At 43.1% G+C, this 129,938-nt stretch overlaps 2 protein-coding genes and 1 pseudogene across 12 annotated transcripts in view; 1 reads left to right on the top strand and 2 right to left on the bottom strand.

Moving 5' to 3' along the window:
- Nucleotides 1-9,488: 9,488 nt before the first annotated feature.
- Nucleotides 9,489-103,234, bottom strand: RBL1 (RB transcriptional corepressor like 1). 6 transcript variants are annotated; one of them, XM_032142496.2, is made up of 22 exons: nt 102,833-103,233; nt 95,434-95,567; nt 75,677-75,877; nt 74,403-74,467; nt 74,164-74,292; nt 73,892-74,052; nt 72,334-72,383; nt 70,141-70,327; nt 69,158-69,324; nt 64,222-64,334; nt 63,614-63,717; nt 55,099-55,236; nt 52,144-52,308; nt 48,203-48,335; nt 43,304-43,570; nt 40,702-40,913; nt 30,736-30,912; nt 28,749-28,820; nt 26,368-26,458; nt 18,722-18,870; nt 14,548-14,712; nt 9,489-12,226 (listed from the first exon to the last, which is right to left on the bottom strand). In XM_032142496.2, exons 1-22 carry the CDS (start codon nt 102,986-102,988, stop codon nt 12,056-12,058), a joined length of 3,207 nt encoding a protein of 1,068 aa, XP_031998387.1. In that variant the 5' UTR covers nt 102,989-103,233; the 3' UTR covers nt 9,489-12,055. The 6 variants fall into 6 exon arrangements, with proteins under 6 accessions (XP_031998387.1, XP_058288888.1, XP_031998388.1 ...); XM_058432905.1 differs by lacking the exon at nt 102,833-103,233 and adding an exon at nt 89,544-89,662 and having other exon boundaries at nt 95,434-95,563; XM_032142497.2 differs by lacking the exon at nt 74,403-74,467 and having other exon boundaries at nt 74,164-74,192; nt 102,833-103,234.
- On the top strand, nt 57,293-57,746 carry LOC116461065 (ubiquitin-ribosomal protein eS31 fusion protein-like; annotated as a pseudogene).
- A 5,013-nt stretch (nt 103,235-108,247) lies between the features above and the next one.
- Nucleotides 108,248-129,938, bottom strand: part of MROH8 (maestro heat like repeat family member 8) — a 77,380-nt gene continuing 55,689 nt past the window's right edge. For 2 of the 6 annotated variants that reach the window (XM_032143062.2, XM_058432901.1), the window contains 10 exons: nt 127,885-128,022; nt 127,490-127,604; nt 126,674-126,814; nt 122,121-122,285; nt 120,941-121,096; nt 119,331-119,453; nt 117,253-117,352; nt 115,597-115,662; nt 109,696-109,867; nt 108,248-108,440 (listed from right to left, as the gene is read on the bottom strand). In XM_032143062.2, coding sequence (XP_031998953.1) covers nt 109,719-109,867; nt 115,597-115,662; nt 117,253-117,352; nt 119,331-119,453; nt 120,941-121,096; nt 122,121-122,285; nt 126,674-126,814; nt 127,490-127,604; nt 127,885-128,022 — 1,153 coding nt within the window. In that variant the 3' untranslated portion in view covers nt 108,248-108,440; nt 109,696-109,718. Of the gene's footprint in view, nt 108,441-108,515; nt 108,664-109,695; nt 109,868-115,596; nt 115,663-117,252; nt 117,353-119,330; nt 119,454-120,940; nt 121,097-122,120; nt 122,286-123,123; nt 123,222-126,673; nt 126,815-127,489; nt 127,605-127,884; nt 128,023-129,938 lie in introns of those variants that run through there. The other 4 variants (XM_058432900.1, XM_058432903.1, XM_058432902.1 and 1 more) reach the window with 4 other exon arrangements.

Genomic DNA, 129,938 nt, shown 5'->3' with positions numbered 1-129,938 from the left:
GGCTGATTTTTATATTTTTAGTAGAGATGGGGTTTCACCACATTGGCCAGGCTGGTCTCGAACTCCTGACTTCGTGATCCGCCCGCCTTGGCCTCCCAAAATGCTGGGATTACAGGTGTGGGCCACTGCACCTGGCCTACTCCTCTTTAATGTGAATAATAACCAAGGTGTTCTCAGTCTTGTAAAAACTGTGAATAAGATCATCTTAAACATTACTATGTTTATTGGTCTACTCCAAGTCACAATATAGGTAAACACAATATGCACGTTACACAAATGCAGCTTCAAAGATCAATCTTCCAGTCCCACCTAGGTTACTAGTTTTAAGGAATTAGAGGAATTACAGGCCTGAGCCACTGTGCCCAGCCAATTTTTGTATTTTTAGTAGAGACATGGTTTCGTCATTTTGGCCAGGGTGGCATCGAACTCCTGACCTCAAGTTATCCGCCTTCCTTGGCATCCCAAAATGCTGAGATTACAGGTGTGAACTACCGCACCTGGCCGCCCTTTTCAATATACATCTGGACCTTCAGGGTTTTATTTGAAAGGAGAGAAGTCCAGCCCCCTTGTGTCAGTTAGCTGAAAAACAGGCTTTTTGTCTACATAAAGAACATGGAAGGCCAGGCGCGGTAGCTCACGCCTGTAATCCCAGCACTTTGGGAGGCCAAGGCAAGCGGATCACCAGGTCAAGAGATCAAGACCATTCTGGCCAACATGGTGAAACCCCATCTCTACTACAAATACTATAATTAGGTGGGCGTGGTGGGGCGCACCTGTAGTCCCAGCTACTCGAGAGGCTGAGGCTGGAGAGTCGCTTGAACCCAGGAGGCGGAGGCTGCAGTGAGCCGAGATCATGCCATTGCACTCCAGCCTGGAGAAAGAGTGAGACTCCATCTCAAAAAAAAAAAAAAAAAAAAAGAACATGGGAAGTGGGAATATGAGAAAAGAGATAGTAATTTTGTTATTAGAATGCTCAGAACAAGAGTCACTATAAGGTCATGGAGACAATGATATAGGGTGGCCCAAAACCACAGGTGCAAGAAACCAAAGTACCTACAGAACAGCGATGAAGGTGAGTCCCCAGCTATAGGCACAAAACAGATTTCCCCTAGGACAGAGTTGAAGGCTGGTCCCAGAAATGGGATGAGACCAGGGTTAGGGGTACCCAGTAAGCACTGGTTCATTCTGGAACCCCTAGGATGAATGGGGGGACACTCCGTTCAGTCCGGTCTGCCATAAGTGCAGGAAAAAGCTAGTAGGGAAACTAGAAGAGATGCCTTTTCCCTGCTCTCCTCTGTTCTCTCTTCACAGATGGGTAATCACGTCTCCATACCACAAGACGCGCCCCTCGGATGCATCTCAAGAACTGGGATAAGTTCAACCCCAAACCCTAAAACGAAAAACTATTTTTCCTTTGCAAAACCAGAGAAACTCTGGCCAAAACAAAAGTACAAATTTTAATTTTTTTTTTTTTTTGAGATGGAGTCTCTGTCGCCCAGGCTGGAGTGGCGCCATCTCGGCTCACTGCAAGCTCTGCCTCCCGGGTTCACGCCATTCTCCTGCCTCAGCCTCCTGAGTAGCTGGGACTACAGGTGCCCGCCACAATGCCCGGCTAATTTTTTGTATTTTTAGTAGAGATGGGGTTTCACCGTGTTAGCCAGGATGGTCTCGATCTCCTGACCTCGTGATCCGCCCGCCTCAGCCTCCCAAAGTGCTGGGATTACAGGCGTGAGCCACCGCGCCTGGCAAAAGTACAAATTTTAATACTGCCCTCCAGCTGGACCTTTCCTTCCACCATCAGGGCAAATAGTCAGAGGTCCTCTATTTACAAACCTTCATGGCCTGAAGGAAAAACCCCAATCCTTATAAAGCTTGTAAGGCAAACCCCACTGTCCTAGCTATGCTTAGCTGCCTTCTCCAGGGCCCTCCATTAGGACTCACCTGCTGACTCCCTTCTCCTCCAAAAGCCAAGGGGAAAAATTGCCTCCTCTTCCCCCACAGGCCAAAAAGTGAAAAACAGCCACCCAGCTCCTCCCCTGTTTATCTCACTCCCAGACCTTTGGAATAAGCCCTGCCCTACGCAAAGCTGGTTAGTTCTCCCTCCAGGCTCTGCTTGTTAGAGGTAGTAAGTGAGCCAGTTGGACCCATCCAAGTCCTCATCTCCTTTTCAGCTGGACCTTTGGCAAATTAAAAAAAAAAAAAACTAGGAAAGTTCTCAAATGACCCCAGAGGCTCACTGAAGGCTTCCAAATATTCACCCTTACATTTATTTTATTTTATTTTTTTTGAGATAGAGTCTCGCTCTGTCACCCAGGCTGGAGTGCAGTGGTATGATCTCGGCTCACTGCAACCTCCACCTCCTGGCTTCAAGCGATTGTCCTGCCTCAGCCTTCCGAGTAGCTGGGACTACAGATGCATGCCACCATGCCCAGCTAATTTTTCTATTCTTAGTAGAGAGGGGGTTTCGCCATATTGGTCAGGCTGGTCTTGAACTCCTGACCTCAGGTGATCCACTTGCCTCAGCCTCTCAAAGTGCTAGGATTATAGGCATGAGCCACTGTGCCTGGTCAGCCCTTACATTTAGATTAACTTGAAAGGACATAAATATTCTCCTGGGACAAGCCCTCTCACGGGAGGAAAGAGAAACCATCTGTGAGGCAGCCAGACACTGTGGGGATGAATTACACCTGGCAAACGCCAACTACTCTTGAGGGGCTACAGCTGTTCCCCAACAAGACCCCAACCGGGACTACAATACCCAAGCAAAAATATGGGCCAGGAACCACATGCTGCTGTGTCTAATAGAGGGAATAAAATAAAGTAAGGTTAAGCCTATGAACTCTAATAAGTTAGCCACCATAAACCAGGGGCCAACCAAAAATCCTATAGCCTTTCTCAAAAGGCTACAGCAAACCCGTATTAAGCATATCAACTTAAACCCAGAATCCCCTGAGGGACAACTAGTCCTAAAGGACCATTTCTTTACCCAAGCCATCCCGGATATCAGGAAAAATTACAAAAGTCAGCCTTAGGACCAAGTGCTCCTATGCCAGAAATCCTCAAATGAGCCTCCTCGATCTTTTATAACCAAAATCAGAACAAGGAGGACAAGGCTAAGGAAAACGAAAATGTAGGGACAAGAGGCAGGCTCAACTACTAGCTGTTCTGCAAGCCCACCAGCCCCCTCCAGGTTGCCTTCAAGACACTCCTCCAGGTAACTGCCATCAGTGGGGAAGACTAGGCCACTAGAGAAGGAATTGCCCAAATGGAAGGATGCCATGCATAGCTTGACCAGTGTGCCATAAGCTCGGCCACTGGAAAGACTGTCCCAGGAGACAAAAGCCTTCCTGTTCAGATCTCCACTCAATAATGGCCTTGAACTGAAGGGGCTCTTCGCTCACCAGCTTCCAAATCAGACGTTGTCATTAAAGGAACAAAGCCAAGGACAATTCAGGAAGTAGCACCTAGGACTCTATACATTTCCTTTGAAATACAAGAGCTGTCTACTTTTTTTTTTTTTTTTTTTGAGATGGAGTCTCGCTCTGTCGCCCAGGCTGGAGTGCAGTGGCGCAATCTCGGCTCACTGCAAGCTCCGCCTCCGGGGTTCCTGCCATTCTCCTGCCTCAGCCTCTCCGAGTAGCTGGGACTACAGGCGCCCGCCACCACGCCTGGCTAATTTTTTGTATTTTTAGTAGAGACGGGGTTTCACCGTGGTCTCGATCTCCTGACCTCGTGATCTGCCTGCCTCGGCCTCCCAAAGTGCTGGGATTACAAGCGTGAGCCACCGCGCCCGGCCGAAACCTTTCTGTTTTTTGTTGTTGTTTTTTGAGACGGAGTCTCACTCTGTCGCCCAGGCTGGAGTGCAATGGCGTGATCTTGGCTCACTGCAACCTCCGCCTCCCAAGTTCAAGCAATTCTCCTGCCTCAGCCTCCCTTCCGAATAGCCTGGATAACAGGCTGTCAGGCCTCTGAGCTGAAGCTCAGCCATTATAACCCCTGTGATGTGCACAGACACATCCAGGTGGCCTGCAGGAGCCAAGAAGTCTGGAGCAGCAAAAGAAAAAAACTACAAAGAAGTAAAACAGCCAGTTCCTTCCTTAACTGATTAACTAACATTACAATATTTTACTATTGTGACTTGTCCCTGCCCTGCCTTAGCTGATCAATCAACTTTGTGACATTCTTCTTCTGGACCATGAGTCTTATGATCTCTCCACCATGCACCTTGTAACCCCCTCCTCTGCTAACAATAGATAACCACCTTTTGCTATAATTTTCCATTACCTACCCAACTCCTATAAAGCAACCCCTTCCCCATCTCCCTTCGCTGATTCTCTTTTCGGACTCAGCCCACTTGCACCCAAGTGAATAATTAGCTTTATTGCTCACACAAAGCCTGTTTGGTGGTCTCTTCACATGGATGCACTTGACACAAGCATCCACCACCACGCCCGGCTAATTTTTGTATTTTTAGTAGAGACAGGGTTTCACCATGTTGGCCAGGCTGGTCTTGAACTCCTGACCTCAAATGATTCACCTGCCTCGGCCTCCCAAAGTGTTGGGATTATAGGCGTGAGCCACCGTGCCTGGCTGAAACCTCCTTTCTGGTAAATTACCCAGTTTCAGGGTTTTTTTTTTTTTTTTTTTTTTTGAGACAGCGTCTCAGTCTTGTCACCCAGGCTGGAGTGCAGTGGCTCAATCTCGGGTCACTGCAACCTCCGCCTTCTGGGTTCAAGCTATTCTCTTGCCTCAGTCTCCTGAATAGGTAGCACACGCCTGTAGTCCCAGCTACTTGGGAGTCTGAGGCTGGTGGATTGCTTGAACCCAGGAGGTGGAGGTTGCAGATCACACCACTGCACTCCAGCCTGCGTAACATTGAGAGTCCATCTTAAAAAAAAAAAAAGAAAAGAAAATTTTCCCAGGTGCAGCCAATGTTGCGAACCACCAGAAATAATCAAGCCTGAGCTGTTTAACCTGGTGTTGAAAGCCCAACCATGAAAGCCTCCTGCCTGCCGAAATAGCTCTATTTTCTATGACACTTGTGCATATGCACGCTACAGTCCAGCCTTGCCAGATTATCTTCAAATAGGGTCATGTAAGGATTTAAAACATTAAATTACCTGTAATTCCCAAACCTATGGTACTTTCACACATCTAGGTCTTTCCACAGTTTATTCTCACTTTGTCTTGAATACTTTTACTGTCATGGCAAACAGTTATTCTCCCACAAGGATGAAATTACTGGCTGAGCACGGTGGCTCACGTCTGTAATCCCAGCACTTTGGGAGGCAGAGGCAGGAGGATCACTTGAGGTCAGGAGTTCAAGACCAACCTGACCAACATGGTGAAACCCCATCTCTGCTTAAAAACACAAAAGTTAGCCAGGCATGGTGGCAGGTGCCTGTAATCCCAGCTACTCAGGAGGCTGAGGCAGGACAATTGCTTGAACCTGGGAGGTGGAGGTTGTAGTCAGCTGAGATTGCGCTACTGCACTCCAGCCTGGGCAATAGAGCAAGACTCTCCTTTTAGAGGTTCCTCTGGCACATGTGCTCAGGTAGAGTAAAACACTTCCTTCTTTGTGCTAAACTACCCCTCTTGGCACAGAGCTGTATTACTATACTTACCATATGAGGGGCTAGCAATATTGTATCTTGAGTACAGGTACTATGTCTGGTTCATCTTTATATCCCTTGCACCTAGCAGAGGGTAGGAACAGAGTAGGCAGCCAATAAATGCTTTTTGACTTAGTGAAAGCACTCACAAGGAACAAAATTAAAACAAGCAGGAACATTACCTTTTTTATAAAAATCTGAATATAATCTAATCATCTAACCACATTTTTTTTTTTTTTTGGTAGAGACAAGTGTCTCACTATGTTTCTTAGGCTGGTCTTCAACTCTTGGCCTCAAGTGATCCTTCTGCCTTGGCCTCCCAAAGTGCTGGGATTAGAGGCATGAGTCACCACACTTGGCCCACATTAATATCTTAATTAGGAAAGAATTTTAAGGCCAGGTTTGTGGCTCATGCCTGTAATCCTAGCACTTTGGGAGGCCAAGGCAGGTGGATCACCTGAGGTCAGGAGTTTGAGACCAGCCTGGCCAACATGGTGAAACCGTCTCTACTAATAAAAATACAAAAAATTAGCTGGGCGTGGTGGTGGGAGCCTGTAATCCCAGCTACTCCGGAGGCTGAGGCAGAATTGCTTGAACCCAGGAGGCAGAGGCTGCAGTGAGCCGAGATCACACCATTGCACTCCAGCCTGGGCAACAAGTGCGAGACACCCTCTCAAGAAAAAATAAAAAAAGAATTTTTAAGCTGGTCTCATATGGAGAAATACACCTTGAAAGCACTCCAAAGACAGTAATGAGCCATTTCCTTAATTCATTAGAACGTAGTTCACATGTTCATTCCAAGGCCTTGAAATAATCCTGTTTCTTCATATGTATCTGATATGGCTTGGCTGTGTCCCCATTCAAAACTCATTTTGAATTGTAACTCCCACAATTCCCATGTGTCGTGGGAGGAACCCGGTGGCAGGTGATTGATTATGGGGGCGGGTCTTTCCTGGGCTGTTCTCATGCTAGTGAATACATCTCAAGAAATCTGATGGTTTTAAAAATGGGAGTTTCCCTGCACAAACTCTCTCTTTGCCTGCCGTCACCCATGTAAGATGTGACTCACTCCTTGCCTTTCGCAAGGCAATATGGACAATGAAATCCAGGATGAAGTGCTCTTAGATGGAGATAAGAAACTTGTGAATTGGAGCAAAGGTGACTCTTGTTATGTTTTAGCAAATCTACTGGTGGCATTTTGCCCCTGCCCTAGAGATTTGTGGAACTTTGAACTTCAGAGAGATGATTTAAGATACCTGGTGGAAGAAATTTCTAAGCAGCAAAGCATTCAAGAGGTGACTTGGGTGCTGTTAAATGCATTCTTTTTTTTTTTTTTTTGAGATGGAGTCTTGCTCTGTTGCTACCTGGAGTGCAGTGGCACGATCTCAGCTCATTGCAACCTCTGCCTCCCGGGTTCAAGCATTTCTCCTGCCTCAGCCTCCTGAGTAGCTGGGATTACATGAGTGCACCACCAAACCCAGCTAATTTTTGTATTTTTTAGTGGAGACATGGTTTCACCATGTTGGCCAGTATGGTCTCGATCTCCTGATCTTGTGATCTGCCCACTTTGGCCCCCCAAAGTGCTGAGATTACAGGTGTGAGCCACTGTGCCCGGCTGGCATTCAGTTTTATAAGGGAAGCAGAGCATAAAAGTTCGGAAAATTTGCAGACTGACAATGTGATAGAAAAGAAAATCCTGGCTGGGCATGGTGGCTCATGCCTGTAATCCCAGCACTTTGGGAGGCCAAGGCAGGTGAATTACCTGAGGTTGGGAGTTCAAGACCAGCCTGACCAAAATGGAGAAACCCCATCTCTACTAAAAATAGAAAATTAGCCAGGCTTGGTGGTGCATGCCTCTAGTCCCAGCCACCTGGGAGGCTGAGGCGAGAATCACTTGAACCTGGGAGATGGAGGTTGTGGTAAGCTGAGTTTGTGCCACTGTATTCCAGCCTGGGCAACAAGAGCAAAACTCCATCTCAAAACAAAAAACAAACAAAAAAAATCCCATTTTCTGAGGAGAAATTCAAGCTGGCTGCAGAAATTTGCATAAGCAATGAGGAGCTGAATGTTAATCACCAAGACAGTTGGGAAAATGTCTTCAGGGCATGTCAGAGGTCTTCATCACATCCCCCCCACATTCACAGGCCTGGAGGCTTAAGAGGAAAAAGTGGTTTTGCGGGCTGGGCCCAGAGTCCTCATGCAGGTTGCAGCCTAGGGACTTGGTGCCCTGTGTCCTAGCCGCTCCAGCCATGACTGAAGGGGGTCAATGTAGAGCTTGGGCCATGGCTTCAGAGCATGTAAGCCTCAAGCCTTGGCAGCTTTCACATGGTGTGCACAGAAGTCAAAATTGAGGTTTGGGAACCTCTGCCTAGACTTCAGAGGATGCATGAAAATGCCTGGATGTCCAGGCAGAAGTTTGTTGCAAGGACAGGGCTGTCATGGAGAACCTCTGCTAGGGCAGTGTGGAAAAGAAATGTGGGGTTGGAGTCCCCACAAAGAGTCCCTACTGGGGCACTGCCTAGTGGAGCTGAGAGAAGAGGGCTACTGTCCTCCAGACCCCAGAATGGTAGATCCACTAACGGCTTGCACCGTGTGCCTGGAAAAATCGCAGACACTCAACACCATCCTGTGAAAGCAGCCGGGAGGGAGGCTGGGAGGTAAAGCCACAAGGGTGGAGCTGCCCAAGACCATGGGAACCCACTTCTTGTATCAGCATGACCTGGATGTGAAACATGGAGTCAAAAGAGGTCATTTTGGAGCTTTAAGATTTGACTGCCCCACTCAATTTCAGACTTGCATGGGGCCTGTAGCCCCTTTGTTTTGGCCAACTTTTCTCATTTGAAATGGCTGTATTTACCCAGTGCCCATGCCCCTATTGTAGCTAGGAAGTAACTTACTTGCTTTTGATTTTACAGGCTCATAGATGGAAGTGACTTGCCGTTATCTCAGATGAGATGTTGAACTGTGGAGGTTTGAGTTAGCGCTGAAATAAGACTTTGGGGGACTGTTAGGAAGGCATGATTGGTTTTGAAATCTGAGGACGTGAAGATTTGGGAGGGGCCAGGGGCAGAATGATATGGTTTGGCTGTGTCCCCACCCAAATCTCATTGTGAATTGTAACTCCCACAATTCCCACATGTTGTGGGAGAAACCCAGTGGAAGGTGATTGAATTATGGGGTCAGGTCTTTCCTGGGCTTTTCTCACGACAGTGAATGTGTCTCACGAGATCTGATTCTTTTAAAAACAGGAGTTTCCGCTGGGCATGGTGGCTCACGCCTGTAATCCCAGCACTTTGGGAAGCTGAGGCAGGCAGATCACGAGGTCAAGAGATCGAGACCATGCTGGCCAATATGGTCAAACTCCGTCTCTACAAAAATACAAAAATTAGCTGGGCATGGTGGCACGCGCCTGTAGTCCCAGCTACCTGGGAGGCTGCGGCAGGAGGATCACCTGAACCCAGGAGGCAGAGGTTGCAGTGAGCCAAGATCCCACCACTGTACTCTAGCCTGGTGACAGTGCGAGACTCTGTCTCAAAAATAAACAAACAAACAAAAAACAGGAGTTTCCCTGCACAAGCTCTCTCTTTGCCTGCCACCATCCATGTAAGATGTGACTTGCTCCTCCTTGCCTTTTGCCATGACCGTGAGGCCTCCCCAGCCATGTGGAACTGTAAGTCCATTAAACCTCTTTTTCTTCCCAGTCTCGGTCAGGTATTTCTTTATCAGCAGTGTGAAAATGGACTAATATAGTATCTGAGACTTAAAAAAAAATTTAAGGTGAAATCTACATAACACAAAATTAACCATTTTAAAATGTACAATACAGTGGCATTTAGTAAATTCACAATGTTATGCAATTACACCACCTCTATCAAGTTCCAAAATAGTTTCATCACTCCCCCCAAAAAAACTCTGTATCCATTAAGCAGTTATTTTTCATTTTCCCCCTAGACCCTGGAAACCACAGGAACATTAACTTTTAAGTTATTCTAAGGAATTTTAAAGACATAAAGTAGATATTAAAACAGACAGATTTTAGATGGCTGTGCAACTGCTTCCAGTCATACAGAAAAGTTTTTTTCAATAATCTCAATTCCAATTTTTATTAGCCATTTTATGTACATTGATACCAAGTCCTGAAAACTGATAAAAACATGTCCAGAATTTCTTTTTTTCCTTTTCTGAGAAAGGGTCTTGCCCTCTCACCTAGGATGGAGTGTAGTGGTGCAATCACAGCTCACTGCAGCCTCAGAATCTCCCAGCCTCAAGTGATCCTCTCATGTCAGTCTCCTCAGTAGCTGGGACTACAGGCACATGCCATCACACCCAACTAATTTTTTTATTTTTTGTAGAGATGAGGGCTATGTTGCCCAGGTTAGTCTTGAACTCCTGGACTGAAGCAATTCTCCTGCCTCGGCCTCCCAAAGTGTTGGGATTATTGGCATGAGCCACAGGACCTGGCCCATGGTTTCTTATACAGTCAATGTACAAATGCTTATTTATATTTTACACAATAATGAAGATAAAAATAACAATTATAGCAACATACAAATATGTACAAGGATTCCAGACAGACTTTGTTTTTTGGCTTATAACAATGTGTAGTTACTACACAAAGAATGAGGATGTAATTTTCATTTACAAGCAAAATGTGACCAAAATCCCTTTTCTTCTTAAAATTGAAAAATGAAATTCTTGAGAATACTAATTAGTGACAGCCAAATCTTAGACTTTTTAAAATTAGCCATGGTTAAACATAGGTGAGTTAAACATTGTGCCTTTCCAAAATTAAGGTTTGCAGTTAGAAACATAAACATTTGATAAAACTTCTCAAAATTAATTATGAGTGGCTTATTCATGTCTTTTGGATTCCAGACACACATTAGAAAAGTAAATGTTAAAGAGGTGATATTTTGGAAAGCATCCCTAGTACTGAAAAGCATCCCTAGCACTGAAGAAAGCCTCCCTAATACTGAAAAGCATCCCTAGTACTGAAAAACATCTTCAGGAGTACTCAGTACTCCCTAGTACATCCCTAGTACTGAAAAAAGCATCCCTAGTACTGAAAAACATCTTTAGAAGTACCCAGTGGTCAGACACTAGCAGGAAACTCATGATGCACTAACAATACTGAGAACAAAGTGGGGGAAGTAATAAGCAGCTATTTTACTGATGTATTAAATATATTAGAATTATGAGGCATGAGATGATATTTATGTGGTTTTTAAAAGGTTTAAAATATTATTAGGGACTCAATTAGATATTGAGAATGTCTGATACTATGATTTCGAAAACAGTATATCACACATAATCATGGTGTTACCTTACTAATAGGAATTTAGTTTTTAATAACTAACTGAATTTTACTTTACTGGCTTGAGAAGCAGCTGCCTATTTTGAGAACTACATGAGTTAATACGATCATATATAATTAAGTTAATGTCACAGAAACCAAAACGATAATAGTTTACAAAAGAAGAAAGTGCCCCATTTATTGGGTTGTGACATCAGGCTGAGATGGCTTAGGGCTGGAAAGCAAGGATGAGTGTAGCACTGGAGCTCAGGTACAAATCTGTTTATAAAGCTCAAGGAGAGAAAAGGCACGAGAAGGGGTGAGACAACTCTGAATGGCGGTGGCACCTGGATGTGGAATTACCACAGCGGGCCAGAGAGAGGCTGGTACATAACCCTCTGGCCAGGTACTATGGGAACCAACCCCTTCCTTCAATATTAAATTGAGAATACAAATATCTCAAAGCATGCTTACCAAAAGGAGATTATTTATCCTCATATTACAAAACACAGAAGGAGACATTTATTTTTAAAAGAGAGCTAAAAAGTTATGGGGTTTCTCCTTATTTCATCTTGAAAACTAACTCAAAGAGCAAACATTAAAAAAAATTCCCTATTAATATAGATATATATTTTTGAGATGGAGTTTTACTCTTGTTGTCCAGGCTGGAGTGCAGTGGCACAACCTCGGCTCACCACAACCTCCGCTTCCTGGGTTCAAGCAATTCTGCCTCAGCCTCCCAAGTAGCTGGGATTACAGGCATGCACCACCACACCTGGCTAATTTTGTATTTTTAGTATAGATGGGGTTTCTCCATGTTGGTCAGGCTGGTCTCGAACTCCTGACCTCCGGTGATCTGCCTGCCTTGGCCTCCCAAAGTCCTGGGATTACAGGCGTGAGCCACTGCGCCTGGCCGGACTATTAGTATTTTTAAAAGGCACTTAAAATATTCCTTTCCAATCCAACTTGAAATACATCTCTGTCAACTACATTTTATATAAATATTTTTAAATGCACATAATTTTTGTGCAATTTTTTCTTATAACCCAGTGATATTTATCATCTATAGGGCTAAAAGGTTTGAAAGACAGAGCTCCAACTTTCTGCAGAACAATCTGAAAGTGCTTTTATCATAGAAACAAGAACAACATTAATGATTTGCTCTTTCACTGACAACATCCTGTAGTCGTTTCAGTAAAACATCATCATTTTCTTGACAGACGCGTTTGGCAGGGGATTCTGCATCACTATCGATGGCTATTACTCGCTTCTTGGTTCTCTGCTCACCTTGCCTTATCATGTTGTTGATATCTTTCAAACTCTGTGCAGAAATAGAGAACGTGTGTGAGTAAAAGAGGGAGAGGGGAAATGGCAGCAAACAACCAAGCTAATTGTTTTTTCCTGTGCTCTATCCTCTATCCAAATCTTAACAGTGGGATAAGGATTCTTTTTAAAACTTAGAACAACCTAATAAGGGATAGCTTGAACTAATCTTTTCAGGTGGTTTAAAAATTAGATTTAAGGCCAGGTGTGGTGGCCTGTAATACCAGCACTTTGGGAGGCCAAGATGGTTCAATCACTTGAGCCCAGGAGTTTCAGACCAGCCTGGGCAACACGGCAAACCTGGTCTCTACAAAAAATACAAAAATTAGCCAGGTGTGGTGGCTTGTGCCTGTAGTCTCAGCTACTTGGAAGGTTAAGGAGCATCACCTGAGCCTGGGAAGGTTGAGGCTGCAGTGAGCAGTGATCATGCCTGGGAAACAGAGTGAGATCCTGTCTCAAAAACCCACCCCAATCCACCCCAATGCAACCCACCCCAACCCAACCCCCAAACCAGACCAGACCAAACCAGACCAGACCAGACCAGACCAAACCAAACCAAACCAAACACCAAACCAGACCAGACCAGACCAACTGAGTTTACTGTATAACAGTAGCTCTCGATGTGTAGTACCCAGACCAGAAGCAGCAGAAGCATCTAGAATTTTTTATTTTTTGAGACAGGATCTCTCTCTGTTGCCCAGGCTGGAGTGCAGGGCATGATCTTGGCTCACTGCAAGCTCTGCCTCCTGGGCTCAAGCTATTCTCCTGCCTCAGCCTCCCTAGCTGGGACTACACGCACATGCCACCATGCCTGGCTATTTTTTTGTCTTTTTAGTAGAGACAGGGTTTTGCCATGTTGGCCAGGCTGGTCTTGAACTCCTGGCCTCAAGTGATCCCCCCCACCTCGGTCTCCCAAAGTGCTAGAATTACAGGTGTGAGCCACCGTGCCTGGCCTTAGAGATCTGTTTTTTTTTTTTTTTGAGAGGAAGTCTTGTTCTTGTCACCCAGGCTGGAGTGCAATGGCACGATCTCGGCTCACTGCAACCTCTGCCTCCTGGGTTCAAGCGATTCTCCTGCCTCAGCCTCCCGAGTAGCTGGGATTACAGGTGCCCACCACCATGCCCGGCTAATTTTTGTATTTTTAGAGACAGGGTTTCACCATGTTGGCCAGGCTGGTCTTGAACTCCTGATCTGGTGATCTGCCTGCCTCGGCCTCCCAAAGTGCTGGGATTACAGGCGTGAGCCACCGCGCCTGGTCCTAATCTGTTTTAACAAGCCCTCCCAATGATTTTAAAGCTCCCTACAGTTTGAGATCCTCTTCCTTAGAGTAATGATTTTCAACATTTTTTTTTTTTTGAGACAGAGTCTCGTTCTGTCGCCCAGGCTGGAGTGCAAAGGGGTGATCTCTGCTCACTGCAACTTCTGCCCCTGGGTTCAAGTGATTCTCCTGCCTCAGCCTCCAGAGCAGAGTAGCTGAGATTACAGGTGCGCACTACCATGCCTGGCTAATTTTTTGTATTTTTAGTAGAGACGGGGTTTCGCCATGTTGCCCAGGCTGGTCTTGAACTCCTGAGCTCAGGCAATCTGCCCGCCCTGGCCTCCCAAAGTGCTAGGATTACAGGCTTGGGCCACTGTGTCCAGTCAGGTATATTATCTTAGCCAACTTTGTCAAGTATAGTAGGAACTCTGTAGTTATCTGTATAACTGAACAGGAAAGTAATAAGAAGGAGCCACTGTATTTGGACTGAGTTACAATCTGCCCCACTACAATTTCCTCCAGTTTATACCGATTCTGACTTCTGGAGACACACTGAACATATCTGCTTGATAGTCCATGAAGTATCTGAAAACAGCAATCATGTCCATACCACATCTTCACCACTAAATAAGGATAAGGATGGAGATGATCACAGAGTTGTCCATGTACATAAGAGGAGGCTTGTTTTTTCAGACATCTTCCTATCCTGGGTGCCATCTACCAAATGCACTTTCACTTCCAATGCCTTTCTTTCAACTTGACATCCCCCAGGTCTGACCACTTGCAGGTGTTGCCTTACTGGTCCCTTCTCAAGATCTTGCTTGAACAGGAAAACATGCTGGACTTTCAAAGTGAACTCCACAAATACCATGTCAATAATAATGGATTAAACTACCTCAAACTGAATATACTGCTCTTGATGAGAGGAGACATGCCATAGTTAACATTTCATATTTTATTAGTATAGTAGTAACTTGGCCAAAAAAAAAAAAAAAAAAAAGGCAAGATTAACAGTTACTGAATGTTAATCTGAAATCCAACTTTTAGCCTATTCTCCTTACCTTAGAAGGGCTGCCATTGAACTTGTACAGCAGAGCGCTTCTTGGTGTGAGGCCTGACCCATTCTTGTGCGGGGAAATATAAATGGAGTGCTGCTGGGAAATGCGGCGTGGTGAGCCTGGCTGTTGTTTGATATGTGGAAAAGGAGAGAGTGGTGGAACATCCATCTAAAATAACCCAAAAGTCAGATTTTTTAGATAAAAGTTTTTGAATCCCATATTTTTATTCTTATGGTATCTTCTAGTTAGAAATCAGTTATACTGTAAAAGCTCATTTATGGTTGAGAAAAGCAAAAAAAAAAAAAAAAGATCCATTACTTCTTGTTGTTTTTTTTCTTTTTAACAACAATAGATAAACTAGAATTTATTTTCCTGGATTTTTTTTTTTTTTTTTTTGAGATGGAGTATCTCTTGCTCTTTTTGCCCAGGCTGGAGTGCGATGGTGCAATCTAGGCTCACTGCAACCTCTGCCTCCCAGGTTCAAGCAATTCTCCTCCCTCAGCCTCCCAAGTAGCTGGGATTACAGGCATGTGCCACCACGCCCGGCTAATTTTGTATTTTTAATAGAGATGACCATGTTGGCCAGGCTGGTCTCGAACTCCTGACCTCAGGTAATCCACCCACCTTGGCCTCCCAAAGTGCTGGGATTACAGGTGTGAGCCACTATGCCCGGCCTATTTTCCTGGATCTTTCAGGAAGTGCTATAACTAGTATTAAGAATTCTGGCCAGGCATAGTGGCTCACACCTGTAATGCCAGCACTTTGGGAGGCTGAGATGGGCGGATCACCTGAGGTCAGGAGTTTGAGATCCGCCTGGCCAACATGGTGAAACTCTGTCTCCACTAAAAATGCAAAAATTAGCTGGGTGTGGTGGCACATGCCTGTAATCCGAGCTATTTGGGAGGCTGAGGCACTAGAATTGCTTGAATCCAGGAGGCAGAGGTGTAGCAGTGAGCCCAGATTGTGCCACTGCACTCCATTCTGGGTGACAGAGCAAGACTCTGCCTCAAAAAAAAAAAAAAAATAAAATAAAATAAAAAGAAAAAATAATAATTCTGGGGCCGGGTGCAGTGGCTCACTCCTATAATCCCAGCGCTTTGGGAGGCCAAGGTGCTCGGATCACTCGAGGCCAGGAATTGGAGACCAGCCTGGCCAACATGGCGAAACCCCACTTCAACCTCCTGAGTAGCTCCTAAAAATATAAAAATTAGCCAGGTGTGGTGGCGTGCGCCTGTAGTCCCAGCCACTCGGGAGGCTGAGCATGACAGTTGTTTGAACCCAGCGGGCAGAGGTTGCAGTGAGCCGAGATTATGTCACTGCACTCCTCCCTGGGTGACAGAGTGAGATTCTGTCTCAAAAGAAAAAAAAAAAAATCTGGACAAGACACCAGGAGTTAAGCCACGAGCATGAGAACCTCATATTCATGCTTAAAAAGCAAGGACAGGCCGGGCGTGGTGGCTCACGCCTGTAATCCCAATACTTTGGGAGGCCGAGGCAGGTGGATCATGAGGTCAGGAGTTCAAGACCAGCCTGGCCAAGATGGTGAAATCCTGTCTCTACTAAAAATACGAAAATCAGCTGGGCGTGGTGGCAGGCGCCTGTAATGCCAGCTACTCAGGAGGCTGAGGCACAGAATTGCCTGAACCCAGGAGGCAGAGGTTGCAGTGAGCCGAGATTCTGCCACTGCACTGCAGCCTGGGCAACAGAGCGAGACTCCTTCTCAAAAAAAAAAAAAAAAAAAAAGTAGGGACAAAGGGTAACCAATCTTCTAACACTTGCTGTAACAATCTCTCTCTACACACATACCTCCTCACAACCAAAGCAGTAGCAGAGAGAATAAAAGAGGCAGAGAATTCTATAAGCCAGCAGGATGATTCCAACATGGAAAAAATCTGTTAATGAAATGGGAAAGACTTCATATGGAAATGGAAAAGATTTAGAAATAAGTTGGATGAGCAAGGATTTCATTTTTCTTTAATATCCTGTATAATGGAAATAAATTAAGATGGTAGAGATATTCAGAGTATAGCACGTGACACAGGGGAAGTGAAACTGGAGCAGGATGAACAGTTATGACCTCTGAGGATAGTCATAGACCATATTCCATGAAAAGAGGAAGAACAGAAATCTACAGATGCACACAGATACATAGAAACAGCTATTGGCTGTCTGGCTGCAGCTTCTGCTAGGGCCTTCTTTTCTTTTCTTTTTTTTTTTTTTGAGGCAGGGTCTTGCTCTGTTGCCTGGACTGGAGTGCGGTGGTGCGATTGTGGCTCATTGCAGCCTTGACCTCCTGGGCCCAAGCGATCCTCCTACCTTAGCTTGCTGAGTAGTTGGGACTAAAGGTGTATACCAGCCACTACACGGCTAATTTTTAGTTTTTTTTTTTTTTTTTTTTTTTTTAAGAGACAGGGTCTTCCTGTGTTTCTAGGCTGGTCTCAAATTCCTGGACTCAAGCAAACCTCCAGGCTTAGCTTCCCAAAGTGCTGGGATTACAGGCTTGGGAGGCACCTGGCTGGTCTCTCTTTCTTAGAGCTAAAGTCTGGTCTTCTGGGAAGCAACCTCAGCTTACACACTGGCAACACTTTCTCAGGCCTGCTGCGACTGCCAAAACTAGGGTCTGCATAAAAATTTCTTAGTGGTGCCTCTATTAATGATCCAGGCCTATCTACTTTCTTTTGTCTTTTTTTTTTTTTGAGACGGAGTCTTGCTCTGTTGTCCAGGCTGCAGTGCAATGGTTCAATCTTGGCTCACTGCAACTCTGCCTCTCGGGCTCAAGCAATTCTCCTATCTCAGCCTCTCAAGTAGCTGGGATTACGGGTGCCCACCACCATGCCTGGCTAATTTTTGTATTTTTAGTAGAGATGGGGTTTCACCACGTTGGCCAGGCTGGTCTCGAACTCCTGACCTCAGGTGATCCACCTGCCTCAGCCTCCCAAAGTGCTGGGATTACAGGCATGAGCCGCAGCGCCTGACCTCCTTTTGTCTTTTTTTTTTTTTTGAGACAGAGTTTCCCTCTTGTCGCCCAGGCTGGAGTGCAATAGCGTGATCTCTGCTCACTGCAACCTCTACTTTCTGGGTTCAAGTGATTCTCCTGCCTCAGCCTCCTGAGTAGCTGGGATTACAGGTGCCTGCCACCACGCCCAGCTAATTTTTGGTAGAGATGGGATTTCACCATGTTGGCCAGGCTGGTCTCAAACTCCTGACCTCTGGTGATCTGCCCGCCTCGGCCTCCCAAAGTGCTGAGATTACAGGCATGAGCCACCACACCTGGCCCCTTTTGTCTTTAACTTGAGAAACACATTAATCTCACAATATAACAACAGAAAAATTGACCAAATTTGCTGGGTGCAGTGGCTCATGCCTGTAATCTCAGCACTCTGGGAGGCCGAGGTGGGCGGATCACAAGGTCAGGAGTTCGAGACCAGCCTGGCCAACACGGTGAAACCCTGTCTCTACTAAAGATACAAAAATTAGCCAGGTGTGGTGACACGCTCCTGTAATCCTAGCTACTAGGGAGGCTGAGGCAGGAGAATCACTTGAACCCGGGAGGCAGAGGTTGCAGTTAAGCTGAGATCGCACCATTGTACTCCAGCCTGGGTGACAGGGTGAGACTCTGTCTCGAAAACAAAAAAAACCAAATTAGTTGTTTTAATATTCATGTTCCCATCAAGTTCTTACCCATATGTATACGGAATTTCTAGCAACATAATCATGGTATAGATAAAATTCATGCCAGGTGTGGTAGTTCACATCTGTAATCATCACTTTAGGAGGCTGAGGTGGGTAGATTGCTTGAGTCCAGGAGTTCAAGACCAGCCTGGCCAACATGATGAAACTCCGTATCTACTAAAAATACAAAAAAATTAGCCAGGCGTGGTGGCATGCGGCTGTCGTACCAGCTATTCAGGAGGCTGGGGTGGGAGGATCGCTTGAGGCCTGGAAGCAAAGGTTGCAGTGAGCCGAGATCTCGCCACTGCACTCTAGCCTGGGCAACAGATCCCAGGATTTCCTCTGGTCTCTGTTGTACCATAGCCTTAATCACTGATTAAATTACTAGTCATGCTCTGATTAATTGCTAGTAATTTTACTTTGACATATTTATCTAGCAAAATAAACTTATAGTAATCCAACTATGACAGCAAATAACAATAAAGTAGTAAAACATAAAACATACCATATGGTCCTGATTCGACAAGTCGTATTTCAGTGCAAATGACTTCACTCTTCCTACATATATTGTATTGTAAAATTTTATAAGATCACCTCTTTCCTCTTTCACTGGTCCACTGGAACAGTCAGGTGTTTTTGTAGCATCTTCCAAGTCTGTTAAAAAGAATGCAATGTTGTGATACAAAGCATACTTTTTATTTTTTTATTTTTTGAGACAGGGTCTCACTTTGTCACCCAGGGTGGAGTGCAGTGGTGCAATCTTGGCTCACTGCAGCCCCGACCTCCTGGATTCAAGTGATCCTCCCACCTCAGCCTCCTGAGTAGCTGGGACTACAGGGACGTGCCACCATGCCTGGCTATTTTTTATTTTTAGTAGAGACGGGGTTTTGCCATGTTGCCCAGGATGGTTTCCAACTCCTGGGCTCAAGTGATCCACTAGTCTCAGCCTCTCAAAGTGCTGGGATTACAGGCATGAGCCGCCATGCCCAGCCACAAAGCATACTTTAATATACAAGTTGGTGATTTAAATTACCTTTCTACAATATTAAAAAAATCCCACAAATCTTTATGTAGAGAAATTAATATTTTCAGAGAAGGTTCAGAAATCCATCTGTATTACTTATAAGTCAAATTGGAATCTAGAGAAATGCAAACATATGAACTGAAGGTGGTGCTCTTTTCTCTAGATTCCACTTCAGAATGTTTTCACAACCATAGCTGTTGAGCTCACTGTCACTAGTGGCTCTTAGAGGGGCAACAGCCCTGGGCTGGCGTTTAGCTAAGTTCTATAGTATGGGAGGCAGTGGCAAACCTCAGCTTCAGATAACTAAAAGGCCTGCAGATATTCTTCTTGTGTCTTTGAGAAAGGTGGAAAGATTCTAAAAGGTAAAGCATATCCTGAGAGGTTAAGGAAGAAGCAAAATGAATTATATTTATTTCTCTGCAAATACATGGCAGGTGACAGGTGGTCTAAGAGCCTTATTGTACCACATACAACAGGAACCCTGATCAGGAACCAGTGTTCAGGTTTTACTGAGCACCCTCAATTGTAAAATAACAGCTTACCCCAACATAGTTTCCTACTTAATGGTGCAACTCTGGGATAGCTTGTGAAACCAGGCAGAACTTTGTCCTACTATTTTTTGGGGAAGGAAGGGAAGAGTATTACAGAGTATTACAAACTATCATTTACTTGTATACACAAGAACCATGTGTTTAGAAGAGCTAAGAAAACCACTACCAATTAAAAAGAATTTAGCATATATATGAAAAAAGCTCTCATTCTCAATACATTGGCCTACAAACATTGAGAACATGGGTAGAAGCAATGCCTTCACCTTAGGAAAACCAGAAAACACAAACATGGTTCAAAGACCAAAGAGCCCCAGGGGATCTCAGTCTTAATTTGGATGTCTTTTTCACTTCTGCTATTTCTAAAGGATCTTGACTAGGGTGGGAGGGGAGGGGAGCTATGTGGTTAAATAAAGTTGAGGAAATGCTGTATATTATATTGGAAATTCAGAAATCCATGTTAGTATAAGGCTTTGAGAAGTACTGCAGTTGGGGAAAAAAATAACTCTCATGTTCACTTTAATTCCATACTTCCCCAATTTTTTATGTATAGTCTCTCTTCTCCCAAAACACTTTTTTTTTTCTTTTTGTTTTTTTGAGATGGAGTCTTGCTCTGTCACCCAGCCTGGAGTGCAGTGGCGCAATCTCGGCTCACTGCAGTCTCTGCCTGCAGGGATCCAGCGATTCTCCTGCCTCAGCCTCCTGGGTAGCTGGGATTACAGGAGCATACCACCATGTCTGGCTAATTTTTGTATTTTCAGTAGAGATAGGGTTTCGCCATGCTGGACAGGCTGGTCTTGAACTCCTGACCTCAGGTGATCCGCCCGCCTTGGCCTCCCAAAGTGCTGGGATTACAGGCATGAGCCACTGTGCCTGGACCCCCCAAAACACATATACTACCATTCTGGGAAACACTGTTTCAAAGGATACTGGCTTGTTAACAGCTCTTCTAGGTTATTCTCATTATATGGATCAATTAAAATTATTTCTTTTTGTTTTGTTTTTATGAAAGGTTCTTGATCCTCTTGCCTCAGCCTCCTGAGTAGCTGGGACTACAGGCGCATGCTGCCACACCCAGCTAATTTTTTTTTTTTACTTTTTGTAGAGACAGGGTCTCCTTATATTTTCTAGGCTGGTCTGTAACTCCTGGGCTCAACTGATCCTCCCACCTTGGCCTCCCAAAGTGCTGGGATTACAGACATGAGTGACCACGCCTGGCCTAAAATTATTTAATGTCCTCCTTCAATTAGAAATTTCTTGAGACAGAGACTACAGTGTCTCCATATTTCTGTGTCATTCCAATTCCAGCTGTTAATACTTACATAAGGTAAGGAGGTATACTTTACTTGAATGAACCAAACATTTAAAATTGTGGGAGGCTGGGTGTGGTGAAACCCTGTCTCTATAAAAATTTTTTTTTAAAAATTAAAGAAATTTAAAAACTAGGTGTGGTGGCATGCACCTTTAGCCCTAGCTACTTGGGAGGCTGAGATGAGAGGACTGCTTGAACCCAGGAAATCAAGGTTGCAGTGAGCTATGATTGCCCCATTACATTCCAGCCTGGGCAACAGAGCAAGATCTCATCTCTAAAATTAAAAAAAAAAACTAAAGAAAAAAAGACATTTAAAAAAACATACTTGGCTGGGTGTGGTGGCTCACGCCTGTAATTCCAGCACTTTGGGAGGCTGAGGTGGGAGGATCACTTGAGCCCAAGAGTTCCAGACCAGTCTGGGCAACACAGTGAGACCCTATCTCGGTCTCCCAAAGTGCTGGGATTACAGGTGTGAGCCACCATGTCCAGCCAGAAATGGGTTTTTACTGATGAAAATAGTGAATGTTTATTAAGTGTGACTAACGATAAAAATGAGCTCATGTTCAGGAAATAAAAAGTATTTAAGATAAGCAGATTGGTTAAAATATTTGAGACACTACCCTCAATAGCCATGAAAGGGATGAAAGATGCAGAGAAGTCTCTCGGCTTTACTCTTAGGGATAATAACATCAAGGCTAAAAGCTCTGAGAAGTCCTGTGTTCAGCCCTGAATTCTGATCCACGGTATTTGCTTGATGCTAGCTTTAAGGCTGACTGAATCCTGCATCTGAAATCTTGACACCTGTTCTTGAGCAAATCTTTTCTATGGGTGGTGGTCAGACATAGAACTGGGATATATGAACTTACCGCATAGGATATATAAATTGTGTGTGTGCTTTTTAAACAGTAATTATTTTACAACCCATAATGAATTTGTTTATAGAACCAGAACTGTTCTTCCCAAGTCAGTGTTCTTTGGTGTGTCCAAATCTGGGTCATAGCATCTAGCCATAGCTCTAAGAACTGGAAGGTGACTTATCTGAATATAGACTTGTCTGATTGTATACCCTCCTACATAACTTTCTCTCTCTCTTTTTTTTTTTTTTTTGAGACAGGTTCTTGCTCTGTCTGGAGTACAGTGGCAAGATCCTGGCTCACTGCAGCCTTGACATCCTGGGCTGAAGCCAACCTCCCAATTCAGCCTCCTGAGTAGCTTGGACTACAGAAGCCCACCACCATGTGTGGCTATTTTTAAAAATCTTTTGTAGCAATAGGCTCTCACTATGTTATCCACAATGGTCTTGAACTCCTGGGTTCAAACCACCCTCCTGGCTTGGCCTCCCAAAGTGCTGGGATTATAGACGTAAGCCACTGTGCTCTCGCTTTTTGAGTGCCAGAATTCCTGAGTTCATTATCACTGGATATTCTCCCTGCCCTGTGCCACCACCACTGTACAGGATCTGTAACAATCGTTGTTTGCTTACTTGCTAATAAATATATCTAGTTAATAACCGTATGTAAGGCAGAGTGTGGTGACTCACGCCTGTAATCCCAGCACTTTGGGAGGCCAAGGCAGATGGATCACTTGAACCCAGGAGTTCAAGACTGGCCTTGGCAACATGGTGAAACCCCATCTCTACAAAAAATGTAAAAATTAGCCAGGCCGTGGCTGAGCCGAGAATCACTTGGGCCTGGGAGGTCAAGGCTGCAGTGAGCTGTGACTGTGCCACACTGTACTCCAACCTGGGTGACAGAGCAAGACATGGTCTCAAAACAAACAAAAGGTCAGGTGCAGTGGCTGACGCCTGTAATCCCACCACTTTGGGAGGCCAAGGCGGGCGGAACACCTGAGATCAGGAGTTCAAGACCAGCCTGGCCAACATGGCAAAACCCCGTCTCTACTAAAAATACAAAAATTAGCTGGACGTGGTGGCAGGTGCCTGTAATCCCAGCTACTCAGGAGGCTGAGGCAGGAGAATCACTTGAACCTGGGAGGCGGAGGTTGCAGTGAGCAGAGATTGCACCATTGCACTCCAGCCTGGGCGACAAGAGTGAGACTATCTCAAAAAAAAAAAAAAAAAAAAAAGAAAAAAATTGTGTAGCAGAATTTGATCTGAAACCTATATATACAGGAAGTGGCGAACTCTCAGTCACCTCAAGTTTCTTTGGCAGATACTTATCAAAAAGAAAACAAAACAGAAAAGGACATCATCTATTATCTTTTGCTCACTTCTACTCTCTAGAACTTCACTGCTCTTGTAGCTCAGATACTTGCTAGCAGTTAGTTTCTCACAGAAAAAACACAAAACAGGCAAGGGATCCACAGCTTTCTAGCTAACCTCTGATGTCTGGTTTTGTAGGAACAGGAAAACCACCGCGGATAGGTAAGCAACATGTATAACAAATATAGAAAATGGCTTTTTGTTGTTGTTGTTGTTTTTTTGAGACGGAGTCTAGCTCTGTCGCCCAGGCTGGACTGCAGTGGCACAATCTCCGCTCACTGCAAGCTCCACCTCCCGGGCTCACGCCATTCTCCTGCCTCAGCCTCAGGAGTAGCTGGGACTACAGGCGCCTGCCACCACGCCTGGATAATTTTTTGTATTTTTAGTGGAAACGGGGTTTCACCGTGTTAGCCAGGATGGTCTCGATCTCCTGACCTCATGATCCACCCGCCTCGGCCTCCCAAAGTTCTGGGATTACAGGCGTGAGCCACCGCACCCAGCCTTGTTTGTTTTTTTGAGATAGTCTTGCTCTGTTGCCCAGACTGGAGTGCAGTGGCGGGATCTTGGCTCACTGCAACCTCTGCCGCCCGAGTTCAAGCGATTCTCCTGCCTCAGCCTCCTGAGTAGCTGGGATTACAGGTGTCTGCCACTGCACCTGGCTGATTTTTGTAGTTTTGGTAGAGATGGGTTTCACCATCTTGGCCAGGCTGGTCTTGAACTCCTGACCTTGTGATCCACCCATCTCGGCCTCCCAAAGTACTGGGATTACAGGCGTGAGCCACCGTGCCCAGCGTTTTTTTTTTTTTTTCTTGAGATGGAGTCTCACCCTGTCACCCAGGCTGGAGTGCAGTAGTGTGATCTTGGCTCACTGCAACCTCTGCCTCCTGGGTTCAAGCAATTCTTGTGCCTTAGCCTCCTAAGTAGCTGGGATTACAAGTGCTCGCCACCATGCCCGGCTAATTTTTGTATTTTTAGTAGAGACAAGGTTTCGCCATGTTGGCCAGGCTGGTCTCGAACTCCTGACCTCAGATGATCCACCCACCTTGGCCTCCCAAAGTGCTGGGATTACAGGTGTGAGCCACCGCACCCGGCCAGGGTTACTGTCTTACATACTCCTCATTGCCTTGAAAAGGCTCCAGAATAATACACTTATGTAAAAAGAATTGAGTGGCCTATTATCCTCAAATGGAGTCAGAGTCTAGGACATTATTAAAATATCTTTTTGGTGAATGAAATCTTAAAAGTTTATATCCCAGTGGACACCATAATGATTATGGATATTTTTATAATTTAAAAATTTGTTTTAGTTCATCAGATTTTCTCTTAAGAATTTATCCTAAGGATGTGGCCTAAAGATTAAGCTACAAATGATGCTCATTACAGAGCTGTGCATAATTAGAAGCAACCTGGCCAGGCATGGTGGCTTACACCTGTCATCCCAGCACTTTGGGAGGTCATGGTAGGGAGACTGCTTGAGCCCAGGAGTTGGAGACCAGCCTGGGCAACATGGCAAAATCCCAGCTCTACAAAAAATTAGTTGGGTGTGGCAGTAAGACTGAGATGGAAGGAGCACCAGAGGTCAGGGCTGCAGTGAGCCATGATTGTGCCACTGCATTCCTGCCTGGGTAACAGAGTAAGATCCTGTCTCAGAAAAGAAAAGAAAAGAAAAAATAAAAGAGAAAGGAGGGCAGGGGAGGGGGAGGAAGGGGGATGGGGATGGGAAGAAGAGAGGAAAGGAGAGGAGAGGAGAGGAGAGGGGAGGGGCTGGGAGGGGAGGGGAGGGGAGGGGAGAGACGAGACAAGAAAAGGAGAAATGACCTAAATGTCTCACACTGTGGCATTAAAGAAATCACAGTACCTAGGCTTAGCACAGGGGCTCATGCCTGTAATCCTAGTACTTTGGGAGGCCAAGGTGGGCGGATCACTTGAGCTCACGATTTCGAGACTAGCCTGAGCAAACATGGCAAAATCCCGTCTCTACAAAAAATATAAAAATTAGCCAGAGTGATGGTGCATGCCTGCAGTTCCAGCTACTCAGGAGGCTGAGGTGGAAGGATTGCTTGAGGCTGGGAAGTCCATGTTGCAGTGAGTCATGATCATACCACTGCACTTCAGTGTAGGTGACAGAACAAAACCCTATCTCAAAAAAAAAAAAAAAAAATCATAGTATATACACATGTATATATTACATACACCTTAAATACATGGAAAGATGAGACAAGGGAAAGGAGGTAGGCAGAAGAGGTGTATGAATACTAACCATTTGATTTTCCTTTCTCTGAAAAAAAAGATTACTAGTGCCTGAAGTCTTAGCATGATGGTGGCAATAGGGTGCAGTCTTGCCTATGGTAGCAGAATTACCTATAAATAATACTTATATGAACAGGACATTTTCTTTTGTGTGTGTGTGTGTGTGTGTGTGACAGAGTCTCACTTTGCCGCCAGGCTGGAGTGCAGTGGCGTGATCTCAGCTCACTGCAACCTCCGCCTCCTGGGTTCAAGCGATTCTCCTGCCTCAGGCTCCTGAGTAGCTGGGACTACAGGCACACACCACCACGCCTAGCTAATTTTTGTATTTTTTTTAAGTAGAGATGGGGTTTCACCATGTTGGCCAGGATGGCCTCGATCTCTTGACCTCGTGATCCACCCGCCCTGGACTCCCAAAGTGCTGGAATTACAGGTGTGAGCCACCGTGCCCAGCCAGGACATTTTCTTAACAGACTCCTCGGGAAGAATACTGTCAGCTACCTTGTTTTCCTTGTCATTCAGATTTTAGAATTTTATTAAGTCTCTTTTACGTGTTTCATTAACATGTATAAGTAGACTAGAAAACTTCTTCCAAAACACAATTAACAGGGGACAAATTAATGGTTTCAATAAACTATACCAGCACATTCTAATCTCAAACTTATTTGTTTTCAAAATGTGTGCATTGTCCACCTCACCTCCTTATGATTCACATTTCCATGTTGTCTGACACCCACTGTATTATGTACAGTGTGATCCAATGTGTTTTACACATAGTATGTTAAATTGGATAACTTACCACAATCTATCATTTCAAAGTCATCATTCATATTTTTATTATATGCCGCAACTTCTCTTGGAATACTTTTCAGCAGAACACTTCTATATACCTACACGCCAGAGGGGAAAAAAAGGACTGCTCGGTCACAGAGGTACAGGTTAAACAAAATCAAAGTGAGAAGAGCAAAATCTCAAACCAATAAAAAACTATTTGTCTGTATAAGTGATACTCAAGGGTAAAATGTTATTAGCTCTAGTAAGTATAGATTATAACACATACCATAAAAGAGGGGATACTGGAGAAGAGCCTACCATCTAAGATGGGCTCAGTTTATAAAATATGAGAAATAGCAACTAAAGACTGATGATCAGGTTTTACTAAATAAAAGCAACTTTAAAGACCTGAATTTGTTCAGGTGCAGTGGCTCACACCTGTAATCCCAGCACTTTGGGAGGCTGAGGCAGGCAGATCTCTTGAGGCCAGGCGTTCAAGACCAGCCTGGCCAACGTGGTGAAAGCCCGCCTCTACTAAAAATACAAAAATTATCTGGGTGTGGTAGCGCACACTTGTAATTCCAGCTACTAGGGAGGCTGAGGCAGGAGAACTGCTTGAACTCAGTGGGTGGAGGTTGCATTGAGCTGAGATCACACCACTGCACTCCAGCCTGGACAACAGAGCAAGACTCTGTCTCCAATACAAAACAAAATAAAACAAACAAACAAAAAACAAAAGACCTGAATTAATTCCTCCTTCTTTTTAATTCCTTACACAACAATCAATTGGTCTTTTTTTTTCTTTTTAGAGACAGGGTCTCACTCCATGGCTCAGACTGGAGTGCAGTGGCACAGTCATGGCTCACTGTAGCCTTGACCTCCTGGGCTCAGGCGATCTGCCTGCCTTGGCCTCCTTAACTGGTGGGATTACAGGTGTGAGCCACTGCGCCTGGACAAGAGTCATTTGTTCTTAATGCAGCTTGTTTTTCTGCCCCCAGCCCATTCCCATCTCCTTTCAGATGGCCACATGAAAATCTTTTCCCTTCCCTGCCCCTAAACTATTTCTCACCTCTGAGATAGCTGGAAAGGCATGATCCATTCCCCCTTGTACTGTATTATAGGTTACTGGTATTAAGAGGATATTCAGGGAGCCATGGCTTGGCCCATTCTTGACTCACACTAACCTCACCTTAATGATCTTCAAGGACAATCTAGAGCTTTCTAGGCTCTGTTCCTGAGGGATTTTCCTGAAGAAGCCCAGAAACTCTTAGCTTATCACAGGATATAACAAATACCTATACTTGGTTCTTCAAATGTCTCTATATTGCTTGCTATAATGTCTTTTAGGGCTTAAACGAAGCTCTCTTAGAAGGGGATATAACTACTAATACTGAGGCCACATCTCTATTTTGGTCTGCAGTCTAGGCCACTACGTCTCTCTTTCTGTCTACAGTTTCCAGGGCCAGAGAAGAGGCCACTATGCTTCCTAAGAGCAGAGCAACTAGGTTCTTGAATGATCAAACCCTTAAGGTAATTTACTTGTGTTCTTCAGTACAATAATAACAACAATATGGCATTAACATTCATTAAATGCTTATTGTGTGCCAGTCCACTCTGCTACCATGACTGAAAGGTTTCATGGAATTTTCACCACAGCCAGAACAATATAATCAGAAATGTTTAACATCTATTCAAAGATGCAAACATTAGGATGCTTAGCAGATGGCAAAAGAAGCTGTAGTTAGGTTAATGAATACTCAAATTTCACTGGGTTTAAATATCATTAAAAAAATAAAGTCTCATATAATTAAAGAATATTATTATTATACATATCTTTTTTTTTTTTTTTTTTTTTTGAGACAGAGTCTCACTCTGTCGGCCAGGCTGGAGTGCAGTGGAATGATCTTGGCTCACCGCAACCTCTCCCTCCTGGGCTCAAGCAATTCTCCTGCCTCAGCCTCCCGAGTAGCAGGGATTACAGGCGTGTGACACCACACCTGGCTAATTTTTGTATTTTTAGTAGAGACAGGGTTTTACCATGTTGGCCAGGCTGGTCTCGAACTCCTGACCTCAGATAATCCACCTGCCTCCACCTCCCAAAGTGCTGGGATTACAGGCGTGAGACATCGCACCCAGCAATTATACATATCTTTCATTAAATGAACAAATGGAATGGCAGAACTTTTGAGAAGTATATGAAAGTATATGGATGAGTCAGAAACAGTCAGACTTCCTAGCTTCTACTGAAACTGTCCTTCAATGAAATTATCTCTTGAGTTTAATGTTATCCATTAAAACAGAAAATCTGAAGTATATTAAAACTATAAAATAAGTTTACCTTTTATATAACTTGTCAGTGGAAAAGAGTAAATCTTTTTGGACAGCAGGAAAAATAATGTAACTCACGTGACTATTAGCTTGGGGCTGATTCCTATAACTTTTCATAATTTCTTGAAAAGTTCTTTCTTCTTTTGTTACCTAAGGAAAATAAAAACTGCATTTATCAACTGCTTTTTGAAAGAAAAATGGCTCTGAACAAAACTTCAATTATAAGTTGGCACTGAGAGCAACCTTGCAGAAAACCATTAACCCCAGGCCAGTCCATGAATAAAAACCACTAACATTTATGATTTTTTCTACCTTTAAAGTTCAGGCTTTGTGGCCTGTGGGGACTCACTTAATAGTTTCATTAATCAAAAAGCAGTGAAACTGCTATGGTGTGACTCTACTGAAAATCTATTTCTTTATATAAAAAAAGATATAAGAAAACTCAGATCTGTTTAATTCCCTGCAGTCTCCAGTTTTATTAATTTTTAAGTACTTACTTAAAAGTAAATTAACCACATATGAAGGATTAAAGGTATCTTACAGTGATGATTCTCAGTCAAACTGAGTGGCTATTACAGGATTAGGTTTTAACATTTCAGGACAGACTGTAGGGTTTCTAATGCTTAGATGGAAGTCACAGTGGTGGCCAAAAGGAAGAAAATGGATTAGTGATCCAAAAAGGAATTCCTTCTGAGATCTCTGTGATCATAAACTTCACTTAAGTCACTCTTTTCCCCTGCTTCACTGTCCATTAGTGCTAAACCTGTTCTCTATAATGAGCTAGAAATGGCAAAGCCTGAACTCTAACAGTCTTCTGGAAAACACACGATTAGTTAGTAACATTTATCTTTTAATTTTTTTATTCTTTTTTTTTTTTTTTGAGATGGAGTCTCGCTCTGTCATCCAGGCTGGAGTGCAGTGGCATGATCTTGGCTCACTGCAACCTCTGCCTCCCAGGTTCAAGTGATTCTCCTGCCTCAGCCTCCCGAGTAGCTAGGACTACAGGCGCGTGCCATCATGCCCAGCTTATTTTTGTATTTTTAGTAGAGACAGGGTTCACTGTGTTAGCCAGGATGGTCTCAATCTCCTGACCTCGTGATCTGCCTGCCTTGGCCTCCCAAAGTGCTGGGATTACAGGTGTGAGCCTGCGCCCGGCCCTTCAGGTTGAGTTTTCTAACTGCAACTTCATCATTCTGCAAATCAGCAAGATTCACTTCAAACACATGACACTTGAGGCTATCAGATGCAATTTGGTTCCTTGAGTCCTGGTAACTAGTGTCTTTCCAGTATTTCTTGTATTGAACATAGTCGGTGCTTCTTTACATCAAACCAATCTTTCTTAAAAAATGAATCAACCATTTTCTTCTTGGCTCCCTTTTTGTTGCCTTTTGTATGGTGCATGTTCTCGTCAACCGCCATAGTGCTACCATAACAATTATTAAGACTTATTTTTTACAGAGATTTCAAAGAGGCATTGTGGGAGGAGGGGTCACAAAGGAGTTTAAAAACATGCTCTGTCTCAAAACGCTGAAAAATCAAGTCTTAACTGCACACATCTTCTAGGACTGCCAGTGTGGCCAGTTCGGTCAAGACAAATGAGTGGTATCAGATATATGAGAATTTTAAAAAACAAGCAAGATATGTTATTCTATGACTTAAAACACGTTGTAGCAACTAGAAAGTAAAATGCTCTTCTGAGGCAGCACAATAAATCATGAGAAAGCAATACGCAATATGGTACAGAAACTTTTATTTTTCTTGAGACAGGGTCTTGCTCTATTGCTCAGGCTGAGGTGCAGTGTCATGATCTCGGCTCACTGCAGCCTTGGCCTCCTGGGCTCAAGAGATCCTCCCACCTCAGTCTCCCAAGTAGCTGGGCCTATAGGTGCAAGCCACAATGCCCAGCTAATTTTCATATGTTTTATAGACACGAGGTTTCACCATGTTGCCCAAGCTGGTCTCGAAATTCTGGGCTCAAGCGATCTGCTCACCTTGACCTCCCAAAGTGCTAAGATTATACGTGTGAGCCACCATGCCCAGCCTCTTCTCCCAATTTATACATTACCTTTGCCATGATATAAAAGGCACAAAGGAGAAGCTGATCCAAATGCCTGTCTTTCATTAGATCAGGGCAGTGAACTAAAGTGAATTCAAAACACGTCCATATCTTCCTTCGTAACTCATTTGAAACATCCAGTTTTAGACATAGATCACGTAAGCGTACACTTGCCAAATGATAGACCTAAAATAGAAGGTAACACATTGATGCAAAACACCAAGTAAATCATTTCTCAAATTTTTATGTCTTACCAAGACCAAGATTAAAAAACATAGGCTGTTGATATGCAAAATTAAATAAAATTTCTGTTCTATCTATGGCAGGAGGATATAGATTAAAGCAAAACTACTTGAAAAATTTTTTAAAGATGTCATCTATTACTCTATGCTGCCAACTATGTAAAGTAAGAAAAACTGAAATATAGGACTTATCTGCATCATGACAATTATGAACACATAATTTTTCCTTTTTTTTTTTCCTTAGGTGGATTCTCACTCTGTCACCCATGCTGGAGTGCAGTGGCACAATCTTGGCTCACTGCAACCTCTGCCTTCTGCATTCAAGCAATTCTCCTGCCTCAGCCTCCTGAGTAACTGGGCTTACAGGTGCATACCACCACGCCTAGCTAATTTTTGTATTTTTAGTAGAGACGGGGTTTCATCATGTTGGCCAGGCTGGTCTTTAACTATTGACCTCAAGTAATCCATGCACTGCAGCCTCCCAAAGTACTGGGATTACAGGTGTGAGCCACTGTGCCCAGCCCGAACGCATAATTTTTCAAAGCTCAGAAGTCTCTGTCTATTCTCTTTGGGTTCAGGTAAAATTGCTAGGGGGCCTAACATGCCAAATAATAAATGTTTGACTCCAAAAATGAGTCAGAAAGCAAAAACATTTAAAAAATTGCTCCTATATTCTACACTTTTTATGAGCACAATGGGAACAAAACAGGAACATTAAAATAAATAAGATACAAAGTTTTTTTTTTTTTTTAAAGCATGTGAAAATAAATTCAGTTCAATTCCCTGGCCCTAGATCCTGCAAGACTGTTTTTTTTATTTCAAGACTTGATAACCCTGATGTGGTATTCCTAAACCAGACTATTCTATTCAAACTATTTTTTTTTTTTGAGACAGAGTCTCACTCTGTAGCCTAAGTTGGAGTGCAGTGGCACGATCTTGGCTCACTGCAACCTCCACCTCTGGGCTCAAGTGATTCTCGTGTCTCAGCCTTCCAAATAGCTGGGACTACAGGCAAGCGCCACCACGCCTGGCTAATTTTTTTTTTTGTATTTGAGTAGAGATGAGGTTTCACCATGTTGCCCAGGGTGGTATCGACCTCCTGAGCTCAGGTGATCTGCTGGCCTCGGCCTCCCAAAGTGCTGGGATTACAGGCGTGAGTCACCGCGCCCGGCCCAAACTATGTCTTTAAATTTCCAGATGGAAAAAAAAAGTAAGTTACCCCTTACAGAAAATTATCTTTGGCAGAAAAATACCTACAAACTGAGCTTAAAAACTAATTTAAGCTACTCAGTAATCTAATATAAAGAGAGACAAACAGTTGACTCCAAAGCCACCAGTGATTTATTTTACAGCAAACAAATTTTCTGCATCCTCTCCCCTTGTTTCTGGTCCAGCCATGCTGAGGAAACAGTAGGGTCAGAGCAGAGAGAAAGATGCTAGAACTTTATATTCATGAAAGGAGAAGATAAGAGATATAGTCCTAGCTAGAATAATTAAAAATAGTATGTAATTAAGTAATACTTGGTAAAGTATCTTTTACAGAGCTGATCCAATGCTTATAGGATACACATATGCTGGAAGGCTTTTAATTCTAACATTCACAGTAAATTCTATTTAGGCATAGAACACCAGCATCACACTGAGTTCAGCATAGATAATCGTTATAATTTACTCAACGAATGGTTATTTTGAATTTATTATAGATTCAGACATTTCAGTTCCTTTTACATTTTCTAGTTTCTAATCTATATTGAGTAGGTTATAATTAAATGAAAGGAAAAGGATGTTAGATTCTAAAACAACATTCAAAATAAAGAATTCACCAAAAAAAGTCTTATTTCTGTCAAACTTAGGTTAATTATCAGAGGCAATAATTTGCCATTTTGAAAATTAAAAATGGTAAGTAAATGGGGAAACTGCTATATTTTCAAGCTCTGTTGTTAAAACAGTCCTTAGGCATAGTAGGGGGTGAAGGGACAGAGGAGACAAGCCAGTAAAGGTGGTGAAAAGAGCAAGACTCTCCCTCAACCATCCTAACTGACAACCAAAGCAGCCCTGCTTTCATATATTTTGTTTATACTTCTGGAGACTATTTCATTCAAAGAAGGGGTTTCCCTAAAAGATGAAATTCCTTGGAGAATCAGTTGCTCCAAAACCCACAATGTAATGAAAATAAATGAGCTATAATTGAAAGGAACAGAAGACAAAGAATGGTTGTAGAAGCTATAAATGAGTTGTTTTCCAGTGTCCGTCTCCTCTTCTGCAATAACAGAACCCTTAACATTTACACCCACCTTCCTGTAATAAAGACTATATTTGCCCCTTTGAAAATTCTGCCTGGGCACAGTGGCTCACATCTGTATTCCCAGAACATTGGGAGGGTGAGGTGGATGGACTGCTTGAGTCCAGGAGTTTGAAACCATCCTAAGCAACCTAGCGAAACCTCTTCTCTACAAAAAATTAAAAAATAAGCTGGGTGTGGTAGCCTGTGCCTAGAGTCCCAGGTACTCAGGAGGCTGAGGTGAGAGGATCGCTTGAGGCTGGGAGGTTGAGGCTGCAGTGAGCCATGATCTTGCCACTGCACCCCAGCATGGGTGACTGAGCAAGACCTTGTCTCCAAAAAGAAAAAAAAAATTCTACAAGTGGCTACATGACTAAGTGGGAAATAAACAGCACTGGTGTTTGTAACTTCTAGGACAGGTTCTGAAGGTGAGGAGGCATGCTCTTTTTCTTCCTGCTGGCTAGAATGCAGATATGATATCTGGAAGGGAAGCAGTCATCATGGACTGAGTTAGAAACCTTGCGTTGAGAATGGCCAAAAAAACCTTGAAGGGACCTGGGTTTTTTTTTTTTTTTTTTTTTTGAGATGGAGTCTCGCTCTGTCGCCCAGGCTGGAGTGCAGTGGCGTGATCTCGGCTCACTGCAACCTCCGCCTCCCAGGTTCACGCCATTCTCCTGCTTCAGCCTCCCGAGTAGCTGGGACTACAGGTGCCTGCTACCATGCCCGGGTAATTTTTTTGTATTTTTAGTAGAGATGGGGTTTCACCATGTTAGCCAGGATGGTCTCGAACTCCTGACCTCATGATCCGCCTGTCTCGGCCTCCCAAAGTGCTAGGATTACAGGCGTGAGCCACCGACCTGGCCAGGACCTGGGTTCTTAATGGTCGTGGTAACCACAGCAGTCCCATACTACTTACACAGACTTTACGTGAAAGATAAATTCTTCTCTTGTTTAAGCTACTATTATTTTCAAACAGCTAAACCAAAATCTAAGAAATAAATAGACAATCACTATGCCCGAGGTCAGAAAACACATTGGAAGTACTGTGAAAGAAACAGGATTTGATATAAAAACGTAAAAAATAATCCTCATGTTTTATCTTAATATAAAACTATCTAATTCAGAGTGTGGGCTGAGACCTTCCATGACAGCAAGTGACAAAAGAATGGAGAAAAACATGATTGAGGAAGAGTATAAATTAAGGAAGATTTATTTCACATAGAGAAAAAAGGACATATAAAAAATTATTGCTGGGCGCAGTGGCTCACGCCTGTAATCCCAGCACTTTGAGAGGCCGAGACGGGTGGGTCACGAGGTCAGAAGTTCAAGATCAGCCTGGCCAAGATTCTGAAATCCTGTCTCTACTAAAAATACAAAAATTAGCCAGGCGTGGTGGCACACACATGTAATCCCAGCTACTCAGGAGGCTGAGGCAGGAGAATCGCTTGAACCCGGGCGGCAGAGGTTGCAGTAAGCCAAGATTGTGCCACTGCACTCCAGCCTGGCTGACAGAGCAAGACTCCATCTCAAAAAAAAAAAAAAAATTATTAGGCCGGGCACAGTGGCTCACACCTGTAATACTGGTACTTTGGGAGGATGAGGTGGTGGATCACGAGGTCAGGAGATCAAGACTGTCCTGGCCAACGTGGTGAAACCCTGTCTCTACTAAAAATAAAAAAATTAGCTGGGCATGGTGGTGCATCCCTGTAATCCCAGCTACTCAGGAGGCTGAGGCAGAGAATCACTTGAACTAGGGAGTTGGAGGCTGCAGTGAGCTGAGATCGCACCACTGCACTCCAGCCTGGCAACAGAGCGAGACTCCATCTTAAAAAAAAAAAAAAATTATTACAAGAACAGTTGGTTGGGCGTGGTGGCTCACACCTGTTGTAATCCCAGCACTTTGGGAGGCTGAGGTGGGAGGATCGCTTGAGCCCAGGAGTTCGAGACGAGCCTGGGAAACACAGCGAGACTCCATTTCTACAAAAAAAAAAAAAAAAAAAATTTAGTTGGGTGGGGTGGTGCATGCCTGTGGTCCTACTATTCAGGAGGCAGGAGGATCTCTTGAGCCTGTGAGGTAGACTGCAGTGAGACATGATCGTGCCTCTGCACTCTAGTCTGGGCGACAGAGCAAGACCCCGTCTCAAAATAATAATAAAAAAAGAATGATTAGTAGAGAAATACACTTAAATTTGCCTGTAGACCCAGGTACTCGGAGGGTAATGAAGGAGGATGACTTAAGCCTATGAGTTTGGGCTCTAGCATGCTATAACTGTGCTTGTGAATAGTCACTGTACTCCAACCTGGGCAATAGAATGGGCTAGCCAACCATCTAGTTGTGGGATGCACTGCAGTCATGTTTGGTTATAAATATCTGATTAACATGTCTATCTTATCAGAAGCTGATGATTCAAAACGTGCTTGTAAGAAATAGGACAAATTCAAGTTATGTCTAAGGTCAACCGTTTTTAGTGCTTTTCCATCAATATTAAAATAATTTAGGCATTATAATAAGAACTGGTTATATGCTAATTTAAAAGGTAACACACTAGATTTATTTATTTTTGAGTTTTGGAGACGGGGTCTTACTCTGTTGCTTGGGCTGGAGTGTAGTAGCACCTTCTTAGCTCACTGCAGCCTCGAAATCATGGGCTCATGTTATCCTCCCACTTCAGCCTCCTGAGTAGCTGTGACTACAGACATGTGCCACTATGCTGGCTAATTTTTTAATTTTTTGGTAGAGACTGGGTCTCGCTATGTTGCCCAGGCTGGTCTTGAACTGCAAGCCTCCAGTAACCCTCCTGCCTCGGCCTCTGAAAATACTGAGATTACAGGCATGAGCCACCATGCCTGGCCTAGATTTATAATAAAAATTATGAGTAACAGCTGGGCATGGTGGCACATGCCTGTAATCCCAGCACTTTGGGAGGCTGTGGTGGGCAGATCACCTGAGGTCAGGAGTTTGAGACCAGGCTGGCCAATATGGTGAAACCCTGTCTCTACTAAAAATACAAAAATTAGCCAGGTGTGGTGGTAGACACCTATAGTCCCAGCTACTTGGGAGGGTGAGGCAGGTGAATCGCTTGAACCTGGGAGACAGAAGCTATAGTGAGCCGAGATCACGCTACTGCATTCCAGCTTGGGAGACAGAGTAAGACTCTGTCTCAAAAATAAATAAATAAATAATGGCTTGGGTGGTGACTCACACAGTAATCCCAATGCTTTGGGAGGTCAAAGAGGGAGGATCACTTGAGCCCAGGAGTTCAAGGCTACAGTGAGCCATGATCATGCCACTGCACTGTAGCTTGGGTAACAGAGCAAGACCTTGTCTCTAAAAAAAAAAAAAAATATATATATATATATATCTCCTTCTCACAGTATCCCATCAATCTTTAGAATGATTCTTCGCTAATTAAAATTCACCCATGAGATCCAACATGTATTTGTCCCACAGTGAACTCCATTCCACAGCAACATAACACAACGGAGTTTCAGTAAATTCCAGAGGCTGGCCAACTACTTACTCAAAGTTACAAAAGAATACAAGCTGGCAAAAAATGTAAGTTAGATCTGAAAACAGAATCAAACCCTGTGAGCCTGAGTCTAAACTTATAGCTCACCAGGATCATAATGTTCTCTTGAAAGGTCAAATGTATTTTTTAAGTGGCTAAAGGTACATTACTTGAAAGCAAAGCCAGACAAAGAAAGCATAAAAAAAATACAGACCACTATCTCTTATGAATATTGGCGCAAAAATCCTCAACTAAATACTAGTAAAACAAATTCAACAGCATATGAAGAGGGTTATACACCACGACCAAGTAGAACTTATTCTCAGAAGGTAAGGATAATTTAAAATAAGGAAATCATTCTGTATAACACACCATATTAAAAGGACAAAGGGAAAATGGCCACATAATCATTTCAAGTGATACAGGAAAGCATTTGACAAAATTTAACACCCTTTCATGATAAAAATACTCAAAAGCTAGGAAGAGAAGGAAACTACCTAAACATTATAAAGGACATACAGTAATCCCTTGGTATACACAGGAGATTTCTTCCAGGAGCCCCTGCATATACCTGAATCTATGCATACTCAAGTCCTACATTTGGCCCTGTAGAATCCCCATGTACAAAAAGATGGCCTTCTATATACACAGGTTTCACATCCCTCAAATACTGTATTTTCATTCTGTGTTGGCTGAGAAAAATCTGTATCTAAGTGGACTTGTACAGTGCAAAAACATGTTGTTCAAGGGTCAACTGTATATAAAAAACCCACAGCTAACATCATACTCAAATTGAAAACCTGAAAGGTGTTCCTCTAATATCAGGAGTAAGACAAGGATGTTTGCTTTCACCACTTTTATTCAACATAGAACTGGAATTCCTAGCCAGAGCAATAAGGCAGGAAAAAGAAATCCAAATTGCAAAGAAAGAAGTAAAATTATCTTTGTTTACAGATGACATAATCTTATGTATGGAAAACTCAAAAAACCTAAAGAATCCATAAAAACTGATAGAATTAATAAATAAATCAGCAAAGCTGCAAGAAAATCAATACAACAACATCTCTTGTGTTCCTTTACATTAATGAACAATCTAAACAATGAAATTAAGACAACAATTCCACTTACTTATTACTTACAATAGCATCAAAAAGAATACAATACTTAGGAATAATCTTAAGCAAGGACTTGTCTTACAAAAGACATATACAGAAAACTACAAAATGTTGCTGAAAGAAATTAAAGAAGATGCAAATGAAAAGACATCCTATGATCATGGACTGGAAGACTTGATATTCTTAAGATGTCAACACTAGCCAATGTGATCTCCATGTTCAATGCAATCTGTCAAAATTCCAACAATGTTTTTGCAGAAAGAGAAAAATCCATCCTAAAACTCATACAGACTCTCAAGAAATCTTAAATAGCCAAAACAATCTTAAGAAAGACAAACAAAGTTGGAGGTCTCACACCTCCTGATTTTAAAACTTATGACACAAAGCTATGGTTATCAAAACAGTGTGGTACTGAAAACAGATAGACATATAGTCCAATGAATAGAATAGAGAGCCCAGAATTAAACCCCCATATCTATGCTCAAGTGACTTTTCAACAAGGATTCTAAGCTCATTCAATGGAAAAGGACAGTCTTTCAACAAATCGTGCTGGGAAAAATGGATATCCATGTGCAAAAGAATGACTTTAGACCCTTATCTAACACCATATACAAAAATTAAAATCGGCTGGGCATGGTGGCTCACGGCTGTAATCCCAGCACTTTGGGAGGCTGAGGCGGACAGACCACTTAAGCTCACGAGTTCGAGACCAGCCTGGGCAACATGGTGACACCCTGTCTCTACAAAAAAATTCAAAAACAGGCCCGGCGTGGTGGCTCACGCCTATAATCCCAGCACTTTGGGAGGCCAAGGCAGGTGGATCACCTGAGGTCAGTAGTTTGAAACCAGCCTAACCAGTATGGTGAAACCCCGTCTCTACTAAAAATACAAAAATTAGCCAGGCGTGGTGGCATATTCCTGTAGTCCCAGCTACTCAGGAGGCTGAGACAGGAGAATTGCTTGAACCCGGGAGGCAGAGGTTGCAGTGAGCCGAGATTGCGCCACTGCACTCCAGCCTGGGCAACAGAGTAAGACTCTGTCTCAAAACAAACAAACAAACAAAAAAACCCACAAAAAACGAAAATTAGCTGGGCATGGTGGCACATGCCTGTAGTCCTAGCTGCTCGGGGGGTCGAGGTGGGAGGATCATTTGAACTCGGGAGGCGGAGGCTGCAGTGAGCTGTGACTGGGTGACTGCACTCCAGCCTGGGTGATAAAGTGAGACTCTGTCTCAAAAAAAATAGACATAATAAATATAAGAGCTAAAAACTATAAAACTCTTAGACAAAAACATAGGGGAAAAGTTTTATAATACTGGATTTAGCAATGATTTCTTGTGTATGACACCAAAAGCACAGACAAAAAATGAAAAGAATAAATTGACTTTATTAAGATTAAAAACTTTGATGTGTCAAGAACACTATCAATGGAATGAAAAGGCAACTCACAGAATGGGAGAAAATATTTGTAAATAGTATATTTTATAGGGCATTAATATCTAGAATACATAAAGAACTCCTACAATTTAACAAAAACAAAACCCATAATTAAAAAAATGGGCAAAAGACTCGAATAGACATTTCTACAACGAAGATATATAGATGGGCAAAAGCACATGAAAAGATACTCAATATTACTAATCATTAGGGAAATGAAAATCGAAACCATAATGTCTCTTACACCCATTGGATGGCCATTATCAAAAAAACAAACAAACCAGAAAACATGAAACGTTGACAAGGATGTGAAGAACTTGGAACACTTGTGCCTTGCTGGTGGGAATGTAAAATGGTCCAGCCACTGTGGAAAATGGTACAGTGGTTCCTCAGAAAATGAAATACTAAATAACTCTCCCATTTCTGGGAATATACCCAAAGGAATTGAAAGCAGAGACTTGAATAGATATTTGTTGCTATTTTTTTTTCTTCTTAAGACAGGGCCTCATTCTATTGCCCAGGCTGGAGTGTAGTGGTGTGATCTCGACTCCCTGTAGCCTCAACCTCCCGGGCTCAAGTGATCCTCCCACCTCAGCCTCCAAAATAGCCAGGACTATAGGCATCTGCCACCACACCTGGCTTTTTTTTTTTTTTATATAGAGATAGGGTCTCACTGTGTTGCCCAGGGTGGTCTCAAACCCCTGGGTTCAAGTGATCCTCCTGCCTCGGCCTCACAAAGCGCTGGGTTTACAGGCATGAGCAACCACGCCTGGTTTGAACAGACACCTGTACACAAATGTTCATAGCAGCATAACTCACAATAGCCAAAAGGTAGAAGCAACGCAAATGCCCATCAACAGATGAATGAATAAACAAAATGTGGTATTAAAAAAAGTATATTAATACGATGGAATATTTTTTCTTTTGTTCTTTTTTTCTCTTCTTCATACAATAGAATATTATTCAGCCTTGAAAAGGAAGGAAATTCTGGCACAAGCTATAATATGAATGAACCTAGAAGACATTATGCTAAGCCAGTCACAAAAACAAACAAATATCATATGATTTCACTCATATGAATAACCTAGAGTAGTCAAATTCACAGAAACAGAAAGTAGAATAGTAGTTGCCAGAAGCTGGGGAAAGGGAGAAATGGATACAGAATTTCAGAATGGGAAGACGAAAAAGTTCTGGAGATAGACGGTAGTAATAAAGCTGCACAACAATGTGAATGTATTTAATACCATTGAACTGTACATTTAAAAATGGTTAAAATGGTAAATTTTGTGTTATGTATATTAGAAAAAAAAAAAGACCAAAGTCTGTCTCTGTTACTCAATCTTTCTTCCGTTGATTAAATAAATTCTTTTTAAGTGCTATAAAAACACATACCTTTCTGTAAAATAGTGCTAAGGACCCAGTTCTCTTTGGCCTGTTTATTCCAGTTGAATGTACCTCTTGTGCTTTAGTCAGATTGGTCTGTTTTGGAGAAGCACCAATTAATGAATGAGCAGTAAGTGATACAGGACTCTTGACTTTGGACTCTTGATTTGTATTCATGGAAATAGGTATCAGCGTGATCTCTCCAGCATCATTTGCAACACCTGAATGTATAAGCATTATTAGAAATAATCTGCGTACGTTCTAGGAAAGTTGTCAACTATATATATTTTGACAATTATATATACATATATCTGTGTGTATAAGAAGGCTACAAAATAGTAATTCCAGGTTATGACTGAATTCTTTTCTTTTTTTTTTTTTGAGACAGGGTCTCACTTGGTCACTCAGGCTGGAGTGTAGTGGCGCCATCTCAGCTCACTGTGGCCTTGACCTCCTGGGATCAAGTGATCCTCCCACCTCAAGCCCTGCAAATAGCTGAGACTACAGGTGCAAGCCACCAAGCCTGATAAATTTTTTTTTTTTTCTGAGATGGAATCTTGCTCTGTTGCCCAGGCTGGAGTGCAGTGGCATGATCTTGGCTCACTGCAACCTCTGCCTCCCTGGTTCAATTCTCCTGCCTTAGCCTCCTGAGTAGCTGGAACTACAGGCGCTTGCTACCACACCCAGCTAATTTTTAAAATATTTTTAGTAGAGATGGGGTTTCACCATGTTAGCCAGGATGGTCTTGATCTCCTGACCTCATGATCTGCCCTCCTTGGACTCCCAAAGTGCTGGGATTATAGGCGTGAGCTACCGTGCCCAGCCTGTATTTTTTTTTTTAGAGATCGGAGTTTTGCTATGTTGCCCAGGTTAGTCTTGAATTCGTCAGTTCAAGCCATCTGCCTGCCCTGGCTTCCCAAAATGCTAGGATTACAGGCATGAGCCACTGCAGCTGGCCTTTTTTTTTTTTTTTTTTTTTTTTTTTTTAAGACAGGCTCACTCTGTCACCCAGGTGGGAGTGCAGTGGCCTGATCTTGGCTCACTGAGACCTCTGCCTCCCAGGTTCAAGCAATTCTCCTGCCTCAGCCTCCTGAGTAGCTGGGACTGCAGGCATGTGCCACCACAGCCGGCTAATGTTTTTTCTGTATTTTTAGTAGAGACGGGGTTTCACCACATTGGCTAGGCTGGTCTCAAACTCCTGACCTCAAGTGATCCACCTGCCTCAACCTCCCAAAGTGCTGGGATTATAGGTGTGAGCCACTGTGCCCAGTGCCCCCTGGCCCCCCCGGCCCCCCTTTTTCTTTTTTTTTTTGATGACGTCTTGCTCTGTTGTCCTGGCTGGAGTACAGTAGCGAGATCACGGCTCACTGTAGCCTCAAATTCCTGGGCTCAAGTGATTCTCCTGCCTCAGCCTCCTAAGTAGCTGGGACCACAGGCACACATCACCATGCCCAGCTAATTTAATTTTTTATAGAGATAGGATATTGCTATGTTGCCCAGTCTGGGTCTCAAACTCCTAGGCTAAAGTGATCCTCTTGCCTCGGTCTCCCAAAGTGCTGGGATTACAGGTGAAAGCTACCATGCCCCACATAAATCCTTATTTTCTAGAAACAAGAATATTCGGTTTTGTTTTTATACTTTAAATTTATTGGAAAAAAAAACACATTTTGTTCTCTATTTTGTATGTGCCTGGGATGTGTTTATAGTTCAAATTCATTGGAAAAAAAAGCAATTTTTTTTTTTTTTTTAACATTTTGAGCACTTGAGCTGTTAGTTAAAAAACAGAATTTTGCTCAATACATACATATTGGAAAGCTCAGATAAGAACACTTTAAAAGTAGCTCAGGAGTTTGAGACCTGGGCAACATGGTAAAACCCCATCTGTACCACAAATACAAAAAATTAGCTGGGAGTGGTGGCACTTGCCTGTGGTCCCAGCTACTCAGGAGGCTGAGGTGGGACGATCACTTGAGCCTGGGAGCAGAGGTTGCAGTGAGATGAGATCATGCTGCTGTACTCCAACGTGGGTGACAGAGTGAGATCCTGTCTCAAAAAATAAAAAAAGAAGAAAAGAAAAGTAAAATAAGTCTAAACAAACAAAGAGGATAGTAAATTTATAAAATTTGAAAATAAAAAAAAAAAACCACTATAGGTTCAAAACGAAAAGGTGGGGCACAGAGGATTTATAGGGCAGTGAAACTACTCTGTATGGAGCTATAGTGACAGATACATGTCATTATACATGCTCAAAATCAATAAACTATTCACCAAGAGTGAACCCTAATGTAAACTATGGGCGTTGGGTAATGTGTCAATAATGTAGGTTCATCAACTGTAACAAATGTAGCATTCTGGTATGGAATACTGATAATGGGGGAGGCTTTATATGCCTCTGGTGGGGGAAGGGGGAATATGAGAAATGTCTGTACTTTCCTCTGAATTTTGCTGTGAATCTACAACTGCTTTAAAAAAATCAAATCTATTTAAAAAAAAAAAAGTATAGGTTCAAGAAAAAATAATGAGTTAGAAAAATCATGTGATCTAATCCACTAAGACATTTCTTAAATTTTTATCTCAGAAAAAATACAAAACAAAGGCACTATAATGTTACCATGTAATGGAATTGTAACTTTATGTCCTGTTGTTCCTGTTACTGGGGCTGTGGCCATTGTTAGGAGAGTTTGACCAGGTAAAATTGATATATTTTCAACAGTAATGCTTGAAGAAGGAGCGATTTTCAATTTTGTTCCTTCTGTTATGATCTTGTCCATAAGCATTTCCTTTGGGGGGTCCTCTCCAAAGAGTCTTCTCTTAGCACTCCCTGCGGTAGGAGAACTGTAGCGTTCGTGGACAGAAATTGGAGACAATGGTTGCATATCTAAAAAAAAAAAAACAATAAATTTAAAACAGAAGTGTATTCCAAAATAATAAATTAGGTTTACTCATTCACTCGACAGATAGTGAGTTACTTATGCTGGGCACTAGCTAGATATGAATAACATGGCCTTTGCCCTCACGGAATATGTAGTCTACTGGGAGAAAGAGGCATGAAATAAGTCACTACGATAAAACGTGAAAATTATGATCACTCATCTTCCTGGTTTCTTGAACCTCTGCCTACATTAAAGGAGCAAAACATTAAGGACAAAGTAGAGGCTGAGAGGTAGAATGAAGTGAGCACTAAATTTTAGTAATAGTCCAATATCTCCCAATCTTACCTAGTAGAAAGCACCTGAGAAGAAGGGAAGCAAAAGCAAAAATCAGGAATTTGGGTTACAGTTTTGCCTCTTTGTGCATATTTGCACTCCAAGCAGTTTAAGGCAGTAGCTCTGGCTTTCTAATTTAGTAGATATGGAATCATCTTTAGTAAATCTATCAGAAGATATGAGTAAAGATGATATAAATCTGCCTACTTTGCCTTAATCTGAGGGTTGGCAGTACTGTGTTGATCAAAAATAAAGTAAAGATTACGGATTTTGCCTCTCTTCCTGTGCTATCCTTTCACAGGATCTGCTTTCCATTCCCTCTCTACCAGCTGCACGGGTTTTTCTAGCCCCTTACAACCCTACATCTTTTCTACATCTTTTTCCACAATTCTTCCCTCAACCAATTATTCCTTACAGGTATGTCAATAATATGCTCTTAAAACAAAAGTATTTATTTATTTATGAGATGGAGTCTCGCTCTTTCACCCAGGCTGGAGTGCAGTGGCGTGATCTTGGCCTACTGTGACCTCTGCCTCTTGGGTTCAAGCGATTCTCCTGCCTCAGCCTCCCAAGCAGCTGGGACTACAGGCATGTGCCACCACGCCTGGCTATCTTTTCTATTTTTAGTAGAGACGGGGTTTTGCCATGTTGGCGAGGCTGGTCTTGAACTCCTGACCTCAGGTGATCCACCTGCCTCAGTTGGGATTACAAGCTTGAGCCACCGTGCCCAGGCTTCATTATTTATTTTTACATTCACTAGATAATTAGATAGTCATGTAATCTATTTTCTTTTCTTTCTTTTTTTTTTTTTTGAGATGGAGTCTCACTCTGTTGCCCAGGCTGGAGTGCAGTGGTATGATCTCGGCTCACTGCAAGCTCTACCTCCCGGGTTCACGCCATTCTCCTGCCTCTGCCTCCTGAGTAGCTGGGACTACAGGCGGCCGCCACCATGCCCGGCTAATTTTTTGTATTTTTAGTAGAGAAGGGATTTCACCGTGTTAGCCAGGATGGTCTTGATCTCCTGACCTCGTGATCTGTCCACCTCGGCCTCCCAAAGTGCTGGGATTACAGGTGTGAGCCACTGTGCCTGGCCCTGTAATCTATTTTCAAAACATGCTCAAAAGGTAATAAAATGACCCCTGGCAATGATTTAGAAGCTCTCTGTATTAGTGAGGTGATTGGTAAAATAGTTACAGTTTAATAAAAATCTCCGTAATTCTTGGGCTTATGAAAGTAGCTTTCACTTCCCCTGTCTTCAGTAAACAAGTGCAAATTTCTATAGTTGTTTCCATTACTCCTTTACAAGAGTCCATGTGAATGCCTTATATCTAAGAAATCCACGCAAGCCCTTGAATCTGACTACGCATGTTTAAAGGTGACATTTCAAGGCAAGACTCGAGTTGAAGCCATAAAGTTAGCTGCAAATCCTCTGAAATGATCTTTTCTTAGCACAGCACTGGAACAGCTATGGTGGATACTCAATAAGAATGTAATGAATATACAAATGTAAAGCAGCTCCAAATTTAGAAAGAAACATGACAATCTGTCAAGGTACAGAAAAGATGCTCACTTAGTTATAAATTACATGAGGGGAAGGTGGCAAGCACAGTTTAAACTATTCTTGGTAAGTTTTTAAAAAAGAAAATAATTCTCAATATTTTGAAAGTTTTAAATTATAGTATACTAAATATTTTTACTATTTTTTCATTTCTCTAAACATTAATAACTGACAGTAAGAAGAGCCTTTTTTTTTTTTTTAACATTTTGACAAGATTTGTAAAGGTCAAAAAACAATTATAATAATTATAATTATTCCCACTGATTAAAATTACTGAGTATTCACATCTTATGCAATCTTGTTTTTTTTTTTTTTGGAGACAGAGTCTTGCTCTGTCACCCAGGCTGGAGTGTAGTGGCACAATCTCGGCTCACTGCAACCTCCGCCTCCTGGGTTCAAGCAATTCTCTTGCCTCAGCCTCCCAAGTAGCTGGGACTACAGGCACATGCTACCATGCTTGGCTAATTTTTTGTATTTTACTAGGGACTGGTGTTCACTGTGTTGCCCGGGCTGGTCTTGAACTCCTGAGCTCAGGCAATCCGCCTGCCTCAGCCTCCCAAAGTGCTAGGATTACAGGTGTAAGCCACTGCGCCCAGCCATTTTTTTTTTTTTTTTTTTTGAGATGGAGTCTTCCTCTGTCCCCAGTCTGGAGGACAGTGGTGTGATCTCCGCTCACGGCAAAACTCCATCCCCTGGGTTCAAGCAATTCTCCTGCCTTAGCTGCCTGAGCAGCTGGGATTACAGGTGTGCACCACCATGCCTGGCTAATTTTTGTATTTTTAGTAGAGACAGGGTTTCACCATGTTGGGCAGGCTGGTCTCGAACTCTTGACCTCAGATAATCTACCTGCCTCGGCCTCCCAAAGTGCTGGGATTACAGGCGTGAGCCACTGTGCCTGACCTTATGCAATCTTTTTTTTTTTCTGGGTCGGAGTCTCGCTCTTTCACCCAGGCTGGAGGGCAATGGCGCGATCTTGGCTCACTGCAACCTCTGCCTCCCAGGTTCAAGTGATTCTCTGCCTCAGCCTCCTGAGTAGCTGGGATTACAGGCACCCGCCACCACGCCTGGCTAATTTTTGTATTTTTAGTAGAGATGGGGTTTCTCCATCTTGGCCAGGCTGGTCTTGAACTCCTGACCTCATGATCGACCTGCCTCAGCCTCCCAAAGTGCTGGGATTACAGGCGTGAGCCACTGCACCCGGCCTTTTTTTTTTTTTTTTTTGAGACACAGTCTCACTCCGTCCCCCAGGCTGGGGTCCCGTGGTGTGATCTTGGCTCACTGCAACCTCTGCCTCCCGGGTTCAAGTGATTCTCCTGACTCAACCTCCTGAGTAGCTGGGATCACAGGCACCCGCCATCACACCCAGCTAATTTTTGTGTTTTTGGTAGAGATGGGGTTTCACCATGTTGGCCAGGCTGGTCTCAAACTCCTGACCTCAGGTGATCCGCCTGCCTTGGCCTCCCAAAGTGCTGGGATTACAGGTGTGAGCCACCGCGCCTGGCCTGCAGTCATTTTTATGATCCTGCATTGCATGTAAAGCAAAGATTGCAGACAGACAAATAGACACACATACACAATCACACAGAGTCCAAAAATGGATGTACCATACTATATAACCTGAATACTTGTTCATCTAAGATTTGTTAAGGGATACTATGTGGTCAGGAGATTTTAACTGATTTTTAAAAATCCAAGTGCTATATAATCCACAAGATACACACATCAGCTCGCTACGTCACAAGAGAAAATAAGGAAGAATGAACTAAAATCTTTTCATTGGTAAGTCTCAAAATGAACTATTTTAAGAGTATAAATAACTAGTTTGTTAGATGAACTTAAGCATTCCAAAGAGAATACAAATTTTATTTTGCTTTAAATGTTTTGCTACAGAGACATACACAGGAAAGGAAGAATATAAATTTGGGAAATTTGGAAAAGTAGGTATTTAGCTTAGTGATATGGTTTGGCTGTGTCCCCACCCAAATCTCATCTTGATTGTAGTTCCCATAATTCCCACATGTCATGGGAGGGACCAGGTGGGAGGTCATTGAATCATGGGGGTGGGTCTTTCCCATGCTGTTCTCCTGATAGTGAATAAGTCTCATGAGATCTGATGGTTTTATCAAGAGGAGTTCCCCTGCACAAGCTCTCTTGCCTGCTGCCATGTAAGATGTGCCTTTGCTCTTCCTTTGCCTTCCACCATGATTGTGAAGCCTCTCCAGCCATGTGGAACTGTGAGTAAATCAAACCTCTTTCCTTTATAAATTACCCAACTTTGGGTATGTCTTTATTAGCAGCGTGAGAACAGACTAATACACTTATCTTTTTTATTTCTTTCTTCTTTTTCTGGGATATGAAGGGGGTCTCACTATTTTGCCGAGGCTGGGTTAGAACACAATCCTCAATCCTCCTGCCTCAGCCTCCTGAGTAGCTAGGACTACAGAAAGATGCCATCATGCCTGACTTTAGCTTATTTAAACAGTTCTCCATTAGCATTCAGGAAAGATTATATACATTTATTAAATAAATTACATTTAAAATTCTATTAATATTGAATACACTATAGTATATAATATAGTGTATAATGAGCTACACAGGGGTGCTGGCACAAGCATCAAGCTCCTTTCCGAATCCTGCTGAAAAAATTAGATTTCTTAATCATATGCTCACAAGACTTAAAATGTTCTCTGAAAAAAACCAAATGCCCTTTGTTACTTTTTCATTCCTTTACCAATATTGAACCTACCTCTTCGAAGACTCCCACTGTCAGTTCGAACTTCCTTGACTCTTGGGTGCATTAGAGGAGACATTGGCATCATGGGAAGATGTCCCTGTACATTTCCTCCATTTCCTGTTTCAAAGTTATTTGGGAATATAACCTGTAGAAAACAAAAACCCTTTGATTTACATACAGATAAACTTGCTGATTAAAACTTATTAAAAATGTTTTCTTTTCTTTTCTTTTTTTTTGAGATAAAGCCTCATTCTGTTGCCCAGGCTGGAGTACAGTGGCACGATTTTGGCTCACTGCAACCTCCACCGCCCGGGTTCAAGTAATTCTCCTGCCTCAGCCTCCTGAGTAGCTGGGACTACAGGCGTGTGCCATCATGCCCGGCTAATTTTTGTATTTTTAGTAGAGACGAGGTTTCATCATGTTGGCCAGGCTAATCTCGAATTCCTGACCTCAGATGATTCACCCACCTCAGCCTCCCAAAGTGCTGGGATTACAGGCGTGAGCCACTGTGCCTGGCCGAAAAAGTGTTTTCTTAACTTTTTTTTTTTACTATTTTATTTCTCTTTCTCACTTCTTCACAAAATACAACTTGGATAAAGTGCTCAATTCTTAATGTTAACAAACATATGGAAAGAGTTCATTTCATTTAACTTATAATTTATATAGGTAAGTTACCAACCACAAGAACTAAACCTATGAGGTAGGCAGTATCATTCTCCAGTTAGGGATGAGAAAATTGAGGATCTGAATGTGAAATTTGCCCAAGGTCACAAAACTAGTAAGTTACAAGAGCAACGGCTTCAATACTAATCCTTCTTCAAGTTCACAGCTTTTTTGAACTTGAAGGAGTTTGAAGTTCTTCGATGGAAATACACTGATGAATATTGAAGAGTGGCCCAATAAGTTACTGTCTGCTGCAAAAGACCAAAGAAGTATAGAAGAGAGATTTCAAGAAACCATCTTCTTTTCAATTCCTCCTGGCCTTGGACAGTTCTAGTAGTTTGGGATTAGGGAAAAATTCAAGAAGATTAATGAAGTACATAAGGAGACAAAACAAAGATGAATCAAAAGACAAGAGTTATGAAAGAATAACAGAAGTAGACAAAAAAAACCAATTTCTCACGATACTACTATTTAAAATGTAATTTGTGCACAACTCTGGGCACACATTTTTAATTTTTATTTTATTTATTTATTCATTTAATTTTTTTTTGAGAGACAGTCTTGCTCTGTTGTCCAGGCTGGAGTGCAACAGCACGAGCTCAGCTCACTGTAACCTCCACCTCCCGGGTTCAAGCAATTCTCCTGCCTCAGCCTCCCAAGTAGCTGGGATTATGGGTGTGTGCCACCATGCCCAGCTAATTTTTTGTATTTTTAGTAGAGACAGGGTTTCACCATATTGGCCAGCCTGGTCTCGAACTCTTGACCTCAGGCAATCCACTTGCCTTGGCCTCCAAAAGTGCTGGGATTACAGTCATGAGCCACTGCGCCCGGCCTCTGTTTTTTATTTTTTAATTCTAAATACCACTAATGAAAAGTGTTCAATCTTTATACAGACATTTGAAAAATTTTAAATAAGTTTAATGGTTTCCTAGACACGATACCAAAAAGCACAAGCAAAAGAAAAAATATCTGAATTGGACACCATCAAAATTAAAAATTTTTGCATTTCAAAGACACCATCAAGAAAGTAAAAAGACAGGCCAGGAGCAGTGGCTCATGCCTGTAATCCCAGCACTTTGGGAGACCATCCTGGCTAACACGGTGAAACCCTGTCTCTACTAAAAATACAAAGAAATTAGCTGGGCGTGGTGGTGGGTGCTTGTAGTCCCAGCTACTCGGGAGGCTGAGGCTGGAGAATGGCGTGAACCCGGAAGGTGGAGCTTGCAGTGAGCCGAGATCACGCCACTGCACTCCAGCCTGGGCGACAAAGCAAGACTTTGTCTCAAAAAAAAAAAAAAGAAAGTGAAAAGACAACCTAGAAAATAGGAGAAACGTTTTGCAAATCATTTATCTGATAAGGGATTTGTATCTAGAATATATGAAGAACTCCTATAATTCAATAATAAAAAGACAACCCAATTACAAAATGGGCAAAAGATCTGAATGGACATTTCTCCAAAGATATGCAAATAGCTTACAAGCACATAAAAAGATGTTGATCATCATTAGCCACCAGGGAAATGCAAATCAAAACCACAATGAGATATTACTTCACTCCTACTAGAATGGCAGGATTAAAAAGGCAGATAATAACAAGCATTAGCAAGGATATGAAGAAACTGGAATCTTTCTACATTGACGGTGGGAACAATAAAATGGTGCAGCCATTTTAGAAAGCAGTCTGACAGTTTCCCAAAAGCTTAAACAGAGTTACCATATGAACCCGCAATTCCACTCCAAGAAAAATGAAAACATATGTACCTATGTTCACACAAAAACTTGTGCCTGAATGTTCACAGCAGCATCATTCATAATAGCCAAAAGGGGTTAGTTGTGGTGGCTCATGCCTGTAATCCCAGCACTTTGGAAAACTGAGGCGGGAGGATCGCTTGAGCCCAGGAATTCAAGACTAGCCTGGGCAACATAGGGAGATCCCACCTCTACAAAAACCACAAAAATTAGCCAGGTGTGGTGTGTGTGCCTGTAGTCCCAGCTACTCAGGAGGCTGTGGGAAGATCGTTTGTGCCTGGGAGGTCGAGGCTGCCGTGAGCTGTGATGGTGCCATTGCACTCCAGCCTGGGTGACAGAGTGAGACCTTGTCCCCCACCGCCCTGCCAAAAAAAAAAAAAGTCAAAAGGTGGAAACAAATATTTATCAACTGATGAATGGATAAATAAAATGTAGCATCCATACAATGGAATATTACTTGGCAATAAAAGGAAATGAGCCAGATGTGGTGGCTCACACTTGCAATTCTAGCACTTTGGGAGGCTGAGATGGGAGGACTGCTTGAGCTCAGGAGTTTGAGATCAGCCTGTGCAACATGGCAAGATCCTGTCTCTACACACACACGCGTGCCCGTGCGCACACACACACACACACACACACCACACACACAATTAGCCGAGTGTGGCCAGGCGCGGTGGCTGAAGCCTCTAGCCTCTAATCCCAGCACTTTGGGAGGCTGAGGCAGGTGGAGCACGAGGTCGAGAGTTCAAGAACAGCCTGGACAAGATGGTGAAACCCCGTCTCTACTAAAAAAAAGTACAAAAAAAATTAGCCAGGCGTGGTGGTGCATGCCTATAATCCCAGCTACACGGGAGGCTGAGGCAGAGAATTGCTTGAACTGGGAGGCAGATGTTGCAGTGAGCTGACATTGCACCACTGCACTCCAGCCTGGGTGACAGAGCAAGACTCTGTCTCAAAAAAAGAAAAACAGAAAGAAAAAAAAATTAGCCGGGTATGGGTGTGGTGGTATGTGCCTGTGGTCTCAGCTACTTGAGAGGCAGAAGGACCGTTTGGGCCGCGGAAGTTGAGGGTGCAGTCAGTGCTCCACGTTTGCGCCACTGCACACCAGCCCAGGCAACAGAGTGAAACCCCGCCTTAAAAAAAAAGAGGAAATGAAATACTGATACATTCTACAACATGGATGAACCTTAAAAACACTATGCTAAGTGACAGACGCCCAGTCAAAAGGGACTACATTTTTATGATTCCATTTATATGAAATGTCTAGAATAGGCAAATTTATGGAGACAGAAAGCAGATTAGCGGTTACTTACAGCTAGGGAGAATATTCAGGGGTAGGGAAGTGATAGTTAAAGGATGTAGGTTTCTTTTTGAAGTGATGAATATATTCTAAAATTGTGGTTATGGCTGCACATATCTATTTATATACTAAAACCACTGAATTGTACACTTAAAATGGGTGAACTGTATGGTATAGGAATTATCTCTCAATAAAGCTGTTTTTTTTTAATGATAGGATTATCAGCCTTGCCCAGACTCACTTCTTCACAGGTAGGAACTTTGTTTGCAGAAACCTGGAGAGCCTCCCACAGTGCAGAATCGTGACTCCATGCTAAACTCTCCAAAATCTGTTCTTCAATGCTGTTTAGGTGTTTCACCATGTCCCTTGAGAGCCCCTCTTCTGAGCGGATCACCACCTCAATAACCTGCAGAGGAGAAAGGTGAGAAGGCAATGTGGTTTCAAGCAGTTAGTTCTAGTCTGGACTTGCATGAAGGACTAGCTGTGGCTTTCTTCTTCTTCTTCTTTTTTTTGAGACGGAGTTTCCCTCTGTTGCCCAGGCTGGAGTACAGTGGTGCGATCTTGGTTCACTGCAACCTCTGCCTCCCGGGTTCAAGTGATTCTCCTGCCTCAGCCTCCCAAGTAGCTGGGATTACAGGCACCTGCCACCACACCTGGCTAATTTTTGTAGTTTTTAGTAGAGCCGAGGTTTCACCATGTTGGCCAGGCTGGTCTAGAACTCCTGACCTCAGGTGATCTGCCCGCCTAGGCCTCCCAAAGTGTTGGGATTACAGCTGTGAGCCACTGCGCCCGGCCACTGTGGCCTTATTCTGTGGCACAGAACCAAAGTCATCTTTGAACCATAATTCTGTGGCTTACTAACATCTTCTAATTTATAAAGGAGTTTTTAAGTTCTTTAAAATATGTTCACATATATTTGTTTTTCACGTTTTATTTTATAAATGACAACTTGAGGCAACGATAGGTGAAAACTGGTCAACAGCCCAACAGTGGGAGAAGTCAGGTCTTGGGTTCCAAGTCTAGTTCTATTTTGAATGTACTGCTCCTTTCCAGACTATTTTTTCCACTAACTCAAAATAACAGAATGAATGAACTATTTAAAGTGACTTTGCTTATATACACTATAATTCCATTTTATAAGGGAAGTATCTAGAATAAAGTTTATATACACAAAATATTAATAATATAATTAGATTATGATGTATGACTTTAATATTCACATTTATTTATTTATTTATTTATTTATTTATTTAATTTTGAGATGGAGTCTCGCTCTGTCACCCAGGCTGGAGTGCAGCGGCGCCATCTCGGCTCACTGCAATCTCTGCCTCCCGGGTTCAAGCGATTCTCCTGCCTCAGCCTCCCGGGTAGCTGGGACTACAGGCACGTGCCACCATGCCTGGCTAATTTTTTGTATTTTTAGTAGAGATGGGGTTTTACTATATTAGCCAGGATGGTCTCAATCTCCTGACCTCATGATCCACCCGCCTCGGCCTCCCAAAGTGCTGGGATTATAGGCACGAGCCACCATGCCCGGCCCACATGTGGGCTTGCGCATTGAAGAAAATTATGATTTTCTTCATTGAGCACGTATCATTTATGTCATTTTAAAAAACAAAAGAGGCCGACACAGTGGCTCATGCCTGTAATCCCAGCACTTTGGGAGGCCACAGTGAGAGGATTGCTTGAGACCAGGAGTTTGAGACCAGCCTGGGCAACATAGTGAAACCGAGTCTCTATAAAAAAACAAAGGCATTTAGCTTCTTGAATAAAATAATGATGTTATAAATAAAAACAAATTACTATGAGGTTGTTGACAAAACTAAACTTTTTCCTAATGGCAAAAGTTGAATACACACATTGACATTAAAGTAAGTGTATAGTAGAATCACTTCTCCCTAAGAAACCTAAAAATACTTCAATCACACTCAGTAATTCACACAGATAAGCTTTCCAATGACCTGCATTTTCTACAACTTTAATTCAGGCAGACTTTAGGTATAAACATTTAACTCTTCAAACCAATTTTTCTATCACCAGTAGAAAAGTACCTAGATGACTAAATATTAACTAAATCATGCCAAGAAGCATAACAGTAGCATTAGTCTTAAAGTTCGATACTACGTAACATTAAACGTTATTGACTGTGATGACTTGAGGGTGATGATGTAGTTCAATAGCTATGACCTCTGTTTTATTTTGAAAAGATTAATAAAAATAGATCTAGCAAGAAAAATAAAGGTTAGGTAAGTAAGATTCATTCACACTGAATTAGCTCAAACTTGGGGAAGAAGCATAATCTATTATTACAGCTTTATTAGTTAGATCATCACCAAAATCAATTTTAGGTCTTTTTTCCTCTTGGTAGAAAGCGTTTTTTGTTCTTCATCACGCATTTGTTTAACAGGATTATAATTTTCATTCATAAATATGGAAAATTTGAAGTTAAGTACTAGTTCCAGGTCACATTTTCAAGTCCGTGATAACAAATGAACTGAAGCTATAAGATTGACTTAATTTACTGATATTCTCACCTTCTCTTTCTCTCTTTTTTTTTGTTTGAAACAGGATCTTACTTAGGTGCCCAGGCTAGAGTGTGGTGGCATAATCATAGCTCACTGTAACCTCAAACTCCTGGACTCAAGCCATCCTCCAGCCTCAGTTTTCCAAAGTGCTGGGATTATAGGTGTGAGCCACTGTATGCTCAACTCTCTCTTATGTTCTTGGTTTCACCCAAAAGGAACATATATTATCTTTTTTTTTTTTTGAGACAGAATTTTGCTCTTGTCGTCTAGGCTGGAGTGCAATTGTATGATCTCCGCTCACTGCAAACCTCCACCTCCCAGGTTAAAGCAATTCTCCTGCCTCAGCCTCTCGAGCAGCTAAGATTACAGGTGCTTACCACCATGCCTGGCTAATTTTTTTTTGGTATTTTTAGTAGAGACAGAGTTTCACTATGTTGGCCAGGCTGGTCTCGAACTCCTGACCTCAGATGATCCTCCCATCTTGGCCTTTCAAAGTGCTGGGATTACAGGCATGAGCCACCATGCCCAGCCAGGAATATATATTTTCAGAACACATCTGGAAACACTTTCCAGATATCACAACAGTATTTTTCTTCAGCACTAAAACAAATACAATGTTTCTGTGAGAAACACTGTTTTCATCTCATAACAGAACTTTGTTTTCATCTCACCTTATAAAAGTAAAATGGTTGCAAGCTGAGAACTTCAATAACCCAAGGAAAAGTACGAGGTGAGCTATAGGCAAAGAGCACAATTTCCAAACAACAAGCCATCAAGGAACGATGAAATATATCTTGCTCTAAAAGAACCTGGGGGAAGAGAGAGACCACAGTTTAATATTTTTCAGCAATTTCAGTCTTTGCCATTCTATAAAGAAAACTACAGAAACAAGAAAAAATAACGTGCAAATTATATTACACTAGATTACTGGAAATAAAAATTTGAGTTCTCAAATTGGTAGTTTTCCTGTAATACCTAATCTTGCTCAGTGGGTAGGGAATAAATTTAAATAACGTGTACACAACAATCTGCTTTGAAATCTGAACAAATAATAAGTCAGTATTCCCATCAACAGAAAAACATTAGAATTGGTTCTTTTTCTTAATGACAGTTAATTGTTTTGTCAACATAAGGTTTATCAAAACACCGAAATGAAAGGTAATATGTCACAGTTTAGACAAAAATGTTCAGAAAAAGAAATATTTCATTGAGAAAGTAAAAGTCCTACTTAACCATTAAGTTTAATATAAGTTTTCAGTTTTAAAAATGGTGTTTGTTGCCTTCTTTCTTTCAAATATCACCCCAGATTGGCTGAGCGTGGTGGCTCACCCCTGTAATCTCAGCACTTTGGGAGGCCGAGGCAGGTGGATTGCTTGAGGTCATGAGTTCAAGACCAGCTTGGCCATGACGGTGAAACCCCGTCTCTACCAAAAATACAAAAATTAGCTGGGTGTGGTGGTGCGTGCCTGTGATGCCAGTTACTCCGGAGGCTGAGGCAGTGGAATCACTTAAACCTGGGAGGCAGAGGTTGCAGTGAGCCGAGATCACGCCACTACACTCCATACTGGGCGACAGAGCGATACTCAGTCTCAGAAAAAACAAAAAACTAAAACAAAAAAAAAACAAATATCACCCCAAATCAAGAGAGGATAAAAAACAGAAACTCCATCATCAGTAAAACTAGCAGTCATTTGTAAATGTAAACCACAATATATGAAGGATGACAAATTACTCAGCAGAAGGGACGATGGTCAAGCATAAGGACCTGCAGTGAGACACTTAAAACAGATGAATCTGATCTAAAATACATAGCAACTGAGGACACAGGCAGAACGGAAAGTGGGGGTGAAGCATTGGGTGGGTGATCTGAAAGTCTTAGGATCCTCAGGTCCCCACACAATCCCCACTCTGTGGGATCAGATGACAGACCTCTATTCTGTCTCCACAGGAATCTACAGGATTATTCTCTAGAGAAATTGAACTAGAGACTCAGAGGCAGAGAACATTAGGCACAGAAAAGACTAGGGTTTTAGGTGAAACTCTGCAGACTGAACCATAAGACCAAATTTCCCTTCCTTCTTCTGATCCACAACACCAACAGCCAGGCAAGAGATTTACAGATATGTCTCTGGAGAAACTGAGATATTCCAGAAAAGTCTTACAGGTACCAGCGGATGAGAGTCTCTAATACCATGTGATCACCTGAGGTCAATGGATTTTTTTACTTCCACTCTTGAAATAAAAGAGCTTTGAAACAAACTTTTACTGCCTCATTCACAGAGCTTTGAACACATGTTTTTAGTGTCTCATTCAAATTTAAGTGGACCACTAAGAATTATCTGACATTTGAGGAAAACCTCTTACCTGAAAAACATAGGTCAAAACAAACAGAAAAGCGAGGTGCAGCAGCATGCACCTGTAGTCCCAGGTACTTGGGAGGCTGGGGCAGGAGGATCACTTGAACCCAGGAGTTTTGACACTAGCCTGAGCAACATAGCGAGACACCATCGTATTTAAAAAAAAAAAAAAAAAAAAAAAGCCAGGTATGGTGGCTCATGCCTGTAATCCCAGCACTTTGGGAGGCCAAGGCGGGTGGATTACCTGAGGTCAGGAGTTTGAGACCAGCTTGGCCAACATGGTGAAACCCCATCTCTACCAAAAAATACAAAAATTAGCTGGGCATGGTGGCATATGCCTATAGTCCCAGCTACTCAAGAGGCTGAGGCAGGAGAATCGTTTGAACCCGGGAGATGGAGGTGCAGTGGGCCGAGATCATGCTACTGCACTCCAGCCAGGGTGACAGTGCGAGACTCTGTACCCCCCACCCACACACACACAAAAAATTTAAAGATCCGCCATCTGCAAATGCAGATTTTCGTGAAAACTCTTACAGGGAAAACCATCACCCTCGAGGTTGAACCCTCGGATACGACAGAAAATGTAAAGACCAAGATCCAGGATAAGGAAGGAATTCCTCCTGATCAGCAAAGACTAATCTTTGCTGGCAAGCAACTGGAAGATGTCTGACTACAACATTCAAAAGGAGTCTACTCTTCATCTTGTGTTGAGACTTCGTGGTGGTGCTAAGAAAAGGAAGAAGTCTTACACCACTCCCAAGAAGAGTAAGCACAAGAGAAAGAAGGTTAAGCTGGCTATCCTGAAATATTATAAGGTAGATGAGAATGGCAAAATTAGTTGCTTTCGTCGAGAGTGCCCTTCTGATGAATGTGGTGCTGGAGTGTTTACGGCAAGCCACTTTGACAGACATTATTGTGGCAAATGTCTGACTTACTGCTTCAACAAACCAGAAGATAAGTAACTGTGTATGAGTTAATAAAAGACATAAACTAACATTTAAAAAAATTAAAAATATTTTTTAAAGAGAGAGAAAAAAGACCAGGCATGGTGGCTCACATCTGTAATCCCAGCACTTTGAGAGGCCGAGGTGGGTGGATCACCTGAGGTCGAGTTGGAGACCAGCCTGACTAACATGGAGAGACCCCGTCTCTACTAAAAATACAAAATTAGCCAGGTGTGGTGGCACATCCCTGTAATCCCAGCTACTCAGGAGGCTGAGGCAGGAGAATCGCTGGAACCCGGGAGGCAGAGATTGCGGTGAGCCAAGATCGCACCATTGCACTCCAGCCTGGGCAACAACAGCGAAACTCCGTTTCAAAAAAAAACAACAGAGAGAGAGAGAGAGAGAGAGAGAGAAAAATGGAGAAAAATTCAGGAGAAACAGAGACGAAGCAGTCAAGAAAATTTCGAATAAATCTAAATTAGTAACTTTAGAGAACATGAAAGAGAAATGAAAATACAGTTGAAATTAAAAGTTCATTGGGACTAGATGAAAAGTTGAGTAAATATCTTTAAAAGTAGAATAAGGCCGGGCGCGGTGGCTCACGCCTGTAATCCCAGCACTTTGGGAGGCTGAGACGGACAGATCACGAGGTCAGGAGATCGAGACCATCCTGGCTAACATAGTGAAACCCCATCTCTATTAAAAATACAAAAAAATTAGCCGGGCGTGGTGGCGGGTGCCTGTAGTCCCAGCTACTCGGGAGGCTGAGGCAGAAGAATGGTGTGAACCTGGGAGGCGGAGCTTGCAGTGAGCTGAGATTGCACCACTGTACTCCAGCCTGGGCGGCAGAGCAAGACTCCATCTCAAAAAAAAAAAAAGTACAATAAAAGAGATAAAGAAATGGAAAATAAGAGAAGAAATTAAGAAGGTCAATTCAGAAGGTCCATCATCTGAAAAATAAAAGTTCCTGAAAGATAAATCAGTGGGCAATATATCGTCTAAGAAATAACAAAATAAAATGACCAAGAACTGCAGAGCATGAATTTCTAGACTAAACGGGCAACTCTGTGGGAATGACAAATACACGAATGAAAAAAAACACAATAAGATACATTTTTATAAATTTAAGAACATCAGTGATAAAAGATACTCAAAGATTTCAGAAAAAAAAAAACAGGTCACATACTACTAAGTGGGAATGAGAATGTCACTGGACTTCTCATTAGTAACAGTGAAATCTATAATAGAAAATAATGCAACAGTACCTTCAAACTCATAAAGGAAAATGATTGTCAATCTAGAATTCTTTTCTTTTTTTTAAGTTAATTTTTTGTTTTTAGGGATGGGGTCTTGCTATGTTGCCTAGGTTGGAGGACAGTAGCTATTCACAGTGCAATCATACTACACAGTGTACATACAATACATAGTATACTACAACCTCAAACTCTTGGGCTCAAGCAATCCTCTTGCCTCAGCCTCCCACCGATCTTTTTTTCTTTTTTTCTGAGATGGAGTTTCGCTCTTGTTGCCCAGGCTGGAGTGCAATGGCGTGATCTCGGCTCAGTGCAACCTTTGCCTCCTGGGTTAACACAATCCTGCCTCAGCCTCTCCCAAGTAGCTGGGATTATAGGCAAGTGCCACCACGCCTGGATAACTTTGTATTTTTTAGTAAAGACAGGGTTTCACCATGTTGGTCAGGCTGGTCTAGAACTCCTGACCTTACGTGATCCACCTGTCTTGGCCTCCCAAAGTGTTGGGATTACAGGGGTGAGCCACGGCACCCGGCCTCTCCCACCAATCTTGAATTCTGTACGTAGACAACTATCAATCATGAGTCTAAAATAAAGTTACTTATGCAAAATCTTTAAAAAGGGACCTTAAGTGAGGTAAGGTTTCTATACTTTACTTAAATTGGTTAAATAGCTATACAAAACATCTACACACAAAAAAAATCTTTACAAGGCTCTAAAAAATGTTCAAGTAACCCACAGGAAGGGAAGAAGAAGAAAACAAAATTAAAAAAAAGAGTGAGAACAAACAGAAAACAAAAATAAAACGGCAGACTGAAGCGCTAACATAAAAATTACTAATTTTAAGTCATCTAAATTTACTAATTAAATGACAGAGATTAGCACAGATTAGAAAAAAAAAAATGACCCAACTACATACTGACTATAAGAAATTCACTTCAAAGGTCACTTGAAAAAGGATGGAAAAAGATATGCCATGCAAACATTAATGAAAAGAAGGCAGGAGTGGTTATACATAAACATCAGGTAGATGCAAAGAAAATTACCAGGGACAGACAGGAACATTTTGTTTATTTATTTTATTTTTAGGTTTTTTTTTAAGATGGAGTCTCGCTCTGTTGCCCAGGCTGGAGTGCAGTGGTGCAATCTTGGCTCATAACAACCTCCGCCTCCCAGGTTCAAGCGATTCTCCTGTCTCAGCCTCCGAGTAGCTGGGATTACAGGTGCATGCCACTATGCCTGGCCAATTTTTGTATTTTTAGTAGAGACGGGGTTTCACTATGTTGGCCAGGCTGGTCTCGAACTCCTGACCTTGTGATCTGCCCGGCTTGGCCTCCCAAAGTGCTGGGATTACAGGCATGAGCCGCTGTGCCCAGCCTTATTTATTTATTTACTTTGAGATGCAGTCTCGCTCTGTCTTCCAGGTGGGAGTGCAGTGGTGTGATCTCAGCTCACTGCAACCTCTTCCTCTCGGGCTCAAGGGATTCTCCTGCTTCAGCCTCCTGAGTAGCTGGGATTGCAGGCGCCTGCCACCACGCCCAGCTAATTTTTGTATTTTCATTTATTTATTTTTTTGAGATGGAGTCTCACTCTGTTGCACAGGGTGGAGTGCAGTGGTGCGATCTTGGCTCACTGCAACTGCCGCCTCCTGGGTTCAAGCGAGTCTCCTGTCTCAGACTCCTGAGTAGCTGGGACTACGGGCACGTGCCACCAGGCCTGGCTAATTTTTGTATTTTTAGTTGAGATGGGATTTTGCCATGTTGGTCAGGCTGGTCTCGAACTCCTGACCTCAGGTGATCCACTTGCCTCGGTCTCCTAAAGTGCTGGGATTAGAGATGTGAGCTACCATGCCCAGCCTTTTATATTTTCAGTAGAGAGAATCTATCTACTGTTTTGCCATGTTGGCCAGGCTGGTCTTGAACTCCTGACCTCAGGTGATCCATCTGCCTCAGTCTACCAAAGTGCTGGGATTACAGGCATGAGCCACTGTGCCTGGCCAGGGAGGAACATTTTATAATGATTACAGATCAATTCATCAAGAAGGCAGACAGCAATCCTAAATGTGTAAGCATCAAACAGGAGAGCTTCAAAATACATGGGAAAAGCTGACAGACTTGAAAGAAATAGACAAATCTACAATCATACATGGACACTTCAACATCCTGTGTCAACAATTGATAAAACAACTAGACTAGAAATCAGCAAGAATATAAAATAACATCAACCAACAAGATAAAATTGACATTTACAGAACACTCCATCTAACAATAGCAGAATACAGCAGATCCTTGAATAACATCATTTCGCTCAACATCATTTTGTTATAACAATGAAAAATAATGGATTCCCAGCTGGGGCCACTGTATGAAATTTACACATTCTCCTATGTCTGCGTGAGTTCTCTCTGGGTACTCTGGTTTCTTCTTACATTCCAAAGATATGTACATGAGCTTAACTGGCATATCTAAATTGTGACAGTGTAAGTGTGGGGGTGTGTGTGTCCTGTGATGAAATGGTGTCCTGACTAGGGTTGGGTCCAGCCTTTCATCTTGAGCTGCTGAGGCAGGCTCTAGCCACTCATGACCCTGAACAGGAATAACTGGATAAGTAATAATCTTCCTTATTTTTATTACTTTCTTTTATTTCAATGTTTAACATTATAAGTGTTTTGTCTTTATTTAGAAGTTTGGTGACGTTTTTGTGACTAGACATATGCCAAAGGAACTTAAACTCTTGTTTATATCAGTTAGCCTATGGTAAAATTGGTTTCATTGTATGTTGTTTTTGCTTAAAGTCACTGTTTCCAAGAACCTACTGATAAGGTTAAATGTGAGGATTTACTGTATACATTCTTTTCAAGTGGCCACAGAACATTCACCATGATAAACCACATCCTGGGCTGCAAAATAACTAAAACAAATTGAAAAGAACTAAATTCATACAGAGTATGTAGAAGTGGAAAACAGTAATGGCTGAGAGGAGTAAGTGTAACTAACTATAAAGAGGTAGCAGGAAGGAGATCTTTAACAGTTCAGTATTTTTATTTTGGTTATGGTTACATAATCTATGCATATGACACAATTTTATACACACACACACACACACACACACACACACACACACACACACTGTTTTAATGTCAATTCCCCAGTTCTGATACTGCAGTATATAAACTTGTAACCATTAGGGAAACTGGATAAAGGATGTGTGGGACTTCTCTGCACTACTTTTGCAACTTTCTGTCAATCTATAATTATTTCAAAATAAAAAGTTGGCCAGGCGCAGTGGCTCACACCTGTAATCCCAGCACTTTTGGAGGCTAAGGCAGGTGGATCACGAGGTCAGGAGTTCAAGATCAGCCTGGCCAAGACAGTGAAACCTCGTCTCTACTAAAAATACGAAAAAATTAGCTGAGTGTGGTGGCAGGCGCCTGTAATCCCAGCTAGTCGGGAGGCTGAGGCAGAGAATTGCTTGAACTTGGGAGGCGGAGGTTTCAGTGAGCCAAGATCGCGCCACTGCACTCCAGCCTGGGCGACAGAGCGAGACTACATCTAAAAAAATAAATAAATAAAATTAAAAAATTTAAAATAAATAAAAAGTTTAAAAATTTACTTCTTTCAGCTAGGTGAGGTGGCTCATTGCTGTAATTTTAGCACTTTGGGAGGCTGAGGTGGGCAGATCACTTGAGGTCAGGAGTTCGAGACCAGCCTGGCTAACATGGTGAAACCCTGTCTTTACTAAAAATACAAAAATTAGCCAGGCGTGGTGGTGGGCGCCTGTAACCCCAGCTACTCAGGAGGCTGAGGCATAAGAATCACTTGAACCCAGGAGATGGAGGTTGCAGTGAGCCGAGATCGTGCCACTGCACTCCAGCCTGGGCGACAGAGCAAGACTCAGTCTAAAAAAAAAAAAAAAAAATTTACGTCTTTCTCAGGAAGCCATGGGAGTGTATGCACCATCAAGATATTAGTGTAAACTATGAAAAAGAAAGACACAGAATCCAGGAAAAAGAGAAACCAACACAGAAAAGACATGAAAAAAATTTCCAGGTAAACACAAAGAGAAATTCTATTACAATAGTTACGCAGCATCCTTAAGACATCAACCTGTTCCTATTGGGATAGAAAGTTAGAAGACTCCAAGAGTGACTGCAGAGGGAAATAATGAAGGAGGAGGAAACAAAGATCATATGATAGGTTTGAATTTGTAGAAAAATTCTTTTACACAGCTTATTGGAGATAGTGGTCTGACTTGGTCAAATAGTTAAAGAAACAAAACAAAACAAGAAAACCCATACCATTTTATAATCCAAAATCCTTGGAAGGTATGGACAAATGTCTTAATTAACAGTTGCTTTAACAGGTGGAGGGATCACTAGCTGGGAATGAAGGACAAAACAAAACAAAACAAAAAAAACAAAAAACACTGATGTGTACCAAAGATGAACTTTATGTTATTTCACATTTCTGCCTAAATTGATTAGCCTTGCATGTGCTAAAGTCAACTAAATGTCATCCTGGCCAAGTGTGTCATAGATTGGTGACCCCTACAATGCCTTACAGAGCCTCTCAAAACACTGCTTCCAGGCTGTGACTTTTGGACCTTGCCAGTAGCTCAGAGAGTGGATTTACTTACTGACATGTCCATTCCATGAAGTCTTCGTGTTTCCTGAACCATTACAGTCTCTAGTATTTTATAATACAAAATTTCTGCCAGCTTTAGTCTGTTTACAGCAAAGTCTATTGGGGAAACACAGAGAAAACATGTGTTAATGAATTTTAGTTGTTAAGGACTGAAAAGCAAAAATTATATATAAACTTAAATCTGATACATTAAGAATAGCAGGGCAGGCTGGGAACAGTGGCTCACGCCTGTAATCCTAGCATTTTGGGAGGCCTAGGCAAGCAGATCACCTGAGGTCCGGAGTCTGAAACCAGCCTGACCAACACGGTGAAACTCCGTCTCTACTAAAAATACAAAATTAGCCAGTGTGGTGGTGGGTCCCTGTAATAGCAGCTACTTGGGAGGCTGAGGCAGGAGAATCATTTGAACCTGGGAGGAGGAGGTTGCAGTGAGTCGAGATAGTGCCATTGCACTCCAGCCTGGGTAACTCAGTCTCAAAAAAAAAAAAAAAAAAAAAAAAAAAGAAATAAGAATAATAGGAGAGGAAAAACCGTGAATTTCTAATTTTGGGGGGATTACTTATTTTCAATGCTATGCCAACTTTAGTTTTCTTTTCTTACCTATGTGAGATCCTGGCTGTTCATCTGTTGATTGAGTATAGTGCTGACAGAAAGTCTCTCCTATTCCTTTTAGTATTTTCATAATGTTTTCCATAGGATTACGCACACAAGATCTACAAAATACAAGAGGAACCTAATTACCAAACCAAACAAAACAAAAACAAAAACAAACAAACAAAAAAGACTCCACACCAGAATACTAACATGGCCTTCTTCTTCTTTTTTTTTTTTTTTTTGAGATAGAGTCTCGCTCTGTCACCCGGGCTGGAGTGCAGTGGTGCGATCTCAGCTCACTGCAACCTCTTCCTCCAGGGTTCAAGCAATTCTCCGTCTCAACCTCCCAAGTAGCTGGGATTATAGGCGCGCACTACCACACCTGGCTAATTTTTGTAGTTTTAGTAGAGATAGGGTTTCACCATGTTGCCCAGGCTGGTCTAGATCTCCTAACCTTGTGATCCACCCACCTCAGCCTCCCAAAATGCTGGGATTACAGGCATGAGCCACCATGCCCGGCCAACATGCCTTCTTTCAAGAATTGGTTTTTAGCAGCCAAAATTGTATTCTCAGTTGGAAATCTACATATGTAAACAAAGCTTTATATGATAAAATATTTTAACATGTAAAATTACATAATAAAAATACAGATTGTATACACATGTAATAAAACTTTGCTGCTGTAAGTTTGACTATACTATGTACCTTATATGAGTGGAATCATGCAGTATTTTGTCTTTTTGTGATTGACTAACTTCACTTAACATAACGTACTAAAGGTTCATCCATGTTGTAACAAATGGCAGGATTTCCTTCTTTTATAAGGCTGAATAATATTCCATCTCCTACCTATCTATGTATCTATGTATGTATGTATCTATCTATACACACACACACACACACACACACACACACACACACACACACACACCCGCAGCATTTTCTTTCTCTATCAATGGACATTTAAGGTGTTTCCACATCTTGGCTATTGGGAATAATGCTGCAGTTAACATGATGTGCAAATATCCCTTTGAGATGCTGTTTTTAATTCTTTTGGATGTACACCCAGAGGTAGTATTGCTGAGTCATATGGTGGTTCTATTTTTAATTTTTTGAGGAAACTCCGTACTGTTTTCCATAGTGGCTGCACCACTTTACAATTCTACCAACAGTGTGTAAGGGTCCCAATTTCTCCACATCCTTACCAACACCTGCTATTTTGGGTTTTTTTGGGGTGATGAGTGGGAAGTGGCTATGCTGATATGTGAGGTATTATCTCATTGTGATTTTGATTTGCAACTCCCTGATTAGTGATATCAAATATTTTTTCATACGCTTTTGGCCAGTTGCATATATTCTTTGGAGAAATATCTGCTCAATCCTTTATACATTTTTAAATTGAATTATTTGTTGTTCTTGAGCTTCAGGAGTTCTTTACATATTCTGAGTATGAACCCCTTATCTAATATATGGTTTACAATTACTTTTCCCATTCTATAGGTTGTTTTTTTACTCTGTTGATTGTTTTCTTTGCTATGTTAAAGCTTTTAGGTTTGAGGCCAGGCGTGGTGGCTCATACCTATACTCCCAGCACTTCGGGAGGCCAAGGTGGGTGGATCACTTGAGGCCAGGAGTTGGAGACCGGCCTGGCCAACATGGTAAAACCTGTCTCTACTAAAAATACAAAAGTTGGCCAGGCCTGGTGGCTAACACCTGTTGTAATCCCAGCACTTTGGGAGGCCAAGGTGGGTGGATTACCTGAGGTCAGGAGTTCGAGACCAGCCTGACCAATATGGTAAAACCCCGTCTCTACTAAATACAAAAAATTAGCCGGGCATGGTGGTGCATGCCTGTCATCCCAGCTACTCGGGAGGCTGAGGCAGGAGAATTGATTGAACCTGGGAGGCGGAGGTTGCAGATCGGGCCATTGTACTCCAGCCTGGGCAACAAGGGCGAAACTCTGTCTCCAAAAAAAAAAAAAAAAAAAGCCTATTCCAGGGTTCACTATTCCTAGTCGGGGATGTCTAGTTATATGAGGATCTCTCCCCAAATCATCATGGAATGTTGGAAAATGGCAGCCCTTGGCTCATGCCTGTAATCCCAGCACTTTGGGAGGGTGAAGCAAGCGGCTCATGAGGTCAGATCGAGACCATCCTGGCCAACATGGTAAAACCCCATCTCTACTAAAAATACAAAAATTAGCTGGGCATGGTGGCAGGTGCCTGTAGTCCCAGCTACTTGGAGGCTGAGGCAGGAGAACTGCTTGAACCTGGGAGGCGGAGGTTGCAGTGAGCCGAGATCACGTCATTGCACTCCAGCCTGGTGACACAGCAAGACTCCATCTCAAAAAAAAAAGAAAAAAAAGAAAAGAAAAGAAAAGAAGGGAAAGAAAGAAAGAAACAATGACCAGGTTTCATTTGTTTTGTTTTGTTTTTTGTTTTTTGTAGAGATGAGGTGTCGCTATGTTGCCCGGGCTAGTCTCAAACTCCTGAGCTCAAGCAATACACCCACCCTGGCCTCTCAAAGTCCTGGGATAACAGATATGTGCCATTGCACCTGGCCTCTAATATGGATATCTTAACAATATTAAGTCTTCCAGTCCACAAACACAGATGTCTTTCCTTTTTTTTTTTTTTTTTTTAAGATAGGGTCTCTCTCTGTTGCCCAGGCTAGAGTACAATGGTGTGATCATGGCTGGGCTCAAGCGATTCTCCCATCTCAGCCTCCCAAGTAGCTGGAATGCATATCACCATGACTAATTTTTAAATTTTTTTCTGTAGAGACAGGGTCTTATCACGTTGCTCAGGCTGGTCTTAAACTCCTGGGCTCAACTGATCCTCTCACCTCAGCCTCCCAAAGTGCTGCAATTACAGGCATGGGCCACAACACCCAGAGTTTCCATTTATTTGTGTCTAGATTTTTTTTCTTTTGCATTCTATACTTCCTTCTTTTTCCTTACTGACATACTTGTATATTTGCTTTGTCACTGCTTTTCAACTTATTCATGTTTGAACAGTAGTTCAATCCAGATCTATTTACTCAAATGATATGGAAGGTAGATCCGTGACAGTCTTCCTACCTTACTGGCAGTATGCTTTTCTTCTGAGCTATTTCTGAGGCTGGAGATTGTTCTGTCTACTTTCTTGTATCCTGAAGGTTTGAGGAATGGGGGAGAGCTCAGCTATGTTCAGCTTTTCTTGGAGGACCAGGGCTTCGCTTTGTCTTCTGAGATTTAGTTAAATATTCCTCTTCCAGGATTCACTATTCCTAGTCAGGGATGTCTAGGTATATGAGGATCTCTCCCCATATCATCATGGAATGTTGGAAAATGGCAGCCCTTGGCAGTTGTTCTGCTGGGATCCTGCTGGTGGTACATACAGACTTTCAATTGGGAAGGTTTGTATGACTTTTTAGCTGTCTGCCTACTCCCCCATTTGTTTCTCTCCAAATCTGAAGTGTTGATGAGAATTCTCAAGATCTATCACTATACCCTCTTTCCCCAACACTGCTTAGGGATGGGAATACCAGAATCATCAATTTTCTTTTTCATCTCTACTTTGGAAATTTATGTCATGAAATCATATCTCTCTCCTCATTTGGTTGCCACTGATAAATATTTTGCTGGTTTTTACTATTCTCTTATTTTATTAGGTATTAGGAAAGAAGGTTCTCTGATCTGGCTTCATTCTACCACCTTTACCAGGAATCATGCTTCCTTAAAAAAGAAAAAAAAACTGTATAAAATTCCATTTTACGGGCTGGGCGCGGTGGCTCACGCCTGTAATCCCAGCACTTTGGAAGGCCGAGGCGGGCAGATCATCTGAGGTCGGGAGTTTGAGGCCAGCCTGACCAACATGGAGAAACCCTGTCTCTACTAAAAACACAAAATTAGCCGGACGTGGTGGCGCACGCCTGTAATCCCAGCTACTTGGGAGGCTGAGGCAGGAGAAACACTTGAACCTGGGAGGTAGAGGTTGCGGTGAGCCGAGATCATGCCATTGCACTCTAGCCTGGGCAACAAGAGCAAAACTGTGTCTCAAAATAAATAAATAAATAAATAAATCCATTTTTATGGCTGTACCACCAATATGCAATTAATCCCCTATCTAATGGACATTTAGAATGGTCCCATTTAAAGTTAATGTATGTCCTTATACAGGTGATCTTTAGAAACAAACAAAAATAAAAATAAATTAAAAATAAAGTCTATGTAAAATCAAAACATGCATAACTCAGGGGTTACAAGACTGAAATATCAGTGCTAAATAATCTTTAAGGTACACTTATCTCTAAAAGTCTATACTCCCATGAAATAACATTATATATAATTTTTTTTAAGAGACAAGGTTGGCCTGGCATGGTCGCTCATGCCTGTAATCCCAACAGTTTGGGAGGCTGAGGCAGTTGGATCACTTGAGCTCAGAAGTTCAAGACCAGCCTGAGCAACATGGCAAAACCCTGTCTCTACAAAAAATATAAAAAATTAGGTATGGTGGCTTGCACTTGTAGTTCCAGCTACTTGGGGGACTGAGGTGGGAGAGTTGCTTGAGCCCAGGAGGTGGAGGCTGCATTGAGCTGTGATTGCGGCACTGCACTCCAGCCTGGGAGACATAGTGAGACCTTGTCTCAAAAAAAAAAAAAAAGGGAGAGATAAGGTCTCCCTATCTTGGCCAAGCTGGAATTAGTCTCACTATGTTGGCCAAACTAGCTTCCCAAGTAGCTGGGACTACAAGTGTGTGCCACTGTGCCTGATTGTTATACATAATTTTTAATAGGTACTTCAATATGGTTTTAGGTCAATATATTTTGTGATTGAAATGGTATAGCAAAACTTGCCAATGAACATCCACTACCTTGAGAATTCTGAATATACTAAAAACAGAATGGAATAAGAAATCTAATTTTAAAAAGACATTTGGAAAAATAACAGTATTGTACCTACTCAAAAATATTTATAAGTTGGTCACTTGGTGCATTTTTCAGACCAGCCACAATACTCTGTAACCGGCTCACACTTTGGGTGGCTGATGCAACAGGAGTAATGACTGCTTCTTTTTCTCGTAAATATCTCCGTCCAGTCAGTGGGGTAGAAGGTGCAAATGACCTTTTCTGTCAGAAAAGAAAAATCCATGAGTTTTTAAAAGTTACCATCTTCCTTATTATGTGTTTAATTCAGTGCATATACCCCATCTTCTCTATTCATATTTATAATATCCATGAAATTTTTAGCAATACTATGCTAATAACATCCTTATATTTGAATAACACTTTTTTAAAGCACTTTCTATGTATAATTTCATTTAATCTTCACACCACTGATTTGAAAGATAATGTATACACACTTTAATTTTGTATATGAGGAAATAGGAACAGAGAAATTTAAAAACTTATTTCAGTTGACAAAGTTAATGGTAAAGCTTGGACTAAAACTTAGGTTTTACTATGTTCTAGACAAGTGAATTTTCCATTAGATCTCTTCCTCCAACCCATTTTACACATAAATACAGAGTTAAGCCTTGGCCATTAACAATCAAGTCCAGAGTTTTATGGCTGAAGTTACAGAAAAACACATAGTTTGTGTCATGGGTATGAAAGCAAACTAAAATTTAAAGCAACGTAACAGAGGCTAAGTTGAAGCAAAGAAAGAACGGTAAGAAAGCAAAACTTCCTCTTCATGTCAAAAGACATACACTCTACTAATAAACCCAGTCATGCTGGGAAAATGGATATAAAATATGAATAGTAAGAAATGAGGTAAAAATACTAAACGCCAGTTTTAAAAATTACCTTTTAAGGCTTTCATGAGAAATATGAATTAGTAGAAGAAGCTCAAGATTTAACTTGAAAGATGCTTCTGCTGTTAGTAGAATCACACACAGAGAGAAAAAGATCATTCAAGATTGAGGCCCCGCTAGGTTATATTACTTTTTCAAAGTGTTGTTGAAGGTTATACTCCACATTAGCCTGTGCTGTCAGTTTCCCTAATGGGGTGTCACGAGTGAACTTTCGAGGTGTTCCAATTTCCTCTTCTGCGTCTGCTCCCAAAAAGATCCTCTCATCAAAATCACCAACAGTTAGAACATACTCTTCATACTCCTTATTCACTGCTTTGCTGCAAAGAGAATTATTATAAGCTGTAATACTAAGTTACACAATGGATTTATTTTGACTTGAAGATAGATTTAGTGTTTACAGCTTAGAAAACTTGACAACTTTCTAATTTTTATTAACTCTGCCCATCTAACAATATCAGAGGGTCCTACCTGATTATGGACATTCTTCACATTCATATATACAACCAATAAATTACTCTGAAAAGTGAGAGACTACATATACTTAATCTGAAAACTAGTTGAATCTAATTATGAAAATGGTTTCTGATCACTAAGGAAACAATAGTGGCTTTGAAATATGGCAGGTGGAGGTTGCAGAGAGCCAAGATTACACCACTGCACTCCAGCCTGGCAACAGAGCAAGACTGTTTCAAAAAAAAAGGCTGGGTGTGGTGGCTCACGCCTGTAATTCCAGCACTTTGGAAGGCCGAGGCGGGCAGATCACGAGGTCAGGAGATCAAGAATATCCTGGCTAACACGGTGAAACCCCATCTCTACTAAAAATACAAAAAATTAGCTGGGCGTGGTGGTGGGCGCCTGTAGTCCCAGCTACTCAGGAGGCTGAGGCAGGAGAATGGCGTGAACCCGGGAGGCAGAGCTTGCAGTGAGCTGAGATCGCGCCACTGCACTCCAGCCTGGGCGACAGAGCGAGACTCCGTCTCAAAAAAAAAAAAAATATGGGCACTGCCAACATGTGATTAATGAAAGAATGTAAAATCAAATACAGAGTCATTGGGTCCATTTATGAGTTTCTCAAGAGAGTAGCTGTTTCTTGTTTGTTTTTAAGACAGAGTCTCACTCTGTCACCCAGGCTGGAATGCAGTGGCACAATCTTGGCTCACTGCAGCCTCTACCTCCCAGGTTTAAGGAATTCTCCTGCCTTAGCCACCTGAATAGCTGGGACTACAAGCTTGTGCCACCATGCCTGGATAGTTTTTGTACTTTCAGTAGAGACGGGGTTTCACCATGTTGGCCCGCCTTGGCCTCCCAAAGTGCTAGGATTATAGGTGTGAGTCACTGTGAGCCTGGCTGAGTAGCTCTTTTAAATGCCAATTGGCTGGGTGTGGTGGGTCATGCCTGTAATCCTAGCACTTTGGGAGGCTATGGTGAGAGGACTGCTTGAGGCCAGGAATTCGAGCCCAGCCTGGGCAACACAGTGAAATTCCCTCTCTAAAAAAATAAAAATAAACACGTAAGTGTCAATGATTTTTTTTTTTTTTTTTAAATTGAGATGGAATCTCGCTCTGTCGCCTGGGCTGGAGTGCGATGGTGTGATCTGGGCTCACTGCAACCTCCGCCTCCTGGGTTCAAGTGATTCTCCTGCCTCAGTCTCCCAAGCAGCTGGGATTACAGGTGTGCACCACCACACCCAGATAATTTTTGTATTTTTAGTAGAGATGGGGTTTCACCATGTTGGCCAGGCTGATCTCAAACTCCTGACCTCAAGTGATCGGCCCGCCTCGGCCTCCCAAAGTGTTGGGATTACAGGCGTGAGCCACCATGCCCAGCCTCTTTCTTTAATTCTTTTTTGGAAATAGGGTCTCACTCTGTCACTCAGACTGAAGTGCAGTGGTGCTATCATGGCTCACTGCAACCACAACCTCCCAGATTCAAACGATCCTCCCACCTCAGCCTCCCAAGTAGCTGGGACTACAGGCTCACACCACTACGTCCAGCTGATTTTTGTATTTTTTGTAGAGACAGGGTTTCACCATGTTGCCCAGGCTGGTCTCCAACCTTCTGAGCTCAAGCAATCTGCCTGCCTTGGTCTTCCAAAGTGCTGGGTTTACAGGTGTGGGACACCGTGCCTGGCCTTGATTTCTTAAAATAAATGTATTTAAAGCCAACAAGTCTTAGTGATAATACCCATTCAATGCCACTAAAGCAGAGAGAACTTGAATTTGGAGGTGTTACTTTGATATACTGTTATGCTTAACAAATTTCAACAAATCAGCAAATACGACAGCTTGTGATAAGCCAGGCACCATTAGTACTAGAAATTTACCTATTATCAGTAAAACTTGAAAGGTCCAGGAGGCATTCTCCTTTTAATATCTGTGAAGAAAAAATTATTTTGGGACACCATATAATTAAGCATATTAATACACATATACACATGAAATTTATCTAAACTTCCATATTGTTATAACACACACACAAAACAGAATTATTAAATATTTCTTTCAGACTACGATAAACTATTTAGCATGCAAATAACATTTTTTTTAACTTTTTTTTGTTTGAGATAAGGTTTTGTTCTGTCACCAGGGCTGCAGTGCAGTGGTACAATCATGGCTCACTGCAGCCTCAGCCTGCCAAGTAGCTGGGACTACAGGTGTGCACCACCATGCCCAACTAATTTTTGTATTGTTTGTAGAGACAAGGTTTTGCCATGTTGCCCAGGCTCGTCTGGAACTCTTGGGCTCAAGCAATCCACCTGCCTTGGCCTCCCAAAGTGTTGGGATTACAGGCGTGAGCCACCACGGCCAGTCCCTGGGATCCTTTAAAAAAAGTTTACTTTGCTAGAGATGTTTAGCATACAGACAATGGGCCATAATATAGATATCTGAGGAACACAAGACTGAATACAAAAGTTTGTATAAAAGAAGAAGAAACCAGTAAGGGAAGAATTTATGCTTAAAAAAAAAAATCTCATATTTGAAAAGTGGGATCCATAATCCAAACCCCTCCTTTTACCAAAGAGAAATCTTGAGGCTTAACTACATTTAATGACTCGACGTTGGGGAAATAAGAAATTGAAACCCAAAGGAACAAGCCAATTCATAAATGCAGAAATAGCTAAGTTAATTACTAAGGAGAGAGTGTCCAGAATGCACACAGATAGCCTACGAGTGGCTACAAAACTATCATGGATTTTCTGCTCGATTTACATGGAATTAAAACTGTGGTTGTTATACATCATCCTACTTTTGGTCAACAGTCAGCAGTTATTCAAATTGTAGCAGTAAATTAGCCAGCTTATTTTTTTTTTTTTTTTTTTTTTTTTTTTTTGACGGAGTCTTGTCTGTCGCCAGGCTCGGCTCACTGCAAGCTCCGCCTCCCGGGTTCACGCCATTCTCCTGCCTCAGCCTCTCCGAGTAGCTGGGACTACAGGCGCCCACCACTACGCCCGGCTAATTTTTTTGTATTTTTAGTAGAGACGGGGTTTCACCGTGGTCTCGATCTCCTGACCTCGTGATCCGCCCGCCTCGGCCTCCCAAAGTGCTGGGATTACAAGCGTGAGCCACCGCGCCCGGCCTTTCCTAATTCTTTGTCAGCCCTACTCTGATGTTCTGTTCTTTACAATTCTTTATCAGTACTTCTTACAGTTGCCTCTGACAGTACGTTTACCCAACAGTACATATAATGGGTCACATTTTTCAACAGCTCTGTTTCTCACATCACACAAGATCATAAGGAAATTCCGAATCACAGTAGAGGCTAAAGCCTGGGAATCCTGACCCTAAGTTCTATAATACTGAGAACTTGCTTAAAACATTTTTTTCTTTTCACATTACTGCTGATCTGTAAACATCTCAGTCATCTAATTTTAAGAACAGTACCTTCCTGTCAAAGAGTTTTGAAATATATGGCTTAAAGTAGTGCTCCTTTATTCCTTTTGCTTCTACTAGAAGTCCATCATGCAATTCACACAGTACAGCAATGATGCAGGGCGGCTCTTCAGAAGCCCTAAAGTCAGCAGTATGAAAATCAGATGGTAAACCTAGTTTGACAGTGTAGGAAGAGCAGAGGGAAAAAAAGAAAATAGTCAACTTTTAAAAATCTTTTTCCAAAAACTGATAATCAGTTTTCAAAAATAAATAAAAGGTCTTACCTTTAAATGATGGATTTAGCAAGTCTTGTCTATTTGGGCACATAATCGCATTGGCAAAAATCAGGTCCAAGCAGCATAGAAGTAAATGATAAGAGTTTACTAAGTCATCCCCAATCATCCGAAAATTACCTTTATAAGGGGGAAAAAAAAAAAAAGACACAAAAACCAGAAACCTCTCATGTCAAATAGCACCAAGTTCCCACAGTAGAAATGTAAGACCACTGAAAGTGTCATCTTACCCTTAGTATAAACAAAAAGTGTCCAACAGAAATTAAACAGATCCTTAACACTGCAAGGAATCCTCCTAAAAAGGGAAAAAAATTACTTTTTGTCTGACTAGCTCGCTAAATATCATGTAAACTGAAATAGTAAATATAAATATCAAATAGATCAAATTACACATGAAATTCCATTCATGAAGAAAAGTAATCTATTATTTATGAAATGGACTTAAGTAAGCCTTTCCAATCTGCATACCATTTGACCCAGCCATCCCATTACTGGGTATATACCCAAAGGACTATAAATCATGCTGCTATAAAAACACATGCACACGTATGTTTGTTGCGGCACTATTCACAATAGCAAAGACTTGGAACCAACCCAAATGTCCAACAACGATAGACTGGATTAAGAAAATGTGGCACATATACACCATGGAATACTATGCAGCCATAAAAAATGATGAGTTCATGTCCTTTGTAGGGACATGGATGAAACTGGAAAATATCATTCTCAGTAAACTATCACAAGGACAAAAAACCAAACACCGCATGTTCTCACTCATAGGTGGGAATTGAACAATGAGAACTCATGGACACAGGAAGGGGAACATCACACTCCGGGGACTGTTGTGGGTTGGGGGGAGGGGGGAGGGACAGCATTAGGAGATATACTTAATGCTAAATGACGAGTTAATGGGTGCAGCAAACCAACATGGCACATGGATACATATGTAACAAACCTGCACATTGTGCACATGTACCCTAAAACCTAAAGTATAATAATAAAAAAAATAATAATAATAATCAGAACATAGGGCTGCGTGCAGTGGCTCACGCCTGTAATCCCAGCACTTTGGGAGGCCGAGGTGGGTAGATCACCTGAGGTTAGGAGTTCGAGACCACCTTGGCCAACATGGTGAAACCCCGTCTCTACTAAAAATACAAAAAATTAGCCAAACGGGGTGGTGCACACCTGTGATCCCAGCTACTCAGGAGGCTGAGGTAGGAGAATTGCTTGAACCTGGGAGACAGAGGTTGCAGTGAGCCGAGATCATGACACTGCACTCCAGCCTAGGCAACAGAATGAGACTCCATCTCAAAAAAAAAAAAAAAAAAGTAAAAGTATTATCCTGAATTTCCAAATATGGATAATTGTACGTGGATTTAAAAAGAAAATAATTAAGTTCTTTGCAGGAATACTTTTCATAAAAAACAAACTTTCAAAAAAGTACATTCTCTTAGTTTGTATCATAATCTTTATGTCAATTATATAAGGATTAAGGGCTCACCTCTGCTTCCGGCTTCGTGGTAACTTTGGTGGTTCTTCGTATGGATTTTGAAATATATCTAAAAAAATTGGCTCATATTTTTTGAATATTACAGTAGACACCTCAAAATTTCTCTCTAGCCTTTCTATACGTTCACGAAATTCTTGTGGTAGATTTGACATGTCCATCCATTTCTTCATTTTACTAAAAAACTGTATTAAACTAAAAAGAGGAGGAGAAAAAAGGCACCTTTAAAATTCATTTATATAATGGATTGAAAGGAAATATTCTATTCACGATTAAGATTCTTTATTAAAAAGCCAGACCTCCCAGGCAACATAGTAAGACCCTATCTCTACAAAAATTTAAAAAATTGGCTGGGAGTGGTGGTGGCATGTGCCTGCAGCCCCAGGTACTTGGGAGGCTGAGGTGGGAGAATTGCTTGAGCCCAGGTTGTCGAGACTGCAGTGAGCCTCAATCATGCACTCCAGCCCAGGTGACAAAGCAAGACACTGTCTTATGTGAACGAAGAACAAACACCATCCCTCAAGCCTAAATTTAATTTAAAAAAAAAAATCCTCACTATGAAATCACTTTCGTTTCCAGGATCACCAGGGGAAGAATACAGGTTATTAATCAGTGGTCATCACATACAGCATTACTTCTATGCAGGGAGCGAGAGCACCTATCTACTTCCTTTATTCTCTACATTACCTAGACAATATTTTGCATAAAATTTACAAAGTTAATGTTAGTTAACAGATTGATAGGTTATAAAATTAGTTTGAGGACAAACAGAAGTCTCCCAAATGGAAAGACAATTCCATTTTCCAAATGGGAATTTGATTACAAAGCACCAGATTGTTACAGGTTAGGAGTAAAATTCAAGAGTTTGAGTTCCAATGTGTGGTTCCACCACCAAAAGTAAAGAAGGTAGCACATACTCAGAAAAAAACTTAATAGCTCTGCTGCCCAGGCTGGAGTGCAGTGGCACCACCTTGGTTCATTGCAACTTCCACCTCCTGTGTTCAAGCAAGCCACCGTGCCCAGCCCAATTCTGGGTACATTTTTTTATGTCCCTATGTTAATGTGGTCTTAGAAAACTTGTCATGTCAAGCTCACTTACTTAAAGGTCTAACGATATATACAGAATAATACTTGTACTTTTTTTTTTTTTTTCGAGATGGAGTCTCACTCTGTCGCCCAGGCTGGAGGGCAGTGGCATGATCTTGGCTCACTGCAACCTCTGCCTCCCAGCTTCAAGCAATTTTCCTGCCTTCACCTCCTGATAGCTGGGACTACAGGTGCACACCACCATGCCTGGGTAATTTTTTTATTTTTAGTAGAGGCGAGGTTTCACCATGTTTGCCAGGATGGTCTTGAACTCCTGACCTCAGATGATCCACCTGCCTCGGCCTCCCAAAGTGCTGGGATTACAGACATGAACCACCGCACCCGGCCCTATGTTCTGATTATTTCATGTAGATTGGAAAGGCTTACTTAAGTCCATTTTGCCCGGCCAATACTTATTATTTCTTTTTAAGGTGACAGAAGGCATTAATAGCAAATCATCCAAAGCTATTTAATATGGTTTGGATGTTTTGTCCCCTCCAAATCTCATGTTGCAATGTAATTTCCTTGGCTGGGCATGGTAGCTCATGCCTGTAATCCCAACATTTTGTGAGGGTGAGGCTGGAGTCACCTGAGCCCACCAGTTTGAGACCAGCTTGGGCAACACAGTGAGACCTCGTCTCTACAAAAAATCTAAAAGTTAGCAAAGCATGGTGGTGTGTGCCTGTGGGCCCAGCTACTCAGGAAGCTGAGGCAGGAGGATTACTTGAGCCTGAGGGGTTGAAGCTGCAGTGAGTCATGAACATGATACTGCCTGGGCAAGAGAGTGAAAGACTGTCTCAAAAAAATAAAAAAGAAATGTGACCTCCAATGTTGGAGGTGGGCCTAGTGGGAGGTGTTTGGGTCATGGGAGCAGATCCCTCATGAATGGCTTGGTGCTGTTCTCATGGTGATGAGTTTAGTTGTCACTCACCTGAGATCTGGCTGTTTAAAAGTGTGGCACTTCCCACCCTCAATTGCTCCTGCTCTCATCATGTGATGTGCCTCCTCCCCCTTCACCTACCATGACTGTAAACTTCCTGAGGCCCTCACCAGGAGCAGATGCCAGCCCCATGCTTCCTATACGGCCTGCAGAACCCTGGGCCAATTAAATCTCTTTTTTTAAATAAGTCACCCAACCTCACGTATTCCTTCATAGCAACATAAAACGTCCTAATACAGCATTCAAACTCTGGACATGCTGATTATAATCTGAGACTCTTAAGGACCTCATTAAAAGATTCTTACGGATAGCAGCAAAAAATTTGTCAGATTACTAAATATTTTTTGGCTTACAAAAAATTATGCTCCCTTACAGAGGACTTTAAAATTTTTGGTTTTTTTTGACCGGGTGCAGTGGCTCACGCCTGTAATCCCAGCACTTAGGGAGTCCGAGGCAGGTGGACAACCTGAGGTCAGGAGCTCGAAACCAGCCTGACCAACATGGAGAAACCCTGTCTCTACTAAAAATACAAAATTAGCCAGGTGTGGTGGCGCATGCCTGTAGTCCCAGCTACTCGGGAGGCTGAGGCAGGAGAATTGCTTGAACCCGGGAGGTGGAAGGTGCAGGGAGGCGGAAGTTGTGGTGAGCTGAGATCGCACCATTGTACTCCAGCCTGGGCAACGAGGGCAAAACTCCGTCTTAAAAAAAAAAAAATTGTTTTTATTTGTGGATGATCACATTTTGCATGTGAAACCCTCTGCTTTGAGGACATTTCCACTTTGGAGCCTTGTCTACCACTAAACAGATCAGCTTTACTGGAAGCTAGGATGAAGGCATATAATTTGATATCCTTTATCAGATACATCTGCTTGAGATTTTGAATCTGAAGCTGCTGGTGCAGAGAAGTGAAGAAGTGGTGAATTCTTAGAGCAGGATCAATCTCCTGGGGCAAATAAAGTGGCAATGTCCAGGGACAGCATTGCTAGCCATGCAAACTGTGTCCTTGCTAGATGGATTCTGTGATATGCTCTTTGGCTGTGTGGCCAGCCTCCTTTTGTTCCTGGCCTTTTCTAAGCCTAGCTTTCTTAAGTCATCCTAAAGATTTTATCACCTATCCAATACTTCTTTTAGGTCAGCCAAAGTTGGTAAGTGATATCTCTTATTTTTTTGAGATAGGGTCCCGCTCTGTCTCTCAGGCTGGAGTACAGTGGCGTGATTGTGGCTCACTGCAGGCTTCACTTCCTGGGCTCAAGCAATCGATCCTCCCGTTCCAGCCTCCCAAGTAGCTGGGACCACAGGTATGTGCCCCCACACCCAGCTAATTTTAAAATGTTTTTTTAGAGACAGGGGTCTCACTTTTTGTTGCCTAGGCTGATACCTGCTTTTTATAAACAAGAGCCTTGACTACTACATCATCATATAATCCATTGTACATACTGCTCTCCCAAGAATGGCTTTCCTAACCTGGAACAAAATGCATCAGAGTGTTTGAAAACAAAAAAAACTTATAGCACTGTTGTAACTTAAACCATTATTACAGTTTTTAAAACTAAAATAAGAAGCAAAGTAAACTTCACAGCTTTCAATTCATTGGGATTCCATTACAAAGAATATGCTACTGCTGGGTGTGCTGGCTCATACCTGTGATCCTAGCACTTTGGGTGACTGAGGTGGGAGGATTGCTTGAGCCCAGGAGTTTGAGACCAGCCTGGGCAACATAGTGGGACCTCATCTCTACAAAAAACTTAAAAATTAGCTAGACTTGGTAGTGTGCACCTATAGTCCCAGCTACTCAAGAGGCTGAGGTGGGAAGATTGCTTGAGCCCAGGAGGTCAAGGCTGCAGTGAGCTGTGACCACATCACTGAACTTCAGTCTGGGTGACAGAACGAGATCCTGTCTCAAAAAAAGAAAAAGAAAAAAAAAAAAAGAATACACTACTCAAGTTGGGTGTGGCAGCATGTACCTGTAGTGCCAGCTACTCAGGAGTCTTAGGCAGGAGGACTGCTTGAGCCGAGGAATTCGAGATGAGTCTGGGCAACATAGTGTGATCTCATCTTATAAAAAAAATTAAAAGGCCGAGGCGGGCGGATCACAAGGTCAGGAGATCGAGACCATCCTGGCTAACACAGTGAAACCCCGTCTCTACTAAAAATACAAAAAAAAAAAAATTAGCCAGGCGTGGTGGCGGGCGCCTGTAGTTCCAGCTACACAGGAGGCTGAGGCAGGAGAATGGCGTGAACCCGGGAGGCGGAGCTTGCAGTGAGCTGAGATGGCGCCACTGCACTCCAGCCTGGGCGACAGAGCGAGACACCGTCTCAAAATAAATAAATAAATAAATAAACCAGTAAATTTTAAGGCTGGCATGGTAGCTTACACCTGTAATGCCAGCACTTTGGGAAGCTGAGGCAGGAAGATAGCTTTGAGTCCAGGAGTTCGAGACCAGCCTGGGCAACACAGAGAGACCCTGTCTCTATATAAAGTTTAAAAATTAGCTTGGCATGGTGGCATGCACCTGTGATCTTAGCTACTCGAGGGGCTGAGGTAGGCAGATCGCTTGAGCCTGGGAGGTTGAGACTGCAGTGAGCCATGATTTTGCCATTGCACTCCAGCCTGGGTGACGGAGCAAGACCCTGTCTCAGAAAAAAAAAAAACAATTTAAGAGAGAGAGAGAAGAGAATACACTATCCAAGCAAGTACATGAAAAGGTGCTCAACATCATTAGCCATCAGGGAAATGCAAATCAAAACTGGGATGGCTACAATAAAAAAAATGGATAACAACAAGAATTGGCAAGAATGTGGAGAAACTGGAACCCTTGTAAACTCCTGGTGGGGATGTAAACTGGTACAGTCACCTTGGAAAACAGCCTGACAGTTCCTAAAAAGGTTAAACACAGGGCTAGGAGTGGTGGTTCATGCCTGTAATCCCAGCCACTCAGGAGGCTGAAGCACAAGAATCATTGAAACCTGGGAGGCGCAGGTTGCAGTGAGCCGAGATCATGCCACTGCACTCCAGCCTGGGTGACAGAGTGAGACTCTGTCTCCAAGAAAAGTTAAACATAGAATTACCATATGACTCAGCAATTCCACTCCTCTCCATATATATCCAAAAGAAAAAATATATGTCCACATAAAAAGTTGTATACAAATGTTCACAGCAACACTAATCAATAACCAAAAGGTAGAAATAACTCATTAACTGATAAATGGATAAACAAAATGTGGTATATCTATGAAATGGAATATTATTCAACCATAAAAAGAACTGCTGACACATGCTACATCATGGATGAACCTTGACACCATTATCCTAAATGAAAGAAGCCAACACAGAAGACCACCTATTATACAATTCCATTTATATGAAATGTCCATAATAGAAAACTCTATAGAGACAGAAGTTAGATCAGTGGCTGGCCAAGAGCTGGGTGTGGGGGTTGGAATAGGAAGTGAATGCTAACAGGGGTTTCTTTTTGGGGTGATGAAAATGTCCTAAAATGGATTGTGGTGGTGGTTACACAACTCTGTGAAAATACAAAAAACCATGGAACTGTACAGTTTAAAAGGATGAATTATATGGTATGTGATAATATCTCAATAGGCTATTAAAAAATACCTCCCCACAACACTACTCCAAAAAGGTTACAGTAAATACATGTAAATATGTTAGAAATATTAATTTGTTCACTTTTTTTTTTTTTTGAGATGGAGTCTCAGTCTGTCTCCCAGACTGGAGTGCAGTGGCACGATCTTGGCTCACTGCAACCTCCACCTCCTGGGTTCAAGTGATTCTCCTCCCTCAGCCTCCTGAGTAGCTGGGATTATAGGCACATGCCACCACACCTGGCTAATTTTTGTATTTTTGGTAGAGACGGGGTTTTGCCATGTTGGCCAGGGTGGTCTCAAACTCCTGACCTCAGGTGATCCACCCACTTTGGCCTCCCAAAGTGCTGGGATTACAGGTGTGAGCCACCGCACCGGCCTAATTTGTTCACTTTTCTAGAGGCAATCTGGCAACATGAATAAAAAGCCTTAAAAATGCTCAAATCCGTTCATCCAGAAATTACTTTTTAAAGACTCTAACCTAAGGAGAAAGTAAAAAATACAGGCAAAAATACAAAGATGCATATCATGATACTTTGTGTGAAGGTTTTGTTTTTTAATAAGTAATATGCACAAGCACAAAATTCTAAAAGTTACTAAAGGGTGTATAATGAAAATTCTCTCTCTCATCACCTGCCTCCCAGTTTTTCTCCACTAAGGCAATCATGGTTGCCTTAGGGACTAATAGACTGTCACCAGTTTTTTGTTTATCTTTGCAGAGGTATTTTGGGATTTATAAACATATACCGGCATACATAATTTTTTCCACTCAAATGATGTCATACTAAAACAGTAGTCCCCCCATTTATCCTCGGGGAATATATTGCAACACTCAGAGATGCCTGAAACTGCAAATAGTACAGAACCATATATAGAGTATATATTTTCCTATACGCATATACCTATGATAAAGTTTTATTTACAAATTAGGCACAGTAAGACTTTAACAATAATAAAATAGAACAATTATAACAATTTACTATAATAAAAGTTATGTGAATGTGGTCTCTCTTTCTCAAAATATCTTATTGTACTGTACTCAACCTTCTTGTGATCTGTCAATCTGATAACCGAGAGGGCCACTAAGTGGCTAACAGGCAGGCAGCATACACAGCATGGATACAGTAAACAAAGAGATGATTCACGTCCCAAGCAGGATGGAGTGGATAGCACAAGATTTCCTTATGCTACTCAAAACCATACACAATTTAAAACTTAAAATTGTTTATTTCTCGAATTTTCCATTTAGTATTTTCAAACCATGGCTGATGGGCTACTGAAACCATGGAAAGTGAAACCAAGGATAAAGAAGGATTAATGTACCTACAATATTCTGCACCTTGCTTTTTCCTCTAATTTATCTTGGACATGTTTTTACATCAATAAAACTCCTTCTATCATTTTAACAGCTGGAGTTTATTCCCTTTTTATCCCTTTAACTTTTTACTTTGAAATACCATCAAACCTACACTTGCAAGGAGAGCGTAAGAAGTCCTTTATACCCTTTACCAAATATTAACATTTTGCATATTTGCTTTATCATCTCTTTTTTTTTTTTTTTGAGGCAGAGTCTTGCTCTGTCACCCAGGCTAGAGTGCAGTGGCACAATCGCAGCTCACTGCAATCTCTGCCCCCCAGGTTCAAGCAATTCTCCTGTCTCAGCCTCCCGAGTAGCTAGGACTACAGGCGCCTGCCACCAAGCCCGGCTAATTTTTTGTATTTTTAGTAGAAACAGGGTTTCACCACATTGGTCAGGCTGGTCTCAAACGCCTGACCGCGATGATCCGCCCATCTCGGCCTCCCAAAGTGCTGTGATTACAGGCGTGAGCCACCGTGCCCAGCCATCTATATATACATGTATACTGTATATACATATGCATACATGGTAGTAAATTTTATGTGTCAGCTTGGCTGGGCCACGATGCCCAGATATTTTCTCAAATATTGTGGATCTTTTTGTGAAGGTGTTTATTAGATGAAATCAACATTTAGATTGGTGGACTTTTAGTAAAGCAGATTACTCTTCATAATATAGGTGGAACTCATCCAATCAGCTGAAGGTCTTAATAGAAAAAAGACTGACCTCACCAGAGTAAGAAGAAATTCTGCCACAAGACTGCCTCAAGACTCAAACTGCAGCTCTTCCCTCAAGATGAAGACTCAAAGTGTAGTCTCCAACGTGGGGCCTACCCCATTAGACTTTTGACTCTCCAAGCCTCCACCATTGTGTGAGCCAATTCCTTAAAATAAATTTTTTCTCTATATGTAGCTTGTTGGCTCTGTTTCTCTGGATAATCCTAGTTATTGCAACATACATATAATTTTTTTCTGAACCATTTGAGAGTCACGTTTAGCTTTCCTGCCCTTTACCCAAAAATACTTGTTTCTATTTTCTGAAAAAAAGAATATTCTCTTACGTAACCAAAGTACAATTATCAAAATTAGAAAATTTTACATTGATAAAATATTAGTCCATATTTCAACTTAAATTTAAAATTTACCAATTGTCCAAATGTTCTTTCAGAGCAATTTTAAACATCCTAATCTAGTAGCATGTATTGCACTTAGGTGTCATTTCCTTTCTGTTTCTTTCAGCCTGGAACCAGTTCCTCAGACTTCTTTGTAACACGAACATTTTAGAAGATAATTGGTCAGTTATTTGTAGTATGTCCCTAATTTGGGTTTGTCTCATGCTTCCCTCATTATTAGATTTAGGCTATGTATTTTTGACAAGAGTACTACCTAAGTGATGACATATCCTTGTCAGAGGATCATATCCATTAGTCCCATTCCTGATAACTTTGTACTTGATTTAGGTGGTTTGTGCCATGTTTTCCATTTTAAAGTTTCTATTTTTTCCTTTGTAATTAGTGATTCATAGGAGATACTTTGCAATTATGTGAATACTCTGTTCTTCATCAAACTTTTATTCACTTGTTTTAATATCCATTGATGATCTTTGACTGTATCAATTATTACTATGAGGTTGCAAAATGGTGACTATTTTCTAATTCTACCACTTTTTCTACATTTATTAGCTGGCATTCTAATGTAAGCAGCATTCCTTTCTAATAATGGGAGTCTACCAATGGGAGTCTTTTCAACCTAGCTTCTATGTTCCTTGACACAGCGCCACCATTTTGTTGAGCACTCCTTACTTTCTGGCATAAGAAGCTGTTCCAGATGCATCAGAGAAAACAAGTCTGCTAGGCACTGGAATCAGCCATTTCCTTGAGGACATTACGCTAAGTGAAATAAGCATGTCACAAAAGAACAAATATTGTAGGATGACACTTCTGAGAGATGCTCGGAGTAATCAAATTCATAGAGGAAGAAAAAGTAGAATGGTTGCTGAGGCTGGGGGTAAGGGTGAAATGGGGAGTTTTTATTTTGGTTTTATTTGAAGTTTAACACTAATATTTTCCTATGTAAGGCTTAATGTATAGTTGCAATGACCTGATTAGCCAAGGTGGTCTTTTATTTTGGGGGGGGGCGGGGGGGAGGTATATTTAACATTTCACACTGAAGATGTAACTGTCATCGGTTCCTAGCACTTTAGGAGGCCGAGGCAGGCAGACCCTTGGAGCTCAGGAGTTCAAGACCAGCCTTGGCAACATGGCAAACCCCATCTCTACAAAACAAAAACTACAAAAATTAGCCTGGCATGATGGTGTGTACCTGTAAGTCCCAGCTACTTGGGAGGGTGAGGTGGGAGGATTAATTGAGCCCAGGAGGTAGAGACTGCAGTGAGCTGAGATGGCACCACTGCACTCCAGCTGATGCCACAGAGTAAGACCCTGTCTCAGCCAAAAAAAAACAAAAAAACAAAAAAACCCTCAAATGCCATAACAGCGGTGTAGACAAAAAATAACAAATGATTATAATTTTTAGAAAAAGAAACATTTTTTTGTTATCAAGTTTCCCAAGATCTAAACCAGCTGTTTAGCCAATCTTTTATTTGGGTCTTTATATCGGCCATTAACTTAGTGATGTTATCTGATTTATCTGGGATATAGATACCTAGTTTTTGAGAACAGGGGGCAGCCAGTTGAGATTTTTAGATGCTGGGCTTAAAGCTTTTTTTGTTTGTTTGTTTGTTTTGTTTTTTTTTTTGAGAAGGGTCTTGCTCTGTCACCTAGGCTGGAGTGCAGTGGCATGATCATAGCTCACTATAGTCTGGAACTCCTGGGCTCAAGTGATCCTCCTACCTCAGCCTCCCAAGATAGCTGGGACTACAGGTGCATATCACCACACTTCACTAACATTCTTTGTGAAATACTTTTTAGTCTCTAACTATGTTGCCCAGGCTGGTCCTGAACTCCTGCGCTCCCTCTGAAGCAATCCTCCCACCTTGGCTTCCCAAAGTGTTGAGATTACAGCCATGAGCCACCACGCCCAGCCCACAAAGGTTTCTATATGTAAGCTACTGTGGTGACTTTTCTGAAGTTTATATAAAATTGTCCAGTTTCAGTTTGCCAGGCTTCAGGAAAAAGCAGTTTTAATTTTAGTGATTGCAAGTCAGAAAAGTGGGAAAAAAATTTGGAAACATCAATTTCAAGACTCGCAGACAGGAAAGAATTCAGGACTTAGTCCAAATTCTATGCAAATAATAAACTAAAAAAATAGTCAAGGTTGGAATTTAATAATAGGTATGCTATAATTTTGATAGAATGTACTTTTTTTTTCTCTTCAATTCCCCATTTTTACCAAAGATTAATCTTAGTGGGACCAATTTACTTTCTTTTTAAAAATATTTATTGCGGTGGCTCACGCCTGTAATCCCAGCACTTTGGGAGGCCGAGGCGGGTGGATCACGAGGTCAGGAGATCGAGACCATCCTGGCTAACACGGTGAAACCCCGTCTCTACTAAAAATACAAAAAAAAAATTAGCCGGGAGAGGTGGCAGGCGCCTGTAGTCCCAGCTACTCGGGAGGCTGAGGCAGGAGAATGGCATGAACCCTGGGGGACGGAGCCTGCAGTGAGCTGAAATCGCGCCACTGCACTCCAGCCTGGGCGACGGCGAGACTCCGTCTCAAAAAAAAAAAGAAAAAACAAAACAAAAAAACATTATTTATTAACTTTATTTTTTGAGACAGTCTTGCTCTGTTGCCCGGGCTGGAGTGCAGTGGCAATCTTGGCTCATTGCCACCTCTGTCCACTGGGTTCAAGCAATTTTCCTGCCTTGGCCTTCCAAGTAGCTGGGATTACAGGCAAGCAAAACCATGCTCAACTGTTTTTTTGTATTTTTAGTAAAGATGGGGCTTTACTATGTTGGCCAGGCTGGTCTCTAACTCCTGGCCTCAAGTGATCTGCCCATCTTGGCCTCCCAAAATGCTGTCCGCGCCTGGTCCCGCCACAATTTACTCTCTCTCTCTCTTTTTTTTTTTTTGAGATGGAATCTCACTTTGTGGCCCAGGCTAGAGTGCAGTGGTGTGATCTCGGCTCACTGCAACCTCCACCTCCTGGGTTCAGGTGATTCTCGTTTCTAAGCCTCCCAAGTAGCTGGGATTACAGGCACCCACCATTGCGCCCAGCAAATTTTCATAATTTTAGTAGAGACAGGGTTTCACCATGTTGGCCAGGCGGTCTCGAACTCCTGACCTCAAGTGATCCACCCGCCTAGGCCTCCCAAAGTGCTGGGATTATAGGTGTGAGCCACCACACCTGGCTCGCAATTTACTTTCAAAATAAGTTTTAGTAATATATTTGGCCTGATTATTTGCATAGGGGGCAATAAGAATAGTGAGTAGTCACCTAGGCTCTTTTAAGTTGGTTTTGTTGGAACATTCATAAGGAATTTTGGATTAGACTTTTAAAAGCCTTGAGGCTAAGAAGTCAAGCCAAGGATCCATCATCAGACTGTTCCCATAATACCTGTATGCATTGGGTGAAATCTTCTCTTCCTGAAGTCCCCAAAAATATCTCGAAGTTCCTGGGCTTGTCAGAAAGTGACATTTTTTACTTACTGCAAGGTCAGGGACCTTGTTAGGGAACCTTTGAACAATAATGATTGCTCAAGGAATTGCTTTGATCAAAGGGACAGTCATGTAGTCTGAAACAGGTTCCAGGACCACTTCTCTCTTGTTTAAAGTTCAGCTTTAGTCCTTAGTAATATTCCCCCCTCCATGGGACTCAGCTTCTTAGGAATGAACGTTCCTAATAGTGTGAGATATTGACCTAAACATGACCCAAATACATGATAGTTCTGCAATGGCGAGTCAATCTTCCCAATCTTTTTTATCAGCTCTATAAAGTAAACCTTGGCTGGTGCAGGGGCTCACACCTGTAATCTCAGTGCTTTAGTGCTTTGGGAGGCAAAGGCAGGAGGATCTCCTCAAGCCAGAAGTTTAAGACCAACCTAGGCAACAAAGCCAGACCCAGTCTCTAAGAAAAAACAAAAAACAAAACAAAACAAAAACTTAGCCAGGCATGGTGGAGTGCACCTATAGCCCCAGCTACTTAGCTCACTGAGGCAAGAGGACAGCTTGACCCCCAGAGTTTGAGGCTGCAGTGAGCTATGATCATGCCATTGCACTCCAGCCTGAGCAACAGAGTAAAAGCCTGTCTCTAAAAAAACAAAAACAAAACAAAAACAACCTCAATATTTTAAAGCAGTCTGGTCATATCTGAAAATATGCCATTCCAATCAAAGCCTAGGTAAAATAACCAGTGTTTATGATTGTGTCCTTAAAAGCAGAACTTTAATTCCAGCTCCAACAAGTGTGGAATTGGTTGCTTGAAAAAAGTATGAATCTCAAACCAAAATTAGGAAGATTCGAAATCTGACAGGAGACTCACCAGAGACCCCTGCTGGCTCAGCGAGATTGGGTGAATGGTACCGAGGCTACAATTACATTATCAGTAAATGGAGGCTTGCTTCAGGTCACTTCATGGTTGCCAAAATGTCAACTGGTCAGGAGACATAGGGCAGCAGCAGCCCCTGGAAGACAGCACAGAGCACATGTCTCTATGCCGGGGGAGTCTGCAAGGCTGGGCCAGGATCATAAGGTTTCTGCCTCACTAAGGGACAACGCAAGGGCCCAGAGACAAGAATACAACCAGAAACCCCAGGGACCTGTGTACCTCCTTCTTTTCCTCCTCCTCAGGTTGGGGCCAGCCATCCCCCTTGCTGGTGCTGATACAGTTAGCCCTGCACCTCAGTGGAGCAGAGCACAGCATAGTTCACTGAGGCAGAGCTGGGCTGGACTAACAGCTAAACAGCTGAGTTACCATTTAATGTGTATAGTTTGGGAAGATAAGAAAGTTCGGGAAATGGTGGTGGTGGTGGTTGAACAATGTGAAGGTGAAGGTACATAATGTCACTGAACTTAAAAATTGTCAATTTTATGAATTTTATGTTATATATATTTTACTCTACCACCAACACCATACACACACACACTCTCTCTCTCTCTTTAGAGTTTACCCTCCATATCTGTGAGTTCCACATCCATGGATTCAACCAACCACACATCAAAAATATTTGGAAAAAAAGGATGGTTGTGTCTATACTGAACATGTACCAACTTCATTTCTTGTGATTATTCCCTAAAGTATACAGTGTAACAACTACTTACATAGTATTTACATTGTATTAGGTATAAATAATCTAGAGATGGGACCAGGTGTGGTGGCTCACCCCTGTAATCCCCGCACTTTGGGAGGCGAAGACGGGTGGATCACTTGAGCTCAGGACTTCAAGACCAGCTTGGGGAACATGGTGAAACCCCATCTCTAAAAAAAAGAGCTACAAAAATTGTCTGGGCATAGTGGCACACACCCGTAGTCCCAGCTACTCGGGAGGATGAGGTGGGAGGATTGCTTGAATCTGGGAGGCAGAGGTTGCAGTGAGCTGAGATCATGTTAGTGTACTCTAGCCTGGGCAACAGAGTAAGACCCTGACTCAAATAATAATAATAAAAGTTAAAAAAAAATTGTATTTAAGTTGAAATTTTGAAAACAGCCCAAATTATTATAAGTCAAAGCAAATAAAATCATTTGAAATTTTTGTTTATTTTTCTGAATGAAAACATTGATGCTGGGTAACTGCTCTTTTAGCATTAAAAATTTGACACTTAAAAACGTTTTACAGGAGGCTGGGCGCGGTGGCTCATGTCTATAATCTTAGCACTTTGGGAGGGTGAGGGGGGTGGATCACTTGAGGCCAAAAGTTTGAGACCAGCCTGGCCAACATGGTGAAATCCTGTCTCAACTAAAAATACAAAAATTACCTGAGCGTGGTGAAATGCGCCTGTAGTCCCAGCTACTCAGGAGGCCGTGGTGGGAGGATTGCTTGAGCCCAGAAGGCGGAGGTTGCAAGTGAGCCGAGATCGCGACACTGCACTCCAGCCTGGGTGACAAAGTGAGACCCTGTCTCAAAAAACACAAATAAAAAATAAAAAAGATAAAAACAGGCTGGGCGCGGTGGCTCACACCTGTAATCCTAGCACTTTGGGAGGCCGAGGTGGGTGGATCACAAGGTTAGGAGTTCAAGATCAGCCTGGCCAAAACAGTGAAACCCCATCTCTATTAAAAATACAAAAAATAATAATAAAAAAGATACAGGCAGGTGTGGCGGCATGCGCCTGTAGCCCCAGCTACTGGGGAGGCTGAGGCAGGAGAATTACTTGAACCCAGGAGGCAGAGGCTGCAGTGAGCAGAGACTGTGCCATTGTACTCCAGCCTGGGCAACAGAGCGAGATTCTAGCTCAAAAAAAAAAAAATAAAAGATAAAAACATTTTGGGGGAAAGGGACTTTGAGAATATCAATATACATTTTAAAAAGACTTAGTTTTTTTTTTTTTTTCATAAGTTTGTAACTATTTTTAATGGAAATTTTTTTTTTTTTTTTTTTTTTTTGGTGAGAGTGGGTCTTGCTTTACCAGCCTGGCTGGAGTAGAGTTGCATCATCATAACTCACTGCAGTCTCCACCTCCTGGGTTCAAGTGATTCTCCCACCTCAGCCTCCTGAGTAGCTGGGATTACAGGCATGCACCACCACGCCTGGCTAATTTTTGTAGAAACAGGGTATCACCCTGTTGCCCAGGCTGGTCTTGAACTCTTGGGTTCAAGAGATCTGCCCGCCTTGGCCTCCCAAAGTGCTCGGATTACAGGTGTGTGCCACTGGGCCTGACCGAAAAAGATATATCTTTTGACCCATTTTTAGGAACCACACATATTTTTGGAATTTATCAGAAATATCATCTTTACAATGATGTTTATTTGTCTGCAACTACAAAGGACTGGATACAATCGAAATGGCCATAAGGCATGGCTAAATAGATGAAAGATCCTTATATCCTAAAATATCCTAGCATCGTTAAAAAAAATTAACGAGGTAGGCTGGGCGCGGTGGCTCACGCTTGTAATCCCAGCACTTTGGGAGGCCGAGGCGGGTGGATCATGAGGTCAGGAGATCGAGACCACGGTGAAACCCCGTCTCTACTAAAAATACAAAAAAAAATTAGCCGGGCGTGGTGGTGGGCACCTGTAGTCCCAGCTACTCGGAGAGGCTGAGGCAGGAGACTGGTGTGAACCCGGGAGGCGGAGCTTGCAGTGAGCCGAGATTGCGCCACTGCACTCCAGCGTGGGCGACAGAACGAGACTCCGTCTCAAAAAAAGAAAAAAAAAAAAAAAATTAACGAGGTAGAACTACATATGCTGACATGGAAGAATTTCCAAAATATAAAGAAAAATAACTGTAGAGCAACACATATAGTATAATTTATGTTTAAAAAGAAGAAAACACCAGCCTGGGCAACATGGTGAGACCCGTCTCTACAAAAAATATAAAATTTGCCAAACATGGTGGTGTACACCTGTGGTCCCAGCTACTCGGGAGGCTGAAGTGAGGGATCGCTTGAGCCTGTGAGGTCTAGGCTGTAGTGAGCTGTGATCACACCACTACACTCTATCCTGAGTGACAGAGCAAGACTCCGTCTCAAAAAAACAAAGAGAAAAGAAAATAAAAAGAAAAAATACCAAAAAACAAGTTTATATGTTTGTACATAAGAAGAAATTTTTTTTTTTTTTTGAGACAGAGTTTTGCTCTTGTTGCCCAAACTAGAGTGCAATAGCACAATCTCGGCTCACTGCAACCTCCACCTCCTGGGTTCAAGAAATTCTCCTGCCTTAGCCTCCCAAGTACCTGGGATTACAAGCGTGCCCCACCATGCCCGACTAATTTTTTGTATTTTTATAGAAATGAGGTTTCACCATGTTAGCCAGGCTGATCTTGAACTCCTGACCCCAGGTGATCCACCCGTCTGAGCCTTCCAAAGTGCTGGGATTACAATGGCACGATCTCTGCTCACTGCAACCTCCGCCTCCCTGGGTTCAAGCGATTCTCCTGACTCAGCCTCCCCAGTAGCTGGGATTACAGGCGCCCACCACCACGCCCAGCTAATTTTTTTGTATTTTTAGTAAAGACGGTGTTTCATCATGTTGGCCAGGCTGGTCTTGAACTCCTGACCTCAGGTGATCCACCTGCCTCAGCCTCCCAAAGTGCTGGGATTACAGGTGTGAGCCACTGTGCGTGGCCAAGGAGACTCCTACTTATAAGCCTTCTGTATTATTTAAAATTTTTGAAAATATATTTGTGTGTGTGTGTGTGTGTGTGTGGTAAAACATACATAACAAACAACCTTTACTGTTGTAACCATTGTTAAGTCTATAGTTCAGTAGCATTAAGTACATTCACATTGTGCAACCATCACCACCGTCCATCTCCAGAGTTTGTTTCATTATTTGAAATTTGATTTTTTTTTTTTTTTTTGAGACGGAGTCTCACTCTGTCACCCAGGCTGGAGTGCAATGGCGTGATCTCGGCTCACTGTAAGCTCCGCCTCCTGGGTTCACGCCATTCTCCCACCTCAGCCTCCTGAGTAGCTGGGACTACAGGCGCCCACCTGGCTAATTTTGTTTTTGTATTTTTAGTAGAGATGAGGTTTCACTGTGTTAGCCAGGATGGTCTCGACCTCCTGACCTTGTGATCCACCCAGCTCGGTCTCCCAAAGTGCTGGGATTACAGGCGTGAGCCACCGCGCCCAGCCTTGTTTTTTTATTTGAGATGGAGTCTTGCTCTGTCGCCCAGGCTGGAGTGCAGTGGCGCTATCTCAGCTCACTGCAACCTCCGCGTCCAAGGTTCAAGTGATTCTCCTGCCATGTACTGCTCTACATTTGTTTTAATTCTTTTTTTGTTCAGTTCCCCCAGAATCTGTTATTACAAAGATTTTTGAAATTATATGAACAATGATGACAAACATTGACAGAAAAAGATCAGATTGTTTTATACTAACAATGATAATGTCTTGCTCAATTAAAAAATTAACCCCATTGATCTTCATTTAATTTTTATCATCTTAGTTTTAGAACCAAAATTGTTTAAAAGCATTTTTTTAGGCTGGACACAGTGGCTTACGTCTATAGTCCCAGCACTTTGGGAGGCCGAGGCGGGCGGATCACCTGAGGTCAGGAGTTCGAAACCATCCTGGCCAACATGGTGAAACCCTGTCTCTATTAAAAATATAAAAAATTAGCCAGGCGTGGTGGCGGGCACCTGTAATCCCAGCTACTGGGGAGGCTGAGGCAGGAGAATCACTTGAACCCGGGAGGCAGAGGCTGCGGTGAGCTGAGATCAGGACATTGCACTCCAGCCAGGGCAACAAGAGTGAAACTCCGTCTCAAAAAAAAAAAAAAAATTTTAAGTTTAGCATCAACTAAAAGCTATTTGCCATTTCTGGATAGGGCTTTAAACTTTGCTCCTCTTCTATTCTGGAAACCCAGGAATAGCAAACAGACAATGACCACAAATAGTTTTGTCCCAGAAACAAAGAATATTAGCATGAATCCAAACTGGATAGCTAAATTTGTTTTGTTTCCTATCCAGCCAAATAATTCTATATACTTGATACTACAGTAAGTAAAAGATGTATCTGAGACCCATAGAGTAGCTGCAAGGTGAAAAAAATTAATACACAGCACAGAAATAGGACAACATCTTGACCAGATGACAAAAATTAACATCACCAATGAGATGCAGATGGATAACACATGCCATCATCAGATGTGATATCCTGAGGACACAAAATCACTTATACAGTTTTCCATCAGGGAATGACTAACCTGCATCTAATCAAAAGTTAATGGGAGACAAGTCCAAAATTGGGAACCATCTATTAAAAGAGGGGATTAGGGCGGGCACAGTGGCTCACGCTTGTAATCCCAGCACTTTGGGAGGCTGAGGCGGGCAGATCACAAGGTCAGGTTTGAGACCAGCCTGGCCAATATGGTGAATCCACGTCTCTACCAAAAATACAAAAATTAGCTGGGCATGGTGGCACATGCCTGTAGTCCCAGCTACTCAGGAGGCTGAGGCAGGAGAATCGCTTGAACCCAGGAGGCGGAGGTTGCAACGAACTGAGATCGCACCACTGCACTCCAGCCTGGGCAACAGAGTGAGACTCTGTCCCCCAGAAAAAAAAAAAAAAAGAGGCTGAGGCAAGAGGATCACTTAAGGTCAGGACTTTGAGACAAGCTTGAGCAACATAGTGAGACCCTGTCTCTATAAAATGATTTTAAAATATCAGTCAGGCATGGTGGCACATGATTGTAGTCTCAGCTACTTGGGAGGCTGAAGCAGGAGGATCATTTGAGCTGAGGAGTTTGAGGCTGCAGTGAGCTAAAAAGGTGCCACTGCACTCGAGGCCTGGGCAATAGAGCAAGACCCGGTCTCTAAAAAAATTTTTTTTAATTAAAGAAAGGGACAAAGTGATTGTGGATTATATTCCTCAAAAATGGCAATGTCATAAAAGAAAAAGAAAGGCTATAGAAACGTTCCTAATTAAAGAAGAATAAACAGACATGATAAGCAAATGCAATACCTGATCCTTAATTAGAAATTGTACTTCCAGAAAAAAAAAATGCTATAAAGAACATTATTGAAACTAACAAAACTAGAACAGAGATAGCAGGTTAAATAAAATTATTTTATCAGTGTTAATTTTGCTGAAGTTGGTAACTGTACTGTAGTTATTTAAAGAAATACACAGTTAAGTATTTTGGGGTAAAAGGCTATAAATGTATGCTACTTGGACTGAAATGGTTGAGGATAAAAAGAGAAAGATCTGGCTGGGAGCACTGGCTCACGCCTATAATCCCAGCACTTAGGGAGGCCGAGGCGGGTGGATCACCTGAGGTCGGGAGTTCGAGACCAGCCTGACCAACATGGAGAAACCCCGTCTCTACTAAAAATACAAAATTAGCCAGGCGTGGTGGCACATGCCTGTAATCCCAGCTACTTGGGAGGCTGAGGCAGGAGAATCGCTTGAACCCGGGAGGCAGAGGTTGCGGTGAGCCGAGATCGCACCATTGCACTCTAGCCTGGGCAACAAGAGCGAAACTCCATCTCAAAAAAAAAAGAGAGAGAGAAAGATCTATATATTGAAGAAAGAAAAATCAAATGAGAAAGCAAATGGGATAAAATGTCAATAACGGGTGACTCTGAGTCAAGGGTATATGCGTATTGTCCTTTTCTTATTTTTGTAACTTTTCTGTAAGCCTAAAATTATTTCCAAATTTTAAAAAATTAATTTTAAAAAGTATAGCTAAAGATTTAACACAGAGGTTTCTAGCAGAATTTGAGAAAGGCAGAGAAAGAATATGAAAATTGGGAAAGGATTATCTATGTTGTAACAAACTTAGAATTAAATGAAGTCACACAGTGGCTCACGTCTATAATCCTATAGCACTTTGGGAGGCTGAGGTGGGCAGATCATTTGAGGTCAGGAGTTCGAGAACAGCCTGACCAACATGGTGAAACCCCATCTCTACTAAAAAAAAAATACAAAAAATTAGCCGGGCTTGGTGGTGTGTGTCTGTAATCCCAGATACTCGGGAGGCTGAGGCATGAGAATCACCTGAACCCAGGAGGCAGAGATTGCAGTAAGCCAAGACTGTGCCACTGCACTCCAGCCTGCCTGGCACAGTGAGACTCCGTCTCAAAAATAAATAAATAAATAAATAAAATAAAAATTAAATGAAGTCAAATGATTTCAAAATAAGAGAAAACTGATTGTAAAATTTAGAGCTTATATAACATTTAAAAACATCAAAGAGGTTTACCTTAATTTAGCTGAACGTAGTATTCTGGTAAGTGAAACACAGTTGCCTTCCATGATACCCTTTCCAACCGTGGGAATAATGCTTTTGCGGCATGCAACATATAATGAACATGCCAACCAGTGTGTAACTTCTCCCTGGCAAGCAAAAGACAAACAGCAGAACAGATATAATATTATGTTAAAATGCTTTAATTCTAGAAACAAGAGATGTAGAATTATCTGGTCTCAATTTTCCTTATGTAGATAAACGGCCAGAGAAGTGAAGATATTTGCCCAAGGTCACAAAGCTGTTAGTTGCAGTAATGGGTATAAAACTCCTTACTCTTAGTTCTGTGTTTTTATAACTATAACATGCTAAATTAATATTAATCTAAAGATAAAAGCCTGGCTTGGTGGCTCATGTTTGTAATCCCAGTAACTCGGGAGGCTGAGATGCGAGTATCACTTGAGGCCAGGAGTTTAAGACTAGCCAGCGCAACGTAGACTCTAAAAGTGAAAATAAAAAAATTAGCCAGGCATGGTGGTGCTTGCCTGCAGTCCCAGCTACTTGGATGGCTGAGGCAAGAGGATCGCTTAAGCTCAGGAGTTCAAGACTGCAGTGAGCTATGTTTGTGCCACTACATTCCAACATAGGCAACTGAGTGAGATCCTGTCTCTTAAAAAAAAAAAAAAAAAAAAAGTCTTTCACCTACACTCCAAATCTAATACACACATATGCCACATAACAACATTTTGGTCAACACTGGACCACATATACAATGGTGGTCACTTAAGATTATAATACTGGCCAGGCGCGGTGGCTCATGCCTGGGAGGCTGGAGTGGGTGAATCACTTGAGGCCAGGAGTTCAAGACCAGCCTGGCCAACATGGCAAAACTCCGTCTCTACTAAAAATGCAAAAAATTAGCTGGGTGTGGTGGCATGCACCTGTAGTCCCACCTACTCGGGAGGCCGAGGCAGGAGAATAGCTTAAACCCAGGAGGCAGAGGTTGCAGTGAGCAGAGATCGTGCCACTGCAGTCTAGCCTGGGCAACACAGGGACACCCCGTCACAAAAAAAAAAAAAAAAGGATTGTAATACTGTATGTTCTAACTGTTCTATATATTAAAAAAATTATAATTTACTGTATCCCTTTTATGTTTAGATACACACATACTCACCATTATAGTTGCCTATAGTATTCAGTACAGAAACATGCTGAACAAGTTTGCAGTCCAGGAGCAACAGGCTATATTAAACAGCCTAGGTGTGTAGCAGACTATACTATCTAGGTTTGCGTAAGTATACTCTGTGAAGTTCACACAACAAAATCACCTAATGTTGCATTTCTTAGACCGTGTCCCTGTCATTAAGTGAAGCATGTCTGAATTACCAGAAGAGTTCTCTTAAAATTCGTCAGCATGACTTTCCTGATTTTAAGAAATGGCCTTGATGATCCTGAAGTTTCTTTCTACCATTCTTGCTTTATGTTTCTCTTTAACTAGTCTGGCAGGGAAAGGCAAGAACAGAGTAAAAAGTTGGCAAGGGAGTCACAGATAAAAAATTAATACTAATCGGCCAGGCGCAGTGGCTCACGCTTGTAATCCCAGCACTTTGGGAGGCCAAGGCGGGCAGATCACGAGGTCAGGAGATCGAGACCACGGTGAAACCCCGCCTCTACTAAAAATACAAAAAAAAAAAAATTAGCCGGGCGTGGTGGCGGGCGCCTGTAGTCCCAGCTACTGGGAGAGGCTGAGGCAGGAGAATGGCGTGAACCCGGGAGGCGGAGCTTGCAGTGAGCCGAGATTGCGCCACTGCACTCCAGCCTGGGCGACAGAGCGAGACTCTGTCTCAAAAAAAAAAAAAAAAAAATTAATACTAATCTTACGCAACATGAAGGAGACTGTCATTTTTGTGAGGTAAACATTTGGGGAATTATTTACCCCAAAACATGTCATCTTTAAAATACAGTCATATGCATTGCTTAATGACAGGGATATATTCTGAGAAATGCAACATTGGGCAATTTTGTCGTGCAAACAGCATAGCCTACTAAACCTAGGCTATATGGTATGCTTATTGTTTCTAGGCTACAAACCTGTGGAGCATGTTACTATACTAAATACTGTTGGCAAATGTAACACAATAGTAATTATTTGTGTATCTAAACACAGAAAACATATAGTAAAAATAAAGTATGTGTGGTCTATCACTGACTGAAATGTTCTGCAGCACATGACTGTAGTAAGCATGGCTCCCCATATTAGTAGATATCTCAATTTACAATGCCACAAAAAGGTGACATTTGGGAATTCAACAATTTTCTGCATTAGAGTTCAGACATCTCCAAGCTAGAATCACCTCATGACTTCATTGCTGAAATACAATAGCTGAAGTTTAAGGATTAAGAATTATGGATAGGCCGGTGCGGTGGCTCACGCCTGTAATCCTAGCACTTTAGGAGGCCGAGGCAGGTGGATCACCTGAGGTCAGGAGTTTGAGAGCAGCCTGGCCAACGTGGCGAAACCCCGTCTCTACTAAAAAATACAAAAATTAGCCAGGTGTGGTGGTGCATGCCTGTAATCCCAGCTACTTGGGAGGCTGAGGAATGAGAATCACTTGAACCTGGGAGGTGGGGGTTGCAGTGAGCCGAGATCACGCCACTGCACTCCAGCCTGCGCGACGCAGGTGAGACTCCATCTCAAAAAAAAAAAAAAAAAAGAATTACAGATAAAGGCCAGGCACAGTGGCTCATGCTTGTAATCCCAGCACTTTGGGAGGCTGAGGCAGAGGATTGCTTGAGCTCAGGAGTTCAAGATCAGCCTAGGAAACATAGTGAGACCCCTGTCTGTACAAAAAAAGGAAAAAATTAGCCGGGCATGTGGCACATGTCTGTAGTTACAGCTACTTGGGGGACTGAGATGGAAGGATCATTTGAGCTCAGAAGGTTAAGGCTGCAGTGAGCTGTGACTGACCCATTGAACTCCAGCAAGGGTGAAAAAAACGAGACTCTATCTCAAAAAAAAAAAAAGAATTACAGATGTAAATCTCACAGCACAACACAATAGTCTTCTTATACACTGTTCCACAGACTGTCTTTAAGACCAAACCCTAGAAGGATAAAAAGATTGATAAAAAGATTTCTTGCAATAATCTAAAAGGGGTGGGTAGAAATGGGTGGCCATCAATAAACCCAATGTTCCTACCCTGAAGGAATGAGAAGTCTTTTCTCAAAGCACTAAATGAAGCAGGTAAGCTTAAAGATGAATATTTTTACAAGCTTTGATTAATGAATTGTTTGGGAATAGGGTCTGGTCATCGTGGCTTACGCATGTAGTTCCAGCACTTTGGGAAGCTGATGTGGGTGGACTGCTCGAGTTCAGGGGTTCGAGACTAGCTTGGGTAACATGGCAAAACCCTATCTCTACAAAATACAAAAAAATTAGCAGGACGTGGTGGTATGCGCCTGTAGTCCCAGCTACTCTGGAGGCTGAGATGGGAGAAGTGCTTGAGGCACTTTTTTGGTCTCAAAAAAGAAAAAGAGAGAGTTGTTCGGGATTAGCATCCAAGTATTATAGAGCCTTTGATACAGGCTACTAAATGAAAATTCTAGCAAGATGGTGAAAATGTAAGTCCTAAAATCATTGTTTTGATTTTGTTTAAGACATTAAAGAATACACTTGGCCGGGCGTGGTGGCTCACGCTTGTAATCCCAGCACTTTGGGAGGCCGAGGCGGGCGGATCACGAGGTCAGGAGATAGAGACCACGGTGAAACCCCGTCTCTACTAAAAATACAAAAAATTAGCCGGGCGTAGTGGCGGGCGCCTGTAGTCCCAGCTACTCGGGAGAGGCTGAGGCAGGAGAATGGCGTGAACCCAGGAGGCGGAGCTTGCAGTGAGCCGAGATTGCGCCACTGCACTCCAGCCTGGGCGACAGAGCGAGACTCTGTCTCAAAAAAAAAAAAAAAAGAACACACTGATTTTTATTTTACTTTTTAAAACAGGGTCTCACTCTATTGCCCCAGGCTGGAGTGCAGTGGTGCAATCAGGGCCACTGCAGCCTTGACTTCCCAGGAATGAGGGCCACTGCAGCCTCGACCTCTCAGGCTCAAGCAATCCCCCCACCTTAGCGTCTGGAGTAGCTGGGACTAAAGGCACATGCCACCACACCCAGCTAATTTTTGTAGAGATGGGGTTTCGCCATATTGCCCAAGCTGGTCTCAAACTCCTGGGCTCAAGCGATCCGCCTGCCTCAGCCTCCCAAAATGTCGGGATAACGGTGTGAGCCACCATGCCCAGCCTATTTTATTTTTTGTAGAGATAGGATCTCACTATGTTGCCCAGGCTGGTCTTGAACTCCTGGGCTCAAGTGATCCTCCTTCCTCAGCCTCCCAAAGTGCTGGGATTATAGGCATGAGCCACTGTGCCTGGCCTGACTTTCTTTCCTTAAAAAAGTCAACTATTTTATTCCATGAGAATAAAATAGAATACAATTCTATTTGATAAAATCCTATTTCATAAAAATTCTATGAATTCTATGATATCAGAAACCATTTTTTGTATTTCTAAGGCCTGGCAAGTAGGCCTTAGAAATGCAAAAAATGGTTTCTGATCTCACAGAACTTCACATCTGGAGCTAAGAAGAGGAACAGATACTATTATTTATAATTGATGAGATATAGAAGCTATAAGAAGAATTGAAGATAAAGTGTTGTAGGAGAATATAGTGTAGTGAATAACTGATTTTGACTACAGTTTAGGGAAGGCCTCACAAAAGGAGACAAAATTTGTAAATCACTAAACATGTAAGCAGGAGTTTGTCAGGTAGACTAGAGAGGGGTAGGGATTGGAGAAAGACTTCTTAGGAAGCATGAGATATATGAAAATGACTACTCCAAATGCCTTTAACAAAAACTGATTTAAAAAAAAAGAGGAAAATAAAACACTGGATAGAATAAACACAAAATTTCAGTTCATACATTTGTGCTTTCTAAAGCAAGCACTGGGCTGGGCACGGTGGCTCATGCTTGTAATCCCAATGCTCTGGAAGGCTGCGGCAAAAAAATCACTTGAGGCCAGTTCAAGACCAGCTTGGGCAACATAGTCAGATACTATCTCCACAAAAAATTGAAAAATTAGCTGAGCACGGTGGTGCATGCCTATAGTCCCAGCTACTGGGGAGGCTGAAGCAGGAACATCACTTGAGCCCAGAAGTTTGAGTTTACAGTGAGCTATAATTGCACCACTACATTCCAGGCCTGGTCAAAAGAGCAAGACCCTGTTTCTTTTCTTTTTTTTTTTAAGATGGAGTTTCACTCTTGTTGTGTAGGGTGGAGTGCAATGGCGCGATCTTGGCTCACTGCAACCTCTACCTCCTGGTTTCAAAAGATTCTCCTGCCTCAGCCTCCCGAGTAGCTGGGATTACAAGTGCATGTCACCATGCCTGGCTAATTTTATATTTTTAGTAGAGACGGGGTTTCACCATGCTGGCCAGGCTGGTCTTGGACCCCTGACCTCAGGTGATCTGTCCACCTCGGCCTCCCAAAGTGGTGGGATTACAGGTGTGAGCCACCATGGGCCCAGCCAAGACCCTGTTTCTAAGGAAGAAAAAAAGAAAGAAAAAATAAATAAGTAGAGCAAGCATTGAAGATGTCCTATTCAACTCTGCCTAACTAGAGATTTAGCTCTCAACCTTTCCTGGTGTTGGGGGTGAGGGGAAAGATTCCAGGCAGAGGGAATGGCATGGATATACCACAAAACTGGGAACAAACTTGTCATAGTCAAGAATCTGAAACAGGTGCACGCTTTGACCGTAGTTTGACACAGTAAATGATTATTCAATGACAGATGGTGTGACCTTGGGCAAGAGAGACCAAATCAGACCCAGGATGTCAGAAATGCTTTCTCAGGCTTTCAAAAATCAATCTGTTTTCAACTGAGAAGCCATTTATTCTAACCTCCCTTACTTTCTTATTCTTCCCACAGCTCTCCAGTCATGCCACCCACAGATGTGGACCACTGTCCTTTACCCGGTCTATCCAGTCCTGAAGACACTTTTTTCAGGTACTTTTCCTTCATATATAGGCACACATACAATCAACACTTTTCCAACTCCATGCCTTTGAACCCAGCAATTATTTCACTGGGTGGTGAGTCAGTGGTGCACCCTGGGAGTGGGTCCAGCGCCCTTGGCACATGAAAGCCTTTGAACATGAGGCCAGTGGTGCTACATGAAATACACTCCATCACAATTCTGTCTACACTGGGCTTATGCTCGTCTGGGTTTCTTCTCTGTTTTTAGATAAGAGTCTTGCTCTGTCACCCAGGCTGGAGTGCAGTGGTGTGATCTCCACTCACTGCAGCCTATGCCTCCTGGGTTTAAGCAATTCTCCTGCCTCAGCCTCCCGAGTAGCTAGGATTACAGGCAGGCGCCACCACACCCAGCTAGTTTTTGTATTTTTTTAGTAGAGATGGGGTTTCGCCGTGTTGCCCAGGTTGGTCTCGAACTCATGGCCTCAAGTGATCCGCCCGCCTTGGCCTCCCAAAGTGCTGGAATTACAGGCGTGAGCCGCCACGCCCAGCCTGGGTTTCTATATTAGAATAACCCTCGGCAAGACAACCTTCTGAGCCTTGCCATTATCACCTGGAAAGCAGTCTAATACTCATTGCCATCCCATGTTCACAGGGCTGTTGTGAGGATAAAACGCAAGAATGATGGGGAAAAAAATCAAGTAATTATAACTGACATTTGTTTTATTCAGAGCCAGACACTGATGCAAAGCATCAGGACGATGCTCTGACGGAGGAGGAAACGTAGGGCTGAGATCAGCTTCGTGTGCACATTGGCTTTGATCAAACTGCTGCACAGCGACGGGCAGCTCCACCCTTGTGAAGCAGAGGGTGGAGGTTAAACGGCTCAGACCCTGGGTCTGGCTCCACGTCTAACCGTGTGACCCTGGGCTACCTGTAGCTTAACCCATCTAGGGCTCCGCTTCCTCTTGCGTGAAATGGGGATCACAGAAGGGGTTCAGACGGAACTGAGGGTCCATTTAAAGCTCTGGGCAGTGGTGTCTTGGCATGCAGTTCATTTTCACTTTACCATTGTATTTGTTCTTACTGATTTAAGGGCAGCACCATGACGTTTGTGGCGCTTGGCGGGGTAGAGGGAAGTGTGGTCAGGAAGCCTGGGGTCTGAGTGGCGCGGGACCTAGGCCGCTCCTTTCCTGGGCTTCAGTTTCCCGCCTCAAAACGATGGGTGGATTGGCTGAGCTACACCCACCCTTCCCGCCCCTCGGCGCCTGGCTGCGCAGCGACCCTCCTAGGTGGGGAAACTCCCACCACCCCACAGGCCGGGGAAGGGGCGGGGCAGGGGTGGGGCCTGGCGAGGGTAGGGTCCGGCCGCCCCACCTGCTGCCGCTCACCTCTAGACTGTAGTTGCCACGGATGGCAGTAAAGTCGTCCAGGGCTTCGGCCGCGCTCCCCTCGTCCAGGTTCAGCTCCTGGCACAGGGCCTGTAGCGCCTCCCCGGCTGCGACGACCACCGCCGCCCCCTCAGCGTGGGACTCGTCCTCGAACATCACTTCAGGCCCCGCGGGCTGCGCGCCACGGCCCCCGACTTCTTTCTCCCTCCCAGGCGCGCTACCCACAACCACCTGCGCCAAAGCGCGCGAAAATCTGCAGTTGCGGGGCGTCTCGTCATCCACCGTCTGCCTCCGCTTTCCTCCTCAAAAAAAAGTCCGTTTTTCCTCCGGAGCTCCTAGCCGTCCCTCCCCGGAAATGTGATAAGAAGACGGACCTCAGATTCTGAAAGACCTGGCCTTGGCCCTTGGCTGGTCGCGGGGGGCCCAGCTGGCGGGACAGAAAAAGAGCGGAGGGATCCTCAGCCTGCGCGCAGAGGCTGCTGGGAGGTGTAGTCCATCTCTTGGGAGTTGAAGCCCGCGGCCTCCCCGTCTTCCTGGTTAGGTTCTTGGGTTTTGTGGCAGGGCTGGGCTGCCTACTGCGAGGTGGCCTCGTGCAGCGTAGTGAGATGCCTCCTCTATCCACGGGCCCTGGGTTTGTACTGTCCCGGGGCGCCAAACATAATCTGACTGAGCTGTACCCCTTGAGTTAGGAGATGGAGGCTGGAAGAGAAAAAAGCCCCTGGACGAAGAGGGGCCTCTTGGGACTCTCCCCAAAGTCCTAGTGCCCAGTGAGCAGTTCGCTAAATGACAGAGGGGAAGGACTGGTGAGGGATATTAGAAGACGAATCCTCATCTCATGCTAGTCGCTAAAAGAGGCGGGCAGAGAGGACTGCAGTAAATGAGGCAGGAGAATAGCGTCTGGAGGCAGGGAACTATGGCTGTTTCACGTGACTTCTTAGAACTAAATTGAAAGGAAAACCTCAACTTTCCACGCCTAAGTAACAAAAGAACCAGAGGCCCCTTGGACCTTTTCTGCATGGCAGATGGGAAATTGGCTGTCCGCAACAAATCACACTGAGCGCCTTCCAGTCTTTGTTTGCAACTTTGTAACTACACTCCAGCCTCTGAACGGTTGCTGTCCACAACCAATCAGACTGATGGCGGGAGAGTCTTCGTTTGCATAGAAGTATAATTTTGTAACTTCACCTTGACCTCTGATTGTGGGCTACCACTTCAGTTACATCAAGTGAGCATAAAGTGGCCAATAGGAAACTTCTAGGGGGTATTTGGACCCCAGAAGATTCTGTCTGGGCCCTTGGGCTGCTGCGTGGGTTCGCTTCCCCACTATGGAGTGTACTTTTGTTTTCAATAAATTCCTGTCTTCGTTCTTTTGTTGTTCCATTATTTGCTTTGCCTGTAATCCCAGTACTTGGGGAGGCCAAGGCAGGTGGATCACTTGAGGCCAGGAGTTCGAGACCAGCCAGGCCAACAAGGCAAAACCCTGTCACTACTAAAAATATAAAAATTAGCTGGGCGTCTGGGTGCACCTGTGTAATCCTAGCAACCTGGGAGACTGAGACATGAGAATCAAGAATCGCTTGAACCGGGGAGGCAGAAGCTGTAGTAAGCCATGATTGCACCACTGCACTCCAGTCTGGGTAACAGAGTGAGACTCTGTCTCAAAAACAAACAACTGAGGACACATCTGTCAAACCCGGCCTCACCTACATGCATTTAAAAAAACCAAAAATCAATATGCCCTTCCTTATATTGGTTTTATTTTTTCTTATTATCCCAGGGCATGCCCATTTAACCCAAAATTGAGCTTTTCTGAATAGAAAATGAAGTATGGAAGGCCGGTTGTGGTGGCTCACACCTGTAATCCCAGCACTTTGGGAGGCTGAGGCAGGCGGGTCACCAGGTCAGGAGATCGAGATCATCCTGGCCAACATGGTGAAACCCCCTCTGTACTAAAAATACAAAAATTAGCTGGGCATGGTGGCGGGCACTTGTAATCCCAGCTACTTGGCAGGCTAAGGTAGAAGAATTGCTTGAACCCAGGAGGCAGAGGTTGCAGTGAGCCAAGATCGTGCCACTGCACTCCAGCCTGGTGATAGAGCGAGACTCCGTCTCAAAAAAAAAAAAAAAGAAGAAAATGAAGTATAGGTAGTGAAATAGATTTACTCTGCCCTTCATTTTTGATCCAGATACACATGAAGGTTGTTTCTATTTTGATCCCATTGTGTGACAGCCTCTATGATTAGCCTCCCTGTTGTGGTTTAATATTTCAGAGTTCTCCTAAAGCATGTGGTTGGAGCCTGATAATCACCTTTAGGGATTCCAAGACTAAAAAGATTATAGTGTGCACCTTTCCAAATGTAATTCAAAATATATGCAATTCTAAATCACAAAATAAGTGTTAAGAAAGTACAAGAAAGTTCTAATTAATTTTCCCAAGATGTCTCTCATTTTGAAATTCTTAAATTTTTTTTCTTTTTTTGTCCTCCAGCTTTGCTATGCCCTAAGCAGAAAATCAGTCTGTACTTGCCCTTCTCAGGACTAACTGCTTGTGTAACTTTCTATTTAAGGAAAAAAAAAAAAAAAAAGCAGTTGATATTTGTGGGGGAGGGGCAAGACCTGACCTCACCATTCTTTTTTTTTTTTTGAGACAGAGTCTCACTCTGTCACCCAGGCTGGAATGCAGTGGCAAGATCTCAGCTCACTGCAACCTCTGCCTCCTGGGTTCAAGCAATTCTCCTTCCTCAGCCCCCCAAGTAGCTGGGACTACAGGCGCATGCCACCACGCCCAGCTAACTTTTTTTTTTTTGCATTTTTAGTAGAGATGGGGTTTCACCATGATGGCCAGGCTGGTCTTGAACTCCTGACCTCCGGTGATCCACCCACCTCGGCCTCCCAAAATGCTGGGATTATAGGCGTGAGCCACCATGCCCAGCTGGACCTCACCACTCTTAATGTTCTTTTTCCTTAGAGGAAAAACTAAAGTGGTGATCTTTAAGCTGGGTCTGCACTGTGGAAGTAGTGTATTACAAAGATTAATAAACCCTCTCTACCCACAGAAGGGGGAAAGGATTTGCATACAATCTTAGAAAAGCAAATGTAAATGGCTTTTAGATGTGAAAAGATGCCCAACTTTCTTTCTTTCTATTTATTTATTTATTTATTGAGATGGAGTCTCACTCTTGTTGCCCAGGCTGGAGTGCAATGGAGAGATCTCGGCTCACTGCAACCTCTGCCTCCTGGGTTCAAGCAATTCTCCTGCCTCAGCCTCCCGAGTAGCTGGGACTATAGGCATGCGCCACAACGCCAGGGTAATTTTTGTACTTTTTAGTAGAAATGGGGTTTCACCATGTTGGCAGGATGGTCTCGATCTCTTGACCTCGTTATCCGCCCACCTCGGCCTCCCAAAGTGCTGGGATTACAGGCGTGAACCACTGTGCCTGGCCCCAACCTTTCTAATAGGAAAAATATATATACAGGTTTAAACCGGTGTAAAACCATATTTTAATCTATTCAATTGTCAAAAATTTGAAAATGTTCCAGCGACTCCCCATTTCTTTCAGGGTTAAGCCAAGCTCCTTGTACTGGCCTACAAGGCACTAAGGGTCTGGTGGTCCCGTCTAACTCTGCCTTCATTTGCTACTCTCTCCTTTCTCACCCTACCCTAGTCATACTTGTGCTTCCTTTTGGCTACCTTTTTTTCCTTTAATTTGGAAAAATGCAAACTCAATTTTTTATGTAGTTGCAACCCCAATGTTTAAAAAAAGTAAAGCATTTCATCCAAATTACTAACTAAAAGATAATAGCTAAGAATACCTGAACCAGATATCAAAGAATTGGGGGAAATGGGGCTGGGCATGGTGGCTCATGCCTGTAATCCCAGCACTTTGGGAGGCTGAGGTGGACAGATTACTTGAGGCCAGGGGTTCGAGGCCAGCCTGGCCAAAATGGCAAAATCCCATCTCTACTAAAAATACAAAAATTAGTTGGGTGTGATGATGCTCGCCTGTAGTCCCAGCTACTTGGGAGGCTGAGGCAGGAGGAGAATCACTTGAACCGGGGAGGCAAGAGGCTGCAGTAAGCCAAGATTGCGCCACTGCACTCCAGCATGGGTAACAGAGTGAGACTCTGTCTCAAAAAAAACAAACAAACAAACAAACAAAAACAAACAAACAAAAAAATCTTAATGCAATTAACCATTAGATATTTCCATTCTTCACCTGCCAGTTGTTCCATTTCCTTTCTTTTTTCCCATATCACCTCCAAGATGTCCCTCCATTGCCCTAGATAGCTCAGCTCTGGCTCTTTGTGTATATTCTTCAACCAAACAAGAGCCTGAAAATCAGATTTATGGTGATTATTTCTAATTAGTCCAGTGTGCCTCTTGGGGGCCTCCCACAATTCCACATGCAACTTATAAAAGTAGTCGCCCAGCACAAACTAATCTCTTTTCCCAGAAAATTTCTGCTTATAAGAAATTTTTCTCCATTTATGCTTAAAGCAGACAGTGGGTACTCAACAAATAATAGTTCCTATCCTAGAGCCATTTGAGGATCTGACATTGGTTACAGGAGAGGGAATCATGAAAATGGAAAAAAGGGAGGAGTGGAAAACTTGGATATACTGGGATAGATTTACCATTACACCAATTCAGAAGTTTTTTTCTTGCTTGGAGGTTTTTTCTTTTTTTTTTTTTTTTCAGACGGAGTCTCGCACTGTTGCCCGGGCTGGAGTGCAGTGGTGTGATCTCGGCTCACTGCAACCTCCGCCTCCTAGATTCAAGTGATTCTTCTGCCTTAGCCTCCTGAGTAGGTGAGACTACAGGCACATGACACCATGCCCGGGTATTTGCATTTTTAGTAGAGACAGGGTTTCACTATGTTGGTCAGGTTGGTCTCAAACTCCTGACCTCATGATCTGCCTGCCTCAGCCTCTCAAAGTGCTGAGATTATAGGCATGAGTCACTGTACCTGGCCGCTTGGAGGTTTTTAAGGGAAGGGAAAAGGAAGAAGACAGGGCCATAAAGGATTTCACAAAAATACATCATTAAATATGAAACTATAAGGATGGATTGTTGGCCAGGCATGGTAGCTCAAGCCTGTAATCCCAGCACTTGGGAGGCCAAGGTGGGCAGATTACCTAAACTCAGGAGTTTGAGACTATCCTCGGCAACATGGCAAAACCCCATCTCTACCAAAAGTACAAAAAATTAGCTGGGCATGGTGGTGCACACCTGTTGTCCCAGTTACTCGGGAGGCTCAGTGGGGAGGATCACTTAAGCCCAGGAGGCCGAGGTTGCAGTGAGCCATCATCGTGCCACTGCACTCCAGCCTGGGTGAATGAGTGAGACCCTATCTCAAAAAAAAAAAAAAAAAAGTTATTTTATTCTTAATATTGTTGTCAATTAAGCAGACATACTAACATTGTAACATTAACATTTATTTAGAATCTCTTTTGAAGCTGTCCTTGACCTGTTTCTCAAGACTGGAATTCTGCTGCGTGCAGTGGTACATGCTTGTAATCCCAGCACATTGGGAGGCTGACACAGGAGGACGACTTGAGGCCATGAGTTCAAGACTAGCTTGCCACACAACATAGCAAGATTCTGTCTCTACCAAAAAAAAAAAAACAACAACAACAAAAAAAATTAGCTTATTCATCTCTAGCTGTCAGTCCCTGGTGTGAGTCCAGTACAAGGGGAGGAAGGGGAATTAACAATCACTAAATATGTACTCTGTGCTCAATCTGTGTAATACCTCTTACATACACTCTTTCATTTACTCTTTCCAACAAGCCTTTAGTTAGAAAACGCTGTCTCCATTTTGTACATGAACCTGCAGATGAGAAATTAATTATTTTTTTAATGTTTCCAGAAAGTCAGCTATAATGCTGGCATTTGATCCCAGATGTGCACACTCCAAACTTCATAATATTTCCACTGTATTATTTTGCCTATTCCAAATATAGCTCTATTTACAGAGCGAATAATTGTGCTGATATTTGGTGAGATAGCATGTGCAATATAAAATCCAGTTTATGATTTAAATGGAGGCAGAAGATGTAGATATAGGCAAATCCTAACATCACCTATGTTAGCTCTTGTTTCTGTTTTGCCTTTCCCATTTGACAAAGAACTGTTTGTAGCAGTTAAGGGCTATCTTATTTTCTGAGATGGAGAGAACAGCGTGAAGGGCATACCATTAGCAGGTATGGTTATGTGTACCTGTAGTTCCAGCTACTTAGTAGGCTGAGGCAGGAGGCCAGGACTTCGAGGTTAGTGAGTTATGATCATGCCACTGCACTCGAACCTGGGTGACAGAGGGAGACCCTATCTCTAAAAGAAAAAAAAAAAAAAGATGTGAACCTTTTTTTTTTTTTGAGACAGAGTCTTACTCTGTTGCCCAGGCTGGAACGCAGTGGCACGACCTTGGCTCATTGCAACCTCTGCCTCCTGGGTTCAAGCAATTCTCCTGCCTCAGCCTCCCAAGTACCTGGGATTACAGGTGCCTGCCACCATGCCTGGCTAATTTTTGTATTTTAAGTAGAGACGGGGTTTCATCATGTTGGCCAGGCTGGTCTCGAACTCCTTACCTCAAGTGATCTGCCTGCCTCGGTGCCCCAAAGTGCTGCAATTATAGGCGTGAGGCACCATGCCCGGCCAAAAACTCTGTAGATTTTTAAATTATATCTGCAATTTTAAACTAAGAACTGCCCTCCTCTATATCTTCTTTAAGGTTTTGAAAGCAAAAGACATGTTGGAGGTAATTAAATGGGTAGAGGTGGCTTCATGCTGGCATTGTTTTAAGTCTGAAAAAAGGGGGCTGGCATCAGTGGCTTCTGTGGTTTCTGAAAGGATTGGTTTTTACCTGATGTTGCTTGCCTTGTGTTTCTAGGCAGCGGACCTGCCCATGAGCTTCTGCAACCAGTTCACTCTCTGTTTAGGTTTTGGTTCGGCCCTCGCCATCTGGACTAGTAACAGAGTCTGGGAAGCGATGATGCACAGCGAGGGCTCAGAGTCACACAGCAGGTCTCTCAGATCTAGCGGTAGGCAAACACAGGTTGGAGGTAAAAGCCCCTGAGATCTATGGAAATGAATGAAGGTCTAGATAGCAAAAAGCTTACATGCCCATAGCAGCTTAGATTACAGGTCCAACTGTCTAAAAGTTTATATATCAGTGAATTGATTTCAATTTTGATCTACAAAACCTACTGGTTTCTGAGTTGCCAAACATGTCACTCCTCTGCAATAATCACATTTCAAGTAGTCTTTCTAAAGTCAAATGATCTGGACTTACCAAGCCATGTCTAATGTGAATATCTAAGTTCCTGTGTTGGTCCTGGCAGTAACTCTTACATCATTATCCTCTTTTAATTAAAAAAAAAAAACCTTTTAGTTTTTAATGTTTTCTTTCTTTTCTTTTTCTTTTCTATTTTTTTTTTTTTTTTTTTGAGATGAAATCTCCTTCTGTCGCCCAGGCTGGAGTACAGTGACGCGATCTCGGCTCACTGCAACCTCCGCCTCCCAGGTTCAAGTGATTCTCCTGCCTCAGCCTTCGGAGTAGCTGGGATTAAAGGTGCCCACCACCATGGCCAGCTAATTTTTGTATTTTTAATAGAAATGGAGTTTCACCATGTTGGCCAGGCTGGTCTCGAATTCCTGACCTCAACTGATCCACCCACCTTGGCCTCCCAAAGTGCTGGGATTACAGGTGTGAGTCACCGTGCCTAGCAGTTTTTGTTTTCTTATTGCAAAAGAAATACATGCTCATTGTGCAGAAAATTTAGACATTACATGTAAGCACAAGAAGAAAAGTCACCCATAATCCTACCACCTAGCGATAACTACTGCTATTTTCAATATATATCTTTCTGGTCTTTTTTCCATACATTTATATTTACATACATATGCTTTTATTTTTTGTCCAAATGGAACCATATGACCAAGGAATTGCAAATGCTGGTTTTATTTAATGATACCACATCATCATTCATCTGAGTCATTTAAAAATTATTCTAGGCCAGGCACAGTAGCTCATGTCTGTAATTGCGGCACTTTAGGAAGCCTACGGAGGTGGATCACTTGAGCCTAGGAGTTCAAAACCAGCCTGGGCAACATGGCAAAACCCTATGCCTACAAAATATCAAAAAATGAAACATTAGCCAGGCGTGGTGGCTTATGCCTGTAGTCCCAGCTACTTGGGAGACTGAGGTGGGAGGATCCCTTCAGCCTAGTAGGTGGAGGTTGCAATGAACTGAGATCGTGCCACTGCATTCCAGCCTGGGCAACAGAGTGAGATCCTGTTTCAAAATAAATAAATACATAAATAAAATAAAAATTATTCTATAATATGTTTCATGGCTATTCAGGTTGAGGATCCCGTATCCAAAATGTTTGGGAGCAGAAGTGTTTTGGAAATTAGACCGTTTTGGATTTTGGAAGACTTGCATATACATAATGCGATATTTTGGGGATGGGACTGAAGTCTAAACACAAAATTCATTTACGTTCCATATACACCTTATACATATAGCCTGAAGGTAATTTTATACAATATTTTAAATAGTTTTGTGCATGAAACAAAGTTTTGACTGTGTGTGTGCGCGCGCACGCGCGTGTTTTAAACAGTCTCACTCTGTCACCCAGAGTGACAGATCTTGGCTCACTGCAACCTCTGTCTCCTGGGTTCAAGTGATTCTCCTGCCTCAGGCTCCTGAGTAGCTGGGATTACAGGTGTGCGCCACTACGCCTGGCTAATTTTTGTATTTTTAGTAGAGACAGGGCTTCACCATGTTGGCCAGGCTGGTCTTGAATTCCTGACCTCAGGTGATCCGCCTGCCTTGGCCTCCCAAAGTGCTAGGATTACAGGTGTGAGCCACCACAACTGGCTTGATTGTGTTTTGTCTTATGAGGTAGGTCAGGTATGGAATTTTCCCATTGTGGTATCACGTTAACACTCAAGAAGTTTCGGGTTGGAGAACATTTCAGATTTTGGATTTTTTTGATTAGGGATGCTCAACCTGTATATAATTCTACAACATGAACATGCTATAATTTCTTTAATTATCTATTGGTTCCAATCTAGATTATTTCCTACTTTTGTTATTCTAAATAACAATAAATGGACATTCCTGTAACTATTTCTGCTTATTTTCATAGAGTAAATTCCTAAATAAGAATTGATGTCAGGCTGGGCACGGTGGCTTACGCCTGTAATCCCAGGACTTTGGGAGGCCAAGGTGGGCAGATCACAAGGTCAGGAGTTTGAGACCAGCCTGACCAACATGGTGAAACCCCGCCTCTACTAAAAATACAAAAAATAGCCGGACATGGTGCCTGTAATCCCAGCTACTCAGGAGGTGGAGGCAGGAGAATTTCTTTTCTCTTTTTTTTTCTTTTGAGACGAAGTCTCACTCTGTCGCCCAGCCAGGCTGGAGTGCAGTGGTGCAATCTCGGCTCACTGCAACCTCTGCCTCCCAGGTTCAAGCAATTCTCCTTGAATCACACCTGGCTAATTTTTGTATTTTTAGTAGAGACGGGGTTTCACCACGTTGGCCAGGTTGGTCTCAAACTCCTGACCTCAGGTAATCCACCCACCTGGGCCTCCCAAACTGCTGGGATTACAGACATGAGCCATTGTGCCTGGCCCAAAGTTTATTAATTGGTAATCTTTGCCATTTCGACAGAAAAACGCATACTGTCATCTCATCATGATTTATTTTGCAAACCTCTGATTACTAGTAATATCAAATATTTTTCATCTATTTATTGGCCATTTGTAATTATTCTATGAACCGCTTATTCATATTGTTTGCCACTTTTCTTTTGAGGATTTCCAATTTGATTTAAGGGTATTAACCCTTTATCATGTTGCAAATATTGTCCTTCATATTATTGTTTGCATTTCACTTTTAACTATTTCTCTTTTTCAAAGTTGGTTTTTAAAATTTTTATGTAGACAGATCTACCATTCTTTTATTTTATGGATATGCCTTTGGCATCATACTTAGAAAAGGTTCTCTTTTTTATTTTATTTTTATTTTATTTTATTAATTTATTTTTTTGAGACAGAATCTTGCTCTGTTGCTCAGGCTGGAGTGCAGTGTCACGTTCTTGGCTCTGCCTCCCGGGTTCAAGCAATTCTCGTGTCTCAGCCTCCTGAGTAGCTGGGATTACAGGTGCATGCCAATATGCCCAGCTAATTTTTGTATTTTTAGTAGAGATGGGGTTTCGCCATGTTGGCCAGGCTGGTCTTGAACTCCTGGCCTCAGGTGATCTACCCTCTCAGCCTCCCAAAGTGCTGGGAGTACAGGCATGAGCCACTGTGCCAGGCCAGGTTCTCTTTTTTATGTATAATTCTCCAAGGTCTCAAAAACGCTCAAGATCTCTTCATAATTTGGAGCTTTATATTTATTAAGCAGTGTTTTGCCTTTAAATTCATCTTGTTTGCTTCCAAAATGTAACACTTCACTAGTTTGTAGTTTCTTTCACTTCTTGCATTGAGGTCTGTCTACATGTTCCACAGAACATTTATTTATTTATTTATTTATTTATTTATTTATTTATTACTTTTTGAGATGAAGGCTCGCCATGTCGCATCTTGGCTCACTGCAAACTTCGCCTCCCAGCTTCATGTGATTCTCCTGCTTCTGCCTCCCGAGTAGCTGGGACTACAGGGATGTGCCATCACACCTGGCTAATTTTGTATTTTTAGTAGAGACGGGATTTCACCATGTTAGCCAGGCTGGTCTTGAACTTCTGACCTAAGGTGATCCATCTGCCTCGGCCTCCCAAAGTGCTGGGATTACAGGTGTGAGCCACCACACCCGGCCATGTTCCACAGAACATGAAATGTCAATCACATATGCTTCATTCTAATCTATATGCACATAATTATATATATTTTCTCGATCTTTCATATAGATAACTTTTGAATGGAAAAGGAAGTTTCGTCCCCCATTTAGATTAGAAAATAATTTCCTTTTCTTTGAACAGAATCAGCCATGTAGAATCCTATCCCTTGGAATAATCTACATGGCTTCTTTCTTACTTTCTTTTCTTTTCTTCTTTCTTTCTTTCTTTTTTTTTTTTTTTTTTTGACGGAGTCTTACTCTGTCACCCAGGCTGGAGTGCAGTGGTGCAATCTTGGCTCACTGAAGCCTTGACCTCCTGGGCTCAAACGATGTTCCCACCTTGGCCTCCTGAGTAGCTGGAACCACAGGCGCACACCACCATGCCGATTAATTTTTTTTTTTTTTTAATAGAGGCCAGGTGCGGTGGCTCATGCCTGCAATCCTGGCACTTTGGGAGGCTGACGCGGGTGGATCACCTGAGGTAAGGAGTTCGAGAACAGCCTGCCTGGCCAGCATGGTGAAACCTGTCTCTACTAAAAATACAAAAATTAGCCAGGCGTGGTGGCAGGCACCTGTAATCCCAGCTACTTGGGAGACTGAGGCACGAGAATCTCTTGAAACCAGGAGGCGGAGGCTGCAGTGAGCCAAGATCGCGCCACTGCATTTCAGCCTTGGCGACAGAGCAAGACTCCATCTCAAAAAAAAAAAAAAAAAAAAAAAAAAAATATATATATATATATATATATATATATATACACACACACACATATATAGGGAGAGATGAGGTTTCACTGTGTTGCCCAGGCTGGTCTTGAACTCCTGGGCTCAAGTAATCCTCCCACCTCGGCCTCCCTAAGTGCTGGAATTACAGGTGTGAGCCATTGCACCCAGCCTCCTTTCTTTTGCTTCTGATGTCTGTGAGGAAGTGGGAGACCTTAGAGAAAAGTGGCATGATCTTTCTTAAATACGCTTTAGCTCCTAGCTGTTTCACCGTTATGTTTTTATTTTATAAGTAATGAATTGCTAGGATTTTGATTAGATTCTGCAAGTAATAATTTTGGATTGTAAGACAGCATCATATGGCATTTTCTAATGGTAGGACTACTTCTTAGTGGGAATAAAGAATGCCTGTTTTGGCCGGGCGTGGTGGCTCATGCCTGTAATCCCAGCACTTTGGGAGGCCGAGGTGGGTGGATCACCTGAGGCTAAGAGTTCAAGACCAGCCTGACCAATATGGTGAAACCCCGTCTCTACTAAAAATACAAAAATTAGCAGGGCATGGTGGTGCATGCCTGTAATCCCAGCTACTCGGGAGGCTGAGGCAAGAGAATCACTTGAACCCGGGAGGTGGAGGTTGCAGTGACCCGGTATCAGGCCACTGGACTCCAGACTGTGCGACAGAGCAAGACTTTGTCTCGAAAGAAAAAAAAAAAAAAAAAAGGATGCCTGTTTCTCAGAATAGGAGATTTGAAAGAAAAACATTAAAGAAAAAAATTACAGAAAAATGTGACTATAAAACATCTCTATTACCAAGTCCTACCTAAGTTACAGGACAACAGCTTATAGAAAATAGTACTGCAGTCATCTCTGTGGTACTTGTGAGGAATCATCATAATTTACTAAGATAGTATTTCTAGGTAATGCCTTATTTGCTGACAGACAAGGCTCAGGAACTGTCTCCGAGACTCATCAAAGCTAGTTTCCAGACAAATAGGGTCATGTCCTTTCCTGAAGGGGAAACTGGACTGGGATGGGACTGTCATTCAGCTGAAATCACCAGCAGGATTCCTGCTACAAAAACCAGGTTTTCTAGATCTCAGGGTCTCAGCTCTGCTATAAAGCCTTCCCACAGTGGCTGCCTCAGATACCTTCCAAAATATGGGTACACCCCAAATTCAAGGACTGTTATCACTTACCATCCTCTATCCAGTCAGTACCCATCCTCCTGAGCTCACTGTGATCCATGTACTTTGATAAAAGGCCTAAAGGCAGGATAAAGTCAGTGAGTCTGTGATCTGGCTTTTGCTCTTGGAAATAAATATCTAAAAGTTTTTATCATTAAGACATCTAAGCAGCTGGCAGAATCGGCCTTCTGATAATTAGGCAGATGCCAAAAACTGGGCTTCCAGGTGCCTGGTAGTTACCTATAGGTAACAGAGCCCCTTTTTCCAAGGTCATCTTCATAAAGAATGGGGATACTTGGCCGGGTGCAGTGACTCACAGCCGGGTACGGTGACTAATGCCTGTAATCCCAGCACTTTGGGAGGCTGAGGCAGGAAGACTGCTTGAGCCCAGGAGTTTAAGACCAGCCTGGGCAATGTAGCAAGACCTTGTCTCTTAAAAAAAAAAAAAAAATTAGCTGGGCATGGTGGCACATGCCTATAGTCCCAGCTACTCAAGAGGCTGAGGGAGGTAGGAGGATCACTTGAGCCCAGGATGTTGAGGCTGCAGCAAGCCATGATGGTGCCACTGTGCTTCAACTTGGGCAACAAAGTGAGACCTTGTCTCAAACCACCACCCCCGCCCACACACATAAAACTCCCACACCATACATACATAAAAATGGAGATACTGACTGGGCGCGGTGGCTTACGCTTGTAATCCCAGCACTTTTGGAGGCTGAGGCGGGTGGATCACCTGAGGTCAGGAGTTCGAGACTAGCCTGGCTGACATGGTGAAACCCCATCATTACTAAAAATATAAAAATTAGGCCGGGTGCGGTGGCTCACGCCTGTAATCCCAGCACTTTGGGAGGCCGAGGCGGGCGGATCACCTGAGGTCAGGAGTTCAAGACCAGCCTGGCCAACACGGTGAAACCTCATCTCTACTAAAAAATACAAAAATTAGCAGGGCGTGGTGGCAGGCGACTTAATCCCAGCTACTTGGGAGGCAGAGGCAGGAGAATCTGAACCCGGGAGGCAGAGGTTGCAGTGAGCTGAGATCAAGCCATTGCATTCAAGCCTGGGGGACAAGAGCAAGACTTCTCTCAAAAAAAAAAAAAAAAAAAAAAATACAAACATACAAAAATTAGCCAGGTGTGGTGGCAGGCGCCTGTAATCCCAGCTACTCAGGAGGCTGAGGCAGGACAATCACTTGAACCTGGAAGGTGGAGGTGGCAGTGAGCCGAGATCATGCCACTGCACTCCAGCCTGGGCAGCAAGAGTGAAACTCAGTTTCAAAAAAAGAAAAAAGAAAGAGGGCCAGGCACCGTGGCTCACGTCTGTAATCCCAGCACTTTGGGAGGCCGAGGCAGGCAGATCACAAGGTCAGGAGATCAAGACCATCCTGGCTAACACGGTGAAACCCTGTCTCTATTAAAAATACAAAAAAATTTAGCCGGGCGTGATGGCGAGCGCCTGTAGTCCCAGCTACTCGGGAGCCTGAGGCAGGAAAATGGCATGAACCCGGGAGGCGGAGCTTGCAGTGAGCCGAGATGGCGCCACTGTACTCCAGCCTGGGTAACAGAGCGAGACTCCGTCTCAGAAAAGAAAAAAAGAAGGGATGCTTGACAACACAATTTGGGAAAGTACGGGACAAAAGCGACTGTAGGAATGAAACGACTTTCTTTGTACCTACAAACAAGACTGCTGATCTTCTGATGGCAAGTTTTGGGTTCTTGAAGTACGTCAGTGTTTGTTCTAGGATGTTAATTTTCCCCTTGCACTTTTTTTCCTAAGTGGGGAAAAAAGTAAGTATAAAGCAATGAAGCAGCAGCACTCTTTTGATCAGCCTTACCATAGTTCCTGGGGTCAGAGACTCTATCAGAGAGAGTACAGTAGTGTTTGAAATAACTACAGTTGCTGAATGAGTATTATACCAGAATAACAAGCCCCTAGACCAAGTTATTCTAAATCCTGTGAATGCCCCTTGCTTGCACCCACTCGTGCCATATATTGTGCCTGTAATGTTTCTAAAGCCATCTTGGCTTCTCTGTATCTAAGTCTTTGTTCTTTAAGCTCCACCTTGAGTTCTGCCTCCCTATGAGCTTATCCCTGACTGCTTGCCTGCCTGACCTAACCCTGCTGTGAGCATTTTGCAGGTACTCCTCTCCTGGCACGCACTTTTTTACATCGAGGTTCTATCTCCTTTGCTAGCTTGCAGCCTCCCCTCAGGAAGTTTGTTTTTGTTTTTGTTTTTTCAGAAGGAGCCTTGCTCTGTCGCCCAGGCTGGAGTGCAGTGGCACGGTCTTGGCTCACCACAACCCTCGCCTCCTGGGTTCAAGCGATTCTCCTGCATCAGCCTCCCAAGTAGCTGGGACTATAGGTTCCTGCCCCCAAGTCTGGCTAATTTTTTTTTTGTATTTTTGGTAGAGACGGGGTTTCACCATATTGGCCAGGCTGGTCTCGAACTCCTGACCTTGTGATCCACCCGCCTCGGCCTCCCAAAGTGCTGGGATTACAGGCGTGAGCCACCGCACCCAGTCCCCTCAGGAAGTTTTAATCCTTGGGTTCTCTATGGCCTGTCATGGCTTTTAGGTGAAGGAAGGCACCTCTCAGTGGATCTTTTATAAGGACAGGCACCTCAAGAATAGGAGGGGGAGACTGGGCATGGTGGCTTATGCTTGTAATCCCAACACTTTGGGAGGTCGAGCTGAGTGGATCACCTGAGGTCAGGAGTTCCGGACCAGCCTGGCCAGCATGGCAAAACCCCAGCTCTACTAAAAAATACAAAACTTAGCCAGACATGGTGGTGTGAGCCTGTAATACCAGCTACTCGGGAGGCTGAGGCCTGGGCAACTGAGACTCTTGTCTCAAAAAAAAAAAAAAAAGAAAAAATAGGAGGGGGAAAATAGGAATTTATTTTGATAGAACTTATGGCTTAATTAACACGGACAACTTGTAGTTGACAGCACCAAATTTCCTTCTGTAAATACTGTCATCAGTGTATCAGCTATAGGTTTGGGTGCAGATCAGACAGATAATCCCTAATGGAAACCCCGACACAAAGGCACTGCAAGTCCGATCACAGAAAGCTTCTGTGGGTCCTAAAGAGGTGATACATATGGAAGATTCCTGGGAATAGTCAGTCCTAGGGTCTGCTAGGTGGTTATAGGATCAGCTTCTAGAAAACCATGGATGGGCTTCCTGAGGCAGCCCAGGCTCAAGCTTGACCCTGAGATCAGCCACAGTAGCCTCTGTGGAGTTTGTGAAGAGAAATGACACCATCTGGGTCCTGGCAGAACCAGTAGCATGCTGCCATCATGCTGCATGGCCACACAGCATGGCAACCCTTGCTTGGGACTCCCTGGACATGCTCTGATGGATAGTAAAACAATCCGTTCTAGTCAAGGCAAGGATTCAAGATAGTTATAAAAGCAATATATAACTCCATTTCAATTCAGTCCATAAGTAACTTTTTCAGCATCAACCTGACCTTGTAGCTTCTGACCCATGTTAGAAGGGCTCCTAAGAGTCCACCAGTCTTTTCGTGACTAGGGGTGGCAATCAAAACTAAATTTGTGACTCAGTTGGGAGGGAACTATAGAAACATAAATCCACAATAAAAAACAAGTCATAGACACCAACTGCTGATGTGAAAAGAAATGGGAAATGTTTCTTGTATGCCATGTTCTGTCATTAAATAGTGTGTCAGAAGAAAATAGGTCTCTCAGTATGTTAAAGAGTTAACAAAGCCATTATTGCTCACATACAAAGAATCTGCAGATTGTTCCTGCTTCAGTAGGTTTGATGTGCCAGGGATCTTTGGAGTACACTTCTTGGGGCAGCTTCCACTTCAGGAACTGGGCACATATAGTTAGGACTCGCCTGCTCTCCTGTGAAAAAGATGATCACAGATCAGCATTTTCAAACATTTTTATTTTTTTGAGATGGAATCTCACACTGTCTCTCAGGCTGGACTACAGCGGTGCCATCTTGGCTCACTGCGACCTCCACCTCCCGGGTTCAAGCAATTCTCTTCCCTCAGCCTCCTGAGTAGCTGGGATTACAGGCACCCACCACCACGCCCGGTTAATTTTTGTATTTTTAGTAGAGACAGGGTTTTGCCATGTTAGCCAGGCTGGTCTTGAACTCCTGGCCTCGGGTGATCCACCCACCCTGGCCTCCCAAAGTGCTGGGATTACAGGCGTGAACCACCGTGCCCAGCCTCATTTTTAAACAGAGGTAATCTTTCTTTGATAAAACTAGTACTAACGTGCAATATGAAAAGCTGATAAAAGAGAGCAGAAGGGCGGAAAGGAACTAGAATCCTGCCCTCCTCCTCCAACTTCTCCAAATAGTCCTTACGTGGAATCCACAAAAACCCTAGGGTTCTGGGGAGGATGTAGAAACCACTAGTGTTGGGCAAAAGTGACAGCTTGCAGATGTAATCCCTAGACCAGAGATTTGGGCAGGAATTCCCATTACCCTGTGCGCTAGAGATGAAGCTCCCACCTCCACTTACTGTTCCTATGCCATTTTTCTGTCACTCTACAAAGGAAGTGTAGCCCCTGACTTCTGTCCTTGTGGCATCTCTGGGTTGGAAGGAAGGAACTCTAGGGGACTGATCTCTTCCTGATCCACATCCTTGGGCAAAATTTAGCAAGTGGGTCTCTTTTCTAGTTCATTGTTCTCAGAATGCCACCCATACACCATGCAACACCTCTGATGAATCTCCAAGCCAGTATTTTATCTCAGGTCCACCAGATGTTTGGGCCATAAGAATTCGTTTGGCTACTGATGGGCATATAAATTACTTCAGCCACTATGTTTAGTGATTTATAAATATCTAATAAAAAGTTAAAGATACCTAGATATTCTACTTTAGGGTTTATGCCCTCAAGAAACTCTCATATGCGTGCACAAGGAAACAGGTAAAATAATTGCAGCACTATAATCATGAAAAATTGAAATGTCAGGCCAGGCACGGTGGCTCATGCCTGTAATCCCAGCTCTTTGGGAGGCCAAGCAGGTGGATCCCTTGAGGTCAGGAGTTCGAGACCAGCCTGGCCAACATGGCGGAACCCCATCTCTACTAAAAATACAAAAATTAGCCAGGCATGGTAGTGGGCAGCTGTAATCCCAGCTACTTGGGAGGCTGAGGCAGAAGAATTGCTTGAACCCAGGAGGTGGAGGTTGCAGTGAGCTGAGATTGCACCACTGTACTCCAGCCTGGGCAACAGAGACCCTGTCTCAAAAATATATATGTCTGTCTGTCTGTCTGTCTATCTATCTATATGAGTATATGAATGCTTCTTTTCTTTGCAGAGTTGGCTCTGGATTTGAAGTTTGAGGGATGAGAGACGCCGACAGTAGGCCTTACCTCAGCTGCTGCATCATTTTCATCCTGAGAATACAGAAGTAGTGGGACCAAGCTGTCCAGGACTTGGTTGTCTATACTCTTCTTATCTGGGTTTTTTACAGACTTTACGGCGGCTCCAAAGAGAGTCATGGAGAAACAATGAACGTCAGATCTCACCTAGGAAGGGAGTAGGCAAAGGGAAGCAATTCACTGAATGTGTGCATGCTTAGCTTGTAACAACTTGGGAGGGGTTGAAAAGCCAGTCCTGACATGAGGCTATTTAGCTGTATGTAGCTGAGGGCAAGAAATAAAATATACGTGGACACAGGCCAGGCGCAGTGGCTCATGCCTGTAATCCCAGCACTTTGGGAGGCTGAGGCGGGCAGATCACTTGAGGTCAGGAGTTCAAGACCAGCCTGGCCAATATAGGGAAACCCCATCTCCACTAAAAATACAAAAATTAGCCGGGCGTGGTGGCGCATGCCTGTAGTCCCAGCTATTCGGGATGCTGAGGCAGGAGAATCGCTTGAACCCAGGAGGTGGAGGTTGCAGTGGGCCAAGATCACGCCACTGCACTCCAGCCTGGGCAACAGAGCAAGCCTCCATCTCCCTCCTCCTCTCTCTTTATATATGGACACAGTAAGACTTGCCGCTTTGGCACTACTTGTTTTCTCTCTCTACAAGTGAGAGATGCACATAGTCTCACCTGTAGTCAGCAAACCTTGTGCCTGGTACAGGCAGGAACCATTCAGACAGGCTGTTTTGCTGAAATTCGAAATCCCAGCCTTGGTATGTTTTACTCTTCCAAGGATGCTAGTCATTGTGCTCCATGCATTTCCTCTTGAGAAATATATGGGATTTGGGACAGGGACATAAGTATCATCCACCATCTTGACCCAGTTCTAATAGTTCTTGAAGGCAAAGACAATGTTTTCCCCTTCCCCATCACAAAGCAGGGTAGTACCTTAGCAAGTTTCTATGTTTTTTTTTTTTTTTTTTTTGGTTAAACCTGAAAAACAGTAACATCTGCCCTATCAAAGTCACAGGTTACCTAGAAGGGTCTTAAGAGAGGAGGTTTGAAATGCTCTGAAAGTAAAAGTCCTATACCAAGTAGAGTGTATTTATTACTATACTAACTTCTGTTTGCTGTTATGCCCATTACCCTCCTCCTAGGAAAGTCTCTCCTCTCTGACTGTCTTACATCACCAAATAAGGAGAACAGGGTCCTCATCATGGCAGCCAGGGTAGTGAAATCCATTGTTCTAACAAGTTGCAGGAGTATCTGGATGGCTGACAGAATGATCTTCTTATCAGTTTCATGCAAGCTGTCTACAATGTATGGCAACAGGCTCTTGATGTCTTCTCTCTGCGTGGCCAAAGGGAGCACAACACCTTTTCTCCAAATCACATGTCACCTGGTACCAAAGGGGGTGCTCCCCATCTTTACTCAGTACCTAGTGCTCACTGATTTTTGTTAGGGCTGGCAGATCCAGAAGGGAGAAGAGGGGATATGATGGCCCTCTCTCAGTACTGGCAGGTCTGATATATAGAAGAGGGGCAGAGCTGCTTTGAGTTGCCTCAAGGGCAAAAGTGGGACCAGGCAAGGAAGGTCTAGGGCTATGGGCTTGGGCTCACTGTAAGGAAGAGCTCTGCTAACAAGGGAAAGTGGAACAGGTAGCTCAGGCCACGGTGAGCTCCCAAACACACAAGGTATCCAAACAGAGGCTCAAAGATCCTGATATGGTTTGGCTCTGTGTCCCCACCTAAATCCCATCTCGAATTGTAATTCCCACAAGTAGAGGGAGAGACTTGGTGGGAAGTGATTGGATCATGAGGGCGGTTTCCCCCATGCTGTTCTCATGATAGTGAGGGAGTTCTCAGGAGATCTGATGGTTTTAAAATGGCAGTTTTGGCCGGGTGCGGTGGCTCATGCCTGTAATCCCAGCACTTTGGGAGGCCGAGGCAGGTGAATCACTCGAGGTCAGGAGTTTGAGATCAGCCTGGCCAAGATGGCGAAACCCCACCTCTACTAAAAATACAAAAATTAGGCTGGGCACAGTGGCTCACGCCTGTAATCCCAGCACTTTGGGAGGCCGAGGCGGGTGGATCACCTGAGGTCAGGAGTTCGAGCCCACCCTGACCAACATGGCAAAACCCTGTCTCTACTAAAAATACAAAAATTAGCCAGGCATGGTAGCACATACCTGTAATCCCAGCTGTTTGGGAGGCTGAGGCAGAAGAATCGCTTGAACCCGGGAGGCGGAGGTTGCAGTGAGCCGAGATCGCACCATTGCACTCCAGCCTGGGTAACAAGAGCAAAACTCTGTCTCAAAAAACAAACAAACAAACAAACAAACAAACAAACAAACACACAAAAGCCTGGCATGGTAGTGCCTGCCTGTAGTCCCAGCTACTCAGGAGGCTGAGGCAAGAGAATTGCTATAGCTTGAACTCGGATGGCAGAGGTTGCAATCAGCCGAGATCACACCACTGCACTTCACCCTAGGTGACACAGCGAGACTCAATCTCAAAAAAAAAAAAAATAAATAAAATAAAAGTGGCAGTTTCCTCTGCTTTCTATCTCTCTCCTGCTCTGCCATTGTGAAGATGTACCTGCTTCCCCTTTGCCTTCCACCATGATTGTAAGTTTCCTGAGGCCTCCCTAGCCATGCAGAATTGTGAGTCTAGTAAACCTCCTTTGTTTATAAATTACCCAGGCTCAGGGAGTATCTTTATAGCAGTGTGAAAATGGATCCCCTGGCAGGAATTCAAGCAGAATTTGACCAAGGACTTAAGGGTTCTTCTCATTTTGAATGGGGATTCTGCTCTTCTGAAACTACTGAAAGGAAGCAGTCTCAGGGTTGTAAAGTTTAAACATACACATGGAAAAGTAAGTAGAATATAAACACAAGTTAGGAAGCCAGTTTAAAAAAAAAGAAAAAGTAAGTAGAATAAAGCAATAGATAGTAATGTATCCAATCAATCAGAATTAACATATACTGACATTTGTCATTTTTGCTTCAGAAATACTTTTTTTTTTTTTTTTTTGGAGACAGGATGTCACTCTGTCTTTCAGGCTGCAGTGCAGTGGTGCAATCTTGGCTCACTACAACCTCTGCCTCACGGGTTTAAGCAATTCTTCTGCCTCAGCCTCCCAAGTAGCTGGGACTACAGGCACATGCCACCATGGCTAATTTTTGCATTTTTAGTAGAGATGGGGTTTCACTACGTTGGCCAGGTTGGTCTCAAACTCCTGACTTCAGGTGATCTGCTCGCCTTGGTCTCCCGAAGTGCTGGGATTACAGGCACGAGCCACTGCACCTGGTCCCAAATATTTTTAAATAAAATATTTGGTGAAGTGGCTCACGCCTGTAATCCCAGCTACTCTGGAGGCTGAGGTAAGAGGACTGCTTAAGGCCAGGAGTTCAAGGCTGCAGTGAGCCATGATCATGCCTGGGCAACAGAGCAAGACCCTGTCTCTAAAAAAATTAAAAAAGTAAAAATAGGCCGGGTGTGGTGGCTCACGCCTGTAATCCCAGCACTTTGGGAGGCCGAGGCGGGCAGATCATGAGGTCAGGAGATCAAGACCATCCTGGCTAACACATGAAACCTCGTCTCTACTAAAAATACAAAAAATTAGGCAGGAGAATGGCATGAACCCGGGAGGCGGAGCTTGCAGTGAGCTGAGATTGTACCACTGCACTCCAGCCTGGGTGACAGAGCGAGACTCTGTCTCAGAAAAAAAAAAAAAAAAGAACTAAAAATAAATAAATAAATAAAATAGAACTCCAGGCCACCTGTGGTGGCTCACACCTGTAATCCCAGCACTTTGGAAGGGTGAGGCAGGCAGATCGCTTGAGGTCAGGAGTTCGAGACCAGCCTGGCCAACATGGTGAAACCCTGTCCCTACTAAAACATACAAAAATTAGCCAGGCGTAATGGCAGATGCCTGTAGTCCCAGGTATTTGGAAAGCTGGGACTTGGAGACTTGGAGAATCACTTGAAGCCAGGAGGCAGAGGTTGCGGTGAGCCGAGATTGTGCCACTGCACTCTAGCCTGGGTGACAAAGAGAGTCCCTGTCTCAAAAAAACAAAACAAAACAAAAAACCAAAAAGAAAAAAAAAAAGAAATAGAATTCCAGCGACAAAACTGAAGCTTCAGAAATTCCTCATGTCTTCTGGCTTAGGCTTAGTTTTCTCACCAGGCCTATGGAAGATGGAGCTTTCTTCCAACATGAATGTCAGTGATCTTTTTTTCAGATGACAAGCATCTTGGGAGCATATCAATGGTCTTTTCAATCTACTCCATGGGGCAACATTGTACAAGGCATAAAACAATACCTAAATGCTGTCCAGGTTGTGATAATGAGTATATCTCCCCTGCAAATTGCAGCTATCAACTATTATGAATATATAAAATTTGGACTTTTTATTTATTTCATTTAATTCCATTAACTTTTTTTTTCTTTTTTTTGTGAGACAGAGTTTCGCTCTTGTTGCCCAGGCTGGAGTGCAATAGTGCGATCTCAGCTCACTGCAACCTCCGCTTCCCGGGTTCAAATGATTCTCCTGCCTCAGCCTCCCGAGTAGCTGGGATTACAGGCATGTGCCACCATGCCTGGCTAATTTTTTTGTATTTTTAGTAGAGATCGGGTTTCTCCATGTTGGTTAGGCTGGTCTCGAACTCTCGACCTCAGGTGATTCACCCGCCTCGGCTCCCAAAGTGCTAGGATTATAAGCGTGAGCCACCGTGCCTGGACTTTTTTTTTTTTTTTTTTTCCCGGAGACGGAGTCTTGCTCTGTCACTCAGGCTGGAGTGCAGTGGTGCCATCTAGGCTCACTGCAACCTCCGCCTCCCGGGTTCATGCGATTCTCCTGCCTCAGCCTACTGAGAAGCTGGGATTACAGGCATGTGCCACCATGCCCGGCTAATTTTTGTATTTTTAGTAGAGACGGGGTTTCACCATGTTGGCCCGGCTGGTCTCAAACTCCTGACCTCGTGATCCACTCGCCTCGGCCTCCCAAAGTGCTGTGATTACAGGCGTGAGCCATCATGCCTGGCCAATTTCATTAATTTTTAAATAGTCAGTACTTGCCTATTTCTTATGCATAAAACTTTAAATGATACAAAAGGAGGTGCGGGGAAAAAAGACCCTCTCCCACCTACTCCTGTCCCCAGGCTACCCAATTGTCCTCAGCTGTTTTCAGTTTCTTAGGTATCATTTTGGGGTGATTAATTTGTGTCTTAGGAATCAGCGGTCTGGGCCAGGCGCTGTGGCTCACACCTGTAATCCCAGTATTTTGGGAGGCTGAGGTGGGCAGATCACTTGAGCCCAGAAGTTCGACAGCAGCCCTGGCAACACAGTGAGACTCTGTCTCTACAAAAATTTTAAAAATCAGCTGGGCATGGTGGCATGCGCTTGTGGTCCCTGCTACTCAGGAGGCTGAGGTGGGAGGATCACTTGAGCCCAGGAGGTTGAAGCTGTAGCACGCAGTGATGGTGTCACTGAACTCCAGCCTGGGTAACAAAGCAAGACCCTATCTCAAAAAGAGAAAAAAAAAAGAAAAGAAAGAAAGAAGGAAGGAAGGAAGGAGAGAAAAGAAAGAAAAGAAAGAGAAGGAAAGGAAGAAAGGAAGGAAAGAGAGAAGGGAAAGAAAGAAAGGAAAGAAAGGAAGGAAGAAAGAGGAAGAGAAAGAGAGACAGAAAGAAAAAGAAAGAAAAGAAAAGAATCCATGGTCTGGGGGCCCCTCCTACCATCTCCTGGTATCCAACAAGATTGTACAGTCCCCTCAGGCCGAGAATTCTAAAGAGATGATTTCCATCTTGTAGCCAGTCTTTAAAGCGGGCAACGGAGTATATGCTGGGCAGTCTCTTGGCCACTGGACTCCGGAGAAGCTGAAAGAACCCAGAGATCAGCCAAAAAAATGACCTTTAAGCCCTTATTCATGTGGGGACCTACCTTCCCACCAATGCTAAAGTACATATTTTCCTTTTAAATCTCTACAATACAGAATACACAGGATGATGTTTATTTATCCTATAGGTACACAAGGAATACTGAATTATGCACGTGTGGAAAGAAGATTTTCGAGAGGCTTGAATCCGAAAATTCTTTCTTTTTTGTGTGTTTGTTTTGTTTTGTTTTGTTTTTTTGAGATGGAGTCACGCTCTGTTGCCCAGGCTGGAGTGCAGTGGTGCGATCTTGGCTCACTGCAACCTCTGCCTCCCGGGTTCAAGCGATTCTCATGCCTCAGCCTCCCGAGTAGCTGAGATTACAGGCGCCCACCACCATGTCCAGCTAATTGTTTTGTATTTTTAGTAGAGACGGGGTTTCACCACGTTGGCCAGGCTAGTTTTGAACTCCTGAACTCAGGTGATCCGCCTGCTTCAGCCTCCCAAAGTGCTGGGATTACAGGCGTGAGCCACTGTGCCTGGCCTTGAATCTGAAAATTATTTCTATCTCACTCTTGAAACAGATCCCAACATGCCAGTAACTCGATGTAGCCTAGGAAGGCAGGGATTGCTGCTTCATAGGCTTCCTGAATCCAGCTTCTAAAGAATGAGTCTTACCTCCACAAAAAAGCCTGCAGATGTGAGTTTATGTTTATCATTCCCTCGGTTAAGAAGAGGGACTAATAAGTACATGACCTTCTGTGCAAGGAGCCGATTTCTTTCCAGCAATGCGCTGCAAAACACAACACCAACAGAATGACTCTCAGAAATGCTCCCATCCAGAGGGCACTATCTCAGGGCTGGGGACCCTCTAGAAGTTCTTGCCCAGCTACAGGATAGTATACGGTAGGGCCAGGACCTCTGAAAAATTTGCCTAGCATTATGGATATTTGCCCACCCTCTTATAAGAAGGTTATTCAACCTTAGTTGCTGTGATAACTAGAAGGGAAATAAATACCCAAAACAATACTGATTTAGAACAGGTGGGTGTATGCACGAAAAGGAAGCCTTACTTGGCAAGGAGAAATACCCCCTCAAGATGGCTATCTTTTCCTCCCAGGAGAACCCATCCTTTATTCTTTTCCATGATGTTGAATTCCTGCAAGCAGGATGTTCTGAGGAGGAGAGTCTTTGTAGCCTGCATGGCAAAGCTAAATCAAACAAAAACAGTGTGGGTGATTTGAACAGGTCCCTCCAACTTACCAGCACATGATCAGCCCATTCTCACTGAGGAGGGTCATGCATTGACAACTGCTAGACTGTCTCTCCTTTCCAGATTGCCCAAAAGACTCTTTTCTTTTTTCTTTTACTTTCTTCTCCTTCTTCTTTTTTTTTTCGACAGAGGCTTGCTCTGTCGCCCAGGCGACTGGGTTTCACCATGTTGGTCAGGCTGGTCTCAAACTCCTGACCTCAGATGATATGCCTGTCTCGGCCTCCCAAAGTGTTGGAATTACAGGTGTGAGCTACCATGCCCGGCCTACTTTCAAGACTAGTCAAGTGCAGTAGTGAGACCAGAAGAGTCTTAATGCTCTAATAACTTGTAAGGCCCTTTACACAAGATCTCAGCATAAAGAAATCTAACTAGGTCTCATTTCCCCAGGAGTTTAGAAGGAAATCTATGATAAAAGAAATAATCTGGGATGCTAAACAGACACATACTGCTCTTTTTTAAAGCCTTACTGAGATACAATTTACCCCACACGATTTATCTCCACTGCTTTTATTATTTATTTATTTATTGAGACAGGGTCTTGTTCTGTCACCTAAGCTGGAGGGCAAGGGTGCCATCATGGCTCACTGCAGCCTTGAGCTCCTGGGCTCAAGTGATCCTCCTGCCTCAGCATCCAGAGCAGCTGGGATTACAGGCATGTGCCATCAGGCTCCGATAATTTAAGAAAAAAAACTTTTTTTGAGCCAGGGTCTGGCTCTGTCTCCCAGGCTGGAGTGCGGTGGCGCGATTTCTGCTCACTGCTAGTTAGGACCACAAGTGCGTGCCAACACACCTGGCTAATTTTTAGAGACAGGGTTTCACCATGTTGCCCAGGCTGGTCTTGAACTCCTGAGCTCAAGTAGTCCTCCTGCCTCGGCCTCCGAAAGTGTTGGCATTACACATGTGGGCCACTGCACCCAGCCTAAACATTTTTTGTAGAGACAGGGTCTTGCCCTGTTGCCTAGGCTGTTCTTAAACTCCTAGCTTCAAATGATCCTCCTGCCTTGGCCTCCCAAAGTGCTGGGATTACAGGAATGAGCCATTGTGCCTGGCCCTCCACTGCCTTTAAAAGCTACTTACTGAAATGTTATCCCGGACCTAGCATCAGAGAATCTTAAAGCTGGAAGGAGCCTGAGCAACACAGTGAGACCCCCTCTCTACAAAAAATGAAAATAATTAGCTGGGCATGGTGGCAGGCAACTGTGGTTCAGCTACGCAGGAGGCTGAGGTGGGAGGATCACGTGAGCCTAGGATTTTGAGGCTGCAGTAAGCCATGATCATGCCACTGCACTCCAGCCTGGGTGACAGACGGGGACCCTGTCTCAAAAAATAAAACAAAGCAATAAATAAAGCTGGAAGGGTCTTCAAGATCGCCTTGCCTGACCTTTTCATTTATAGATAAGGAAACTGAGGCACAGAACAATAGATTTGCCCAGGGTATAGAACTAGTTGAATGGATGAATGAGAACTGCACTAGAACTCAGGTCTACTGACTTAGCCTGGTGTTCTTAAATATGTCACATAGTACTTTCTCGGAAAGAAATCCATGTACCGTAGCAACACTAAGAAACGTCTTTATTATTATTATTATTACTTTTTGAGACAGAGTCTCGCTCTGTTGCTCAGGCTGGAGTGCAACAGCACCATCTCGGCTCACTGCAATCTCTGCCTCCCAGGTTCAAGTGATTCTCGTGCTTCAGCCTCCTGAGTAGCTGGAATTATAGGCATGTGCCACTACGCCCAGCTAATTTTTGTATTTTTAGTAGAGACAGGGTTTCACCATGTTGGCCAGGCTGGTCTCAAACTCTTCACCTCAGGTGATCCACCTGCCTCGGCCTCCCAAAGTGCTGGGATTAC

This window comes from Hylobates moloch, unplaced genomic scaffold (assembly GCF_009828535.3).
Source record: "Hylobates moloch isolate HMO894 unplaced genomic scaffold, HMol_V3 SCAFFOLD_21, whole genome shotgun sequence".
In the NCBI taxonomy this organism is placed as follows: Eukaryota; Metazoa; Chordata; class Mammalia; order Primates; family Hylobatidae; genus Hylobates; species Hylobates moloch.
Note: the sequence above shows the minus strand (reverse complement) of the source record. Positions and strands in the feature narration are given on the sequence as shown.

Excerpts from the sequence above, each read along its gene's own strand:
- RBL1 (XM_032142496.2), bottom strand. The coding sequence starts at position 102,988 with ATGTTCGAGGACGAGTCCCACGCTGAGGGGGCGGCGGTGGTCGTCGCA. Across the intron at positions 63,718-64,221 it reads ACAGCCAGGATCTCACATAG|ACTTTGCTGTAAACAGACTA; the intron begins GTAAGAAAAGAA and ends TTTCCCCAATAG. Across the intron at positions 43,571-48,202 it reads CAGTGGGAGTCTTCGAAGAG|ATATGCAACCATTGTCTCCA; the intron begins GTAGGTTCAATA and ends TTTTTTTTTTAG.